Consider the following 140,000-nt stretch of genomic DNA (forward strand, 5'->3'; position numbering starts at 1 on the left):
TGTATGTGTTTCCTCCACCAAAGGCATCCCAGTGAGCAGGAGACACCCATGTCCCTCCCTCCAATGACATTTCACGTGATGGTGAGCACCATAAATGTGTCCAAGAGCCTTGCCAATGTCCCCCACCCACACTACACTGCCCACCACCCAAGGGAAGGCTTTCATTTGAGGGTAATTCCATCCTAGATTGTGTGTGTTTCCTCCACCACAGACATCCCAGTGAGCAGGAGACACTCATGTCCCTCCCTCTACTGACATTGCAGGTTATGGTGGACGTCGTAAACATGTCCAAGAGCCTTGCCCATGTCCTCCACCCACACCACACTGCCCACCACCCAAGGGAAGGCTTTCATTTGAGGATAATTCCATCCTAGATTGTGTGTGTTTCCTCCACCACAGACATCCCAGTGAGCAGGAGACACCCATGTCCCTCCCTCCAATGACATAGTGAGCGAAATAAACATGTCCAGGAGCACAGTCAATGTCCCCCACCCTCACCATGCTGCCCACTACCCAAAGGAAGGCTTTCAAATGGGGACAATTCAATCTTAGATTGTATGTGTTTCCTCCACCACAGACATCCCAGTGAGCAGGAGACACCCATGTCCCTCTCTCCAATGACATTGCAGGTTATGGTGAGAGCCGTAAAGGTATCCAAGAGCCCTGCCAATGTCCTCCACCCACACCACACTGCCCACCACCCAAGGGATGGACCTGGAGGGGTTTGAGGGGACTGACTCACCCTACTGGGAGTTGTAGTTTACCCACAACCAGGGAAACTGTGGCCTCCACTGACGATGGACCTGGAGGGTTTTGAGGGGACTGACTCACCCTACTGGGAGTTGTAGTTCACCCACAACCAGGGAAACTGTGGCCTCCACTGACGATGGACCTGGAGGGGTTTGAGGGGACTGACTCACCCTACTGGGAGTTGTAGTTCACCCACAACCAGGGAAACTGTGGCCTCCACTGACGATGGACCTGGAGGGGTTTGAGGGGACTGACTCACCCTAGTGGGAGTTGTAGTTCACCCACAACCAGGGAAACTGTGGCCTCCACTGACGATGGACCTGGAGGGGTTTGAGGGGACTGACTCACCCTACTGGGAGTTGTAGTTCACCCACAACCAGGGAAACTGTGGCCTCCACTGACGATGGACCTGGAGGGGTTTGAGGGGACTGACTCACCCTACTGGGAGTTGTAGTTCACCCACAACCAGGGAAACTGTGGCCTCCACTGACGATGGACCTGGAGGGGTTTGAGGGGACTGACTCACCCTACTGGGAGTTGTAGTTTACCCACAACCAGGGAAACTGTGGCCTCCACTGACGATGGACCTGGAGGGGTTTGAGGGGACTGACTCACCCTACTGGGAGTTGTAGTTCACCCACAACCAGGGAAACTGTGGCCTCCACTGACGATGGACCTGGAGGGTTTGAGGGGACAGACTCACCCTAGTGAGAGTTGTAGTTTACCCACAACCAGGGAAACTGTGGCCTCCACCGATGATGGACCTGGAGGGGTTTGAGGGGACTGACTCACCCTAGTGGGAGTTGTAGTTCACCCACAACCAGGGAAACTGTGGCCTCACCGATGATGGACCTGGAGGGGTTTGAGGGGACTGACTCACCCTACTGGGAGTTGTAGTTCACCCACAAGCAGGGAAACTATGCCCTCCACCGATGATGGACCTGGAGGGGTTTCAGGGGACAGACTCACCCTACTGGGAGTTGTAGTTCACCCACAACCAGGGAAACTGTGGCCTCACCGATGATGGACCTGGAGGGGTTTGAGGGGACTGACTCACCCTAGTGGGAGTTGTAGTTCACCCACAACCAGGGAAACTGTGGCCTCACCGATGATGGACCTGGAGGGGTTTGAGGGAACTGACTCACCCTAGTGGGAGTTGTAGTTCACCCACAACCAGGGAAACTGTGGCCTCCACTGATGATGGACCTGGAGGGGTTTGAGGGGACTGACTCACCCTACTGGGAGTTGTAGTTCACCCACAACCAGGGAAACTGTGGCCTCACCGATGATGGACCTGGAGGGGTTTGAGGGGACTGACTCACCCTAGTGGGAGTTGTAGTTCACCCACAACCAGGGAAACTGTGGCCTCCACTGATGATGGACCTGGAGGGGTTTGAGGGGACTGACTCACCCTACTGGGAGTTGTAGTTCACCCACAACCAGGGAAACTGTGGCCTCCACCGATGGTGGACCTGGAGGGGTTTGAGGGGACTGACTCACCCTACTGGGAGTTGTAGTTCACCCACAACCAGGGAAACTGTGGCCTCTACTGACGATGGACCTGGAGGGTTTGAGGGGACTGACTCACCCTACTGGGAGTTGTAGTTCACCCACAACCAGGGAAACTGCGACCTCCACCGATGATGGACCTGGAGGGGTTTGAGGGGACTGACTCACCCTACTGGGAGTTGTAGTTCACCCACAACCAGGGAAACTGTGGCCTCCACCGATGGTGGACCTGGAGGGGTTTGAGGGGACTGACTCACCCTACTGGGAGTTGTAGTTCACCCACAACCAGGGAAACTGTGGCCTCCACCGATGATGGACCTGGAGGGGTTTGAGGGGACTGACTCACCGTAGTGGGAGTTGTAGTTCACCCACAACCAGGGAAACTTTGGCCTCACCGATGATGGACCTGGAGGGGTTTGAGGGGACTGACTCACCCTAGTGGGAGTTGTAGTTCACCCACAACCAGGGAAACTTTGGCCTCACCGATGATGGACCTGGAGGGGTTTGAGGGGACTGACTCACCCTAGTGGGAGTTGTAGTTCACCCACAACCAGGGAAACTGTGGCCTCAGCGATGATGGACCTGGAGGGGTTTGAGGGGACTGACTCACCCTAGTGGGAATTGTAGTTCACGCACAACCAGGGAAACTGTGGCCTCCACCAATGATGGACCTGGAGGGGTTTGAGGGGACTGACTCACCCTAGTGGGAGTTGTAGTTCACCCACAACCAGGGAAACTGAGGCCTCCACCGATGATGGACCTGGAGGGGTTTGAGGGGACTGATTCACCTACTGGGAGTTGTAGTTCACCCACAACCAGGGAAACTGTGGCCTCCACCGACGATGGACCTGGAGGGTTTGAGGGGACTGACTCACCCTAGTGGGAGTTGTAGTTCACCCACAACCAGGGAAACTGTGGCCTCCACCAATGATGGACCTGGAGAGGTTTGAGGGGACTGACTCACCCTACTGGGAGTTGTAGTTCACCCACAACCAGGGAAACTGTGGCCTCTACTGACGATGGACCTGGAGGGGTTTGAGGGGACTGGGAGTTGTAGTTTACCCACAACCAGAGAGCACACTCAACCCTACCGATGAGGCATCTAGAGCAAACTTGCCCAACATCACAAACTTTAAGGAGCTTTGCAGGGTTAACCTGGCATGATGGGAGTTGTAGTTCAACCATGACCCAATAAACAGAAGAATGGGAGGAAAAACTATAATTTTTTTTAATATTCGAAAACTTTTATTTTTTTTCTTCCAAATGAGCACCAACACAGATCGTCAAGAGGACAAAAACAATGCTTTCCTTTTCCTTCTAATACTGTACAATTATACAAACACACAACACGGAGAAGACACAAATAATAACAATAATAATAATAATAATAATTCAGAAAACAATTAAAACTCCAAACCGTTGGGACATTGATTGGACTGACGGCGAAGCCCCAAATGACCTGAAGAAGATGCCAAAATCATCGTCGTCGTCATAAAATACAAATCAAAACAAAACCCAAGAAAGAAGTATACACAAGTTTGTTTGTTTGTTTGTAAACAACGAGGGTGTCAACACGACAGGCTGGTATTAGAAATATATATATATTTATATTTATATATAGTCTTTTTTTTGTTTGGACGAGGAAATGAAATGATGCTAGGAACTGGATATATCAGGCCTGGGCAAATTTGGGCCCTCCAGGGGTTGTGGACTACAACTCCCATCATTCCTCACAGCCTCAGGCCCTTTCCTTTTCCCCCTCAGCCGCTTAAGCGGCTGAGGGGGAAAAGGAAGGGGCCTGAGGCTGTGAGGAATGATGGGAGTTGTAGTCCACAATGCCGTAAAGCTCTGTACCGCTCGGTATTGTTGTTGTTGTTCGTATCGGGGTGCCTTCAAGTTGTTTCTGGTTCACAGCACCCCCAAAAAGTCGGACTACATGACGCTCCTATTGGATTCGAACTCACGTCTCCGGAATCGTAGTGCCACTTTCGAACCACAATAAGCGGTCAGTATTATTGTGTTGTTGTCTGTGGGTTTTCCAGGCTGCCTGGCTATGTTCCGGAAGCATTCTCTCCTGATGTTTCACCCACATTGGTGGCAGGCATTCTCAGAGGTGGGGAGGTCTGTTGGGCAAGTGGGGTTTATATATCTGTGGAATGATGCCCATAACTCCCAATAAAGGATTCCCCCAGGCAGGCAGATAACACCTCCCAGCGAAGGATTCCCCCAGGCAGGCAGCTAACACCTCCCAATAAAGGATTCCCCCAGGCAGGTGGATAAAACCTCCCAACAAAGGATTCCTCCAGGCAGGCGGACAACACCTCCCAACAAAGGATTTCCCCAGGCAAGCAGATAACACCCGCCAACAAAGGATTCCCCCAGGTAGGCAGCTAACACCTCCCAAGAAAGTATTCCCCCAGGCAGGTGGATAACAGCCCCCAACAAAGGATTCCCCCAGGCAGGTGGATAACACCTCCCAGCGAAGGATTCCCCCAGGAGAGCAGCTAACACCTCCCAATAAAGGATTCCCCCAGGCATGTGGAAAACACCTCCCAGCGAAGGATTCCCTCAGGCAGGCAGATAACACATCCCAATAAAGGATTCCCCCAGGCAGGCAGATAACACATCCCAATAAAGGATTCCCCCAGGCAGGTGGATAACACCTCCCAACAAAGGATTCCTCCAGGCAGGCAGCTAAGACCTCCCAACAAAGGACTGTACCAGGCAGACAGATAACACATCCCAATAAAGGATTCCCCCAGGCAGGCAGCTAACACCTCCCAACAAAGGATTTCCCCAGGCAGGCAGCTAAGATCTCCCAACAAAGGATTCCCCCAGGCAGGAAGCAGCCAGGCTCTAAAGCTGCAAGGTCACTCAGTGCTAATCAAGGTGGCCAATCACAACATTCACACTTGCCTCAAGAAGATGAGAGTTTTTTCTCCCACTCTGGACATCATTCCACAGATATATAAACACTATTTTCGTAGTTTTCGACTCTGAGGATGCCTGCCACAGATGTGGGGGAAACATCAGGAGAGAATGCTTCTGGAACATGACCGGAAAGCCCAGAAAACCCACAGAAAGACCACGAAAGCCTTCGAAAACGCCGTTATCGTTTCTTCCGCGACCGAATACGAGCCAGGATCAGTTCCTCCCCGATCTAGGCCTCAAACGGTGCCGTTTTCGATACGAGAAATGTTTTTCGTCCGCGCAAAAAGCCCAGAGAGCCCGATTTCCAGGGAGGTCTGATCCGAACGGAGCTGGGAACGTCAGGGGAAGAGAAAAGAAGAAGAGCTTGAGAAAGAGACAAAAGGCACAAGGTTTTGCAGAAAATAGTATTCTTCTCATGCAAGTTAGCAGCAGCACGGCCTAAGCTGGGACGAGAGACTGAGAGCGGACGAGGGGAAGAAGTGTCGGAAAGCAATGCGTTTCCGGATCGGCTTCTACATTCAAGAACGCGCAACGACCCCCAAAAACATCCCTGAAATTATTAATATTATGAATTATGAGTCTCGCCTAACCGCGGCTTTTGCATCTCCTCCCGTCTGCAAATATGCGACTGTTTACGTTCTGCTCGGCTAGCAAAATAATAATAATCTAGATCGGGCATGGGGAAAGTTTGGTCTTTGAGTTGTTTTGGACTACAACTCCCACAATTCTTGGCCTCAGGCCCTTTCCTTTTCCCCCTCAGCCGCTTAAGATAACACATCCCAATAAAGGATTCCCCCAGGCAGGCAGCTAACCCCTCCCAACAAAGGATTCCCCCAGACAGGCAGATAACACCTCCCAACAAAGGATTCCCCCAGACAGGCAGATAACACCTCCCAATATAGGATTCCCCCAGGCAGACAGATAACATGTCCCAATAAAGGATTCCTCCAGGCAGCTAACACATCCCAACAAAGGATTCCCCCAGGCAGGCCGATAACACCTCCCAACAAAAGATTCCCCCAGGCAGGCAACTAATACCTCCCAACAAAGGATTCCCCCAGGCAGGCAGATAACACCTCCTAATAAAGGACTCCCCCAGGCAGACAGATAACATGTTCCAATAAAGGATTCCCCCAGGCAGGCAGATAACACCTCCCAACAAAGGATTCCCCCAGGCAAGCAGATAACACCTCCCAACAAAGGATTCTGCCAGGCAGGCAACTAAGACCTCCCAACAAAGGATTCCCCCAGGCAGGCAACTAACACCTCCCAACAAAGGATTCCCCCAGGCAGGCAGATAACACCTCCCAACAAAGGATTCCCCCAGGCAGGCAACTAAGACTTCCCAACAAAGGATTCTGCCAGGCAGGCAACTAAGACCTCCCAACAAAGGATTCCCCCAGGCAGGCAACTAACACCTCCCAACAAAGGGTTTCCCCAGGCAGGCAGATAACACCTCCCAACAAAGGATTCCCTCAGGCAGGCCAATAACACCTCCCAATAAAGGATTCCCCCAGGCAGGCCGAAAACACCTCCAAACAAAGGATCCCCCCAGCCAGGAATTGTGGGAGTTGTAGTCCAAAATAACTGGAAGACCACACTTTCCCCATGTGTGATCTAAATGAAAAGCACAAGGTTGCAAAACGACAACAATCCAAACATCCGGTTTCTCCAGGAAACTATACGATCCTTTCCCTTTAAATAATATTTGAAACAGGAAAATAGAATAACATTCGGGATTTTGCACATCCCCAAAACGGGTTCTCAGGAGCGGGAGGAGGAGGAGAAAGCACCAAATATATTATCCTTCAATTAAATAGTATTTACATTACCAAAAAGAATATAAATATACAGCTTTGCATGGGAAATAAGGATATGCTGTTGCCGGGAAAACAAAATAAAAATAAAAATTATATATATATATATGGTTCGGGGATATTTCGGAAGAGGGGGGAAAAAGCAAGGAAGAAGGGAAGGAAAAATCACTTCTTTTCGGGTTGTTCGTGCTTCAGAAGCATTATCTCCTGACGTTTCGCCCACATCTAGGGCAGGCACCCTTAGAGGTTGTGAGGTCTGTTGCAAACTAGGCAAGTGGGATCGAGATACCTGTGGAATGATGTCCAAGGTGGGAGAAAAAACTCTTTGTTGGATGCAATTAGCCGTCTTGATTAGCACCGAATGGCCTTGCAGCTTCAAAGCCTGGCTGGTTGCTGCCTGGGGGGAGGGATCCTTTCTTGGGAAGTGATTGCGGCAATCAGCCAGGCTTTGACACTGCAACCCAATAACAATAATTAGCATTGAATGGCCTTGCAGCTTCAAAGCCTGGCTGGTTGCTGTCTGGGGGAGGAATCTTTTCTTGGGAAGTGATTGCAGCAATCAGCCAGGCTTTGACACTGCAACCCAATAACAATAATTAGCATTGAGTGGCCTTGCAGCTTCAAAGCCTGGCTGACTGCTGCAATAACAACAATTATCATTGAATAGCCTTGCAGCTCCAAAGCCTGGCTGGTTGCTGCCTGGGGGAGGGATCCTTTCTTGGGAAGTGATTGCAGCAATCAGCCAGGTTTGACACTGCAACCCAATAACAATAATTAGATTGAATGGCCTTGCAGCTTCAAAGCCTGGCTGACCATTGCAATAGCAATAATCATCATTGAATGGCCTTGCAACTTCAAGGCCTGGCTGGTTGCTGCCTGAGAGAGGAATCTTTTATTGGGAAGTGATTGCAGCCATCAGCCAGGCTTTGAAGTTGCAATCCAATAACAATAATTAGCATTGAATGGCCTTGCAGCTTCAAAGCCTGGCTGATTGCTACAGTAACAAAATTATCATTGAATGGCCTTGCAGCTCCAAAGCCTGGCTGGTTGCTGCCTGGGAGGAGGGATCCTTTCTTGGGAAGTGATTGAAGCCATCAACCAGGCATTGAAGTTGCAACCCAATAACAATAATTATCATTGAATGGACTTGCAGCTTCAAAGCCTGGCTGATTGCTGCAATAAAAACAGTTATCATTGAATGGCCTTGCAGCTCCAAAGCCTGGCTGGTTGCTGCCTGGGGGAGGGATCCTTTCTTGGGAAGTGATTGCAGCAATCAGCCAGGCTTTGAAGCTGCAACCCAATAACAATAATTAGCATTGAATGGCCTTGCAGCTTCAAAGCCTGGCTGACCATTGCAATAGCAATAATCATCATTGAATGGCCTTGCAACTTCAAAGCCTGGCTGGTTGCTGCCTGAGAGAGGAATCTTTTATTGGGAAGTGATTGCAGCCATCAGCCAGACTTTGAAGCTGCAACCCATTAACAATAACTTGCAGCTTCAAAGCCTGGCTGATTGCTGCAATAACAATAATTATCATTGAATGGTCTTGCAGCTTCAAAGCCTGGCTGTTTGCTGCCTGGGGGAGGAATCCTTTCTTGGGAAGTGACTGCAGCAATCAGCCAGGCTTTGAAGCTCAACCCATTAACAGTAATTATCACTGAATGGCCTTGCAGCTTCAAAGCCTGGCTGATTTCTGCCATAACAATAATTATCATTGAATGGCCTTGCAGCTTCAAAGCCATTATCTGCATAGAGGTCTGTTGCAAATGAGAAAAGGGGACTGTGTGTGTGTGTGTGTGTATACACACACATACACACACACACACGTGTGGAACGCTGTCCAAGGTGGGAGAAAGCACTCTGGTCTGCTTGAGGCCAGTGTGAATATTGTACTTGGCCACCTTGATTGCCACTGAATGGCCTTGTAGCTTCAAAGCCTGGCTGACCAGAGTTCTTGACATTCCACAGATGTATAAGCCCCACTTGTTCTAGTTTCCAACCGACCCCTCAACCTCTGAGGATGCCCGGCATAGATGTGGGCAAAACGTCAGGAGAGAATGCTTCTGGAACATGGCCAGGCAGCCCGGAAAGCTCACAGCAACCCTGTGATTCCGGCCAGGAAAACCTTTGACAATGCCTTTGTTCCCCAAGAGCAAATCTCAAGGTCTTTGCACCCCCAAATGCTCTGTTTCCGCCCCCCAATTCCAGGCTTGGGGGAGGAGCCTTTGGGCCAACTTGGGGACCAAACAACAAGGCGCCCCATTCTTTGGTCATGCTTTTGAAAGAGAAAGAGAGGATTTCCAAAGCCATCGGTTCCAAATGCGGTTTCTCCTTGCGCATTGCACATGCGGTGGGTGGCCCCCAAAACCAGCTGAGTGGCCCACCTTTTGCAAGACACCCCAACACTCAGGGATCCTAAGAAGGAAGAGTCGCGGGCAGAGAGAGAGAGAGAGAGCAGCGAGAACTAACATGGTTTTAAGAAGCACTTGAGGTTTTGACATGAAGACAGAAGAGAGAAAAACTGGGAAACAGAAGCTACGTCTAAAGCACTTGCTCGGAGGAGGAAGCGTTCAAGATCAGGACAGTAAATCAAGGACAACACTCAGAAAACTGGGGAATTCCAGACATGAAACAATCAGGGCCAGCTAACACCTCCCAACAAAGGATTCCCCCAGGCAGGCAGGTAACACCTCCCAACAAAGGATTCCTCCAGGCAGGCTGATAACAGCTCCCAACAAAAGATTCCACCAGGCAGATAACACTTCCAAACAAAGGATTCCACCAGGCAGGCAGCTAAGACCTCCCAACAAAGGATTCTCCCAGGCAGGCAGCTAAGACCTCCCAACAAAGGATTTCCCCAGACAGGCAGATAACACCTCCCAACAAAGGATTTCCCCAGGTAGGCAGCTAAGACCTCCCAAGAAAAGATTTCCCCAGGCAGGCAGCTAAGACCTCCCAACAAAGGATTTCCACAGGTAGGCAGCTAACCTGTCCAACAAAGGATTCCCCCAGGCAGGCAAATAACACCTCCCAACAAAGGATTTCACCAGACAGGCAGCTAACACCTCCTGACACGACGGGAGAGATGACCCCATCCACCAGGCAGATAGGTAACAGGTCCCAACAAAGGTTTCCTCCAGGCAGGCAGCTAACAACTCCCAACAAAGGATTCCACCAGGCAGGCAGCTAACACCTTCCAACAAAGTATTCCACCAGGCAGGCAGCTAACAACTCCCAACAAAGGATTCCACCAGGCAGGCAGCTAACACCTTCCAACAAAATATTCCACCAGGCAGGCAGCTAACCCGTCTAACAAAGGATTCTCCCAGGGAGGCAGCTAACACTTCCCAACAAAGGATTCCACCAGACCTCACAACCTCTGAGGATGCCTGCCATAGATGTGGGCGAAATGTCAGGAGAGAATGCTTCCAGAAAATGGCCATAGAGTCCAGAAAACTCACAACTGCAGCGACTGCTCTGGAATTGTCAGACTGCAATGCCAATCAACCCCATCAATGTCAAGGGAAGGGGATGATGGGGTTTGTAGGCCACAATAACGAGCCGGGGCTTTACAGCAAGTGTGGGCAAACTTTGGCCCTCCAGCTGTTTTGGACTACAACTCCCACAATTCCTGGCCTCAGGCCCTTTCAGGAGAAATGTCAGGAGAGAATGCTGCTGGGACATGGCCACAGAGCCCAGAAAACACACAAGAACCCTGTGATCCCGGCCCTGAAAGCCTTCGACAACACACGGAAAGCCGTGGGATCTCTCTCTTTCTTCCCACCAGATTGTGGCGGATTTGCCAAGCGGATTAACCCACATGCAAGATCCCCACAAAGAAGCAGGCGAGCACATGAAAAGCAATGAAAGGAGAGGCAAGGCGGAGAAGAAATCCATTTGGATAGACGTCTCCTTATTTATGGTTGCTGTGAATATTCTGGGATGCCTGGTCATATTCCAGAAGCATTCTCTCCTGACATTTCGCCCACATCCTATGGCAGAGGTTGTGAGGCCTGTCGGAAACTATGTATCCATGGAATGATGTCCAGGGTGGGAGAAAGAACACTTGTCTTTCTCCCTTGTCATTCATCACTTCGATTAGCATTGCAAAGCCTTGCAGCTTCAAGATCTGCCTGATTCCAACCTGGGGAATCCTTTGTTGGGAGGTGTTAGCTGGCCCTGATGGTTTCATGTCTGGAATTCCCCTGTTTTCAGAGTTTTTGTCTTTATTTACCAGTATTTAAAAAACCCTCTAAAATCAGGACAGTAAATAAAGAGGAACACTTTAAAAACAGGGGAATTCCAGACATGAAATAATCAGGGCCAGCTAACACCTCCCAACAAAAGATTATCCCCGGCAGGAATCCTTTGTTGGGAGGTGTTTGCTGGCCCTGATGGTTTCATGTCTGGAATTCTCCTATTTTCAAAGTGTTGGTCTTTATTTACCAGTATTTAAAAAACCCTCTAAAATCAGGACAGTAAATAAATAAACAGGGGAATTCCAGACATGAAATAATCAGGGCCAGCTAACACCTCCCAACAATGGATTCTCCCCGGCAGGAATCAGCCAGGCCTTGAAGCTGCAAGGCTTTGCAATGCTAATCAAAGTGATTAGTTGTGTTATGCATTCATGTTTTCTGTAATTACGATGTTGTTTATTTTTTGCATTTTTGGTTTTATTCTACTGTAATTTGTTGTTTGGGCTTGGCCTCACGTAAGCTGCCCCAAGTCCCCATTGAGGAAATGGTGGCGGGGTATAAATAAAGTTTATTATTATTATTATTATTATTATTATTATTACTACAGTTTTATTCTGCTGTAATTTGTTGTTTGGGCTTGGCCGCCCCAAGTCCCCATTGGGGAGATGGTGGTTGGGTATAAATAATAATAATAATAATAATAATTATTATTATTATTATTTGCAACATTCTCACTTGCCAGCAACAGACAAGAGTTCTTTCTCTCACCCTGGACCTTCCACAGATAGATAAACATCACTTTCCTGGTTTCTAACAGACCTCACAACCTCTGCGATGTGGGCAAAACGTCAGGAGAGAATGCTTCTGGGGAAAAGGCCAGACAGCCCGGAAAACTCACAGCAACCCAGTGATTCTGGCCATGAAAGCCTTCGACAACACATTGAAGTTTTTGTAATATTGCCTTTCTAAAACACCACCAATTTCAGAAACTCTCTTGCACTTCTGTAGCTGTGAGATGCTAACAAAATTAGTAATTATCAATAGCTTATTGATAACCTTAAAAGCTAAACCAAGAATCTAGGCTTTCTTTGGGCATTCACAATGCATCATAGACTTTGCAGCAGTCACAAGAAGGGTGTTTTGCAACCTCCACCCTTTCGCGGTCGTAAACATTCCCCCAAAGCTTTCCCTCGCTTGCCCCACAGTTCCTTTCAAGCGGGTCTGTTTATCTGTGCAGTCTCTTTAGTATGGGTAGACCCTTGCAAGAAGGAAAAAAACAGGGTATTAATCACCAGGACCACTACTGTGGCATTTTGAGGGAAGCTATTCTCTGAGAAGCAGGGGACTGAGGGGAGGGGAGGAAAGCGTAGAGCCCCAAGTACCTCTCAAGCAGTGGCTCCCAACCTTTGGTGGACAGGGGACCGCTCCCTCTCCAAGATTAGTACCAAAAGGGTTATGAATCAGTTTGTGGTCAACTTTAGGTTCAGTTTGGTTATTTGGGTGCTGATCCAGAAAATTGCACTGGATAGACCACATCAGCTCATTTGGAAATTTGCACTGGATAGACCACATCAGCTAATTCAGAAAGCTGCATTGGATAGACCACATCAACTGATTTGGAAAATTTCACTGGATAGACCACATCAGCTGATTCAGAAAATTGCACTGGATAGAACACATCAGCTGATTAAGAAATTTGCACTGGATAGACCACATCAGCTGATTTAGAAATTTGCACTGGATAGACCACATCAGCTGATTCAGAAATTTGCACTGGATAGGCCACATCAGCTGATTCGGAAAATTGCACTGGATAAGCCACATCAGCTGACTCAGAAAATTGCATTGGATAGACCACATCAGCTGATTCAGAAATTTGCACTGGATAGACCACATCAGCTGATTTGGAAAATTGCACTGGATAAGCCACATCAGCTAATTCAGGAATTGCATTGGATAGACCACATCAGCCAATTCAGAAATTTGCACTGGATAGGCCACATCAGCTGATTCAGAAAATTGCACTGGATAGACCACATCAGCTGATTCAGAAATTTGCACTGTATAGACCACATCAGCTGATTTTGAAAATTGCACTGGATAGACCACATCAGCTGATTTGGAAATTTACGCTGGATAGACCACATCAGCTAATTCAGAAAATTGCACTGGATAGACCACATCAGCCGATTCTGAAAACTGCACTGGCTCAACCACATCAGCCGATTCAGAAAAATGCACTGGATAGACCACATCAGCTGATTTGGAAATTTACGCTGGATAGACCACATCAGCTAATTCAGAAAATGGCATTAGATAGACCACATCAGCTCTAGTTTCTGATACAGAACATATGCCTAGCAGTAGTCACCATCTGCTCGTCCACAGAAAACCATATTTGATCATCTAGAGCTGATGTAGTTGTAGTCATCTTTCATGAGTAATCAGCCTCTCCCGACTTCCCTGTTGCCTCGGCCCTAGAAAAAGGTTTCGTGAGATCAGTTGTGCACGTTACCGCATGGTTTCGAGGCAATGATGTTGTAATGGTGAGGCCGCGGAATTACATTTTCATTCTTCCACGGACCACAGGTTGGGAACCACTGATTGATCCATCAACGTTTAACATTGACACCAATTCCACTTGTGAGAATGGACAGGGAAATCTATATATGCTGACGATCGTGCCATCACCGCCCAAGCAGAGAGCTTTGAAATGGTTGAACGAAAGCTCCCCACAGGTCGGGAACCACTGCTTGAAAGCTTCAAAAAGTTTTCCTCTTGCTAAGCTTAGCACAAATTCCAGAGAGACCACTTAAACACAACCACGTGGTAGACGCCAGCGAGCAAGGATTTGGGGGTGACAGCCTCACGATGCAGAGCGGAAAAACATAGCCATGAGGTATATATATATAGAGAGAGAGAGAGGGGTTTTTTTACGGTCCACAAGTTTCAAGCCATGGTTAACCAGGATGTTTGGGGGGCAGGCCCCACCCTGTGGCCCCCAAAACAAGCATCCCCTCCCTCCCCGCGGAACCAGAACCCCCCAATCAACCCCCCCCCCCCGACTCCATGAAAACAACCTTTCGAATGAGACATCAGTTGCGAAATGGTGTTCAAGCCATTGCTTTTGCTCCTTCATTTGTTGCGGTGGGGGGGGGGATTCCAATCAATGCCAGAAGACAGAGGAAAAGGGGGGGGGGGGGACACGTGGGGCAGGACTCACAAACAGAGACAAAAGCCAAGAGGCAGGAGCTCATCGAGGTCGGTCACCGGGAAGGATGGCGAAAAGGGCGCGCGAGGAAGCGTCGGAAGACGACCACGACGACAACAAAGCCCCCCCAATGCATGGAACGAAGCGCTTTCCAGTCCCTCGCTCCTGGTCGGAGGAAAATGTTCAAGTTGGATGGCATTCTCTCTCTCTCTCTCTTGCGCACGGATGGTGGGCATGCTTTCCCTGCCGCCACTCAATCCCAGCCGTTATCCTTGATCATGTGCGCTAACTCAATGATGTATTTGCCTTCTTTATACTTTTGACTGCTTTCGAACGCATGTTCCTTTAAAAGAAAACAGAAAGGGGTCACAAAATAAAAAGGAAGAAGGAACATCACCATTATTATTATTATTATTATTATTATTATTATTATTAGTATTTAAAACACAACAAGATTAGTACACAGCAGACAAGATCATTCTATCTATCCATCCATCCAGCCAGCCAGCCACCTATCCATCCGTCCGTCCATCCATCCATCCATTAATTGATCAATCTATCCATCCATCCATCTATTAATCCATCCATCCATTATTCCATCTATCTATCTATCCATCCATCCATCTATCTATCAATCATCTATCTATCCATTCCTCCACCTATCCATCCATCCATCCATCCATCCATCTATCTATTAATCCATCCATCCATCCATCCATCCATCCATCCATCTATTAATCCATCCATCCATCCATCCATCCATCTATCCATCCACCTATCCATTCATCCACCTATCCATCCATCCATCTATTAATCCATCTATCCATCCATCCATCTGTTAATCCATCCATCTATCTATCCATTCATCTATCTATCTATCTATCTATCTATCTATCTATCTATTAAACTATCTATCCATCCATCCATCCATCTATTAATCCATCTATTTACCAATCTATCTTTCTATTCATCCATCCATCCATCCATCTATCCATCCATCCATCCATCTACCTATCTATTAATCTATCTATCTATCTGTCTATCTATCTATCCATCCATCCATCCATCAATTAACCCATCCATCCATCCATCCATCCATCCATTAATCCATCTATTTATCAATCTATCTATCTATCTATCTATCTATCTATCTATCTATCTATCTTTCTATTCATCCATCCATCCATCCATCTATCCATCCATCCATCTGCCACAGATGCAGGCGAAACATCAGGAGAGAATGCTACTGGAACAAGGCCATGCAACCTGAAAAACCTACAACAACGCTGTTGTTGTTGTTGCTGTTGTTATTATTATTATTATTATTATTATTATTATTTAAGCTTTTACATTTTGTTGTACGTGTATTGTGTGGGAAAACAATGAGGCTGAATCTCAAAGCCATTTTCTCCCCCCCCCCCCAAAATACCAAATGTGGGTACTCACGTATTTCCACCCCAGCGTGGTTTTGCAGTTTTCACAGTAAATGTCAGCGACCGCATGCAGCCCCGTTAACAAAACCCGTTCTTCTGCCGGGCCACAGCCCACGTTAACTCTGCAAACGAGAGAAAGAGAGTTTCATGGTAAGATGGCCCTCCTTGGTCAATCTGGTAGTTCGAATCTGCAGGACAGGGTGAGCTCCCACTGTTAGCCCTACCTCCTGCCAACCTAGCAGTTTGAAAACATGCCAATGTGAGGGACTGCCTTGGTGGGGAGGTAAGGGCACTCCATGCAGTCATGCTGGCCACACGACCAGGAGGTGTCTATGGACAACGCAGGCTCCTCAGCTTGGAAATGGAGAAGAGCACCTCCGCCAGAGCCAGAGATGAGCACTGCCTCCAGAGCCGCAAATGAAAGGAGAAGCCTTTGCCTTTGCCTGCGTATTCGTGTCTCATTGGATGTCATTGTAATCAAGGCATTGAATGGTAGAGTGGATCACAGCATATAAACAGACACGGGCAAACATTCAATGAGACATTAATACAAAGACAAAGGCAAAGGCTTCTCCTTTCATTTCCGGCTCTGGAGATGGTGCTCTTCTCCATTTCCAAGAAAGAATGCTTCTGGAACATGGCCAGGAAGCCCAGGAGAAGGACAGAATATAAATAAAGTGTTATTATATTGTTGTTGTTGTTATACAGCACTATTTTCTAATGTTCTGTTGTGTTTTTGTGTTTATATTGTGTTTACTGTATTGATAGGCGTGGCCTTATGTAAGCTGCCCCAAGTCCCTTTGGGGGAGATGGAGGCGAGGTATAAATAAAGTATTATTGTTATTATTATTTTAAAAATCTTGGAAATGTGGTCTCTGTTATAATTCCCAGAGTTGGGTTGTGTATTTTCTGGGCTGCCTGGCCATGTTCCAGAAGCATTCTCCTTTGGAAATGGAGAAGAGCATCACCTCCAGAGCCGGAAATGAAAGGAGAAGCCTTTGCCTTTGTCTGTGTATTCAGGTCTCATTGGATGTCATTGTAATCAAGGCATTGAGTGGGGAGAAGGGCAGAATATAAATAAAGTGCTATTATATTGTTGTTGTTGTTGTTGTTGTTGTTGTACAGCACTATTTTCTGATGTTCTGCTGTGTTTTTGTGTTTATACTGCATTTACTGTATTGATAGGCCTTATGTAAGCCGCCCCGAATCCCCTTGGGGGAGATGCAGGGTATAATAATAATAATAATAATAATAATAATTATTATTATTATTATTAAAATCTTGAAAATGTGGTCTCTGTTATAATTCCCAGAGTTGGGTTGTGTGTTTTCTGGGCTGCCTGGACATGTTCCAGAAGCATTCTCTCTTGGAAATGGAGAAGAGCATCACCTCCAGAGCCGGAAATGAAAGGAGAAGCCTTTGCCTTTGCCTGTGTATTCAGGTCTCATTGGATGTCATTGTAATCAAGGCATTGAGTAGGCAGAATATAAATAAAGTGCTATTATATTGTTGTTGTTGTTATACAACACTATTTTCTGATGTTCTGTTGTGTTTTTGTGTTTATATTGTGTTTACTGTATTGATAGGCGTGGCCTTATGTAAGCCACCTGAGTCCCCTTGGGAAAGATGGAGGCGGGGTATAAATAAAGTATTATTATTATTATTAATAATAATAATAATAATAATATTTTTAAAATCTTGAAAATGTGGTCTCTGTTATAATTCCCAGAGTTGGTTTGTGTGTTTTCTGGGCTGCTTGGCCATGTTCCAGAAGCATTCTCTCCTGACGTTTTGCCCCCATCTATGGCAGGCATCCTCAGAGGTTGTGTGGTCTCTTGGAAACTTCAACGAGTCCAATTGTGCTTGGAAGCTGATCGGTAGCCAGTGGTGTAACAAAGGAGTTGTATGTTCCCTGTACGTTGCTCCGGTGAGCAACCTGGCTGCCGACCATTGGACTAGTTGAAGCTTCCGGACAGTCTTCAAGGGCAGCCCCATGTAGAGTGCATTGCAGTAGTCTATTCGGGATGTAACAAGAGCATGGGCCACTGTGGCCAAGTCTGACTTTTCAAGGAACGGGTGAAGTTGGCGCACAAGTTTTCATTGTGCAAAAGCTCTCATGGCGACCAAAGATGGCTTTCCTAATGTTCCATCTGAACATTAGGAAGAACTTCCTGACTGTGAGAGCCGTTCAGCAGTGGAACTCTCTGCCCCGGAGTGTGGTGGAGGCTCCTTCTTTGGAAGCTTTTAAGCAGAGGCTGGATGGCCATCTGTCAGGGGTGATTTGAATGCAATATTCCTGCTTCTTGGCAGAATGGGGTTGGACTGGATGGCCCATGAGGTCTCTTCCAACTCTTTGATTCTATGATTCTTTGGGAGGGGAAAGGTGGGGGAGACTACTGCAATGCACTCTACGTGGGGCTGCCTTTGAAGACTGCCCAGAAGCTTCAACTAGTCCAACGGTCGGTGGGGTGGCCATGCCTGAGGAGGGCGAGATAGAGATATTGGGGAAAAATAATAAATAAGGAAACACCCCCAACCTGTGATGTTTGAAGGCATGGCTGACCCATGACAACAATGAAAGAAAACCCCAAGGCACTCACACGGAATTGAAGAGATAGGCCCGGCCTTGGCTTCCTTGGAAAGACTGCAAGGCAAGCAAATAAATCAAATCAAAATCAAAACCAGAACAATCCATTACGGTACGGTACGGTCAAAGCCAGACTGGCATCAGCGACAGCAATGACTTGGCAGGAGAGCTCTAGATCGCAGCTTCAGAGCTGTTGTGTTTCAGGGGGTGCAATGGGAGGGCAACCAAAAGGAAGGGAAAAAGAGAGAGAGAGATCCTCCCCACACATTAACTCCCCCAAAAGTGGACATTAGCTCTCTTAGCTCCCGACTTTTTCAGGTTATATTGCTATATTCTTTTTGCATGGTCTGCAAAGGCTTTCATGGTACTTCTTTTCTGACTTGGGAGTTCTGGGTGCCAAGTTTGGTTCAATTCCACTCTTGGTAGGTCCACAATCCCAGCAACTACAACTCCCAAATGTCAGGGAGAGGAGATTCCATCTGAACATTAGGAAGAACTTCCTAACTGTGAGAGCCGTTCAGCAGTGGAACTCTCTGACCCGGAGTGTGGTGGAGGCTCCTTCTTTGGAAGCTTTGAAACAGAGGCTGGATGGCCATCTGTCAGGGGTGCTTTGAATGCAATATTCCTGCTTCTTGGCAGAAGGGGGTTGGACTGGATGATGGCCCAGGAGGTCTCTTCCAACTCTTTGATTCTATGATTCTATGATTCAAGGGCTATATTTTCCCCAAACTCCACCAGTATTCACATTTTTGCATATGGAGTATTCGTGCCAAGTTTGGTCCAGATACATCCTTGTTTGAGTCCACAGTGCTCTCTGGATGTAGGTGAACTACAACTCGCAAACTCAAGGTCAATGCCCAACAAACCCTTCCAGTAATTTCTGGTGGTTATGGGACTTCTGTGTGCCAAGTTTGGTTCAATTCCATTGTTGGTGGAGTTCAGAATGCTCTTTGATTATAGGTGAACTATAAATCCCAGCAATGACGACTCCCACATGTCAAAAGGCTATATTTTCCCCCAAACTCCACCAGTACTCACATTTGGGCATATGCAATATTCGTGCCAAGTTTGGTCCAGATACATCCTTGTTTGAGTCCACAATGCTCTCTGGATGTAGGTGAACTACAACTCGCAAACTCAAGGTCAATGCCCAACAAACCCTTCCAGCACTTTCTGATGATCTGGGGAGTTCTATGTACCAAGTTTGGTTCAATTCCATCGTTGGTGGAGTTCAGAATGCTCTTTGATTATAGGTGAACTATAAATCCCAGCAATGATGACTCCCACATGTCAAAAGGCTATATTTCCCCCCAAACTCCACCAGTACTCACATTTGGACATATTGAGTATTTATGCCAAGTTTGGTCCAGATCCATCATTGTTTCAGTCCACAGTGCTCTCTGGATGTAGGTGAACTACAACTCCCAAACTCAAGGTCAATGCCCAACAAACCCTTCCAGTAATTTCTGGTGGTTATGGGACTTCTGTGTGCCAAGTTTGGTTCAGTTCCCTTGTTGGTAGGTCCACAATGCTCTTTGATTGTAGGGGAACTATAAATCCCGGCAACTACAACTCCCAAATGTCAAGGGCTATTTTCCCCAAACTCCACCAGTATTCTACAACTCCACCAGCAACTACAACTCCCAAATGTTAAGGACTATTTCCCCCAAACTCCACCAGTACTCACATTTGGGCATATTGAGTATTGGTGCCAAGTTTGGTCCAGATCCATCATTGCATGAGTCCATAGTCCTCTCTGGATGGAGGTGAACTACAACTCCCAAACTCAAGGTCAATGCCCTCCAAACCCCTGCCAGCATTTTCTGTTGGTCTGGGGAGTTCTGTGTGCCAAGTTTGGTTCAATTCCATTGTTGGTGGAGTTCAGAATGCTCTTTGATTGTAGGTGAACTATAAATCCCAGCAACTACAACTGCCAAATGTCAAGGGCTATTTTCCCCAAACTCCACCAGTATTCACATTTGGGCATATAGAGTATTCATGCCAAGTTTGGACCAGATCCACCATTGCTTGATTCCACAGTGATCTCTGGATGTAGGTGAACTACAACTCCCAAACTCAAGGTCAATACCCAACAAACCCTTCCCGTATTTTCTGTTGGTCATGGGACTTCTGTGTCCCGAGTTTGGTTCAATTCCATTGTTGGTGGAGTTCAGAATGCTCTCTGATTGTAGGTGAACTGCAAATCCCAGCAACTACAACTCCCAAATGACAAAATCAATCCCCTCCCCAACCCTACTGGGATTCAAATTTGGGCGTGTTGGGTATGTGTGCCCAATTTGGTCCACTGAATGAATATCCATCCTGCATATCAGATACTTACACTACGATTCGTAACAGGAGCAAAAGTACATTGAAAATAACGTGATGGTTGGGGGTCACCACAACATGAAGAAGTGTACTAAGGGGTCGCAGCATTAGGAAGGTTGAGAAACACTAATTTAAGGGAAGAGCATCTTTCCTACCTGGTGGTTGCAGGGTGCAAGGGAGACCTACCCTCCCAGCTGGGATGTTCTCAGAGAGGCATTTGGGTTGCGTGGATGCCGTGGCAAGGACACTCTCCGTGTCATGAGCAACGGTTTCAAAAGACCACACCCTGGCTTGCATGGAAAAACAAGAGTGGCCGTCCTGAGCGATCCCCTGGCCCCAACTTGAAGCAACTCAAAGCCAGAGGAAGGACCGGTCCTTCAGTTTTCCATCCCGAGAGCCAAGAATATTTCCTCCGCTCTTGGCTGTGAGGAAGCCACCACTCCCTTGCTTCCAGCAGAAGGAGGTCTAGACTAAGCTAGGCCGGTCTCATTAGCCCAGCCGGACCGAATCCAACTCTGGTGGCCCATACACCTCGTAAACGGAGCCCAACTCTCCCGAATCTCCAAAATCTCTACTATGCATTGTTTAGCACCAAGGGTCCCAGAGAGTCTTTCCAATCATGATCACTAAGGGGAACCTAGGCCAGGATTGGCATTTTTGCAGGATCCTGTGCTCTCCTCCCAGGCTGAGAGGAAACAATGGAGACCTTCCTAATGCTGCGACCCCTTAGTACACTTCCTCATGTTGTGGTGACCCCCAACCATCATGTTATTTTCAATGTACTTTTGCTCCTGTTATGAATCGTAGTGTAAGTATCTGATATGCAGGATGGATATTCATTCAGTGGACCAAATAGGGCACACATACCCAACACGCCCAAATTTGAATCCCAGGACGGTTGGGGAGGGGATTGATTTTGTCATTTGGGAGTTGTAGTTGCTGGGATTTACAGTTCACCTACAATCAAAGAGCATTCTGAACTCCACCAATGATGGAATTGAACTAGTCTCAGCACACAGAACTCCCAAGGCCAACAGAAAATACGGGGAGGGTTTGATGGGCATTGACCTTGAGTTTAGGAGTTGTAGTTCACCTCCATCCAGAGACTCTCTGCGTGTCCCTAACCACCAATCTATCTATATAAATACACATGTAATGTTCGTTTGTGGGATTAACAGAACTCAAAAACCACAGGGGGAATTGATACGAAATTTGGACACTACACCCCTAACAGACCAACGAGTGACCATCACTTATGAAAATTCCCCCAAAAACAGCAGAAAGGACTTCAAAACCCCAAAAGGGAAGGAAGAGGGAGGGAAGGAAGGGGAGAAAGAAAGAAAGAAAGAGATCACCTTGATTCACAGTCACCTACGTATTCATCATCAAGACACTACACCTGGAAGGCCATCCTAGTAGGACAATGAGGGATCTCCTTGATTCACAGTTATTATGTGTCCACTGCCAAGACACTACACTTGGAAGGCCATCCTACTTGGGCAACGAGGGATGGCCTTGATCCACAGTCATCTACGTATCCATCGTCAAGATACTACACTTGGAAGATCATCATACTTGGGCAACGAGGGATCTCCTTGATTCACAGTCAACTGCGTATTCATTGTCAAGACACTGCACTTGGAAGGCCATCATACTTGGACAATGAGGGATCTCCTTGATTCACAGTCACCTACGTATCCACCACCAGGACACTACACATAGAAGACCATCATAATTGGGCAACAAGGGATCACCTTGATTTGCAGTCACCTACGTATCTACCACCAAGACTTGGAAGGCCATCATGCTCAGACAGCGAGGGATCTCCTTGATTCACAGTCACCTATGTATCCACCACCAGGACACTACACATAGAAGACCATCATACTAGGACAACAAGGGATGGCCTTGATTCAAAGTCACTTGCATATCCACCTCCAAGACGCTACACTTGGAAGACCATACTTGGGCAACGAGGGATCTCCTTGATTCACAGTCAACTGCGTATTCATTGTCAAGTCACTGCACTTGGAAGGCCATCATACTTGGACAATGAGGGATCCCTTGATTCACAGTCACCTACGTATCCACCACCAGGACACTACACATATAAGACCATCATAATTGGGCAACAAGGGATCACCTTGATTCGCAGTCACCTACGTATCCACCACCAAGATTTGGAAGGCCATCATGCTCAGACAGCGAGGGATCCCCTTGATTCACAGTCACCTACGTATCCATCGTCAAGACACTACACTTGGAAGGCCATCATACTAGGACAACGAAGGATCTCCTTGATTCAAAGTCAGCTATGTATCCACCTCCAAAACACTACACTTGGAAGGCCATCATACTTGGGCAACGAGGGATCTCCTTGATTCACATTCACCTACGTATTCAACGTCAAGACACTACATGTGGAAGGCCATCCTACTCGGACAACAAGGGATCTCCTTGTTTCACAGTCATCTACATATTCATTGTCAAGACACTACACCTGGAAGACCATCATACTGGGACAACAAGGGATGGCCTTGATTCAAAGTCACCTACGTGTCCACCTCCAAGACACTACACTTGGAAGGCCATCATACTTGGACAATGAGGGATCTCCTTTATTTACAGTCATTAGGTGTCCACTGCCAAGACACTACATGTGGAAGGCCATCCTACTCGGACAACGAGGGATCTCCTTGATTCACAGTCACCTACGTATTCATCGTCAAGACATTACACCTGGAAGGCCATCATACTAGGACAATAAGAGATGGCCTTGATTCAAAGTCACCTGTGTATCCACCTCCAAGACTCTACACTTGGAAGGCCATCATACTAGGACAACAAGGGATGGCCTTGATTCACAGTCACCTATGTATCCACTGCCAATACTCTACACCTGAAAGGCCATCATGCTCAGACAACGAGAGATCACCTTGATTCAACGACACCTCCATATCCATTGTCAAGACACTACACTTAGAAGGCCATCATACTTGGGCAATGAGGGCTTGCCTAATCAAGTAAGTACAGGGAAGAGCAAGATTCCCTCCTTCGTCCTTCTTTCCCCGTGGCCAAATTAATAGAACACAAACGACCTTTGCACTTTGAACTCAGTTCAGCTGAGGCGAAAGGGAGAAAGTGGGAGAAGGAGAAAGAAATCCGAAAGTAGGCCAGGTGAGGATTAACTGGGGCTCACTGGGATAATGGCAGGGTAGGGAATATTACAATTCTCCTGTGCCCAGTCACCTGGAGGGAATACCTGCCTCGCCCCAGGAGGCCACATCCGATTGGTTAGACTGCCAATGGCACCTGGAAAACAATCCTACGCCTGAGCTTGTCTACGACCAAACCGAGCCTGTACGTTGGGGACTCGACAGACTGTTCTCTGCAAGAGATTGCTATAACTAAACAAAAAAATCACTGGAAATCCTTGCGCAGCACACAGCTACACATGCATGTTCAAGCTGCTGGCCTTAAGACACCTAACCCCATGGCTCCTCAATGCAGGGCCTTGTAGTCAAAAGTTGGGAGATGGCTCAAAGACAAGAGTCCAGTCCCTGGTTGGTCTGCCCACCTCTTTCTCAAAACACAGCTGGGTTTCCAGCCAGCTTGTGCAAAAATATATATACCAGGGTTGAATGAAAAGTAATTCCTCCACCTTTGTTACTTGGGTTGGGATAGGAATATTTTAATAAATGAAACGCAGAAATAATCCTTAGATTGTGCACTATTCACTTTCCCACATAATCACCAGACAATTAGATACATTTCTGCCAACAATGAACAAACACTATTCACTTTTCCACATAATCACCAGACAATTGGGTACGTTTCTGCCAAAAATGGACAAGTTTTCTGAAGCCATCACGGAAGAAGTTGACACTCTGTTTCCGCAACCAGCATCTCACAGTTCTCTCAACCACTATTCACTTTCCCACATAATCACCAAACAATTGGATACATTTCTGCCAACAATGAACAAACACTATTCAATTTTCCACAGAATCACCAGACATTTGGATACGTTTCTTCCAACAATGGACAAGTTTTCTGAAGCCCTCACGGAAGAAGTCAACACTCTGTTTCCTCAACCAGAGTCTCACGGTTCTCTCAACCACTATTCACCTTTCCACATAATCACCAGGCAATTGGATACATTTCTGCCAACCATGAACAACCACTATTCACTTTTCCACATAATGACCAGACATTTGGATACATTTCTGCCAATGATGAACAAGTTTTCTGAAGCCGTCATGGAAGAAGTCGACACTCTGTTTCCGCAACCAGCATCTCACGGTTCTCTCAACCACTATTCACTTTCCCACATAATCACCAAACAATTGGATACATTTCTGCCAACCATGAACAAACACTATTCACTTTTCCACATAATCACCAGACATTTGGATACGTTTCCTCCAACAATGGACAAGTTTTCTGAAGCCGTCACGGAAGAAGTCAACACTCTGTTTCCGCAACCAGCATCTCACGGTTCTCTCAACCAATATTCACTTTTCCACATAATCACCAGACAATTGGATAAATTTCTGTAAATGATGAACAAGTATTCTGAAGCCGTCACAGAAGAAGTCGACACTTTGTTTCTGCAACCAGCGTCTCACAGTTCTCCCAAAGTCTTCATCAGAAGCGTAATGATGTCCCTGCAGATCTTCTTTCATTATCGAGAACAGATGGAAGTCAGATGGTGCTAAATCTGGACTGTATGGAGGATGTCATATGCTGGTGAGATCCAGTCGCTCAAGTTTTAAGTCTGTGCACTTTCATTTCAGGCATCAACATCCTGGGTACCCATCGTGCGCAGATCTTCCGATAGCCAAGCAAAGCAATAATGTGACCCACATGTTCTTGTGAAATGCCGATTATGCTGGAAATTTCTCTCCAAGTGATACGATGATCATCCTGACTCAATCTGTCAATCTTTTGATTGTGAAACTCGGTGGTTGCTGTCACAGGACGTCCAACTCTTTGTTGGTCATGCAAGTCAGATGTTCCCACTTCAACATCTTTAAACTTATTTGACCAACGACGCAATGACTGTACGTTGTTTAAGTTGCATTGACCAACCATCTGTGCAGGGTTCTATATTTTGCACTTTAACAACACAATCGTTTAATGCTAAGGCTTCCCGCCAAAATGGAACTGTAGAGGAGAGTCTATTGAACAAGCCAGTACGTGCTGCATACCAGTTCTGCCATCTGTTGAGGAGTTACGAAAGTGGAGGCATTACTTTTCACTTTAACAACACAACCATTCAATGCTAAGGCTTCCTGCCAAAATGGAACTGTGGAGGAGAGGCAACTGAACAAGCAAGTACCTGCCACATACCAGTTCTGCCGTCTGTTGAGGCATTACTTTTCAATTTAACAACACAACCGTTCAATGCTAAGGCTTCCTGCCAAAATGGAACTGTAGAGGAGAGTCTACTGAACAAGCCAGTACCTGCTGCATACCTGTTGAGGAGTTACAAAGGTGGAGGCATTATTTTTCACTTTAACAACACAACCGTTCAATGCTAAGGCTTCCTGCCAAAATAGAACTGTAGAGGAGAGTCTACTGAACAAGCCAGTACCTGCTGCATACCTGTTGAGGAGTTACAAAAGTGGAGGCATTATTTTTCACTTTAACAACACAACCGTTCAATGCTAAGGCTTCCTGCCAAAATAGAACTGTAGAAGAGAGTCTACTGAACAAGCCAGTACCTGCTGCATACCAGTAGTGCCATCTGTTGAGGAGTTACGAAGGTGGAGGCATTATTTTTCACTTTAACAACACAACGGTTCAATGCTAAGGCTTCCCTCCAAAATAGAACTGTAGAGGAGAGTCTACTGAACAAGCCAGTACCTGCCGCATACCAGTTCTGCCATCTTTTGAGGAGTTACGAAAGTGGAGGCATTATTTTTCACTTTAACAACACAACGGTTCAATGCTAAGGCTTCCCACCAAAATGGAACTGTAGAGGAGAGTCTACTGAACAAGCCAGTACCTGCTGCATACCTGTTGAGGAGTTACAAAAGTGGAGGCATTATTTTTCACTTTAACAATACAACCGTTCAATGCTAAGGCTTCCTGCCAAAATAGAACTGTAGAGGAGAGTCTACTGAACAAGCCAGTACCTGCCGCATACCAGTTCTGCCATCTTTTGAGGAGTTACGAAAGTGGAGGCATTATTTTTCACTTTAACAACACAACGGTTCAATGCTAAGGCTTCCCACCAAAATGGAACTGTAGAGGAGAGTCTACTGAACAAGCCAGTACCTGCTGCATACCTGTTGAGGAGTTACAAAAGTGGAGGCATTATTTTTCACTTTAACAATACAACCGTTCAATGCTAAGGCTTCCTGCCAAAATAGAACTGTAGAGGAGAGTCTACTGAACAAACCAGTACCTGCCACATACCAGCACTGCCATCGGTTGAGGAGTTACGAAGGTGGAGGCATTATTTTTCACTTTAACAACACAACCGTTCAATGCTAAGGCTTCCTGCCAAAATGGAACTGTAGAGGAGAGTCTACTGAACAAGCCAGTACGTGCCACATACCAGTTCTGCCATCTGTTGAGGAGTTACGAAGGTGGAGGCATTACTTTTCACTTTAACAATGCTACCGTTCAATGCTAAGGCTTCCCGCCAAAATGGAACTGTAGAGGAGAGTCTACTGAACAAGCCAGTACGTGCCACATACCAGTACTGCCATCTGTTGAGGAGTTACGAAGGTGGAGGCATTATTTTTCACTTTAACAATACAACCGTTCAATGCTAAGGCTTCCCACCAAAACAGAACTGTAGAGGAGAGTCTACTGAACAAGCCAGTACGTGCCACATACCAGTACTGCCATCGGTTGAGGAGTTACGAAGGTGGAGGCATTATTTTTCACTTTAACAATACAACCGTTCAATGCTAAGGCTTCCCACCAAAACAGAACTGTAGAGGAGAGTCTACTGAACAAGCCAGTACGTGCCACATACCAGTTCTGCCATCTGTTGAGGAGTTACGAAGGTGGAGGCATTACTTTTCATTCAACCCTTGCATATCTGTGATGAGCCCCAGAGACCAACCCGATTGCCATAGGAACACTCTGCCGAGTCCAGCTCCGAAAGGTCAAAGCCAAAGTGACTGATCCCCCTCGGGTCAGATGGAATGATTCCGATCTATTTTTAATCGGCGGTTGTCGCATTTCCGACTCGGCCACTCCTGCCACGGCAGCCCACCCGTTTGTGGCGTTTCTCCCAGGCGGATGCTTGGCTCCCCTTTTTGGCTCAGCTTCACACCCACTCTCCACTTCAGAAACAGACCAAGGACAAAGTAGAAAACCCTGGATGTGGTTGGGAAGGAGAAGTCAAGGCAAAGGGTTTATAAGTACGGCACATGCAAACACAATACAATAACTCCAACCTCCTGCTTGCAGTCATTGAGACTTTTGGAGCATTGCTCCACAGGGCAGAAAGGTCTAGGCTGGTCTCCAAATGGACATAATCATGCACTCCTCCAATGGCCTCCTTGGTGCTCATGCCCCATTGCACCGACTCTTCTGAGTAGCTTCCCATCAGAGTGGAAATCATCTATCTGCTATAGAACTCCAGTATGCTGATGACAATGTCATCTATGCACATTCAGAAAAAGACCCACAAGCCACTCTAAACACCTTTGTAGCAGCATATGAGAAGCTCGGCCTGTCATTGAACATCGAGAAAACCAAGCAGTCACCAGCCAACTCCTCTCCAATGCCAGAGATACAGCTTAATGGTGTAAACATTAGAAAATGTGGACCATTTCCACTCCCTTGGCAGCCACCACTCCACCAAAGTCAACATCGACACTAAAATACAACATCGCCTGAGCTCTGCGAGTGCAGCATTCTTCTGAATGAAGCAGAGAGTGTTTGAGGACCGGGACATCCGTAGGGAGACCAAGGGGCTTGTCTATAAAGCGATTGTCCTCCCAACCCTGCTCTATGCCTGCGAGACATGGACTGTCTACAGATGTCAACATTGACACTGAAATACAACACCGCCTGAGCTCTGCGAGTGCAGCGTTTTTCCGAATGAAGCAGTGTTTGAGGACCAGGACATCTGTAGGGAAACCATGGTGCTTGTCTATAAAGCTATTGTCCTCCCAACCCTGCTATACACCTGTGAAATGTGGACTGTCTACAGACGTCAACACTGTCACTGAAATACAACACCATCTGAGCTCTGCAGGTGCAGCATTTTTCCGAATGAAGCAGAGAATGTTTGAGGACCAGGACATCCATGGGGAGACCAAGGGGCTTGTCTATAAAGCTATTCCCCTCCCAACCCTGCTCTATGCCTGTGAAACGTGGACTGTCTACAGACGTCACATGCAACTCCTGGAACAATTCCATCAGCGCTGCTTCCAGAAAATCCTGCAAATCTCTTGGGAAGACAGGCGGACAAATGTCAGCATGCTGGAAGAAGCAAAGACCGCCAGCATTGGAGCGATGCTCCTCCGCCATCATATCTGCTGGATCGGCCACATTGTTCAGATGCCTGACCACTGTCTCCCAAAGCAGTTGCCCTACTCTGAACTCAAGAACGGAAAACGGAATGTTGGTGGGCAGGAAAAGAGATGGAAAGATGGGCTGAAAACTCTAGCATAGACACTGGGAATTGGGAAGCCCTGGCCTGTGAGCGCTCCAGCTGGAGGTCCGCTGTGACCAGCAGTGCTGCAGAATTTGAAGAGGCACGAATGGAGGGTGAAAGAGAGAAATGTGCCAGGAGGAAGGCGTGTCAAGCCAACCCCAACCGGGACCGCCTTCCATCTGGAAACCGATGCCCTCACTGCGGAAGAAGATGCACCACCAGGACACCAAACTTGGAGGACCATCATCCTCGGACTACAAGGGATTGCCTAAGTAAGTAAACCCCGACTCTCCTTGCAAAGAGGTGCTACTTGAACCCGCAAAAGGAAACTCTTTGGCTTGGCCTCCCACTCGCAGAGCTCTTTGGCCAGACAACAAAACCACAATGTGGATCTCTTTTGAGGTCTGATGCCAGGCGGCCCAAACAGGGAAATGTTCTCTCTGCCTCTACCAGCCGGAGAGGAAAACCAAGCCATGAACAAGCAAAAAGAACAACAACAACAACAACAACAAAAAGAGTCAAATGCAAGTTTCCAGGCATTTGCTTCCCAGAACGGACTCAGGCACAGGGCTGGAAGCATCTCAGAGATCAATGGCACTGGCTGGAAATAGTAAGTGCTGAGTAAGGATCCCCATCGTTTCCTTTTAGAATTGAAACTGACGAGCCCAGAGAAAGTTTGCAAAGTCAGGTTTGGGAAGGGCAGGAGGGGGAACTCCGCTCTCCAGACGTAAAGACAAAGAGGTTGGCAAAGAAAGGACTGCACCCCCAATTCGTTCACCACGTTGGGTGTATGCATTCTTACACACTGGCGATACTATGCTAATAATATAATATATTGTGTGTGGGTCTATATATATATATACACACACACACACACACACATATATATACACACACTATTTATTTATTTTATTTTATTTATTTATTTATTTGCTTCATTTGTATACCACTCTTCTCAGCCCTCAGGCGACTCAGAGCGGTTAACAACCAGTTTCAATAACACAATACAAAATCATTAATCAATTAAAACAGTAGTATCAACCAAAATATCAATACAACACCAAAATATCAATACAACAGTACAGCACTATAACAATCCATCACGTCTCATCAATAGAATCAGCATCCGAACTCATTGTCCATTATTCCAGTCCAATAATCAATCAATTGCACTGCTTAGTTGAACGCCTGTTCAAAAAGCCAGGTCTTCACACTCTTCCGGAATGCCAATAAGGAGGGGGCCGATCTGATGTCTGTAGGAAGGGCGTTCCACAGCCGAGGGGCCACCACTGAGAAGGCCCTGTCTCTCGTCCCCACCAGGCGTGCTTGTGAAGCCGGCGGGACCGAGAGCAGGGCCTCCCCAGACGATCTTAACTAGCTGTCCCCTGCCACATGTTGCTGTGGCCCAGTCTGTGTATATGTATTTTGTGTGTGTATATATTTGTGTATATATGTGTGGTGTGTGTGTGTGTATGGTTTTGCACATGTGCTGTAATGTTTTTTTGTTTTGTTTTGGTTCATTTTGGCTTGTTAAGTCTTTTCCGCTGTGTTTTTCAGTGTTTTTATGAGTGGTGGTTACTTGTTGGCCTGAGAGGGGTCTTGTGTCCAAATTTGGTATCAATTTGTCAATTGGGTTTTGAGTTATGTTAATCCCACAAACTAACATTACATTTATATATATATACTAGCTTTCCCCTGCCACGTGTTGCTGTGGCCCAGTCTGTGTATATGTGTTTTGTGTGTGTATATATATGTGTGTGTGCGCGTGTGTGTGTGTGTAGTGAAGGACATACATTGGGTTGTTAGGTGTCTTGTGTCCCAATTTGGTGTGAATTTGTCCAGTGGTTTTTGAGTTCTGTTAATCCCACAAACGAACATTACATTTTTATTTATATAGATATATGTTGTTGTTCATTCGTTCAGTTGTTTCTGACTCTACATGACCTCATGGCTCAGATAGATAGATAGATAGATAGATAGATAGATAGATAGATAGATCTTGTAAGCTGCTCTGAGTCCCCCTTTGGGAGTGAGAAGGGCAGCATAGAAATGTTGTAAATAAATAAACACATAAATAAATGTGTCCTCATGCCTTTGTTTTATAGTTGCCAGCTCCAAGAAACCCATGCGCAGCTAAAGCAGTGAGATCCCCTCACCTGGGGTCCTCAAACTAAGGTCCGGGGGCCCGATACGGCCCTCCAAGGTCATTTACCTGGCCCTCGCTCAGGGTCAACCTAAGTCTGAAATGACTTGAAAGCACACAACAACAACAACCACCACCCTATCACATCAGCCAAAAGCAGGCCCACACTTCCCATTGAAATACGAATAAGTTGATAAAATGGTTCTTCATTGAGGGATTGTGACCTGGCCCTCTGTTTAAAAAGTTTCCTACACGTTTATTTTCCCCAACCCAAGAATACAAGTTGTCGAAGGCTTTCATGGCCGGAATGACTGGGTTGTTGTAGGTTTTGCCGGGCTATATGGCCATGGTCTGGAGGCATTCTCTCCTGACGTTTCGCCTGCATCTATGGCAAGCATCCTCAGAGGTTGTGAGGTCTGTTGGAATCTAGGAAAAAGGGGGTTTATATATCTGTGGAATAATGACCAGGGTGGGACAAAGGACTCTTGTCTGCTGGAGCTAGGTGGGAATGTTTCAACTGACCACCTTGATTCGCATATAATGGCCTGACCAGGCCTGTAGCCAGGATTTCGTTTGGGGGGGAGTGAATTTTTTTCAGGGGCGGTCGGGGGGCTGGCTGAGTTTTGCGGGGGGGCTGAGTCTGAGTGAAAGAGGGTCTACCCTAGCAAATCTTTTGTATCATTACCCCAATACCCCCATGCATAGGGGATATATTGAGTATGGTGATCAGATCATGATATGAATAAATAATGCACCAGTAAGGCCTTTTCGCGAACAACCATGAGAATTTTGGGGGGGGGGGGGGGGGCTGAAGCCCCTCAAGCCCCCCCCCCTCCCCTGGCTACATGCCTGGGCCTGACAACACAACAACAGAGAGGAAACAAACAAGGACATCTAATCACCTCTCAACAAAAGTTTGCTCCAGGCACTGCCAGGCCATCAAATGCTAATCAAGGTGGTCAGTTGAAACATTCACACCTAGCTCCAGCAGGCAAGAGTCCTTTGTCCCACCCTGGTCATCATTCCACAGATATATAAACCCTTTTTCCTAGTTCCAACAGACCTCACTCCCTCTGAGGATGCTTGCCATAGATGCAGGCGAAACGTCAGGAGAGAAACAAACAAGGACATCTAATCACCTCTCAACAAAATATTCCCCCAGGCACTGCCAGGCCATCAAATGCTAATCAAGGTGGTCAGTTGAAACATTCACACCTAGCTCCAGCAGACAAGAGTCCTTTGTCCCACCCTGGTCATCATTCCACAGATATATAAACCCTTTTTCCCAGTTCCAACAGACCTCACTACCTCTGAGGATGCTTGCCATAGATGCAGGCGAAACGTCAGGAGAGAATGCCTCTAGACCATGGCCATATAGCCCGAAAAAACCTGCAACAACCCAAGAATGGAGGTCTTTCCGCAAGGGTCAAAGCATGGTGGAGCCAACCCCGGTGGCCCTCGCAGCCTACCTTGGAGATGAGTTCGTCGTGGTTGGCCAGGTGTGCCCTGCAGTGGATGCAGCTGTAGGTGCGGTGGCAGGAAGGCAGGTAGGCCTGGAAGGTCTTGGAGCGGGTCATCTTCACCATGGGGGCCACCGAGCTGGGGGGGAACTCGTGGGCGGCCCAGGAGGCGCTCCCACAGGAGGGGTCGCAGGGGAAACACTGGAAGACGCAGGTAAAGGCCGTGGCTTGGCCGGGGGCAGGTGTGGGGCGGGCTCCACACGCTGCCGGCAACGGGCTTCAGGGGAAGAGCACGGGCCACGCGGGCCGGACAACCTCCGCGGACCTGGATTGCCCATCGGGGGAAAAAGAGAAGAAAAACATAAAAAAGATCAGTCTCCAGAAAGGAAACAGCAGGCCAGTTGGAGAGGCTTTCATCCCAGGACAATTCCATCCTAGATTGTGTGTGCTTCCTCCACCACAGGCATCCCAGTGAGCAGGAGACACTCATGTTCCTCCTTCCATGGATATTGCAGGTTATAGTGAACACCATGAACATGTCCAATGTCCTCCACCAACAACACACACCCCACCACCCAAGGGAAGGCTTTCATCCGGGGACAATACCATCCTAGATTGTGTGTGTTTCCTCCACCACAGGCATCCCAGTGAGCAGGAGACACTCGTGTCCCTCCTTCCACGGACATTGCAGGTTATAGTGAGCACCATGAACATGTCCAAGAGACCTGCCAATGTCCTCCAACAACAACACACACCCTACCACCTAAGGGAAGGCTTTCATTCAGGGACAATTCCATGTGGTGGTGTGTTTCCTCCACCACAGGCATCCCAGTGAGCCGGAGACACTCATGTCCCTCCTTCCACCAACATTGCAGGTTATAGTGAGCGCCATAAACATGTCCAAGAGACCTGCCAATGTCCTCCAACAACAACACACACCCCACCACCCAAGGGAAGGCTTTCATCCAGGGACAATTCCATCCTAGATTGTGTGTGTTTCCTCCACCACGGGCATCCCAGTGAGCAGGAGACACTCATGTCCCTCTTTCCAATGACATTGCAGGTTAGAGTGAGCACCACAAACATGTCCAAGAGACCTGCCAATGTCCTCCAACCACAACACACACCCCACCACCCAAGGGAAGGCTTTCATCCGGGGACAATACCATCCTAGATTGTGTGTGTTTCCTCCACCACAGGCATCCCAGGAGACACCCATGTCCCTCCCTCCAATTACATTGCAGGTTATAGTGCACACCACGAACATGTCCAAGAACTCTGCCAATGTCGTCCACAAACACAACACTGCCCACCACCCAAGGGAAGGCTTTTCTACAGGGACAACTTCATCTTAGATTGTATGTGTTTCCTCCACCACAGGCATCCCAGTGTTTCTGACTCTCTCTCCCATGGTGTGGAATTTGCATGCCCCCGCCCCATTGCCTCTCCCTTCACCCTTTCCTATTCTTTTCTATGGCGCACAGGCTAGATTATATGTGTTTCTATGGCGCACAGGCTTTAATACAGGGGAAAATCCATCCTAGGTTGTATGTGTGTCCTCCACCACAGACATCCCAGTGTTTCTTACTCTCTCTCCCTTGCTGTGGAATTCGCATGACCCCGCCCACTGCCTCTCCCTTAACCCTTTCCTATTCTTCTCTATGGTGCACAGGCTTTAATACGGGGACAATTCCATCCTAGATTGTATGTGTTTCCTCCACCACAGACATCCCAGTTTTTCTTATTCTCTCCCCCATGGTGTGGAATTAGCACGACCCCACCCACTGCCTCTCCCTTAACCCTTTCCTATTCTTGTCTATGGCGCACAGGCTTTAATACAGGGATAATTCCATCCTAGATTGTATGTGGTTCCTCCACCACAGACATCCCAGTGTTTCTGACTCTCTCTCCCATGGTGTGGAATTTGCATGACTGCCTCTCCTTTAACCCTTTTCTATTCTTGTCTATGGCACACAGGCTTTAATACGGGGATAATTCCATCCTAGATTGTATGTGTTTCCTCCACCACAGACATCCCAGTGTTTCTGACTCTCTGGATTGGCGTGGAATTTGCATGACCCCACCCCCTGCCTCTCCCTTAACCCGTTCCTATTCTTTTCTATGGCGCACAGCAAGCAGAAGAATTGATCAGCAACTGAACATACTTGAGAGGTTTGAGGAGAATTCGCAATGACTTGTAGGACTTATAGGTACTGGGATGTATAGTTCACCTGCAATTTAAGAGAACCCTGAACTCCACCAATAATGGACCTGGAACTAATTTGGCACACCCAACCCCCATGACCAAGAATAAATACTGGAAGTCTTTGGAGGGATTTATAGGAATTGTAGTTCACTTACATCCTACATGAACCCAAACAATTATGGATCTGGACCAAACTTGGCCTGCATACCCGATATGCCCACATTTGAATACAGGTAGGTTTTGAGGGGAATTGACCGGGACATTTTGGAGTTGTAGGTTCTGGGATTTATAGTTCACCTGCAATCCACCAAAGATGGAATGGGACACAGTCCCCATGACAAGCAAAAAATACTGGAGGTCCCTGGGAAACAATCACCTTGTTTCGGGGGAGTTGTAGTTCACCTACGTCTAGAGAGCACTGTGAACACAAACACCAATGGATCTGGACCAAACATGGCAAAAAGACCCGATAAACTAAAATTTGATTACTGGAGGGGTTTGGGGGGTGGGGGGAGGAATGGACCTTCCTTTCTGGGAGTTGTAGTTCACCCACAACCAGAGAAATGGTGACTTCCAGCTATGATGGGCTTGGACCATACTTGGCACACAGAACCCCCACAAACAACTCAACATACTGGAGGCATTTGAGGGGACTGACTCACCATAGTGGGAGATATAGTTCACCCTACTGCTCACATCGTAACCATTCATACCAATGAAATGTAAGTTCAAATTCGTAGTCTACAACTGACTGGGCAGTTGCAAGTTGGGCTCAGTTCCACCAAAGTCAACCCAAGCATGTCTAGGGATCGAGATTACAATCTTAGGTTTCAAGATGCCTTCAGGCTTTGAAGAAAAGGAGAGAACAAAGGCAAGGTTTTGAGAGAGCACCACCACGATGCTTTCGCAATCCAACGTGGAACGTAAAAAACAGGTTCAGCCTGCTTCCGTTCTGACCAATAATCAAGTTTCTGAGCCTCTCTGCTTTTGCTGACCAAAGAGAAGCCTCAGGGAGACATTAGGATGCAGAAGAAGACATCTCACCCACACCTTTGGGCAGTGTGAGGAGCAAAAGAAGACCTATGCAACAGGGGAAGCTCAGTCTCAACCAGAGGAAAGCAGGAATCCAGGAGCTCACGTTCTCGGTCTCTCAGTAATCCATTTCACAGGGTCAGGGTAAGGGTAGGGGGACAAAAAGAAGCCCACCCCTTCCTTCTTGACCCACTTGGAGAAGAAAGGTGACCTACAAAGGTGAAAGACAGACCGAGAACACTCCCACACCTCCAGAACACTCAAGGATGTCTGTCTATCTATCCTATCCTATCCTATCCTATCCTATCCTATCCTATCCATCAGATAGCTAGGGCCTTCCAACACTAGGGTTCCATCCATCTATCTATCTATCAATTCATCTATCTATCTATCTATCTATCTATCTATTCATTCTATCTGTTGGATAGGAAGCCCAGGGGGAAGCCAGGGCATCCCAACATTCCATCCATCCATCCAATCATCTATCTATCCAATCATCTATCCATTCATCTATCTATCCATTTGTCTATCCATCCATCCATCCATCCATCTATTGGATAGGAACCCCAGGGGGAAGCCAGGGCATTCCAATGCTGGGGTTCCATCCATCCATCCATTCATCTATCTATCCAATCATCTATCTATCCATTCGTCTATCTACCCATTTGTCTGTCTGTCTGTCTGTCTGTCTGTCTGTCTGTCTGTCTATCTATCTATCTATCTATCTATCTATCTACCCATCCATCCATCCATCCATCTATCCATTCATCCACCTATCCAACTATCCACCCACCCATCCATCTATCTGACTATCTATTCATTCATCCATTCATCCATCTATCCATTCATTCATCTTCTATCTATCTATCTATCTATCTATCTATCTATCTATCTATCTATCCTATCTGTTGGATAGGAACCCCAGGAGGAAGCCAGGGCATCCCAACACTGGAGTTCCATCCATCCATTCATCTATCTATCCAATCATCTATCTATCCATTTGTCTATCTATCAATCAATCAATCAATCAATCAATTCATCTATCAATTCATCTATCAATTCATCTACATATCAATTCATCTATCTATCTATCTATCTATCTATCTATCTATCTATCTATCTAGTCTATCTGTCGGATTGTGACTCCAGGGGGAAACCAAGGCCTTCCAATGCTAGGGTTCCATCCATCCATTCGACTATCCATCTATCCATCTTTAAGGGAATATGACTGGAATGACGATATGGCCGATGAGACTGTCTTACTGTTTTAATGATGGCTTATGTATTGTTAATTATGCTTTTATGTCTAATTGTGGTTTTCATGTTGTAATTTGTTATGTAATGGCTTCGGAATGGGGCCCATTGTCAGCTGTCCTGAGTCCCCCTTCTTTGGGGGTTGAGAAGGACGGGATAGAAATGTGAGAAATAAATAAATAAATATTGTCGAAGGCTTTCATGGCTGGAATCACTAGGTTCTTGTAGGTTTTTTTTGGGCTATAGAGCCATGTTCTAGAGGCATTTCTCCTGACGTTTCGCCTGCATCTATGGCAAGCATCCTCAGAGGTAGTGAGGTCTGTTGGAAATAGGAAAATGGGTTTATATATCTGTGGAATGACTGGGGTGGGGCAAAGAGCTAGGTGTGAATGTTTCAGCTGACCACCTTCATTAGCATTTGAAGGCCTGGCTGAGCCTGGGAAAATCTGGCTACCAGTATTAAAACACTCTAAAATTACTACAGCAAAACAGCAGAGAGGAAACAACCAGGCACATCTTAACACCTCTCAACAGAACATTTTCCCAGGCTCAGCCAGGCCTTCAAATGCTAATGAAGGTGGTCAGCTGAAACATTCACACCTAGCTCCAGCAGAGAAGAGCTCTTTGCCCCACCCCAGCCATTCCACAGATATATAAACCCAATTTTCCTAATTCCAACAGACCTCACTACCTCTGAGGATGCTTGCCATAGATGCAGGCGAAACGTCAGGAGAAAATGCCTCTAGAACATGGCCATATAGCCCGAAAAAACCTACAAGAACCTAAATAAATAAATAAATAAATAAATATCCATCCATCCTCCTACCTACCTATCTATTCTATCTGTTGGATAGGAACCCCAGGGGGAAACCAGGGCATTCCAACACTGGAGTTCCAACCCTAACCCTAACCCTATCCATTCGTCTATCTATCCATTCGTCTATCCATCCATCCATCCATCCATCTATCCAGAGCTTCCCTCCTGGTTGGGATGTTTGAGGAGCTAACATCCAGCAGATGTAGATGACAACGTTCCAAATCCCATGGTTATGTTGACTGGGAGATTCTGGGAACTGTCACCCACAAGAGTAATTTTTCTGTGCCAATCGACTGGAGGCTGAGGAGGGGAATTTTGAAGCCAACAAGCTGAAGGAAAGAGGAAGGAACTTCTCTGAGGCAGCTCAGTCCTGTCCAAAAGGTGAACCCAAAGCCAGGAATGGTGTGTAGAAATGGCTCATCTAGGCACGCAACAGTATGGGGTGGCTAAGACAATTTGGTTTCCAATGCATGAGCAAACTATCCGCAGGGAGCAGGAAGTCCAGAAGGGCAGAAAGACCCCTTCTTTCCCACCTTATCTATCCAGGAGAGAGAAGAGCAACAGCCAACCAGCTCGGACCAGTAATTCCTGATGCACAAAGCTTGGAAAGGACACTTTTGGGGACTGTCGCTTCAGAAAACCCCGAATTTTCCAGACTGCATAGCCATGCGATCCCCTGGAAACCGACACTGATGTTGTCCTGCCCTCACAGCATAGGAATAAAACTATTCTATTCTTTAAGGTGAATGTGTTTGGCACATGACATGATACATAAACATTAATGCAATGCTGATTATTTTCCCCTGTGCCTCCTTGTTTGGGCCTTACCAGTGTTGAGAGTGAAAGTGCCCGAGATTCAAGAGGAGAGAAGGAACTCTTACCGCTCAAGAACCATCGCAGGTGAACCCATTCTGGAATGTTTCCTTGCATTAACATGGAGGGGAGCGGAGGGCAGGAAAAAGAGGGAGGACTGAAAGGAAAAGGAACCTAGCCATGGAAGAGGCAAGGGGACGTATTCATTGCTCCCTGTGGAGTTAGCTTTCTACTTGCAGGGCGGTTGTTTGAGGATTCTTAATCCAAGGAGCATGTTGAGTCCCTTCCTCCTCCCACCGCATCCTCCCAGTGGTAGAGTCTATTGTACTGCTCTGGAAAAGTTCCACTTCTGATCTGTCCCTTCCAGAATTTCCCGGCCCGCAGGTAATCATTCCGGATAGGGGATTCTGGGACCTATTGTTCTACAAATGGAATGTTCCCAAGCTGAAGCGACTTCTAACACTAGGCAGCTTGTGTTTGAATGGTTTGAGCATTGGATTCAGGAGACAAGGGTTCGAGGATCGGGACATCCATAGGGAGACCAAGGGGCTTGTTTAGAAAGTTATTCCCCTCCCAACCCTGCTCTATGCCTGCAAAACGTGGACTGTCTACAGATGTCACACTCAACTCCTGGAACAATTCCATCAGCATTGCCTCTGAAAAATCCTGGAAATCTTTTGAGAAGACAGGTGGGGAATTGTCAGCGTGCTGGAAAAAGAAGCAAAGACCAGCAGCATTGAAGCGATGCACCTCCGAAACGTCCTGTGAAACGTGGACTGTCTACAGATGTCACACTCAACTCCTGGAACAATTCCATCAGCATTGCCTCTGAAAAATCCAGCAAATCTCTTGAGAAGACAGGCGGGGAAATGTCAGGATGCTGGAAGAAGAAGCAAAGACCAGCAGCATTGAAGTGATGCTCCTCCGAAATGTCCTGTGGAATGTCCTCCGAAACATCCTGTGAAACGTGGACTGCCTACAGACATCACACTCAACTCCTGGGATAATCCCATCAGCGTTGCCTTCAAAAAATCCTACAAATCTTTTGAGAAGATAGGCAGACAAATGTCACTGTGCTGGAAGAAGAAGCAAAGACCTCCAACATGGAAGTGATGCTCCTCCGAAATGTCCTGTGGAATGTCCTCCGAAACATCCTGTGAAACGTGGACTGCCTACAGACGTCACAGTCAACTCCTGGAACAATTTCATCAGCGTTGCCTCTGAAAAATCCTGCAAATCTCTTGGGAAGACAGGTGGGGAAATGTCAGCGTGCTGGAAGAAGCAGCAAAGACCAGCAGCATTAAAGCGAGGCTCCTCCGAAATGTCCTGTGAAATGTGGACTGTCTACAGACGTCACACTCAACTCATGGGATAATCCCACCAGCGTTGCCTCCAAAAAATCCTATAAATCTTTTGAGAAGGTAGGCGGGCAAGTGTCAGCGTGCTGGAAGAAGAAGCAAAGACCTCCAGCATTGAAGCAATGCTCCTCCGAAATGTCCTCCAAAACATCCTGTGAAACGTGGACTGTCTACAGACGTCACACTCAACTCCTAGGATAATCCCATCCGCGTTGCCTCCAAAAAATCCTACAAATCTTTTGAGAAGGTAGGCGGGCAAGTGTCAGCGTGCTGGAAGAAAAAGCAAAGACCTCCAGCTTTGAAGCGATGCTCCTACACCATCAACTCCACTGGACTGAAGGCCACATTGACCGAATGCCCAAAGAGCACTCTCTCCCAAAGCAGTTACTATAATCACAACTCAAGGATGGAAAATTGAATGTTGGTGGACGGGAAAAGAGATTGAAAGATGGGCTTAAAGGCAATCTTAAAAACTGTGGCATAGACACTGAGAACTGGGAAGCCCTGGCTCTTAAGCACTCTAGCTGGAGGTCGGCTGTGACCAGCAGTGCTGTGGAATTCAAAGAGGAATGAATGGAGGGCAAAAGAGAAACATGCCAAGAGGAAAAAGGTGCATCAAGCCAACCCTGGCTGGGACTGCCTTCCACCTGGAAACTGATGTGGGTCAAATAGGGCTCCACAGCCAAGACACGACACTTGGAAGGCCATCATCCTTGGACAACGAGGGATTGCCTAAGTCCATCATCCATGGAAATGTATCAGGCTGCTATGGGTTGCACTCAACAGGACATCGTATATTGCATGTGTCCATGCATACATGATCCCAGGTAAATGCATACATGATCCCATCCCTAGGAAGACTTGGATTCAGATCCACACTCAACTGGATAACCCTAAATGGATGCTCATTCTCCTCCTTCGCCAACCCTACTAACCTTGAGATACTGGGTTCAATTGCTAGCCTGGAAGTGTTTGTATGGCTGTTGTCGCTCCCGCCGTCAAGCCCAATGATGCTGACCACGGGTCAAGGCGACAGGCCGTGGAGTCCCCCAACCACCACCTCCCCGATGCCTCTCTTCTGGGGGCTTTATCACGCTTTGGGGGACCCCCTGCAGAAAGGAAAATGCTGGTGCTGCCTGGCCGTGCAAAGCATTGTGTTTCCCCTCCTCAGCACTCCACGAGCCATTCGCTTGTTTCCCAGAGTGCTGAGTAAGGTCACCCCTGTCACCACCCTTGTGGAGTTCAGCACTTTTCGCCTCCGAAAAAAACACAACAACAATGAGAGCCCAGCGCGGCAGAAATGCCAGCTGAGCACACTGGCTTAGGGGCAAACACGCCCTCCAATAGTGGTGGGGCACACGTGGTCAAGCGACATCAGCCTCTGGTAAAGACGGCAAAAGTCAGTCATCAAGAATGCACAAAACTAAAAGAGGGCGCAGCAGGTTGCTTTTGACCAAGCCAACTGGGAAGGGCAAAACCCACCCACCTCTCCATTTCTCTGAAGACACAAGTCCGCAGTTTGGGGGTCCTCCTAGACTCAGCGCTGACACCTGATGCTCAGGTATCGGCCATAGCCGGGAGGGCCTTGGCACACTTAAGACTTGTGCCCAGCTGTGACCGTACCTCGAGAAGTCTGACTTGACCATGGTGGTCCACGTCTTGGTTACCTCAAGACTGGACTACTGTAATGCTCTCTATGTAGGGCTGCCCTTGAAGACGGTTCGGAAACTACAGCTGGTGCAAAGGTCGGCGGCCAGGTCTTCTTCCTCTTCCTCTTCTTCTTTCTCTTCCTCTTCTTCTTCCTCTTCTTCTTCCTCTTCCTTTTTCTTCTTCTTCCTTTTCTTTTTCCTCTTCCACTTCTTCTTCCTCGTACCTTTTTTGTCTTCTTCCTCTTTTTCGTCTCCCTCTTTTTCGTCTTCCTCTTCCTCCTCTTCTTCTTCTCCTCTGCTTGCTGAATGTTTTGAGTATACAGTCTTCAATGTATTGTCGAAAGCTTTCATGGCTGGAATCACTGAGTTCTTGTGGGTTTTTTTTCGGGCTATATGGCCATGTTCTAGAGGCATTTCTCCTGACGTTTCGCCTGCATCTATGGCAAGCATCCTCAGAGGTGAGGTCTGCTGGAACTGGGTAAAAAGGAGTTTATATATCTGTGGAATGACCAGGGTGAGACAAAGGGCTTTTGTCAGTTGGGCTAGGTGTGAATGTTTCAACTGACCACCTTGATTAGCATACAATGGGCTGACTGTGCCTGGAGCAGCCCATTGTATGCTAATCAAGGTGGTCAGTTGAAAGATTCACACCTAGCCCAACTGACAAAAGCCCTTTGTCTCACCCTGGTCATTCCACAGATATATAAACCCCCCTTTTCCCAGTTCCAGCAGACCTCACAACCTCTGAGGATGCTTTCCACAGATGCAGGTGAAACGTCAGGAGAAATGCCTCTAGAACATGGCCATATAGCCCGAAAAAACCCAGAAGAACTGAGTATACAGTCTTCCTTCGCTATTTCGCGGACTTGCTTTTTCGTGGGTTTTTGCCTCCTGGCAATGATGGAGCGTGGAAAGGGGTTTCACCCCCCCCCCCCGGGAGAGTGTCAGCCAATCACTTAAGGGATGGTCACTCCTTGGGTGACCATCAAAAAGGGCTGGCTTTTCGAGCAGGCCTTCCCAATTGCGGCATAGTTATTATGATACTATGGAACCACTGAGGACGCAACTGGACCATGTTTGGGTATGGAGACGCTTTGATTGATCATGTTTTTAAGGCTTTGTATGGTTTTTATATTTTTATCTTGCTGTTAGTGATTTAACCACTGGACGAATTGACACCAGATTTGGACACAAGACACCTCTCAGGCCAACGAGTGACCATCATTCAAAAAAACACTGAGAATCACAACGTAAGGGACTTAAAAGGACAAAAAAGCAAAAAGACACTACAGCGCAATGACTCTCCCGGCAAACAAAACACACAATAGCATATCTACACTCTTTCAGACTACAGCTCCCAGCATCCCTTAGGCCAGGCCTTTTAGGAGAGGAAGATGATCCAAATGCACTGCTTCCAAGCTGCAAGCTTTCTTCTTGGATTTTTTTGAGAGCATCTACGTCCCTGCATATTTCCAATTTCCTATTCATGGACTGCAACTTGCAGCAATCCTCCAGATAGATAGATTAGATAGAGATAGGAAGGTAGGTAGGTAGATAGATGGATGGATCAGGAGGATTGCTGGGAGTTGCAGTCCAAGAATAGGTAGAGAAGGAAGAAAGGGGAGAACAAGGAAGGGAAAGAAAATGGGGGGATGGAAGGGAAGAAGGAGAGAAAGAAAGAAGAGAAAGAGGGAGGGAAGGCTGGCCACAGCAACGCATGGCAGATACAGCTAGTCTATATAAATAAAAATGTCATGTTCGTTTGTGGGATGAACAGAACTCAAAAACCACTGGACGAATCGACACTAAATTTGGACACAAGAGACCTAACAGTCCAATTTATGTCCTTCACTCCAAAAAAATTGATTTCGTCATTTGGGAGTTGTAGTTGCTGGGATTTATAATTCACCTACAATCAAAGAGCATTCTGAACTCCACCAATGATGGAATTGAATCAAACTTGGCACACAGAACGCCCACGACCAACAGAAAATTCTGAAAGGGTTTGGTGGGCATTGACCTTGAGTTTGGGAGTTGTAGTTCACCTACATCCAGAGAGCACCGTGGACTCAAACAATGATGGATCTGGACCAAATTGGCATGAATACTCAATATGAACCCATTGTGAACACTGGTGGAATTTGGGGGAAATAGACCTTGACATTTGGGAGTTGTAGTTGCCGAGATTTATAGTTCACCTACAATCAAAGAGCATTCTGAATCCCACCAGCAATAGAATTGGGCTAAACTTCCCACACAAAACCCCCATGAGCAACAGAAAATACTTAATGCCATCCAGTCCAACTCCCTTCTTCACCAGGGCAAGAAAACGTAAACAAAGCCCTCCTGACAAAGAGCCATCCAGCCAGAGATATAGAGAGATATGATCCACACACAGAGAGAGATATAGTGTCATAGATTTGAAAGGGACCCCTGAAGAAGGACAATGATATGTTGCCTGTTCCAGAGTAGGCAAACCAGACAATCTTCACATCAACACTGACAAAGAAACAACAAGAAGTACTGTTTATCCACAAGCATCAAGACATTGCATATATTAGAAACTTTTCTCATTACTTTATTTTCGAGATCACCAGACAGGGCCACAGCAATGCCTGGCAGGGGATGGCTAGTATATCTATATATCTATATCTATAGATCATCCCTACTTTGCAGATTTTCACTTTTTGCAGTTGGTCCTGGAACGAAACACCCGCAATAAGTGCGGGAATACTGTAAGCTAATTTTGAATATTTGCAACCATCAAGATAAGCTGAGGACAAATGGGGGAAATGGGAGGAAAGAGGGTTATTGATTTTGTCATTTGGGAATGTTGTAGGTGCTGGGATTTATAGTTCACCTAAAATCAAAGAGCCTTCTGAACTCCACCAATGATGGAATTGAATCAAACTTCGCACCCAGAATTCCCATGACAAAGAGAAAATACTGGGAGGGACTGGTGGACATTGAGTTTTTGGAGTTGTAGTTCACCTACACCCAGAGAACACTTGGACTCAAACAACGGTCCAGATCCACCAAATGTGCCCAAATGTGAACACTGCTGGAGTTTGGGGAAAATAGACCTTGACATTTGGGAGTTGTAGTTGCTGGGATTTATAGTTCACCTATAATCAAAGAGCACTCTGAACTCCACCAATGATGGAATTGAATCAAACTTGGCACACAGAACTCCCACGACCAACAGAAAATTCTGAAAGGGTTTGATGGGCATTGACCTTGAGTTTGGGAGTTGTAGTTCACCTACATCCAGAGAGCACTGTGGACTCACACAATGATGGATCTGGACCAAACTTGGCACGAATACTCCATATGCCCAAATCTGAACACTGGTGGAGTTTGGGGAAAATAGACCTTGACATTTGGGAGTTGTAGTTGCTGGGATTTATAGTTCACCTATAATCAAAGAGCATTCTGAACTCCACCAATGATGGAATTGAATCAAACTTGGCACACAGAACGCCCACGACCAACAGAAAATTCTGAAAGGGTTTGGTGGGCAATGACCTTGAGTTTAGGAGTTGTAGTTCACCTACATCCAGAGAGCACCGTGGACTCAAACAATGATGGATCTGGACCAAACTTGGCACGAATACCCCATATGCCCAAATCTGAACACTGGTGGAGTTTGGGGAAAACAGATCTTGACACATGGCAGCTGTAGTTGCTGGGATTTACAGTTCACCTACGATCAAAGAGCATTTTGACCCCCAAACAATAGAATTGGGCCAAACTTCCCATTCAGAACCCTCATGACCAACAGAAAATACTGTGTCCCTCTAAATAATAAATTAAATTATTATTATTATTATTATTATTATTATTATTATTATTATTATGAAATAGCTGGCATGGCTGTGTCCCACTCTGCCTCCTGAAGCTGCGAGAAAGCGGAGAGAACAAGAGGCCGTGGAAGGCTGTGACCGGGCCACATTTTCTGTGTGTGCAGTTTCAAAACAATGGCCATTTCAACACACACACAGAGGGAGACTGCGCTGTATTCACACTGACCTTTTCTACAATTCTCTCTGATGGTGGATTAGGAACTGCTGGGTGAGGGCTTCGGAAAGTTACTCCAACTTATCGTTATCCTTCCAAACGAGGGAACAATGGCTTTTCCAGATCGCAGAGTAACCTTGCGGAGCCGAGGAAGGAGACTTTGATAATATGGTCCTTTTGGTTTTTTTCGGGCTATAGGGCCATGTTCTAGAGGCATTTTCTCCTGACGTTTTGCCTGCATCCATGGCAAGCATCCTCAGAGGTAGTGAGGTCTGTTGGAATAAGGATAATGGGTTTATATATCTGTGGAATGGCTGGGGTGGGGCAAAGGACTCTTGTCTGCTGGAGCTGGGTGTGAATGTTTCAACTGACCACCTTCATTAAAGGAAGAGACCATGAAAATGAACAAAAATCTGGCTACCAATATTAAAAAAAACTCTAAAATTACAACAGCAAAACAGCAGAGAGGAAACAACCAGGCACATCTTAACACCTCTCAACAAAAGATTTTCCCAGGCTCAGCCAGGCCTTCAAATGCTAATGAAGGTGGTCAGTTGAAACATTCACACCTAGCTCCAGCAGAGAAGAGCTCTTTGCCCCACCCCAGCCATTCCACAGATATATAAACCCTTTCCCTCAGTTCCAACAGACCTCACTACCTCTGAGGATGCTTGCCATAGATGCAGGCGAAATGTCAGGAGAGAATGCCTCTAGACCATGGCCATACAGCCCGAAAAAACCCACAAGAACCTAGTGATTCCAGCCATGAAAGCCTTCGACAAGACTTTGATAATGTTACACCATTTGCCCAGCTATCCGCTACAGCACTACGACCCCTTATTATAGCTTTGCATGTTGTGTTGACCCCCAAACATAACATTATTTTCCTTGCGACTTCACAGCTGTCATTTTGCTACTGCTATGAATCGTCATGTTATTTATTTTGTATCAAAAGCACGGCATAAATTAGTATAAAACTGATACTAAATATCTTTTGACCAAAAACGGGCGACAGCAACAGCATTGTCTGCAGCCTCCAACAATTCCTCCTCTGTGTATGAGGCAGGGCACAATGGACAAGCACACAGATGCGGAGTTGTCTGTTCTGGTCCACAGTCACACAAGGTGTGGGATTCTTTTCTGTCAGTGGTTCTCCACCTTCCTAATGCCGTGACCCCTTAATACAGTCCCTCATGTTGTGGTGACCCCCAACCATAATATTGTTTTCATTGCTCCTTCATAACAGTCATTTTACTACTGTTCTAGATCATAATGTAAATATCCGATATGCAAGATCTATTTTCATTCACTGGACCAAACTGGGCACAAATACCCAATACACCCAAATGTGAATGCTAGTGGGGTTGGGGGGAGGATTGGTTTTGTAATTTGGGAGTTGTAGTTGCTGGGATTTATAGTTCACTTATAATCAAAGAGCATTCTGAACTCCACCAGCGATGGATTTGAACCAAACTTGGCTCCCATGACCAATGGAAAACACTGGAAGGGTTTGATGGGCATTGACCTTGAGTTTGGGAGTTGTAGTTCACCTATATCCAGAGAGTACTGTGGACTTATGCAAGGGTGGATCTGCACCAAACTTGGCACGAATACTCAATATGCCCAAATGTGAACACTGGTGGAGTCTGGGGAAAATAGATCTTGACATTTGGGAGTTGTAGTTGCTGGGATTTACAGTCATTTTACTACATTCTGAGCTCCACTCAATTTTGGTGGGGATTGTTTTGGGGTGGGACTGACCTGACATAATAGTAATTGGGTTGTTGTAGGTTTTTCTGGCTGTATGTTCCAGAAGCATTCTCTCCTGACGTTTCACCTACATCTATGGCAGGCATCCTCAAAGACTGGAAGGATGCCTGCCATAGATACAAGGGAGGCAAAGAAGCGGCGCACATACCCAATATGCTGAAATTTGAGGTTGGGAGTTATAGTTCACCCACGTCGACAGAGCAATGTGCATCCAACGGATGGATCTGGACTTGGCACAAATACCACATATGACCAATTTTGGTGGGGGTTGTTTTTTTTTGGGGGGGGGGGAGTGGGACTGACCCAACATGATTGTAATTGGGCTGTTGTAGGTTTTTCAGGCTGTATGTTCCAGAAGCATTCTCTCCTGACGTTTCGCCTACATCTATGGCAGGCATCCTCAGAGGTTGGGAGGCAAAGAAGTGGGAGGAGATATATATATATATATATATATATATATATATATATATATATATATACACACACACACACACACATGTCCATATGTCCTTGCTTTATTTTCGGGACCGTGCCCCATAATCGCCGCGCCTCCTGGCTCTCCTCCATGTGAGGCGACAGATGTTTTGCTGAGCAGGCCTGGACCGCGAGCCAAGAGCCACGCATGCCAACAAGCGCTCATCCCTCTCCCCGCGTCTCTCTTTCCAAAACGATCCGGTTCATTTGAAATCGGAGCCGGCGGCAGCCGTGACGGCGGCGGGTGAACACTGCGCAGAGCACAAGCACACAGCAAAAAAGGTTGACGTCTAGGAAAGGAAGGAGCATAAATGGCCACAAAAACATCATTCAGAGGAGAGGGATTTGGGTAGGAACATCTCAAGAACCTCCATCTCTCTCCCTTGCCATTTTAGAGCAGGGCCACTCTCTTCTGCTTTGAAGAAACCAACAGATAAGTGGGTTGTGGTGAGCTTTCCAGGCTGTCTGTCCATGCTCCAGAAGCATTCTCTCCTGACGTTTCGCCTGCATCTGTGGCAAGCATCCTCAGAGGTTGTGAGGCTGACAGATCGCCTGGGATAGTCTTGCGTCCAGTTCGGGGAGAGTCCCAAGTCGCAATTTGAGGATGCTGGAGGGCGATTCAAGGATCCTGGAAACCAACAGCTATGAGGAGCAATTTGGGGTGCATCTGCACTACAGAATGAATGTGGTTTGACACCACGTTTGCTACGGAATCAAGAGAGGTGGCACCATTTTGTTCTTTGTCTCAGGTCAATTGGCGGCCATTCTGCATATTAAATGGGAGGAGCCATTGGTTTGGTCTTTGCCTCAGGTGGTGGGGCAGCCATCTTGTATATTAAATAAGCAGTACTGCCATTTTGTTCTTTGCCTCAGGGGAATTGGCCGCCGTTTTGTTCATTCAGTTGGGAGCAGCCGCCATTTTGTTCTTTACCTCAGGTGGAGGACTCACCATTTTGTTTTTTACCTCAGGTGGAGCCGCCACCGTTTTGTTCTTTACCTCAGGTTGAGGAGCCACCATTTTGTTCTTCACCTTACATGGAGGAGCCATTGGCTTGGTCTTTGCCTCAGGTGGTGGGACAGCCATCTTGTATATTAAATAAGCAGTACTGCCATTTTGTTCTTTGCCTCAGAGGAATTGACCACCGTTTTGTTCTTTACCTCAGGTGGAGGAGTTGCCATTTTGTTCTTTACCTCAGGTGGAGGAGTCGCCATTTTGTTCTTTACCTCAGGTGGAGGACTCGCCATTTTGTTCGTTACCTCAGGTGGAGCAGTTGCCATTTTGTTCTTTACCTCAGGTGGAGGACTCGCCATTTTGTTCTTTACCTCAGGTGGAGGAGTTGCCATTTTGTTCTTTACCTCAGGTGGAGGAGTTGCCATTTGGTTCTTTACCTCAGGTGGAGGAGTTGCCATTTTGTTCTTTACCTCACGTGGAGGACTCGCCATTTTGTTCTTTACCTCAGGTGGAGGACTCGCCATTTTGTTCTTTACCTCAGGTGGATTAGTCACCATTTTGTTCTTTACCTCAGGTGGAGGAGCCACCATTTTGTTCTTTACCTCAGGTGGAGGAGCCGCCATTTGGTTCTTTACCTCAAATGGAGGAGTTGCGATTTTGTTCTTTACCTCAGGTGGAGGAGCCACCATTTTGTTCTTTACCTCAGGTGGAGGAGTTGCCATTTTGTTCTTTACCTCAGATGGAGGAGTTGCCATTTTGTTCTTAACCTCAGATGGAGGAGCCACCATTTTGTTCTTTACCTCAGGTGGAGGAGCCACCATTTTGTTCTTTACCTCAGGTGGAGGAGTCGCCATTTTGTTCTTTACCTCAGGTGGAGGAGTTGCCATTTTGTTCTTTACCTCAGGTGGAGGAGCCAACATTTTGTTCTTTACCTCAGGTGGAGGAGTTGCCATTTTGTTCTTTACCTCAGGGTGGAGGAGCCACCATTTTGTTCTTTACCTCAGGTGGAGGAGTTGCCATTTTGTTCTTTACCTCAGGGTGGAGGAGTCACCATTTTGCTCTTTACCTCAGGTGGAGGAGCCACCATTTTGTTCTTTACCTCAGGTGGAGGAGCCACCATTTTGTTCTTTACCTCAGGTGGAGGAGTTGCTATTTTGTTCTTTACCTCAGGTGGAGGAGCGCCATTTTGTTCTTTGCTCTTCACCTCAGGTGATTTGGCGTCCATTTCATATATTAAATGAGAGGAGATTCTTTGCTTCAGGTGGAGGGGCAGCCATGTTGTCCTTCCACCTCATGAGGACTAGAAACCTTGCTTGGAGGTTTGTTTTGAGGTTGCATCCGTAGGACCGGCAAGCAACACCCAGTTGTGGTTCATGAAAACAGAGAAAGGGAGTTGTATATTGAGAGCTGGGTGAAAAGGCCACTAATGAGCACTTGCCAAAATGGCTTTGGGAGCTGTCATGCGGAAGGTGTGGGAGAGGTAAAGGCTGTCATCATCCCCGCCCGGCTTCCTGCCCTCGGGAATGAGGCAGCGCCAGACATTCCTTCGGTCACCTGGCCAAGGCCTGGAGACAGACAGGAGAAGGAACCCAGGCTCACACCCATTCCTGGTGCAGAAGATACAAACACGGGCGCAATATCCTCATGGGGACATCTTCCCTTCGAGGGCTCACAACTTCAGCATTCTGAGAGAAGGATTTATTTGTCCTGCTTTTTGAAAAATCCAAGTTGCTAGCCCTCAAGACAACCTTCGGATTGGTATGGCTGCCTCATTACATCATTGAAGCCCCCAGTGGCACACTGGGTCTGCAGACTGTCTGCAAACGTGGACTGTCTACAGGCGTCACATGCAACTCCTGGAACGATTCCATAATAATAATAATAATAATAATAATAATAATCCTTTATTTCTACCCCGCTAACATCTCCCGAAGGACTCGGTGCGGCTTACAAGAGGCCGAGGTCCAACACATCAATAAAACAACAGCATAACAAATACAACAATAAATAAAGTCATAAAACAAGCAAGAAACATTGAAACAATAGCAATAAACATTGGACAATAACACCACGATGCATTTAAAACTAGGGCCGGGCCAAATGTCATGTATAGAGGCTTGTCTATAAAGCTATTGCTATACGCCTGCGAGACGTGGACTGTCTTCAGACGTCACATGCAACTCCTGGAACGATTCCATCTGCACTGCCTCTGGAAAATCCTGCAAATCTCTTGGGAAGACAGGCGGGGAAATGCCAGCGTGATGGAAGAAGCAAAGACCACCAGCACTGAAGCGATGCTCCTCCGCCATCAACTCCACGTTGTCCGGATGCCCGACCACCGTCTCCCAAAGCACTTGCTCTACTCCGAACTCAACAACGGAAATCAAAATGTTGGTGGACAGGAAAAGAGATTGAAAGATGGCCTCAAAGCCAACCTTAAAATCTCTGGCATAGACACCAACAAGCCCTGGCCCTTGAGTGCTCCAGCTGGAGGTCAGCTGTGACCAGCAGTGCTGCAGAATTTGAAGAGGCACGAATGGAGGGTGAAAGAGAGAAACGTGCCAAGAGGAAGGTGCATCAAGCCAACCCCGACCGGGACCGCTTTCCACCTGGAAACCAATGCCCTCCTCACTGCGGGAGAAGATGCAGGTCAAGGATAGGGCTCCACAGTCACCTACGGACCCACCAGGACACTGATCCTGGAAGACTATCCTACTTGGTCAATGAGGGATTGCCCAAGTAAGTAAATAAGTAAGTAAGGCACATTGTGCCAGCAGGACTCAAGACCAACAGGTCGCAGGTTTGAATCCGGGGAGAGCGTGGATGAGCTCCCTCTGTCAGCTCCAGCTCTCTATGCAAAGGGGACATGAGAGAAGCCTCCCACAAGGATGGTGAAACATCAAAACATTTGGGCAACATCCCCTGGGCAATGTCCTTGCAGATGGCCAGTGGATGAGCTCCTTCTGTCAGTTCCAGCTCCCCATGCAAAGGGAACATGAGAGAAGCCTCCCACAAGGATGGTCAAACATCAAAACATCTGGGCAATGTCCTTGCAGACGGCCAATTCTCTCACACCAGAAGTTGCTCCTGACACGAAAAAAATTACATCCTCCCAATTTTGTTGCACTCCCATCATCCCTCCACACAGGTTGATGGGAAATATATCTTTGTATATAGAGAACATCTAGAGGCAAAAGCAAACCCACTCTGAACAAATCTTGCCAAGCAAAACACATTATACATAGCGTTTTGGTTGAACACTCTTCTGCCTATAATGCAGGCATGGGCAAACTTGGGCCCTCTGGGTGTTTTGGACTCCAACTCCCACAATTCCTAACAGCCGGAGTTGGACTCCAACTCCCACAATTCCTAACAGCCGGAGTTGGAGTCCAAAACACCCAGAGGGCCCAAGTTTGCCCATGCCTGCATTATAGGCAGAAGAGTGTTCAACCAAAATAGGTATCTCAATCCATTTCTGGATGTATTGACTCCTGCAAGGCTGATGAAACAGATCCTGGATCCACAGGGTCAACAAATCCAAGGTGTTTTCAATTAGGATGTGGGTAGGTGTGGTGGCACAAATCAGGTGAGTCACCCTCAGTCGGAAGTGACTTGAAGGCACATCTATGTTGTTGTCGCCGCTGCCACTGTTTGCCTTCAAGACATTCCTGACTTCTAATGACCTCAGGTGAACCTATCAGAGGTTCCTGAGGCTGAGAGAGTGTGGTTCCCCCAAGATTTCCATGCCTGAGTGTGGATTCGCACCCTCCTCTCCAGGATTCTAGTCCAATGCTTAGGGAGGTAAAGGTAAAGGTTTCCCCCTGATTTTAAGTCAAGTTATGTCTGACTCTGGTGCTCATCTTCATTTCTAAACTGAAGAGCTGGCGTTGTCCACAGAGGTGCTTCTCTCAGTCTGAGGGCTACTAAGCTACATGCAGACAAACAACAACAATACCGAGCGGTACAGAGCTTTACAGCATTTTGGACTCCAACTCCCACCATTCCTAACAGCCTTGGGCCCTTTCCTTTTCACACTGAGGCATTTCTCCGACTGAGGCCTCTCTCCCACTGAAGCCTATCTCACAATGAGGGCTCTCTCTCAGACTGATGCCTCACTCACTGAGGCGTTTCTCTCAGTCTGAGGGCTACTAAGCTACATGCAGACAAACAACAACAATACCGAGCGGTACAGAGCTTTACAGCATTTTGGACTCCAACTCCCACCATTCCTAACAGCCTTGGGCCCTTTCCTTTTCACACTGAGGCATTTCTCCGACTGAGGCCTCTCTCCCACTGAAGCCTATCTCACAATGAGGGCTCTCTCTCAGACTGATGCCTCACTCACTGAGGCGTTTCTCTCAGTCTGAGGGCTACTAAGCTACATGCAGACAAACAACAACAATACCGAGCGGTACAGAGCTTTACAGCATTTTGGACTCCAACTCCCACCATTCCTAACAGCCTTGGGCCCTTTCCTTTTCACACTGAGGCATTTCTCCCACTGAGGCCTCTCTCCCACTGAGGCCTATCTCACAATAAGGGCTCTCAGACTGCTGCCTCACTCACTGAGGTGTTTCTCTCAGTCTGAGGGTTACTAAGCTATATGCAGACAAACAACAACAATACCGAGCGGTACAGAGCTTTATGGCATTTTGGACTCCAACTCCCACCATTCCTAACAGCCTTGGGCCTTTCCTTTTCACACTGAGGCATTTCACCCACTGAGGCCTCTCTCCCACTGAGGCCTATCTCACAATGAGGGCTCTCTCAGACTGATGCCTCACTCAGTCTTAAGCGGCTGAGGGGGAAAAGGAAGGGGCCTGAGGCTGTTAGGAATGGTGGGAGTTGGAGTCCAAAACACTTGGAAGGCCCAAGTTTGCCCAGGCCTGGTCTATACTGTTGTTCTGAATGCAGAAGGAAGACGTTACAAGTAACATCCAAGTTCCTTCAACAACTGATTCTGAAACATTTCCAAAACAATGCTGCAAGAAAGTTGCTTTGCCCGTCAAGGGAAGAATGTATCCCAGATATACTGTTTACTTCTTTTTATTTTTGCTACTCTGCTACTAAGTATGCACGCCCAGCGTGGAAGACCTCTCACCACGCCAAAACAGTGGATGTGGCTCTTAATGAGACATGTCACATTGTCACAGGATGTCTACTCAAGAAATTACACTGTTTCTCTCAGTGGTTCTCAACTTGGGGGTCGGGACCCCTGGGGGGGGGGGTCACAAGGAGGTTTCAGAGGGGTCGCCAAAGGCCATCCATGTTGGTTATAGGGGTTCCATGTGGGAAGTTTGTCCCAATTCTATCATTGGTGGGGATCAGAATGATCTTTTATTGTAGGTGAACTATTAATCCCAGGAACTAAAACTCTCAAATGCCAAGGTCTATTTTCCCCAAACTCCAACAATGTTCATTCACATTGGGCATGTTGAGTATTCATGGCAAGTTTGGTCCAGATCGATCATTGTGTGAGTCCGTAGTGCTCTCTGGATGTAGGTGAACTACAACTCCAAACCTCAAGGTCAATGCCCACCAAACCCTTCCAGTATTTTCTGCTGGACAAGGGAGTTCTGTGTGGCAAGTTTGGTTCAATTCCATGCTCTTTGATCATAGGTAAACTATAAATCCCACCAACTACAACTCCCAAATGACAACATCAATGCTCTTTGATCGTAGGTAAACTATAAATCCCACCAACTACAACTCCCAAATGACACCAGTCCCCTGCCAACCCCACCAGTATTCACGTATTTGTGCCAAATTTGGTCCAGTGAATGAAAATGCATCCTGCATATCAGATATTTATATTATGATTCATAACAGTAGCAAAATTATAGTTGTGAAGTAGCAACAAAAAATAATATTATGGTTGGGGGTCACCACAATATGAGGAACTGTATTAAGGGGTCACAGCATTAGAAAGGTTGAGAACCACTGGTTTAGCTGGTATTGCACCACCAAGGAGTACCCACCAATAATAAAAGGGCCAAGGTAGTGACATCTTCGGCCCATCCTATATTCGGATTATCAGCCAGCATGCCAATGCCTTAAATCAAGAAATAGTTATGTAATGTCTACAGAGATGCTCACAGGAACATCTCAGCAAGCAAGAGTCCAAAAGGATTCCCCCAGGCAGTAAGAAGCCAGACCTTGGAAACTGCTAGGTCATTCCGAGCCAATCAAGGTGGCCAATGGAAACATTCACACCTGCCTCCAACAGACAAAGAGTTCTATCTCCCAACCTGGACATCACCCCATAGATATATAAACCCACTTGCCTAGTTTCCAACAGATCTCACAACCTCTGAGGATACCTGCCATAGATGGAGGTGAAGCATCAGGAGAGAATGCTGCTGGGACATGGCCAGGCAGCCCAGACAACTTACAATACAGAGAGGAACCTTTCCAAACGTAAAACCGAGTGGAGAATGAACTCTTCGATCTAGTACTCCTTGGGAGTCTCCCATCCAAGTACTAACCAGGCTTGACCCGGCTTAATTTCCAAAATCAGACAGGATTTGGAAATTAACCAAAGCGTTCTGGAGGGATCAGATTCTTGGGGTTATTCCACAGGGGTAACTTTTCCAAGCTGTAGGCGTAATTCAGAGGAGAATGCTTCCAAATGAGAAGGCAACCCGAAAGGCGGCTGGAAGGGATGCCATGACATTTCGGCACACTGCCGGTGGGACAGACCGCATTACACGTAAACCACACGGTAACCTCATTAGCCTACATAGCTGGCTAAGCCTCCGCAGTGCACCGCCTGATTAAGCCCCAGGGATCAGAGGCTGGGTTTTCCCCCTCCTTGTCTTATCCTGGTGCCAAGAAGGAAGGACCGGCTGGGGAGAACGCACCAGGTACCGCGCTTTGTGCCCACGGAAAATCATAATTCGTCCCTCTGCCGCATTGCAAGCAGAACTGTGGAACTCCCTTCCGTGGGAGACGCCAAGGAGGATCCCTTTGGTGACGCAGATGAAGGGGAAACCTCTGACAAAGCAAAAGGCCGGCAAGGCCAGACTGCGTTTCCATCACCACAAAAAGTGACACAACCTCTGCACAAAAACATCCAATGTTGCCTGGTCTGTTCCTTCCTTTGGAGCAACGACTGGAGGATGCTGGGAGATGACAACCACGTCCCGGTGACCTTGGGCACGCAGCACGCTTTGGGCTTCAGAGGAAGGAGGGCCAAGACCAGCCTAGACACGGGGGTCAGGCACCAGATCCTGGCTAATCTTGGAAGCTCAAGAGAGTAAGCCCGGGTTAAGGCTGGAAGGGGAGGCCGCCAACCTTCATACTCTTCCTCATGTTGTGGTGACCCTCAACCATCACATTGCTTTCAGATGGAAGGAAAGGGGTCTCTCTCTATTCCAGGGCTTCTCAACCTTCATTCTCTTCCTCATGTTGTGGTGACCCCCAACCATCACATTGCTTTCAGATGGAAGGAAAAGGGTCTCTCTCTATTCCAGGGCTTCCCAACCTTCATTCTCTTCCTCATGTTGTGGTGACCCTCAACCATCACATTGCTTTCAGATGGAAGGAAAGGGGTCTCTCTCTATTCCAGGGCTTCTCAACCTTCATTCTCTTCCTCATGTTGTGGTGACCCCCAACCATCACATTGCTTTCAGATGGAAGGAAAAGGGTCTCTCTCTATTCCAGGGCTTCCCAACCTTCATACTCTTCCTCATGTTGTGGTGACCCTCAACCATCACATTGCTTTCAGATGGAAGGAAAAGGGTCTCTCTCTATTCCAGGGCTTCCCAACCTTCATTCTCTTCCTCATGTTGTGGTGACCCCCAACCATCACATTGCTTTCAGATGGAAGGAAAAGGGTCTCTCTCTATTCCAGGGCTTCCCAACCTTCATACTCTTCCTCATGTTGTGGTGACCCCCAACCATCACATTGCTTTCAGATGGAAGGAAATGGGTCTCTCTCTATTCCAGGGCTTCCCAACCTTCATTCTCTTCCTCATGTTGTGGTGACCCCCAACCATCACATTGCTTTCAGATGGAAGGAAAAGGGTCTCTCTCTATTCCAGGGCTTCTCAACCTTCATACTCTTCCTCATGTTGTGGTGACCCTCAACCATCACATTGCTTTCAGATGGAAGGAAAGGGGTCTCGCTCTATTCCAGTGTTCCTCAACCTTCATACCCTTCCTCATGTAGTGGTGACCCTCAACCATCACATTGCTTTCAGATGGAAGGAAAAGGGTCTCTCTCTATTCCAGGGCTTCCCAACCTTCATTCTCTTCCTCATGTTGTGGTGACCCTCAACCATCACATTGCTTTCAGATGGAAGGAAAGGGGTCTCGCTCTATTCCAGTGTTCCTCAACCTTCATACCCTTCCTCATGTTGTGGTGACCCTCAACCATCACATTGCTTTCAGATGGAAGGAAAGGGGTCTCTCTCTATTCCAGTGTTCCTCAACCTTCATACTCTTCCTCATGTTGTGGTGACCCCCAACCATCACATTGTGTTCATTGCTACTGCACAGCTGACCGTTTGCTCCTGTTCTGAATCGTAATTTTCATTCACAGGACCACATTTGTTTGCCACAAATACCCAATAAGCCCACATTTGAATATTGGGGGAGATTGAACCCATCAGATTAATTAAAGGAGTCGTCAGGTAGAGTAACTGATAGCCAGATGGGAAGTCATGGGAGCCCTGATGTGGACGGACAGGTAAGGAGGTTGCTGCCTCCGTGCCGGAGAGGAGAAACCCAGCCACGTGGGGCCCAGAAGCCAGCCTGGCTCCAGTGTGGCCTCCAGGACGTTGGGCAAGTGTGCATTTCCTCCCCTGCCCTTAGGACTGAGCTCCAAGCCCCCGAGATGTCAACAGATGTAACCGTCTGGCAGGGAAATCTAGAAGAGCAACCCTTCCGGCAAGAGTGGCATTCCTTTCCAGAACAAGCTTTGCATTCATCTCATCTATTTATGAGAAGTCAAGACTTTTGGGGCCCTCAGAGATATGATAGCCATGTACAAATATGTGCATTTTTCACCCAATACTTGCTACTTGCAGAGAAAAAAAGGTATTCGGAATGATCATGGGAGTCGGTAAGATCCCCCAAAGGAAAAGATAACATACAAACTGGGAGGAGAAGGTTCAATGGGGTGGGAGAGCAGGGGTCAGATCCTTGCACAATCCCAGAAGCCCAATGGCCAACTCGGAGCAAGTCACACTCCCCCAGTCTTGGAGGAAGGAAGGAAGGCTACGGCAAATCCCACCCAAAGGAAAGAACCCCTGGACAAAGTCCACTAGAAGGCACAGAAGCTGTTTGGGCCTCCAACTCCCAGAAGCCCTCGCCAGCTTATTCAATGGGCAGGAATTCTGGGAGTTGGAGGCCCAAGCAGCTGGAGGGTCGCAATTTGAGGGTGCCTGCTCTAATATCCTGACCTCCCTTGCACGGCTGTAAATGTTAGGTAGCATTGTAAATGTTATATAGGCAAATGCAGCCTCTATACACACACAACACAGAATCCTAGAGTTGGAAGAGACCTCATAGGCCACCCAGTCCAAATGTGTTGCAGCCTCACCAAACTACAATTCCCAAGTTCCATAGCATTGAATCATAGAATCCTAGAGTTGGAAGAGACCTCGTGGGCCACCCAGTCCAAACGGTGTTGCAGCCTCAACAAACTACAACTCCCAGGTTCCATAGCATTGAATCATAGAATCCAAGAGTTGGAAGAGACCTCATGGGCCATCCAGTCCAACCCCATTCTGCCAGGAAGCAGGAAAATCACATTCAAAGCACTCCTGACAGATGGCCATCCAGCCTCTGTTTAAAAGCATCCAAAGAAGGAACCTCCACCACACTCCAGAGCATGGAGTTCCACTGTTGAATAGCTCTCACGGTCAGGAAGTTCTTCCTAATGTTCAGGTGGAATCTCCTGTATATATATGTGTGTGTGTGTGCATATATGTAAGTGTGTATATACGCACACATATAAACACATACACACACACATATATATACAGACACATAATAATAATAATAATAAATAATAATAAACTTTATTTATACCCCGCCACCATCTCCCATTCAGGTGGAATCTCCTGTATATTTGTGGGTGGGTGTGCATATATGTATGTGTGTATTACACACACACACACACACATATATATACACACACATACACACACATTCTCACATATATATATATACACACACATATAATAATAATAATAATAAATAATAAACTTTATTTATACCCCGCCACCATCTCCCTTTCAGGTGGAATCTCCTGAACACACACACACACAATAATAATAATAAATTATAAACTTTATTTATACCCCGCCACTATCTCCCCAATGGGGACTCGGGGCGGCTAACATGAGGCCATGCCTGAAAACACAACATAACACAATAAAATACAGAAAACAAAAATTACATCAGAAAATAATTACCATAGCAAAATGAAATAATAAAGCAAATTCACACAATATAAAAACAAACAGGATGGGCAGGCCAAATGGAGGAGATAAATGATAAAATAATCAAACCCCTGGGTGAGGTAGGAATATAAAAATATGTACGTAAAGGGAGCCCAGGAATGATATATACAAACACATATATACAAACACAAGGTTGTGCAGTTTGAAAGCATGAGACTCCTGCTTTTTAAATACTTTGTGCAAAAAACAAAGGGGATTATTATCACGCGTTGCTGTTAAAAAAGGCTGCTATTCCACACTTTAAATCCTATGGGCCAAGGGTGAATTTGTAGAAATATCTATGCCTATACATCACTGAACATCGAGAAAACCAAAGTGCTGTTCCAGCAGTCACCAGCCATCCCCTCTCCAATGCCAGAGATACAGCTTAATGGTGTAGCATTAGAAAATGTCGACCATTTCCGCTCCCTTGGAAGCCACCTCTCCACCAAAGTCAACATTGACACCGAAATACAACACTGCCTGAGCTCTGCAAGTGCAGCATTTTCCCGAATGAAGCAGAGAGTGTTTGAGGACATCCGTAGGGATACCAAGGTGCTTGTCTATAAAGCTATTGTCCTCCCAACCCTGCTCTATGCCTGTGAGACGTGGACTGTCTACAGACGTCACATGCAGCTCCTGGAACGATTCCATCAGCGCTGCCTCCGGAAAATCCTGCAAATCTCTTGGGAAGACAAGCGGACAAACGTCAGCGTGCTGGAGGAAGCAAAGACCACCAGCATAGAAGCGATGCTCCTCCAACATCAACTCCGCTGGACAGGCCATGTTGTCCGGATGCCTGACCACCGTCTCCCAAAGCAGTTGCTCTACTCCGAACGCAAGAACGGAAAACGGAATGTTGGTGGACAGGAAAAGAGATTGAAAGATGGCCTCAAAGCCAACCTTAAAAACTCTGGCATAGACACTGAGAACTGGGAGGCCCTGGCCCTTGAGCGCTCCAGCTGGAGGTCAGCTGTGACCAGCAGTGCTGCAGAATTCGAGGAGGCACAAGTGGAGGGTGAAAGAGAGAAACGTGCCAGGAGGAAGGCGCGTCAAGCCAACCCCGACCGGGACTGCCTTCCACCTGGAAACCAATGCCCTCCTCACTGCAGAAGAAGATGCAGAGCAAGAATAGGGCTCCACAGCCACCTACGGACCCACAAGGAAACCCATGATGGAAGACCATCTTACTCGTCCAACGAGGGATCGCCTAAGTAAGTAAGTAAGTCATCAAGAAAGGCTCAAGCAGAGAGAGGAAGAGCCCATGCCAGGAATTGGGCAAAGTGCGGAGAGCACCTTGCTGAGCATGGCCCGAATGCTTCCGCAGCATCTCTTTGCATTCGTAAGGGCCAGAAACTTGCTTAGACAACCAAAACCAAAGGAGCCAGACTCAGGAAACCGTGCCCCAGATCTCCAGGCTTCAATGCCCTCTTTCTAATAGAGGGGTAGGTAGGTTTCCCCAGCAAGTCTATTGCTGGAAGCGGGATTGGAATATGCAATCATGATCAATTAGCTTCACAAAAGCCCTGCCCTGGGGAAAATGGGTTGGAAAGATCCTGCTGGGAACTGGTTTGCTGATATGGATCAGCTGAGTGGCTCGGATTTTGTGGTTTGTCAAGGAAAACCCTGGGAGAGGGTCACCTCAAGGTAGAAAGGTCTCCAAAGCAGGCAAGGACAACACATGGGTTTGCTCAAGGGCCTTGCACAAGAAATGTACATCTCACTGGGGAAGAGTGGAGCTCCCAGTCCTTCTTGCAATGCTAATTAACTCCCTCCACATCCTCCCCTCATTGAATCTCACCAGTTCTCGAGGCCAGTGTTTCTCAACCTTCCCCTTAATACAGTCCGTCATGTTGTGGTGACCCCCAACCATAACATTATCTTCATTGCTAATTCATAAATGTAATTTTGCTAGTTGTGAATAATAATGTAATAATAATAATAATAATAATAATAATAATCTTTATTTATACCCTGCCACAATCTCCCCAGTGGGGACATGGGGCGGCTTACAAGAGGCCAAGCCCAACAACACAGCAACAAAAGAAAATCAGAACATAAACAACAACATAATCAATAACATAAAACATACACTATAAGAATATTGTAAATATCTGATATGCAGGATATATTTTTATTCACTGGAACAAATTTGGCACAAATACCCCATATGCCCAAATTTGAATACTGATGTGGTTGGAGGGAGGACTGATTTTCTCATTTGGGAGTTGTAGTTGCTGGAATTTATAGTTCTCCCAGACTGCTTAGGATACTGTAAACCTGTCAGCGGCTTATGATACTGTAAACCACCACCTCCTCCATGAGAAAAATGTATAGTATCACCAAGGACGACCACCTCACCCGCCTCATAGGAAACCTGCTACAAAACAGGAGCTTCTTTGTTGAGTTTCATGGCCAGAGAAGCAGAGGGCGGAAACAGAAGAACGGCCTGCCTCAGGGGAGCGTGCTTGCTCCATCCATGTTCAACATCTACACAAATGACCAGCCACTGCCAGAAGGGACAGAGAGTTTCATCTATGCTGATGATTGTGCCATCACCGCTCAAGGAAATCAGCTACAGAACAGGAGCTTCTTTGTTGAGTTTCATGGCCAGAGAAGCAGAGGGCGGAAACAGAAGAACGGCCTGCCTCAGGGGAGCGTGCTTGCTCCATCCATGTTCAACATCTACACAAATGACCAGCCACTGCCAGAAGGGACAGAGAGTTTCATCTATGCTGATGATTGTGCCATCACCGCTCAAGGAAATCAGCTACAGAACAGGAGCTTTTTTGTGGAGTTCCAGGGCCAGAGAAGCAGGTGGCGGAAACAGAAGAACGGCCTGCCTCAGGGGAGCGTGCTTGCTCCATCCATGTTCAACATCTACACAAATGACCAGCCACTGCCAGAAGGGACAGAGAGTTTCATCTATGCTGATGATTGTGCCATCACCGCTCAAGGAAATCAGCTACAGAACAGGAGCTTTTTTGTTGAGTTCCAGGGCCAGAGAAGCAGAGGGCGGAAACAGAAGAACGGCCTGCCTCAGGGGAGCGTGCTTGCTCCATCCATGTTCAACATCTACACAAATGACCAGCCACTGCCAGAAGGGACAGAGAGTTTCATCTATGCTGATGATTGTGCCATCACCGCTCAAGGAAATCAGCTACAGAACAGGAGCTTTTTTGTGGAGTTCCAGGGCCAGAGAAGCAGGTGGCGGAAACAGAAGAACGGCCTGCCTCAGGGGAGCGTGCTTGCTCCATCCATGTTCAACATCTACACAAATGACCAGCCACTGCCAGAAGGGACAGAGAGCTTCATCTATGCTGATGATAGTGCCATCACCATTCAAGCAGGGAGCTTTGAGATGGTTGAACAGAAACTCTCCGAAGCTCTAGGTACTCTTACTGCCAATTACAGGGAAAACCAGCTGATCCCTAACCCATCTAAAACAATTCCATCCACCAACTATGGAATTGAACCAAACTTGGCACACAGAACTCTCACGACCAACAGAAAATACTGGAAGTGTTGGGTGGGCATTGCGTTTGGGAACTGTAGTTCACCTACATCCAGAGAGCACTGTGGAGTCAAACAATGATGGATATGGACCAAACTTGGCCTTTCACTTTAAGAACAGACAATCATCCCAAGCTCTGAGGATTATTACCTGGGAAGGAATCCCACTGGAGCATTGCAGCGCACCCAAGTACCTGGGAGTCACCCTGGACTGTGCTCTTACCTACAAGAAGCACTGCCTGAACATCAAGCAAAAAGTGGGTGCTAGAAACAATATCATACGAAAGCTGACTGGCACAACCTGGGGATCACAACCAGACACAGTGAAGACATCTGCCCTTGCGCTATGCTACTCTGCTGCTGAGTATGCATGCCCAGTGTGGAACACATCTCACCACGCTAAAACAGTGGATGTGGCTCTTAATGAGACATGCCGCATTATCACGGGGTGCCTGCGCCCTACACCACTGGAGAAATTACACTGCTTAGCCGGTATCGCACCACCTGACATCCGCCGGGAAGGAGCAGCCAATAGTGAAAGGACCAAGGCAGAGACATCTCCAGCTCATCCCCTGTTTGGGTATCAGCCAGCACTTCAACAACTTAAATCAAGAAATAGTTTTCTAAGATCTACAGAGACACTCGCTGGAACACCCCAGCAAGTGAGAGTCCAAAAGTGGCAGGCTCAAACCCAGAGCCTCAACCAATGGCTGATACCAAATGAGAGACTACCCCCTGGGCACGGATACTCAATATGCCCAAATGTGAACACTGGTGGTGTTTGGGGAAAATAGACCTTGGCATTTGGGAGTTATAGTTGCTGGGACTTATAGTTCACCTACAACAAAAGAGCACTCTGAACTCCACCAACGATGGACTTGAACCAAACTTGGCACACAGAACTCTCACAACCAACAAAAAATACTGGAAGGGTTTGATGGGCATTGCGTTTGGGAGTTGCAGTTCACTTACATCCAGAGAGCACTGTGGACTTAAACAATGATGGATCTGGACCAAACTTAGCACGGATACTCAATATGCCCAAATGTGGGCACTAGTGGAAATTGGGGGAAATAGACCTTGACATTTGGGAGTTGTAGTTGCTGGGATTTACAGTTCACAGACAATCAAAGAGCATTCAGAGCCCCTCCAACGATAGAATTGTGTGGGCCAAACTTCCCACACAGAACCCCCATGACCAAGAGAAAATAGTAGTTCCAACAGACCTCACTCCCTCTGAGGATGCTTGCCACAGATGTAGGCAAAACGTCAGGAGAGAATGCCTCTAGAACATGGCCAGATAGCCCGAAAAAACCAACAACAACCCAGTATTACTCACATTTTACAACACAGAGACATCACAGCTAATTGTGGAAGAAAGAAAAAGTCCTGTCATGATGAGGCCTATCTGAGGTCATTTTTGGATTTGGAATGCCACGGATATTTCCCATCTTCTTTTAATCCCAAGGATCTTAATCTATTCTGAGAAAATAAAACAGCAAGAGGTTCCAAAGGCTGTGCCTACTTCTTCAGATGCAAACCAAGCAGATATTGGCATGCGAATATTCCGTGATTATGACTCCAAATGAATTCCTGCTGCCTCCCTCAACAGGAAAGGGAAGCTTGTAGGCTGGGATTCTGCATTGAAACAGATGACTCCGTCTGAGGCAAAGAGAGACACATTTCCCTGAGCCTGGCCCCTTTGGTTTTGGTTGTCTAAGCAAGTTTCTAGCCCTCATGAATGCAAAGAGATGCTGTGGGAACATCCAGGCAAGGCTCAAGGGGAGACCTGAAGGGAATGAGAGAGTTAGTTCTAACACTATGCATTAACCACTTATCCAAATTGGGAGGAAAACAAATCTGGAGCTTGGGGAAATTGACTAAAATTCACAGAATCCTCTCATGATTGTGCCTTCTCAGGTTTGCAGTCCGTCCCCGTCCCCGTCCCCCCCCCCCCCCTCAATAGGGATAGAATAAAATACCTGTCCCATTTGGGTCGGGACGCTCCCAATTATTCCTCTGTGAAAAGGCAAAAACAAATGGCTGCCACTTCCCCTGTCTTAGTGGGGGGGGGGGGGTCACAAGGGGAGGCTAGGGGGGGTCGCCAAAAACCATCCAAAAACACACTATTTTATTTTGGTTATGGGGGTTCTGTATGGGAAATTGGTTCAATTCTATCATTGGTGAGGCTCAGAATGCTCTCTGATTGTAGGTGAACTATAAATCCCAGCAATTACAACTCCCAAATGGCACGGTCTGTTTCCCCCCAAACTCCGCCAGTATTCACATTTGGGCATATTGAGAATTCGTGCCAAGTTTGGTCCAGATCCATCATTGTTTGAGTCCACACTGCTCTCTGGATGTAGGTGAACTACAACTCCTAAACTCAAAGTCAATGCCCACCAAACCCAGTATTTTCGTTGGTCCTGGGGGTCCTGTGTGGGAAGTTTGGCTCCATTCTATTGTTGGTGGAGTTCAGAATGCTCCTTGACTGTAGGTGAACTATACATCTCAGCAACTACAACTCCCAATGTCAAGGTCTATTTCCCTCAAACTCCACCAGTGTTCACGTTTGGGCATATGGAGTATCCGTGCCAAGTTTGGTCCAGATCCATCATTGTTTGAGTCCACAGTGCTCTACCTGGATGTAGGGGAACTACAATTCCCAAACTCAAGGTCAATGCTCACCAAACCCATTGGGTATACGTGCCAAGTTTGGTCCAGATCCATCATTGTCTGAGTCCATACTGCTCTACTGCTCTCTGAATGTAGGTGAACTAAAGCTCCCAAATTCAAGGTCAATGCCCACCAAACCCTTCCAGTATTTTCTGTTGTTCATTGAAGTTTTGTGTGGGAAGTTTGGATCAATTCTATCATTGGTGGGGCTTAGAATGCTCTCTGATTGTAGGTGAACTATAAATCCCAGCAATTACAACTCCCAAATGCCAAGGTCTATTATCCCCAAACTCCACCAGTGTTCACATTTGGGCATATTGAGGATTCATGCCAAGTTTGGTCCAGATCCATCATTGCTTGAGTCCACACTGCTCTCTGGATGTAGGTGAACTACAACTCCAAAACTCAAGGTCAATGCCCAATAAACCCTTCCAGCATTTTCCGTTTATGCAAGTTCTGTGTGGGAAGTTTTGCTCAATTTTATTGTTGGTGGGACTCAGAATGCTCTTTGATTGTAGGTGAACTATAAATCCCAGCAACTATTTATTTATTTATTTATTTATTTATGGCATTGATATGCCGCCCTTCTCACTCCGAAGGGGACTCAGAGTGGTTTACAAGTAGAATACAATACAATAAATAAATACAATATCTTCCTGGACCCCTCTCTTTACTCTGGTCCCAGAGTAGCAGTTGGTGTTGGGTGGGAAGGGCTCCCAACTGATGACACTGAAGACAAGATGGCACTACAACTCCCAAATGACGAAACCAATACCTCTCCAGCCTCACCAGCATTCAGATTTGGGCATTATTGGTTATTTGGTCCAGTGAGTGACAACACATCCTGCAGGTCAGATATTTACATTACAATTCGTAACAGGAGCAACATTACTCTTATGAAGTATGGTTGGGGGGGGGGGGGTCATCACAACCTGAGGAACTGTGTGAAGGGGTCATGGCAATAGGAAGGGTGAGAAGCACCGCTGCGGAGCTTCATGGAAAGGCCGTTTGGGGCGGACAATGGCTCCCAGAATCCGCTGTCTGCTTGTGTTATGGACATGCCAGTCCCTCCAAACATGGGCCACTCTGGATGTGAGCATCTGGGACGGAGAAGTAGGAGAAGGCCACACTTTTCCAGGGGTTTGCTGGCTTCCTTTTCCTTGTGTTGCAGCAGAAGCAAAGGGTTTAAGCTGTGAGCGACAGCCTTGCCCCGCACACAGCCCGACACCAACCCATGTGACTGTGTTTCTATTTATTAATTGAAGACGGACGCGGCTGGTGGAGTCCCCAGAGACCCAGGAGGAGGAGGAGGAGGAGGAGGAGGAGGAGGCCTCTTCCAACTCTGTTTACAAGGCTTGGCTTTCTCGCCCAGCGCGGCCAAAGGCCTTCAGGGAACCAGAAAGAGAGACACAGAGCTTCTATTTTTCGCCCAGCCAAGCTTCCTACTCCACGAAAGCACAGACTAAAATAAATTGGTTTATTTTAAAGTGCCACAAGACTTCCTTTTCGGTTGTTCTTGGCCTATATATATGTCTCTCTCTCTCTCTCTATATATATATATATATATATGTTTGTGCGTAATGAGTACCTTAAGAACAAAAGAACCAATGAACAAAATGAACCAACCTGGACACAGCATATCATTTGAGAACACAGAAATGCTGGACCACTCTCACAACCACCATGTCAAGCTACACAGAGAAGCCATTGAAATCCACAAACATGTGGACAATTTCAACAGAAAGGAAGAAACCATGAAAATGAACAAAATCTGGCTACCAGTATTAAAAAAACTCTAAAATTACAACAGCAAAAACAGCAGAGGGGAAACAAACAGGCACATCAAATCACTCTCAACAAAAGATTCCCCCCAGGCACTTCCAAGCCATTGAATGCAAATCAAGGTGATCAGCTGAAATATTCACCCCTAGCCCCAGCAGACAAAAGTCCTTTGTCTCACCCTGGTCATTCCACAGATATATAAACCCATTTTTCCTACTTCCAACAGACCTCACTACCTCTGAGGATGCTTGCCATAGATGCAGGTGAAACATCAGGAGAAAAATTGCCTCCAGAACATGGCCATATAGCCCCGAAAAACCTACAACAACCCAGTGATTCCGGCCATGAAAGCCTTCGACAATACAAAATCACACCAAATTTGGCACCAAAACATCTCACAACACAAGGAGTGACCATCACTCAAAAAATTATGATTTTGTCATTTGGGAGTTGTAGCTGCTGGGATTTATAGTTCACCTACAATCAAAGAGCATTCTAAACCCCACCAACAATGGAATTGAACCAAACTTGGCACACAGTTCTCCCATGACCAACAGAAAATACTGGAAGGGTTTTGGTGGGCATTGACCTTGAGTTTGGGAGTTGTAGTTCACCTATATCCAGAGAGCACTGTGGACTCAAACAATGATGGATCTGGACCAAACTTGGCACGAATATTCCATATGCCCAAATATGAACACAAATGGAGTTTGGGGGAAATAGACCTTGACATTTTGGAGTTGTAGTTGCTGGGATTTACAGTTCACGTACAATCAAAGAGGATTCTGAACCCCACCAATGACAGAACCGGGGCAAACTTCCCACACAGAAACCCATGACAAACAGAAAATACTTAAGGCCATCCAATCCAACTCCCTTCATCTGGGCAAGAAAACATAATCAAAGTCCTCATGATAAAGAGCCATCCAACCATAGATATAGATGGATAGATAGATAGATATGATTCACACAGAGAGAGATATATAGTATCATAAATTTGAAAGGGACCCTTAAAGAAGGACAATGATATGTCCAGAGTGGGCAAACCAGACACTTTCCACATCAACACTGGCAAAGAAACAGCAAGAAATCCTGTTTACCCACAAGCAGAAAGGAATTACATATATTAGAAACCAGCACTTTCTCATTACTTTATTTTCCAGATCAACAGACTGGGCCACAGCAACGCCTGGCAGGGGATGGCTAGTATATATATATATTCCCCAACCTGCTGCGTTGCCAGAATGTTCACTCTGCTTCTCCCACATTTTGTCTATTTTGGGTAGGAATGGATCCCAATTTGGTCAAGATTCCCTCTGTTTCTCACTCCTGTCGTTTCCTCCGTCCATGCCGAACGAGGATAAGAAGCCCAAAAAGGTTTTGCGTGGCTTAGACGAGCCATCTGCGCTGGTACTTTTAATATGGGCCCTCTTCTCCGAAAAGTTAAGACCTTCCCATATGTCATAGACACATTACAATATCATGGTATAGTACAATATAGTAAGATATAATACTGATATTGTGCCATGCTAATAATATAATACATTGTATATACATCTATTACAATATAATATATTCCAATATAATGGTATAGTACAATATAGTAATATATATTACTGGTATTGTACTGTGCTAATAATATAATACATTGTACATACATATATTTATATTATAGTGTAATACAATACTACTACTAAAAATATAAAATAATACTATCCCAATATAATGGTATAGTACAATATAGTAAGATATAATACTGATATTGTGCTACGGTAATAATACAATACATTGTATATACAAATATTTATATTATAATGTAATACAATACTACTAATAATATAATTATATATTTTATATTACATGTAATATTACTAACAATATTACAGTATAATGGAATAGTACAATATAGTAAAATATACTAATATAATACATTGTATATGCATATATTTATATTATAATGCAATACAATACTACTAATAATAATATATTATAATTATATGTTTATATTACATGCAATATTACTAATAATATTACAGTTTCATGGTATAGTACAATATAGTAATATATGATACTGATATTGTGCTATGCGCTAGGAATATAATATATTGTGTATATGTGTGTGTGTATGTATGTGTGTATATATATATATATATATATATATATATGCAATACAATACTATTACTAATAATAATATATTATTATATAGTTTATATTATATGTATTATTACAGTATAATGGAACAGTACAATATAGTAAGATATACTAATGTAATACATTGTACATGCATATATTTGTATTATAATGCAATACAATACTACTAATAATAATATATTATGATTATACATTTTATATTACATGTAATATTACTAATAATATTACAGTTTAATGGTATAATACAATATAGTAATATATAATACTGATATTGTGCTAAGCTAGGAATATAATACATTGTGTATATGTGTGTGTGTGTGTGTGTGTATATAAATGTAATACAATACTATTACTACTAATAATATATTATTATATATTTTATATTACATGTAATATTACTAATAATATTACAGTATAATGAAATAGTACAATATAGTAAGATATACTAATACATTGTATATACATATATTTATATTACAATACAATACTAATAACAATAATACTATATTATAATAATATATTTTATATTACATGTAATACTACTAATAATATTACAGTATAATGAAATAGTACAATATAGTAAGATATAATACTGATATTGTGCTATGCTAATAATATAATACATTGTATATACATATATTTATATTATAATGTAATACAATACTACTACTACTACTACTACTACTACTACTTCAGAACTGTCATTTTGCTCCTGTTAAGAAACATAATGTAAATATATGATATGCAGGGTGGATTTGGCATGAATACTCAATATTCCCAAATGTGAACACTGGTGGAATTTGGGGAAAATAGACCTTGACATTTGGGAGTTGTAGTTGCTGGGATGTATAGTTCACCTACAATCACAGAGCATTCTGAACTCCACCAACGAGGGAATTGAACCAAACTTGACTCACATAACTCCCATGACCAACAGAAAATACTGAGAGGGTTTGGTGGCATTGACCTTGAGTGTGAGAGTTGTAGTTCCCCTACATCCAGGTAGAGCACTGTGGACTCAAATAATGATGGAGCTGGACCAAACTTGGCACACATACTCAATATGCCCAAACGGGAACACTGGTGGAGTTTGGGGGAAAAAGACCTTGACACTTGGGAGTTGTAGTTGCTGGGATGTATAGTTCACCAACAATCAAAGAGCATTCTGAACTCCACCAATGATGGAATTGGACCAAACTTGGCTCACAGAATTCCCATGACCAACAGAAAATACTGAGAGGGTTTGGTGGGCATTGACCTTTGGCACAAATACCTGATACACCCAAATGTGAATATTGGCAGTTTGGATCCTGGGAGAGTGGGCTGAGCTCCCTCTGTCAGCTCCAGCTCCCCATGCAGGGACATGAGAGAAGCCTTCCACTAGGGTGGCAAAACATCAAACATCCGGGCAACATCCTTGCAGATGGCCAATTCTCTCACACCAGAAGCAGCTTGAAGTTTCTCAACTTGCTCCTGACACACACACACACACAAAATCCTCACATATAGGACATCACCTCCACCAAGACTTCTTCTATTTTAGCTATGGAAGTTGACAAAATAATAATAATAATAATAATAATAATAATAATAACAATACATCACACAGTCCTAGACACTTGGGAAGTGTTCGACTTGTGATTTTGTGATATGGAATCCAGCATATAGATCTCATTTGCTGTGACATGCTGTGTTTTTGTGTCAGTAAAATAATAATATTTATTTATGACATATATATATATATATATATATATATATATATATATATAATATACAATATATTATATTATTAGCATAGTACAATGTCAGCATTAAACATTGCTATATTGCACCATACCACTATATTGTAATATTATTAGTAATATTACATGTAATATAAATACATAATTATAATATATTATTATTAGTATTATATTGCATTACATTATAAATATTTTATGCATATTAAATGTGTTATATTACATTATATTATATTATAATAATATAATACATAGTAAGCATTGGACTAGGAGCTCGTAATATTATATGTAATAATAATAATAATAATAATAATAATAATAACAATACATCACATAGTCCTAGACGCTTGGGAAGTGTTCGACTTGTGATTTTGTGATACGAAATCCAGCAGAGAGATCTCGTTTGCTGTGATAATAGTAATAATAATGATCTATATAAATAAAAATGTTATGTTCGTTTGTGGGATTAACAGAACTCAAAAACCACTTGACAAATTGACACCAAATGTGGACACAATATGCCTAACTACCCAATGAGTGACCATCACTCAAAAAAATTGATTTTGTCATTTGGGAGTTGTAGTTGCTGGGATGTATAGTTCACCTACAATCAAAGAGCATTCTGAACCCCACCAATGATGGAACTGAACCAAACTTGGCACACAGGACTCCCATGACTAACAACAGAAAACACTAGAAGGGTTTCATGGGCATTGACCTTGAGTATGGGAGTTGTAGTTCACCTAGATACAGAGAGCACCGTGGACTCAAACAATGATGGATCTGGACCAAACTTGGCACAAATATTCCATATGCCCAAATATGAACACAGATGGAGTTTGGAGAAAATAGACCTTGACATTTGGGAGTTGTAATTGCTGGGATTTATAGTTCACCTACAATCACAGAGCATTCTGAACCCCACCAACGATAGAATTGGGGCAAACTTCGTCAAAAATCACTGGATGAATTGACACCAAATTTGGACACAAGACACCTAACAACCCAGTGTATGCCCTTCACTCAAAAAATGATTTTGTTATTTGGGAGTTGTAGTTGCTGGGATTTATAGTTCACCTACAATCAAAGAGCATTCTGAACCCCACCAACGAGGGAATTGAACCAAACTTGGCACATAGTTCTCCCATGACCAACAGAAAATAGTGGAAGGGTTTGCTGGATAGTGGGTTTGGTAGTCCTTTGGTTTTGGAGTTGTAGTTCACCTACATCCAGAGATCACTGTGAACTCAAACAATGATGGATTTGGACCAAACTTGGCACAAATATTCCATATGCCCAAATATGAACACAGATGGAGTTTGGGGGAAATCGACCTTGACATTTGGGAGTTGTAGTTGCTGGGATTTATAGTTCACCTACAATCACAGAGCATTCTGAATCCCACCAACGATGGAATTGGGCCAAACTTCTTGCACAGAACCCCCATGTGTGCCACAGCAATGTGTGGCAGGGGACGGCTAGTAATAATAATAATAATGATAATGATGATGATAATAATAATAATAATAATAATAATAATAAATCACATTGTCCTAGACATTTGGGAAGTGTTCAATTTGTGATTTTGTGATATGAAATCCAGCATATAGATCTCATTTGCTGTGACATACTGTGTTTTTGTGTCAGTAAAATAATAATAATAACAACAACAATAATAATAAATCACATAATCCTAGTTGCTTGGGAAGTGTTCAACTTGTGATTTTGTGATATGAAATCCAGCATAGAGATCTCGTTTGCTGTGACATACTGTGCTTTTGTGTCAGTAGAATGATAATAATAATAATAATAATACATCACACAGTCCTAGACGCTTGGGAAGTGTCAGTAAAATAATAATAATAATAATAATAATAATAATAATAATAATAATAAATCACACAGTCCTAGACGCTTGAGAAGTGTTCGACTTGTGATTTTGTGATACGGAATCCAGCATATAGATCTCATTTGCTGTAATAATAATAATAATAACAACAACAACAACAATAAGCAGCTTTTGCTAGAATATAAGACGACATTTGGTGCTTTTCAATCCACAAGGGATACTTGGCCAAAAGAAAGCCAAAGTCAGCATCCTTTGGCCCATATAAACAAGAAAACAAGCATGTAAACAAACCAAGAAGTACACAAAAAGGGCATTTCATTCTCAACACAGTCATCTGTTGCTCAGAGTAACATCCCGAAGGTCTTGGGTTCAAATCCAAGGAATTGGAACCAAGCCAGAAGGAAGAGGATCTAGGAAGCCAGGCCGGAAAACAAACTTGCACCTGGATCGGAAGCCAAACCAAAACAAACCCCCCAAAGAGATCTGGGTCTGTTTGGGGTGAGAGAATTCCCCCTTCCTGGCTCCCGGAGCGAAGCAGCGTCTTGGACTGCAATGGTAAACATCTCGTCCCAGAGGATGACAGGCAGGTGAGTCCAACTCGTCAATCAAGGGCTAACCTATGTCTCTCCCAAATGCCCAGGTAAACCTTCACACAAAGGAACGCTATCGTGGAAGGAAGAGATTAGAAAATGACATGCAAGCCTTATATTTACATGACAAACTTCGTCCCTCCGGGTGTTTTGGACTTCAACTCCCACAATCCCTAACAGCCTACCGGCTGTTAGGGATTGTGGGAGTTGAAGTCCAAAACACCCGGAGGGACGAAGTTTGCCCATGCCAGGGTAACAACATCAGAAGCAAAAGCAGAAGGGGGTTTGTTATGATTATTGTCACAAGCAGAATGGGGGTTTGTTATGATTATTATCACAAGCAGAAAGGGGGTTTGTTATGATTCTTGTTACCTACCTATCGCTTGGATGCTAAGCAGGGTCGCCTCTGGTTAGGACTTGGATGGGAGGCCGCCGCCGAGGGATCCCATCTGCCGCAGGCTGCGTGTCGGGGGAAGGAACTGGCCCATGCACCTTGTCTCAGAACATCCCACGAAATCCATGAGATCGCCGCAAGTCATTCGCCACCAACTTGGGGAGAGAAGGAAGGAAGGAAGGAAGGAAAGGAGGAAAAGGAGGAAGGAAGAGGGGAGAAGATGATGGGGTCCAAGCCGTGTCTGGCTGGCTGGTGGAGACCGTCCTCTTTGCGCCTCCCCCTTCAAAGGAGGGAGGGATGGAAGGAGGGATGAAAGGAGGGGAGGAGGGACCAGAATTAAATCAATACTAATACAAAAAAATATTGCGAGGTATTAGCGGTGTCCATCGCCAATGGCTGGGAACACAGGGCCGTCACGTCTCCTGCAGTTTCCTCGCAGCAGCGCCACCCGCCTCCTGCTTTCCCCTCCCTCTCTCTCTCTTCCTCCTCCAAACTCCAGCTCCAATTCCCTCTGGAGGAAAGCTGGAAAGGACATTTCCTTCCCCCCCACTCAGGACATCATTCCACAGACATATAGACCCCACTCGTTCTAGTTTCCAACAAAACTCACAACCTCTGCCGTAGATGTAGTCAAAATGTCAGGAGAGAATGCTTCTAGAGCATGGACATATAGCCTGGAAAACTTACAGCAACCTACTGGAAAGATGTGGTCAAAATGTCAGGAGAGAATGCTTCTAGAGCATGGACGTATAGCCTGGAAAACGTACGGCAACTTACTGGAAAGATGTGGTCAAAATGTCAGGAGAGAATGCTTCTAGAGCATGGCCATATGGCCTAGAAAACTTACAGCAACCTACTGGAAAGATGTGGTCAAAATGTCAGCAGAGAATGCTTCTAGAGCATGGCCATATAACCTGGAAAACTTACAGCAACCTACTGGAAAGATGTAGTCAAAATGTCAGGAGAGAATGCTTCTAGAGCATGGACATATAGCCTGGAAAACTTACAGCAACCTACTGGAAAGATTTGGTCAAAATGTCAGGAGAGAATGCTTCTAGAGCATGGCCATATAGCCCGGAAAACTTACAGCAACCTACTGGAAAGATGTGGTCAAAATGTCAGAAGAGAATGCTTCTAGAGTATGGCCATATAGCCTGGAAAAATACAGCAACCTACTGGAAAGATGTGGTCAAAATGTCAGGAGAGAATGCCTCTAGAGCATGGTCATATAGCCTGGAAAACTTACAGCAACCTACTGGAAAGATTTGATCAAAATGTCAGGAGAGAATGCTTCTAGAGCATGGACATATAGCTTGGAAAACGTACAGCAACCTACTGGAAAGATGTGGTCAAAATGTCAGGAGAGAATGCTTCTAGAGCATGGACATATAGCCTGGAAAACGTACAGCAGCTTACTGGAACGATGTGGTCAAAATGTCAGGAGAGAATGCTTCTAGAGCATGGCCATATAGCCTGGAAAACTTACAGCAACCTACTGGAAAGATGTGGTCAAAATGTCAGGAGAGAATGCTTCTAGAGCATGGACATATAGCCTGGAAAACTTACAGCAACCTACTGGAAAGATTTGGTCAAAATGTCAGGAGAGAATGCTTCTAGAGCATGGCCATATAGCCTGGAAAACTTACAGCAACCTACTGGAAAGATGTGGTCAAAATGTCAGGAGAGAATGCTTCTAGAGCATAGACATATAGCCTGGAAAACTTACAGCAACCTACTGGAAAGACGTGGTCAAAATGTCAGGAGAGAATGCTTCTGGAACATGGCCAGACAGCCTGGAAAAATACAGCAACCTACTGGAAAGGACAGCTAATAATCTCTCAACAAAGGATTCCCCCAGGCAGTAAGAAGCCAGCCCTGGAACTGCTAGGCCATTAAATGCTAATCAAGGTGGCCAATGGAAACAGTATATAAAGTAAATAAAGAACCACATTCAAAAACAGGGGAACTCCGGACAAGAAACAACCAGGGACAGCTAATCACCACTCAACAAAGGATTCCCCCAGGCAGTAAGAAGCCAGACCTTGAAAACTGCTAGGCCTGAGCATTAAAGTCATAGCAGTAAATAAAGTACAATATTAAAAAAAAACAGGGGAACTCCGGACAAGAAGCAACCAGGGACAAATAATCACCTCTCAACAAAGGATTCCCCCAGGCAGTAAGAAGTCACCCCTGGAACTGTTAGGCCATTCAATGCTAATCAAGGTGGCCAATTGAAACATTCACACTTGCCTGCAACAGACAATCAGAGGCATCTAATCACCTCTTAACAAAGGATTCCCCCAGGCAGTAAGAAGTCACCCCTGAAATTGCTAGGCTACCAGTATTTTAAAAGAAACCCTCTAAAATCTTAACAGTAAATAAAGAACAACATACACAAACAGGGCAACTCCAGACAAGAAACAACCAGGGACAGCTAATCACCTCTCAACAAAGGATTCCCCCATGCAGTAAAAAGCCAGATCTTGAAAACTGCTAGGCCATTCAACGCTAATCAAGGTGGCCAATGGCAACATTATCAGTTGCCTCCAACAGACAAGAGTTCTTTCTCCCACCCTGGGCATTAGCATTTAATGACCCAGCAGTTTTCAAAGTCTGGCTTCTTGCTGCTGGGGGGGGGAATCCTTTGTTGGGAAGGGATTAGTTAGCCCTGATTGTTTCTTGTCTGCAATTCTCCTGTTTTTGAGTGTTTACATTCCCACGCTGGACATCATTCCACAGATATATACATAATATATATATAAACCCCACTTGCCTAGTTTCCCACAGACTCCACAACCTCTGAGGATGCCTGCCACAGATGCAGGCGAAACATCAGGAGAGAATGCTACTGGAGCATGTCCAGACAGCCCTGAAGCCTTCAACACTGGAAAGGATGCTAACCCAGGCATGGGCAAACTTAGGCCCTCCGGGTGGGGGGGGGGGGGTTGGACTACAACTCCCACAATTCCTCACAGCCTACCGGCTGTGAGGAATTGTGGGAGTTGTAGTCCAACCCCCCCCCTCCCTGGAGGGCCTAAGTTTGCCCATGCCTGTCTATCTCCTTTCGAAAGTGACTTCTAGATAGACTTTGATGGAAGTTTAAGTCATAAGGAAAGACTCACCTCCACCTGCCCAGCTCCTGAGACCCTTTGCCCCCTCCCCACCTGAGCCCCCTCCCTTATAGAGCCCAGCCTCTGAGGGGCAGCTTGGCCAGCCAATCAGCGCGCCCCAGGCCCTAGCAACACCCGCCTGATTGGCCGCATGAGGATGGCACCCCTTCCACCCGCTGGTCCAATGAGAAGAGGAGGAGAGAGCTGGGGGCGGGCGCTGGGAGGTTGGCCAGCCAATGGGGAGCGCGGAGGCCCCGCCAGCATGGGAGGTGGGAGGGAGGATAACAAACAGGACGCAGGGAGCCTTAAAGGCGCAGGAGGCCATTTCCCCAAACAAGGGGACTTCAACTCCCATCATTCCTATTGGAGTCGGATCTAAAAGGATCCCAAGCTCTGGCAACTGGGTTGATAGGGAGGAGGGGAGATCCAGTTGGAGCAATTATGGGCTAACTGGGGCCCTCCCTCCAGGTGTCTTGGACTCCAACTCCCATCATTCCTAAAAGTCGGGAACAATTGGAATCAGATCTAAAAGGATCCCAAGCTCTGGCAATTGGGTTGATATGGAGGAGGAGGAGAGATCCACTTGGAGCAATTATGGGCTAACTGGGGCCCTGCCTCCAGGTGTTTTGGACTCCAACTCCCATCATTCCCCACAGGAGCAATTATGGGCTAACTGGGGCCCTGCCTCCAGGTGTCTTAGACTCCAACCATCATTCCCCCACAGGAGCAATTATGGGCTAACTGGGGCCCTCCCTCCAAGTGTCTTGGACTCCAACTCCCATCATTCCCCACAGGAGCAATTATGGGCTAACTGGGGCTCTCCCTCCAGGTGTCTTGGACTCCAACTCCCATCATTCCCCACAGGAGCAATTATGCGCTAACGGAGGCCCTCCCTCCAGGTGTCTTGGACTCCAACTCCCATCATTCCCCACAGGAGCAATTATGGGCTAACTGGGGCCCTCCCTCCAGGTGTTTTGGACTCCAACTCCCATCATTCCTATCAGCCTCAGGTCTTTTCCTTTCCCCCCATCATTCCTAACAGCCTCAGGCCCTTTCCTTTTCCCCCTCAGACTCTTAAGCTGGGTTGTACGTTTACATGTCCATGTTCCAGAAGCATTCTCTTCTGACATTTCGCCCACATCTTCGCCCACCTTTGTAAAGAACTAGAAACTGTTTCGATTCCTGTATTGGGCTAAATGGGTAGCTTTTTTCACCTTACTAGTTACAAACAAAATGCTTTGTAACAAACACACCTCACAGCGGGTTGTTGTAGGTTTATTCAGGCTATATGGCCATGTTCTAGAGGCATTCTCTCCTGACGTTTCGCCCACATCTATGGCAGGCATCCTCAGAGGTTGGGAAGTTTGTTGGAAACTAGGAAAATGGGGTTTGTATATATGTAAATAAATAACACTTAAAAACAGGGGAATTCCGAGGCTAACTAATCACCTCCCAACAAAGGATTCCCCTTGGCAGTAAGAAGCCAGACCTTGAAAACTGCTGGGCCATTAAATGCTAATGTCCAGGGTGGGAGAAAGAACTCTTGTCTGTTGGAAGTAGGTGTGACTGTTTCAATTGGCCACCTTGATTAGCACTTAATGTTCTAGCAGTTTTCAAGTCATGACTTCTTACTGCCTGGGGGAATCCTTTGTTGAGCGGTGATTAGTTTTCCCTGATTGTCTGTTGGAGGTAGGTGTGAATGTTTCCATTGGCCACCTTGATTAGCATTGAATGGCCTAGCAGTTTTCTTACTGCATAGGGGAATCCTTTGTTGGGAGGTGATTAGCTGTCCCCGATTGTCTATTGGAGGTAGGTGTGAATGTTTCCATTGGCCACCTTGATTAGCATTGAATATCCTAGCAGTTTTCAAGGTATGCCTTCTTACCGCCAGGAAGAATCCTTTGTTGAGAGGTGATTGGCTGTCCTTGATAGTTTCATGTCTGGAGTTCCCCTGTTTTTAAATATTGTTCTTTATTTACTGTTATGATTTTAGACGGTTTTTTAAAAAATACTGGTAGCCTAGCAGTTTCAGGGGTGACTTCTTAATGCCGGAGGGAATCCTTTGTTGAGAGATGATTACCTGTCCCTGATCGTTTCTTGTCTGGAGTTATCCTGTTTTTTTAATGTTGTTCTTTACTTACCGTTATGATTTTAGAGGTTTTTTTTAATACTGGTGACCTAACAGTGTCAAGCGTAACTTCTTACTGCCTGGGGGAATCCTTTGTTGATAGGGTGATTAGCTGTCCCTGATCGTTTCTTGTCTGGTGTTCCCCTGTTTTTGAATGTTGTTCTTTATTTACTGATATGACTTTAATACTCATAGCCTATCAGTTTCAGGGGTGACTTCTTACTGCCTGGGGGAATCCTTTATTGAGAGGTGATTCTCTGTCCTTGATCGTTTCTTTTCCGGAGTTTCCCTGTTTTTTATTGTTGTTCTTTATTTACTGTTATGACTTTAATACTGGTGGCCTATCAGTTTCAGTGTGACTTCTTACTGCCTGGGGGAATCCTTTGTTGAGAGGTGATTGGCTGCCATTGATCGTTTCTTGTCTGGAGTCCCCCTGTTTTTGATTGTTCTTCTTTATTTACTGTTATGACTTTAATACTCATAGCCTATCAGTTTCAGATGTGACTTCTTACTACCTGGGGGAATCCTTTGTTATCAGACTGCATCTCCCAGCATCCTCCATGATCCCATAGCATTCAGACCTCGTTCTTAAAGTGGCCCAAACTGGATGAAGTCTAGATGCGCCCAGAGTTGGTACCGGATCCGTGCTTCAAAGAGATTTTCTTTTTTTTGTCGTGTCAGGAGTGACTTGAGAATCTGCAAGTCGCTTCTGGTGTGAAAGAATTGTCCATCTGCAAGGACGTTGCCCAAAGGGTGACTTCTGGGGATACATTTGCACAGAACTTAAAAAGCAAGATAGGTCAAGTGATGATCTTACTTGTTTGGGTTGCTGTGAGTTTTCCAGGCTGTCTGGCCACATTCCAGAAGCATTCTCTCCTGACGTTTCACCTGCATCTATACCAGGCATCTTCAGAGATTGTGAGGTGTGCAATGTATTGTTGAAGGCTTTCATGGCCGAAATCACTGCGTTGTTGTAGGTTTTTTCGGGCTATATGGACATGGTCTAGAGGCATTTTCTCCTGACGTTTCGCCTGCATCTATGGCAAGCATCCTCAGAGGTAGTGAGGTCTGTCGGAACTAGGAAAAAGGGTTTCTATATCTGTAGAATGACCAGGGTGGGACAAAGGACTCTTGTCTGCTGGAGCTAGGTGTGAATGTTTCAGCGGACCACCTTGATTAGCATTTGATTGCCTGGTAGTGCCTGGAGCAATCTTTTGTGGAGAGGTGATTAGATATTGTTTGTTTCCTCTCTGTTGTTGTGCTGATCTAATTTTAGAGTTTTTTAAAAATACTGGTAGCCAGATTTTGTTCATTTTCATAGTTTCCTCCTTTCTGTTGAAATTGTCCACATGCACAGCACAACAGAGAGGAAACAAACAAGGACAGCTAATCACCTCTCCACAAAAGATTGCTCCAGGCACTGCCAGGCCATCAAATGCTAATCAAGGTGATCAGTTGAAACATTCACACCTAGCTCCTGCAGACAAGAGTCCTTTGTCCCACCCTGGTCATTCCACAGATATATAAACCCATTTTCCTAGTTCCAAAAGACCTCACTCCCTCTGAGGATGCTTGCCATAGATGCAGGCGAAACGTCAGGAGAGAATGCCTCTAGAACATGGCCATATAACCCGGAAAAACCTACAACAACCCGTTGTGAGGTGTGTTTGTTACAAACCATTTTGTTTGTAACTAGTATGGTGAAAAAGTTACCCATTAAGCCCAACATAGGAATTGACACAGTTTCTAGTTCTTGACAAAGGTTACTTTGAAAGGGGATACTATGTTTCTCAAGAAAAGTCCTTTCTTCTTTCCCAAGCAAGGGAATGATCACAAGCTTCCTGGCTCTCTTTCCTTTCCTTCTTTGGGCTTTTGATACATTTGGTGGATTTTATCCACAAGGTTAAAAGCAATTTAGAACATGGTTGAGTGCCTTGCAGTTGTTTCTCATTGTTCTCCACAAACAAACCTGGCCAGATTGGTTTGTGGAGGTCTGCCATGGCCTTCCTCTGAGGCTGAGAGAGTGTGATCTGTAATTGGTTAAATGAACGAACCCAGAGGGTGATTCTCCCCAAGGCTTCTTCCTCTTCATCCTGGAAAGAAGGGATGAGTGGAGTGCCACCTGGGCCCGGTCCTGTTCAGGATCTTCATGACTTAGACGAAGCGTTAGAAGGCAGGATCATCACGTTTGCAGATGGGACCAAATTGGGAGGGAGAGCCAAGACTCCAGAGGACAGGAGCAGGACTCAAAATGATCTTGACAGATTAGAGAGATGATGGGCCAAAATGAACAAAATGAAGTTCAACAGGGACAAATGCAAGAGACTCCACTTTGGCAGGAAAAACGAAATGCAAAGAGACAGAATGGGGGGTTCCTGGCTTGAGAGCAGTACGTGTGAAAAAGATCTTGGAGTCCTCGTGGGGAACAAGTTAAACATGAGCCAGGAATGTGATGTGGCGGCAAAACAAGCCAATGGGATTTTGGCCTGCATCAACAGGAGCATAGTGTCTAGGTCCAGGGAAGTCATGCTCCCCATGCTCTATTCCGCCTTGGTTAGACCACTTTACCTGGAACATTGTGTCCAATTCTGGGCACCACAATTCAAGAGAGAGATTGACAAGATGGAATGTGTCCAGAGGAGGGCGACTAAAATGATCAAGGGTCTGGAGAACAAGCCCTATGAGGAGCGGCTTAAGGAGCTGGGCATGTTTAGCCTGAAGAAGAGAAGGCTGAGAGGAGATATGATAATAGCCATGTATAAACATGTGAGGGGAAGCCACAGGGAGGAGGAGGGAGCAAGCTTGTTTCCTGCTTCCTTGGAGACTAGGACGCAATGGAGCCATGGCTTCAAACTCCAAGAAAGGAGATTCCACCTTAACATGAGGAAGAACTTCCTGACTGTGAGAGCCGTTCAGCAGTGGAACTCCCTGCCCCGGAGTGTGGTGGAGGCTCCTTCTTTGGAAGCTTTGAAGCAGAGGCTGGGTGGCCATCTGTCAGGGGTGATTCGAATGCAATTTTCCTGCTTCTTGGCAGAATGGGATTGGACTGGATGATGGCCCAGGAGGTCTCTTCCAACTCTTTGATTCTAGGATTCTATGAGGGATTGCCTAAGTAACGAAAGTAAAAAGTACACAGAGAAGCCATTGAACTCCACACGCATATCAGGAGGAAATGCTTCTGAAACATGGCCAAACAGCCCGGAAAACTCACAGCAATGCCATCACCCAACGGGTTTCAATGTCCAAGTGGAGAGTCCTAATCCAGGGCTCAAACCAACATACCACACTAGCTTTAAGACAAGTCATAGAAGTCAGAGACAGAAATATTTTAGTACACTGTACCATTAAAATTGGTATAAACTGCACCATTTTTAATGCTAGACAAAAATTTTGGAAGTGATTTGATACGGTTAATAGGTCACCTCTGTCTCGATGTGGGCCTTTATTTATTTATTTATTCATTTATTTATTTATTTTTCAAATGTATATTCCGCCACTCCCCTGGGGCTCGGAGCGGCTTACAAGAACAGGCTAAAATCTAATACAATTAAAACAATTTAAAAACAGCAATATCAAAGATCAAAGGCCTGTTGAAACAGATATGTCTGACATGCCCTGCAGAAAGCTGATGGGTCCCTCAAGGCACGGACTTCAGGTGGCAGAGTGTTCCAGAGGGATGGTGCCACTGCTGTCAAGGCTCTGCGTCTGGTTGCTGTTAGATGCAAGGTCTTGACACTGGGAATTTCCAACAAATCTTGGTCCTCAGAGCAGAGGGATCTCGGGGTTGGGAGTGGGTGAGGCGGTCCCTCAGGTCCATCAGCCCCAGACCATGCAAGGCCTTCAAGGTGAGTCCCATCCCTTTGAAAGTGATCCAGTGCTCAATGGGTAAGATGGGGGTGATGTGGCATCTCATCGGAATTCCCGCAAGAAGCCGAGCAGCTGCATTTTGTACCAACTTGAGCTTCTGGATCACCGACAGAGGAAGACCAATGTAGAGGGCATTACAGTAGTCCAGTCTTGAGATGACCGTGGCCTGGATCACCGTAGCTAGGTCATCCCTGGACAGGGAGGGGCCAGCCGTCTAGCCTGCCGCAGGTGAAAGAAAGAAAGCGGTTCTGCTCACGGTGGAGAGAGACCTGGGCCTCCATCGTCAGCCGAGGGTCCAAAAGGACTCCCAGACTCTTGACCAATGGTGACGGGAGTAGCGCCTCGCCATCCAGGGTAGGCAGCTGGACGTCCCCACTGCCCGGTTGACCCAGCCATAGGATCTCCGTCTTTGCTGGATTCACCCTCAACCTGCTGGCACGCAACCATCCAGTCACGGCCTCGAGGCACTGATGGAAGGAATCGGGGACAGAGTCTGGTCGGCCTTCCATCTTCAGCACCAGCTGAGTCTCATCCGTGTACTGGTCACACTCCAGCCCAAAACCTCAGACCAGCTGAGCAAGTGGTTGCATATAGATGTTAAACAAGAGAGGGGAGAGAATGGCCCCCTGAGGAGGAACCCCACAAGAGAGAGAGAGAGAGGGGGGGGACCTCTCAGAGACCAGGCCTCTCCTCTCCACTCGCTGTCCAGGGTTATGTGCTTTTAATGAGCCATAATGTAAAAATGTTCCATTTGTGAGCCACTTTGAGCCCCAACCTTGGGATAAAAATAAAGATGATGATGATGACAAAGCAAGACTAAAACCCCGAGAGGGAGGTTGTGCGCAGGAAGAGGCCTTGGGTGCCTTTCTCCCAAACCTGACTTTCGAGAACTCGAGGCTGGAGGTAAACACAAGAGGTTTTGCGAGGATTTAAAGCAGGTTGAGGACGGATCCGCTCGAGTGACCTCGCAGGCAAAGAGGTGGCGACTCTGATGTTATTTCTAGTCAAGCAGGTTTCTGAAGCAATCCCCCCCCCCCCCCAAAAAAGCAGTGGTTGCTTATTGAAGGTGAACGGGTTGAGCCTACAAACCAGGGAGGAAAGAAAACCATTTTAACTACCGTATATACTTGAGTATAAGCCGACCCAAATATAAGCCAAGGCACCTAATTTTATCATAAAAACCTGGGAAAACGGATTGACTCAAGTATAAGCCGAGGGTGGGAAATGCAGCCGCTACTGGTAAATTCCAATATAAAAATAGACACCAATAACATTGCATTAATTGAGGCATCAGTAGGTTAAATGCTTTTGAATAAAACTGTAAGTTAAGATAAGACGGCCCTCTGATTGAAGCATGATTCAAACCTTCTTCAGTGTAAAGGTGTTTACATATCGTTCCAATAAAAATAGAGTAAAATAAGAAATATAATAATAATAATAGAGTAAAATAATAAATGCAATAATAACAATAATAAATAGAGTAAAATAATAAAGGTAATAACAACCATAATAAAGTAAAACAATAAATGTTATAATAACAATAGAGTAAAATAATAAATGCAATAATAACAATAAAGAATAAAATAAAGGTAATAATAATAGAGTAAAATGATTAATGTAATAATAATAATAATAATAATAATAGAGTAAAATAATAAAAAACCTTGACAAGGGAGACTTTTTCACCTAAGAAAGAAAAGGACTGAAAAACTAGGCTTATACTCGACTATATACAGTAATCCCCATTTCTTTGGAAGTTAATTCCTGTCCCTTTCACTAGGCAGGAAATAATGGGGGTGACACTCCTGTTTAAGGAAGCCTTGTGAGTTTGGTTCCTTGTGAGTTTGGTTCCTTTAAGGAAGCCTTGTGAATTTGGTTGTGTACTTTCCCAGTCTCCAAACATATTGGGAAAGAAGACCCATTGCCCACAGCATGCTGGCTGGAGCTTTGGAAATGTAGAACTTAACTTGAAGGCATCAGATTGGAGTAGAAAGCACAAAGTAGTCAATTTGATATCCAAATGGCCCACTCCCTGTTCAGATATCAGCCAGAAAGCCAATCAAGAAATAGTTTTCTAAGATCTACAGAGATAGTCGTAGAAACACCTCAGCAAGCAAGAGTCCAAAAGTGGCAGGCTGATACCCAGAACCTCAATAAGTGGTTGATACAGAATGAGAGACTCTTTCCTGGGCACACAGAAGACTGGGCGACTTGGAAGGCGCTGAACAGACTGTGACCTGGCACCATGAGATGCAGAGCCAACCTTCAGAAATGGGGCCACAAAGTGGAGTCCATGGCATGTGAGTGCAGAGAAAACTACAGACCACCTGCCACAATGCAGACTGAGCCCTGCCACATGCACAAGGGAGGACCTTCTTGCGGTAACACCAGAGGCACTCCAAGTGGCCAGCTTCTGCTCAAAGGACATTTACTATAATGGCAACTTTTTAAAAGTTTGTATTTTAAAATATATCACAACGGTACCCTTGGTTCGCTCCTGATATGATAAATAAATTTCATTATAAACCTGCTTCGTTTTTATTAATTCCACAGATGGCCTGGCTTTGTGTCAACCAGTTCAGGGCAGACGATATGGTGGTTGTTCATTCGTTCAGTCATTTCCGACTCTTTGTGACCTCATGGACCAGCCTATGCCAGAGCTCCCTGTCAGTCGTGGCCACCCCCAGCTCCCTCAAGGTCAGTCCAATCACTTCAAGGATGCCATCTACCCATCTTGCCCTTGGTCGGCCCCTCTTCCTTTTGCCTTCCACTTTCCCCAGCATCATTCCCTTCTCCAGGCTTTGCTGTCTCCTCATGAGGTGGCATTCAAAGGACTTCAACTTTCCCTCTCGTCTCCTTCCCTCCAGTGAGCAGCCGGGCTTTCTTTCCTGGAGGATGGACTGGTTGGATCTTCTCGCAGTCCAAGGCACTCTCAGCACTTTCCTCCAACACCACAGCTCAAAAGCATCTCTCTTCCTTCGCTCAGCCTTCCCGAAGGTCCAGCTCTCACATCCGGAGGTGACTACAGGGAAGACCATGGCTTGGACTAGGCAATGGATCTTGGTTGCCAGTCTGATGTCACCAACTACAATGCAGACTGAGCCCTTCACTCTTTGATTGAGATTGGTCCTTGCTCTCCTCCCAAGAAGGAAGCGTCTCCTGATGTCCTGGCCACAGTCTGCATCTGCACTCATCTTTGCACCTAGAAATACAAAGTCTGTCACGGCCTCCACGTTTTCTCCCTCTATTTCCCAGTTGTCAATCATTCTTGTTGCCATAATCTTAGTTTTTTTTTATGTTTAACTGCAACCCAGCTTTTGCGCTTTCTTCTTTCACCTTGATTAGAAGGCTCCTCAGCTCCTCCTCGCTTTCAGCCATCAAAGTGGTGTCATCTCCATATCTGAGGTTGTTAATGTTTCTTCCAGCAATTTTCACCCCAGCCTTGCATTCATTCAGCCCCGCACATCCTTGCACACATCTGCATACAAGTTGAATAGGTTGGGTGAGAGAAGACAACCCTGCCATATGCCTTTCCCAATCTTGAACCAGTCTGTTGTTCTATAGGAGCCTAGTGCCTAGATCTAGGGAAGTCCTGCTCCCCATGCTCTATTCCGCTTTGGTTAGACCACACCTGGAATATTGTGTCCAATTCTGGGCACCACAATTCAAGAGAGATATTGACAAGCTGGAATGTGTCCAGAGGAGGGTGACTAAAATGATCAAGGGTCTGGAGAACAAGCCCTATGAGGAGCGGCTTAAGGAGCTGGGCATGTTTAGCCTGAAGAAGAGAAGGCTGAGAGGAGATATGATAGCCATGTATAAATATGTGAGAGGAAGCCACAGGGATGAGGAGGGAGCAAGCTTGTTTTCTGCTTCCCTGGAGACTAGGACGCAGTGGAGCCATGGCTTCAAACTACAAGAGAGGAGATTCCATCTGAACATGAGGAAGAACTTCCTGACTGTGAGAGCCGTTCAGCAGTGGAACTCTCTGCCCCGGAGTGTGGTGGAGGCTCCTTCTTTGGAAGCTTTTAAACAGAGGCTGGATGTCCATCTGTCAGGGGTGATTTGAATGCAACATTCCTGTTTCTTGGCAGAATGGGGTAGGACTGGATGGCTCATGAGGTCTCTTCCAACTCTTTGATTCTATGATTCTGAGGTCATTTCTGACTGTTGCTCCTTGGTCCTTGTACAGATTCCTCAGGAGAGAGGGAAGGGGGCTTGGTATGCCCTATATGGATTCCCTTGCAACTCCACTTTCCCTTCACAACAATGTCCCTTCAAGGTAGGTCAAGCTGAGTTGGTATAAGACTCTTTCTCTCTCTCTCTCTCTCTCTCTCTCTCCCTTCCTTCCTTCCTTCCTTCCTTCCTTCCTTCCTTCCTATTGAAATTCTCTTCAACCTAAAATCCACTGGCTCATTTCCCAAACCTATAACATTGAACCAAAGCAAGAAAATAAAAAGGTTAAACCAAATAACCCCTTTTCCTTGAGGTCTAGCAACCTGCGTAACCCTTTCATATGTTAATTGTTTGTTTTGTCAACACACAGGATTTCTCCATGATGCATATCTGGACAATGCAACCACAGCAGATGTTCCTATCAAAACAGCTCTGCTAGCCAAAACATTAGTGCATTCTTGTGTTATTACCAAAATATTGAAGCATTGCTGCGATGATGATTCATGTTTGTCTTAAAAACAGAAGTAATGATTGTGAAATCCCAGGTCAAAAGACTCTTCTCAGGTCAAATCTTTCATACCAAGGGATGGCTCTTAAGACAGACTCCAGCATTTCTTAACTTTCTGCGAATCTTTTTCTCCTTTATTTAGACTTTTTCACTTTGGGGTATTTTTTCTTTTCTTCCTCTGTTCTTTTTCTGGTCTTTTTACTGTTTCCAGTTTGAAAAACAATATTGCTAACATATAGGTATTTATTTATCGTGTCAGGAGCAAACCAAACAGTTGTATTGCATTTTTTAACAAACAAACAAGCAAACGAACATACAAAAGACACAGAGTTCGCAAGCTTGGTATTTGGTTAAATGTCCTTTGACCAGTACCTGGCCCCTTGGAGTGCCTCTGGTGTTGCCGTAAGAAGGTCCTCCCTTGTGCATGTGGCAGGGCTCAGGTTGCATTGCAGCAGGTGGTCAGTGGTTTGCTCTTCTCCGCACTCGCATGTCGTGGACTCCACTTTGTGGTCCTATTTCTGAAGGTTGGTTCTGCATCTCGTGGTGCCCGAGCACAGTCTGTTCAGCGCCTTCCAAGTCGCCCAGTCCTCTGTGTGCCCAGGAGGGAGTCTCTCATTTGATTGAGGCTCTGGGTTTGAGCCTGCCACTTTTGGACTCTCGTTTGCTGAGGTGTTCCAGTGAGTGTCTCTGTACATCTTAGAAAACTATTTCTTGATTTAAGTTGTTGACGTACTGGCTGATACCCAAACAAGGGATGAGCTGGAGATGTCTCTGCCTTGGTCCTTTCACTATTGGCTGCTCCTTCCCGGCGGATGTCAGGTGGTGCAACACCGGCTAAGCAGTTTAATTTCGACAGTGGTGTAGGGCACAGGCACCCTGTGATAATGCGGCATGTCTAATTAAGAGCCACATCCACTGTTTTAGTGTGGTGAGATGTGTTCCACACTGGGCATGCGAACTCAGCATCAAAGTAGCATAGCGCAAGGGCAGATGTCTTCACTGTGTCTGGTTGTGATCCCCAGGTTGTGCCAGTCAGCTTTCATATGATATTGTTTCTAGCGCCCATTTTTTGCTTGATATTCGGGCAGTGCTTCTTGTAGGTCAGGGTAACTCCCAGGTGTGCTGCAATGCTCCAGTGGGATTCCTTCCTTCCCAGGTAATAATCCTCAGAGCTCGGGATGCTTGTCTGAACATATAGGTGAAGAATAGGTAATGACAGTATGAATTCAAGATTTATTCTGCCGTATTTATTGACTACAGTGGTGACAGAAACTACCAGAAAAAACAAAACAAAATTACAGTGATGAAATTATTAACAACCCTTCATGAAATATCTACTCTCTTTTTAAGGCAAGTTATGGTCCAAATTACATAACAGCTTGTCTATAGAAACAAAATCGTGACGAGGAAACAAAATAGACCTCCAATTTGTTTTGGACTGCAACTCCCATCAGTCCTAATCAGTATAATCAACAGCCAGGTATTATGGGAGCTCCAGTTCAACATGGTCTGTGTGATGCCAAGTTGGGTGTGTTAATCATAAAGGTGTAACACTCAGAATGGCAGCAGTTAGCTTTTGCCCAGGCCTCCTGGAAAGAGTGAGATTCAAGGCCTTGCCACACAGCCATATAACCCAGAGTATCATGGCAGAAAATCCCACAGTAACTGCTTTGGACTGGGTTATCTGAGTCCACACTGCCCTATATCCCAGTTCAAAGCAGATATTGTGGGATTTGGGGCTTTTATATTCTGGGATATCGGGCTGTGTGGAAGAGCTGTCAATCGCCATCTCTCCTCTCTATTGGGTGGAATTCTTTGGACTTTGAATTGTGTTTGTAGCAGCTTGAGGTCAAAGGGGGGAAATGCAAGAAACTGGGACATTGTGAAAACAGCTGGAAAAGTGGGAAGGCATGAATTGAGACTGGGTTGTTGTAGGTTTTTTCGGGCTGTATGGCCATGGTCTGGAGGCATTCTCTCCTGACGTTTCGCCTGCATCTATTGCAAGCATCCTCAGAGGTAGTGAGGTCTGTTGGAAGTAGGAAAAGGGGGTTTATATATCTGTGGAATGACCAGGGTGGGACAAAGGACTCTTGTCTGCTGGAGCTAGGGGGTGAATGTTTCAACTGACCACCTTGATTAGCATTATTATTATTATTATTATTATTATTATTATTATTGGATTGTTGTAGGTTTTTTCGGGCTGTATGGCCATGTTCTAGAGGCATTCTCTCCTGACGTTTCGCCTGCATCTATGGCAAGCATCCTCAGAGGTAGTTGGACCTCACTACCTCTGAGGATGCTTGCCATAGATGCAGGCGAAACGTCAGAAGAGAATGCCTCTAGACCTAGTTCCAAGAGACCTCATTACCTCTGAGGATGCTTGCCATAGATGCAGGCGAAAGGAGAGAATGCCTCTAGACATAGTTCCAACAGACCTCACTACCTCTGAGGATGCTTGCCATAGATGCAGGCGAAACGTCAGGAGAGAATGCCTCTAGACCTAGTTCCAACAGACCTCACTACCTCTGAGGATGCTTGCCATAGATGCAGGCGAAACGTCAGGAGAGAATGCCTCTAGACCTAGTTCCAACAGACCTCACTACCTCTGAGGATGCTTGCCATAGATGCAGGCGAAAGGAGAGAATGCCTCTAGACATAGTTCCAACAGACCTCACTACCTCTGAGGATGCTTGCCATAGATGCAGGCGAAACGTCAGGAGAGAATGCCTCTAGACCTAGTTCCAAGAGACCTCATTACCTCTGAGGATGCTTGCCATAGATGCAGGCGAAAGGAGAGAATGCCTCTAGACATAGTTCCAACAGACCTCACTACCTCTGAGGATGCTTGCCATAGATGCAGGCGAAACGTCAGGAGAGAATGCCTCTAGACCTAGTTCCAACAGACCTCACTACCTCTGAGGATGCTTACCATAGATGCAGGCAAAATGTCAGGAGAGAATGCCTCTAGACCATGGCCATACAGCCCGAAAAAACCTACAACAACCCAGTGATTCCAGCCATGAAAGCCTTCGACAATACAATGAATTGGGACTGTCACCAAATTGGAGGATTACTGACTTTCTGAATGTTTAGTATTCTGGTCTAGAGATTTGAGTGTTGGACTAGATATCGGGAGATGTCGGGTACATACGCTATCTGTGAACAGACTCAAGAGAAGGCTTATGGAGCGTGTTATCTGTCCAGCTTCTCGGACTCTCTTCTCAGGCAACCTTTGGCCTCTGCTTTGCAATCTGAAAATCTGAAAGGGAGGGAGGAGGAAAACAAACAGGCTCAAACAGGAGCTCTTAAGCAGTGGTTGCCCCACAAGCAACACAAACAAAAGCAGTTTGGGTCGCCTGGTAGGGCCAGAAAAAGTTTTCTAAGAAGGGAAACCATGCACAGTTCCAAAAGCCCACTCTCTACTCATGTGCCCATGCAGAAGGATTTCTGCGATGCTTTGCAAACATTATTCCTGGGAGTTCTCCCAATACTTTTGCATTCCAGCCTTGCTGTCCAGATAAAATATATCAAGGAAGTGTGCACACTGGGATTTGAATGTATATTGGCACCGTGCTGCAGGATGTCTTGGAGGCTGGAGGAGACTCTGTGGCTTCTGAAAAACATCAGCCTCGCTGCATTGCAGATCCTGCACCGCTCACAGCCCAAAGGCCTAGAGAGAGAGAGAGAGCAATCTCCTCTTCAGAAGGAATTCTAATGCACAGACCTGGAGGCCAGAACGCAAGGGAACATTGGGTTAGACTGCTCTCTCGTGGCAAAGGGGAGCATTGCAACCCAAACAAACCAAACAAAGCAGCAGCAAAGGGCTGCAAAAAGTGACCAGGACTCCTTAGCAGATTTACTGACCCCTCATCAACAAAACTGGGAATTTTGCCACCACCAGAACCAGGTGTTTTGTAAAGGGAAGGCATCTTAATTGTCTGCCCAACATCAAGAGAAGGGAAAGGTTTTCCCTGACAATAAGTATAGTCATCTCCGACTCTGGGACTCGTCTTCATTTCTAAGCTGAAGAGCCAGCATTGTCCATAGACACCTCCAAGCATGACTGCATGGAACGACATGACCTTCCCGCTGGAGTGGTACCTACTGATCTGCTCACATTTGCATGTTTTTGAACTGCTAGGTTGGCAGAAGCTGGGGCTAACAGCGGGAGCTCACCCTGTTCCCCGGATCTGAACCTGCGATTTAGCCCCAGCTTCTGCCAACTTAGCAGTTTGAAAACATGCAAATGTGAGTAGATCAATAAGGAAGGAAAGTGTGAAAACCTGGCTCTTCGGGCAAGCTTTGGGAACCTCATTGTAACCAAACAACTCGGTTTTGTGAACGAATATGGAACGGCTTAACGATGCAAATGGATATGGATTTACACCTGGTAGTCATTGATTTTTATGGTTTTAAATTATTTTATTATGAATTTTTATTATGTGATTTAACCTGTTTTAAATGTATTTAAAACAGCCCCCGGAGGTACAGTGGGTTAAAGCATTGAGCTGCTGAGCTTGTTGACTGGAAGGTCACAGGTTCGATTCCGGGGAGCAGCGTGAGCTTCTGCTGTCAGCCCTAGCTTCTGCCAACCTAGCAGTTCGAAAACATGCAAATGTGAGTAGATGAATAGGTACTGCTCCGGCGGGAAGGTAATGGCGTTCCATGCAGTCATGCCAGCCACATAACCTTGGAGGTGTATATGGACAACGCCGGCTCTTCGGCTTAGAAATGGAGATGAGCACCAACCCCCAGAGTCAGACACAACTGGACTTAATGTCAGGGGACAACCTTGACCTTTTAAATGTATTTATGTGTGTTTGGCATCTAATGTTGCCAATCTGTACACCGCTCTGAGTCGCCTTCGGGCTGAAAAGGGCGGGATAAAAGCGTAGTAAATAAATAAATAATAAATGGCGCTCTATGGAGTCATGCTGACCACATGACCTTGGAGGTGTCTATCAACAACGCCGGCTCTTCAGCTTCGAAATGGAGATGAGCACCAGATCTGGACTTAGAATCATAGAATCCAAGAGTTGGAAGAGACCTCCTGGGCCATCCAGTCCAACCCCATTCTGCCAAGAAGCAGGAATATTGCATTCAAATCACCCCTGACAGATGGCCATCCAGCCTCTGTTTAAAAGCTTCCAAAGAAGGAGCCTTCACCACTCTCCGGGGCAGAGAGACTTAATGTCAGGGGAAACCTTTACCTTTCCTTACAATCTATAACGATTCACTACGCAAGGAACACAATGCCAAAAAAAATAAATAAAAATGGGAGGAATTTTTTTTACAAAATTTCTTTAGCCAGGCCTATTTTTAAAAGGCAATGGTTCCTTTGACACTTTGGAGCATGTCTTAATATATATTTTAAATATCAAGTATCACATCTCTAGTTTTCTTTCAAAAGACAGTTGGCGCGAGAGGAAATGAAGTAAACGAATAAATGGACGAACGCGAGAGGAATGTTTGACGGGTATGACAGGTACCATAAAATCCTTCATTACATTTACAACACTCTTCCTTTTTCTCAAACATCCAGAACAGAGTATCAAAGTTATTTCCACATCATCGTCTTACAACAATCAGAAGAGACTCTTGCGTTCTTGTCTACGGCATTCGTTAACTTCATCAGCTCCTTTGTCCAAAGGAAGGAAGAGGATGCTTTTGGAGTCATACAAGTCCAGGTGAAAAGAATGTCTACAGGCATTTCCATCCTGTAATAGTCACGATGCAAAAATACCTTCACGAACTGACTATAAGTTAGCATTTCCCCCCCAGTGAGAAGCAACCCCATTGGGTTGCAAAGTGGGCATAGGATGCAAACATGAATACAGTTTTTGGGTGATGCAACTGATTCAACAGCTCTGCATTAACGATCAAAATGTGCATCAATATACATCTACGTGTTTATTCTATTTTACAACAGCGTACCCACAAAACAATACATCCATTGGTCCACAGAAGCCCAAGCATTTAATTCAGGGAGGGATCCTGAGGACAAAAGGGGAAAGGAGAGGAAGGGGTAGGACTCGAGGGCCAGATCTATCACAGTGATCGTGAAGGACGTTCACTTTAATGGGATGGGAGCACGTTTCGCCAAAACAGTGGTTCTCAACCTGGGGGTCGCGCCCCCCAGAGGGGTCGTGTGACAATTTCTGAGGGGTCGTGGCAAGACCTCATTAGGCCCCGCCCCCTCCTGCAGGGAGCATGCTTCGCCAGAACAGTGGTTCTCAACCTGGGGGTCGCGCCCCCCAGAGGGGTCGTGTGACAATTTCTGAGGGGTCGCGGCAACACCTCATTAGGCCTCGCCCCCTCCTGCAGGGAGCATGTTTTGCCAGAACAGTGGTTCTCAACCTGTGGGTCGCGCCCCCCAGAGGGGTCGTTTTACAATTTCTGAGGGGTCGCGGCAACACCTCATTAGGCCCCACGCGCCATCCACAGCATGCCAGAAAGGCCCCGAGAAGCTTAGGCCTTCTCCTGGCATTGGCAAGAGCGCGGGGGGATGAGGGTTAGTGCAGGAAGTGCATGCCCATCCTGAATATCAGATATTTACATTACAATCCATAATAGTAGCCATTATAAAGTAGTAACGAAAATACGGTTGGGGGTCACCACAACATGAGGAACTATATTTAGGAGTCAAAGGTTGAGAACCACTGCGCCAGAAGTATTTTGAACCAAAGCTTTGCAAAAACCCGCTACCTATTTCACAGTACTATTTAAATCAAGACTGAATGCTACATTCTACAGCTCCCAAAGGGAACGATCTCCCCATAGTGAAGAGCCCCAAGTCACATTTATATCCGGTTCCTCTAATAACAGAGATCTTCCAAATTGACACAGAAAGATTAGACTAGAGAGTTGAAAAATAGACGATTGTGAACCCAGGTCCATTATCGAACAGCATGCCACCCCAGTCTGGGCTCCTTCCACCCCGTGGCTTGCTCCCATTACACTTCAGCACTGCAATTACAATCAGAAACACAAAAGAAACTACCTTTTCCAGCTATATCGGGAATATATCCTTGCACATGGAAGGCGAGATAGACTCAGGGGACCAAAGTACGCCTGCAAATACATGACAACCCTATTATTTGATTCACAGACTTGTTAGAGCTGTCCTACGTTGAAGCGACACTCTTCCAAGAGCACAGAGGGGGATTTCTAGCAGCGTCAATAAAAAGCGATATTCTGGGAGACGTAAACCTGGAGTTACAGATTCGAATGATGCTAAGAAAAGGTTGCAGCCCTATCACAGCCTCTGATCATGTCTCATCATGATGAACCATTGGTTCCTTCGGCAAGCAGTGGCTGCAAATTCTTCTGAAAATACTTTAATTTCAAAATAAAAAGCTGGAATAGCGGTGTTGTACAACATACTGGCCTGAAGATTCCCGACTACACCGATCCCAACTAACAAGCAGCATTATTACTCAGTTGTAAGCATCCCTTTTGGTCAGAGAAGAAGGCCAACATCATGAGCTACGCTACAAACTGGCTTTAAGAACTCCTTGGACAAACCCACAGGAGTCTCAACCAGTGTTTTCAATATTTAATTCCATTACAACTGGCCCGGCCCATAGTGTTTGACTCCTGTGCTTTAAACGTTGTGATTTTATATTGTTGATGTGTGATTAATAATTGGTTTTGTATTGTATTTCTATTTTTATGATTTACTGCTGTGTTGTTATATTGATGTACTAGCTGTCCCCTGCCACACATTGCTGTGGCCCACTCTGGTGGTCATGGGGGTTCTGTGTGGGAGGTTTGGCCCAATTCTAACATTGGTGGGGTTCAGAATGCTCTGTGATTGTACAAATCTCAGCAACTACAACTCCCAAATGTCAAGATTCTATTTTCTCCAAACTCCATTAGTGTTCACATTTGGGTATATTGAGTATTTGTGTAGAGTTTGGCCCAGATCCATCATTGTTTTGAGTCCACAGTGCTCTCTGGATGTAGGTGAACTACAACTCCAAAACCAAAGGACATCGCCCACCAAATCCTTCCAGTATTTTCTGTTGGTCAGGGGAGAACTGTGTGCCAAGTTTGGTTCAATTCCATCATTGGTGGGGTTCAGAGTGCTCTTTGATTGTAGGTGAACTATAAATCTCAGCAACTACAACTCCCAAATGACAAAATCATTTTTTTTTAGTGAAGGACATACATTGGGCTGTTAGGTGTCTTGTGTCCAAATTTGGTGTCAATTTATATAGATTGTATTGCTGGACTTGGCCTTATGTAAGCCACCCCAAGTCTCCTTGGGGAGATGGTGGTGGGGTATAAATAAAGTGTTGTTGTTGTTGTTGTTGTTGTTGTTGTTGTTGTATGGAGCAAAGGTATACATGAGGCTGAATTGAAACCCACAGCTTCTTCCCAGGAATAAGAAGGAGGAGCAAAGCAAAGGCAGAATTTGGGAGTTCAGCTCCCTTCCAAAAGGCCCTTGTTGTCAATACAGTACCAAATGTTGGAACCGGGAGAATCACCCAAATCTCCTTCTCAGTGCCATCCTCATCTCACCTGCCCCCGGTGACGTAGTGGGTTAAACCCCTGTGCCGGCAGGACTGAAGACCTACAGGTCGCAGGTTTGGATCCAGGGAGAGGTGGGTGAGCTCCCTCTGTCAGCTCCAGCTCCCCAAACGGGGACATGAGAGAAGCCTCCCACAAGGATGGGAAAATATCAAAACATCCAGGCAACGTCCCCTGGGCAACGTCCTTGCAGACGGCCAATTCTCTCACACCAGAAGCGACTTGCAGTTTCTCAAGTCGCTCCTGACACGACCAAAAAAAAAATCCCACCTGCGACAATCAGGGTGTTTTTTTCCCACACTAGTCTCAAAACATCCAGGCAATGTCCCCTGGGCAACGTCCTTGCAGACGGCCAATTTTCTCACTCCAGAAGCGACTTGCAGTTGCTCAAGTCGCTCATGACACACACAAAAAAATTCCCACCTGCGACAATCAGGGTGTTTTTTCCCCACACTAGTCTCAAAACATCCAGGCAATGTTCCCTGGGCAACGTCCTTGCAGACGGCCAATTTTCTCACACCAGAAGCGACTTGCAGTTTCGCAAGTTGCTCATGACACACACAAAAAAATCTCACCTGCGACAATCAGGGTGTTTTTTCCCCACACTAGTCTCAAAACATCCAGGCAATGTCCCCTGGGCAACGTCCTTGCAGACGGCCAATTTTCTCACACCAGAAGTGACTTGCAGTTTCTCAAGTCGCTCATGACACAAAAAAAAAAAATCCAACCTGCGACAATCAGGGTGTTTTTTCCCCACACTAGTCAGTTTACTAAAATATTTACATACTCATTGCAAGATTTAAAAAAAAATACGTTGTGCTGGAATGTTTTCCATGTGCAAACGTGGTGAAGCCTAAGTGAGAAGCGACAGACAGTTACGTTAGGACTCTCACCTCTACAAATTGACCCTGTCGGCATCTCTCTTTTGAGGCGCCTCTCTCCGGCTAAGGGAAGAAGCCGCTACTCATGCTATTTACAAAAAAGGAAATGTAAACTACGTCTCGTTAAAAACGGTAAATAAATAGAGCTGTGTACAATCTCTAGAAGTGTCGTGACTTAAAGAATGAGGTAATATGATGATCCAGCTGCTTGTGTCGGCCCTCACTGGGAGACGGCAACGCTGAAGAAGGGGGAAAACAGAGAGAAGAGAGAAAGAGAGAGAGAAGGAGAGCGGTCCCTCTCTGGCCTTTTCTTGTGCCGTTCCGGTCACTCCCCCGCTTTCCCACGCACCCCACACTTCTCTACAAGAGCCCCCGCCCCTGCGTTTGCGTTATGCGGGGTAGGCGTGCAAGAAGTTCTTCAGCTTTGTGGGGTAATCTGTCATCACACCGGTGGCTCCCAGGTCAAAAGCTCGCTGGTATTCCTGCTCTTCGTTGAGCACCCAGATATAGACCTGGAGGAGAGAACAACAGGGAAGAGAGGCTCAGGTGGCGCAAAGAATCCACACAGGTCTACCTCAGCATGATCAGAAGCAAGGCCACTGACACCTGCCTTCTTGGCATGCCTGCAAATAGTTTCTGACCCACGATAACCCTAAAGAGAACTTAACACAGGGTTTATTGGCAAGCTTTGTTCAAAGGGGGGTTTATTTACTTTTTATTTATTTATTTATTTAGAGCTTTTATAGCTTCTCAACCTCCAAGGAGGGACTCAGGCCGGCTAACAGAGAATCAATATGCAAATAAACTGAAGCATAATAACATCATAGTACATTAATACATTAAAACACATTAAAATACAGATCAAGAATGACATAAAGCCAATTCGTCAAGGTAAATCACAAATTCACCACCATCCACCTTGTGGTCAACAGTTATCGGTTTGATCATCAATCTAAGAATGCTAAGTTCCAGAGCCAAGATTTTACCATATTTCTGAAAGTCAGGAGGGAGGGGGCAGATCTGATCTCTATCAAGAGAGAGTTCCACAGCCGAGGGGCCACCATCGAGAAGGCCCTGTCTCTCGTCCCCACCAGACACGATTGCGAAGGTGGTGGGACCGAGAGCAGGGCCCCTCCAGAAGATCCTAACAACTTTGATGGTTCGTAGGGGAGAATCCATTCGGACAACTGGGCCGACGACTCCAACTGGGCCGGAGTCGTTTAGGGCTTTATAGGTCAACACCAACACTTTGAATTGTGCTCGGAAGCCAATTGGCAGCCAGTGGAGCTGGCGCAACAGAGGAGTAGTATGCTCCCTGTACCCTACTCCTGTTAGTAATCTGGCTGCCGCACGTTGGACTAGTTGTAGCTTCTGGGCAGTCTTCAGAGGCAACCCCACGTAGAGAGTGTTGCAGTAGTCTATACGGGATGCAACCAGAGTGTGGACCACCATGGCCAAGACAGGTTACCATTGACTTCCAATGGGATTTTGGCCTGCATCCATAGGAGCCTAGTGCCTAGATCTAGGGAAGTCATGCTCCCCATACTCTATTCCGCTTTGGTTAGACCCACACCTGGAATATTGTGTCCCATTCTGGGTACCACAATTCAAGAGAGATATTGACAAGCTGGAATGTGTCTAGAGGAGGGCAACTCAAATGATCAAGGGTCTGGAGAACAAGCCCTATGAGGAGCGGCTTAAGGAGCTGGGCATGTTTATCCTGAAGAAGAGAAGGATGAGAGGAGATATGATGAGGGCCATGTATAAATATGTGAGAGGAAGCCACAGGGAGGAGGAGGGAGCAAGCTTGTTTTCTGCTTCCCTGGAGACTAGGACACAAGGGAACAATGGCTTCAAACTACAAGAAATGAGATTCCATCTGAACACGAGGAAGAACTTCCTGACTGTGAGAGCCGTTCAGCAGTGGAACTCTCTGCCCTGGAGAGTGGTGGAGGCTCCTTCTTTGGAAGCTTTGAAACAGAGGCTGGATGGCCATCTGTCAGGGGTGATTTGAATGCAATATTCCTGCTTCTTGGCAGGATGGGGTGGGACTGGATGGCTCATGAGGTCTCTTCCAACTCTAGGATTATATGATTCTATGATGTGGGTCAAGAATAGGGCTCCACAGCCACCTTTGGACCCACTTCCATTGATAATATTATAATATAATGCAATATAATACTACTACTAATAATAGCATATTATAATTATATATTTTATATTAAATGTAATATTACTAATATGATAGCCATGTATAAATATGATATGATAGCCATGGATAAATATGTGAGAGGAAGCCACAGGGAGGAGGGAGCAAGCTTGTTTTCTGCTTCCCTGGAGACTAGGACGCAATGGAACAATGGCTTCAAACTCCAAGAAAGGAGATTCCATCTGAACCTGAGGAAGAACTTCCTGACTGTGAGAGCCGTTCAGCAGTGGAACTCTCTGCCCCGGAGCGTGGTGGAGGCTCCTCCTTTGGAAGCTTTTAAGCAGAGGCTGGATGGCCATCTGTCAGGGGTGATTTGAATGCAATATTCCTGCTTCTTGGCAGAATGGGGTTGGACTGGATGGCCCAGGAGGTCTCTTCCAACTCTTCGATTCTAGGATTCTATGATCCTGAGGCTGAGATAGTGTGGCTTGCCTAAAGTCACCCTCAAGGTGCATTCGTGGCCAAGCAATCTGTGGTCTTTGAAATCACAGTCCAACACCTAGACCACTACGTACCAGCACTGATTTATACCTCATCTTTCTTCCAAAACCAAAGTTGCTTATCATATCAGGTACAACTAAAGGGCTAAAGCAGTACCTGAGGAACAATTCAAAGTGCTGGCTTTAGCCTATCAAGCCCTAAACAGTTCTGGCCCAACTTACCTGTCCGATCGCATCTCCTCCTATGAACCCACTAGGACATTAATATCGTCTCAGGAGGCCCTGCTCTCGGTCCCACCTGCATCACAAGTACGTCTGGCGGGGACAAGAGACAGGGCCTTCTTAGTGGTGGCACCTCGGCTGTGGAACACCCTTCCTACAGATATTAGATCGGGGCTCCTCCTTGTTATCATTCCGGAGGAAAGTGAAGACCTGGTTGTTTGAGCAGGCATTTGAATAAGCAGTGTAAAGAATATAGGAATATGGAACAATTGGATGATGAAACTGGATCCTGATTCTAATTATGAGACGCTAACGAGATGTTTATTGATGTATAGTAGTTGTATTTTGCTTCGTAATGTGGTTGTTATTGCTTGTATTGTGGGCTCGGCCTCATGTAAGCTGCACCGAGTCCCTTGGGAGATGGTAGCAGGGTATAAATAAAGTTTATTATTATTATTTATTATAATTGATTGTTTAATATGCTACTGTTTTAATTGTTTTAAACTGTTTTATGTTGTCCTGAGCATTGAATTTTGCTATTGTTAACCGCTTTGAGTCGCCCGAGGGCTGAGAAAAGTGGTATACAAATATAGTAAATAAAATAAAATATAGTAAATAAATGTTTACAGAGCAGTAAACCGGGCTATGGTGCAATTGGCTAGGAGTCCGCTGCATTAAATCACTACTGATCGAAAGGTCATGAGTTCGAAGGCAGCTAGGTCAGGTCAGAGTAAGCTCCCGACCATTTGACTAGCTTACTGTTGACCTTTGCAGCCTGAAAGACAGTTTCATCTGTCAAGTAGGAAATTTAGGTACCGCTTTATGCGGGGAGGCTAATTTAACTAATTTACAATGCCATAAAAATCTCCAGCAGTGCATGAAAGAATGAGGAAGTACTCCTTGTATACTACCAAACTTTTCCTTAGGAGAATATGGCCCTTTGAGTAGCTCCCCATAATAAACAGATTCCACATAGTAGCCTACCTGAATCCCTCGGGCAGTGAGATGGTCAAATAATGCTTTCCTCATTAACAATCTGCAATAACAACGAAAGAGAAATCATCTGTATGTCTCCAAACGAACACAAACATCAAAATGGCTATCAGGGAAGATCTGGCAGTTGTAAAGTAAAATTAAACCAACTGTTCTACTCAAATGTCGTACAAATGGCTTGCATATTCGGATTACCTGGAGAAAAGATACATACACACACACAATACACACCAGAGATAAACAGAATTTGCGAGGGGGATGGACGGACTATCAAAATAGTTTTTGGTCCCAAGATCCTGATGGGGAGATGGGATGGGATACATATAAAGTTGTTGTTATTATTTTACTGACACAAAAAAACCAGTATGTACCAGCAAATGAGAGTTATATGCTGGATTTCTATTACAAAATCACAAGTTGAACGCTTCCCAAGCGTCTAGGACTGTGTGATGTATTTTCGAATGATGCGTGCAGATCCATGTCAGGAGGCCTTATTATTAATGACACAAAAGCACAGTATGTCACAGCAAACAAGATCTCTATGCTGGATTTCGTATCACAAAATCACAAGTCGAACCCTTCCCAAGCGTCTAGGACTGTGTGATGTATTTTCGAATGATGCGTGCAGATCCAAGTCAGGTGGCCGTTTGCAGTTGACAGATCGTGATTTTGTCAATGTTTGTTGTTTCCAAATAACGGCTGAGATATTTTGGCATGGCGCCCAGTGCGCCCATGACCACTGGGACCACCTGGACTGGTTGATGCCATCAGAGCTTTTTCCGTTCGATTTTGAGGTCTTGACAGCAGCTGAGTTTCTCCTGTTGTTTTCCCTCAATGCGACTGTCACCCGGTTTGGCGACATCCATAATCCAGAATTTTTTCTTTTCCACAATCGTGATGTCTGGCGTGTTGTGTTCCAAAACTTTGTCAGCCTGGATTTGAAAGTCCCACAGTATTTTTGCATGTTCATTTCCCACAACCTTTGCAGGGTTATGATCCCACCAATTATTTACTCCTGGCAGCTGGTCCTTGTGACATAAGTTCCAGTGAATCACAGAGTTGTGCCTCTGTTTGTAGTTCGTCTGTGCAATTTTCTTGCAAAAGCTGAGGAGATGGTCCATGGTTTCCTCCGCTTCCTTGCACACTCTGCATTTTGGGTCATCCGCTGATTTTTCAATCCTGGCCTTAATGGCCTTTGTCCTGATGGCTTGCTCCTGGGCTGCAAGAACCAGGCCTTCTTCTGTCTCCTTCTTCAGGGTTCCATTCATGAGCCATCACCAGGCCTTCTCCTTGTCAACCTTTCCTTCAATCTTCTCAAGGAACTGCCCATGTAAGGCTTTGTTGTGCCAGCTGTCAGCTCTGGTTTGGAGTGCAGTTTTCTTGTACTGACTCTTTGTCTGCTGTGCTTTGATAAGTTTCCGATTATTTACTTCCATTAAAGCAGGTTCTTGGCTTTCCTTGACATATTCTGCCAGGGCATTGTGTTTTTCTTCTTCAACTGCTTGCTTGACTTGTAAGAATCCTCTGCCCCCAGACTTTCTAGACAGATAGAGCCAGTCAACATCACTGTGAGGATGTAATGAATTATGAATGGTCATGAGTTTTCATGTTTTCCTGTCCAAATTGTTAATAATAATAATAATAATAATAATAATAATAATAATAATTTATTACTATTATTATTATTATTATATTTTATATTATTATATATTATATTATAACTAGCTGTCCCCTGCCACACGTTGCTGTGGCCCAGTCTATGTATATGTGTTTTGTGTGTGTATATATGTATATATGTGTGTTTGCGTATATATGTGTGGTTTTGCGCATGCGTTGTAATGTATTATTTTTCTTTTTTTGGCTTTTAAAGTCTTTTCTGTGGTGTTCTTCAGTGTTTTGTGAGTGATAATAATAATAATAATAACAACAACAACAACAACACTTTATTTGAACCCCGCTACCATCTCCCCAAGGGACTCGATGCGGCTTACATGAGGCCAAGCCCGCAATACATCAATGAACAAAACATCAATAAAATAAAACAATCAATAAACAATCAATACAATATAAATCATAAATCACATAAACAAAGTGATGGTCACTCATTGGCCTGAGAGATGTCTTGTGTCCAAATTTGGTGTCAATTCCCCCAGTGGGTTTTGAGTTCTGCTAATCCCACAAACGAACATGACATTTTTATTTATATAGATTATTATATTATTATTTCTCAAATGCCAAGAAACCTTCAGGGAAGACTTGAGCGAGTTTGACAATGATTAGTGGGCAGTGACATGGCTCACACCAACTGTGATAGAGTCAGGCATTGACTTTGGGACACCAGCCAGAAAACAGGGCCTACAATTTATTTATTTTATTTACATTATTTCTATCCTGCCCATTTCAGCCCGAAGGTGACTCAGAGAAGAGAGAGCTGGAGGGTTTGGGGATAGGATTTGTTCTTAGACAACCAACTAGAAGAAAGGAAAAAAGGAAGAGGAAGTAAGGAAGGCAGCCTTACGTGTCTGTAAGCCAAATGGTAAACCGCTGACTCCTGGTGATCTTCTCTGGTTCTTTCAATCTAAGATCAGAATGAAAAAACTTGCATTTACTCTCCCTTTTTTATAGTATGTGCATTTTCAAGCCACACTAAAGTACCCAGAACCAGAAAGTGAATTATTTTACCGGTAGATGGTAGGACTAGCTCAGTGCTTCCCAAGCTGTGGTTCGTGGACCAATAGTGGTCTACAACAGTGTTTCTCAACCTGGGGGTCAGGACCCCTGTGGGGGTCGCAAGGGGGTGTCAGAGGGGTTGCCAAAGACCATCCAAAAACATAGTATTTTCTCAGTTCTTGTGGGTTTTTTCGGGCTATATGGCCATGTTCTAGAGGCATTTCTCCTGACGTTTCGCCTGCATCTATGGCAAGCATCCCCAGAGGTGAGGTCTGCTGGAGCTGGGAAAAAAGGGGTTTATATATCTGTGGAATGACCAGGGTGAGACAAAGGGCTAGGTGTGAAAGATCCACACCTAGCCCAACTTACAAAAGCCCTTTGTATCACCCTGGTCATCCCACAGATATATAAACCCCTTTTTTCCCAGCTCCAGCAGACCTCACCTCTGAGGATGCTTGCCATAGATGCAGGCGAAACGTCAGGAGAAATGCCTCTAGAACATGGCCCTATAGCCCGAAAAAACCCACAAGAACTGAGTGATTCCAGCCATGAAAGCCTTCGACAATACATAGTATTTTCTGTTGATCATGGGGGTTCTGTGTGGAAAGTTAAACATGAGCCAACAATGTGATGTGGCGGCAAAAAAAGCCAATGGGATTTTGGCCTGCATCAACAGGAGCCTAGTGTCTAGATCTAGGGAAGTAATGCTACCCCTCTATTCTGCTTTGGTTAGACCACACCTGGAATCACATTGTGTCCAGTTCTGGGCACCACAATTCAAGAGAGAGATTGACAAGCTGGAATGTGTCCAGAAGAGGGCGACTACAATGATCAAGGGTCTGGAGAACAAGCCCTATGAGGAGCAGCTTAAGGAGCTGGGCATGTTTAGCCTGAAGAAGAGAAGGCTAAGAGGAGATATGATGAGGGCCATGTATAAATATGTGAGAGGAAGCCACAGGGAGGAGGAGGGAGCAAGCTTGTTTTCTGCTTCCCTGGAGACTAGGACGCGGAACAATGGCTTCAAAACTACAAGAGAGGAGATTCCATCTGAACATCTGGATGGCCATTTGTCAGGGATGATTTGAATGCAATATTCCTGCTTCTTGGCAGGGGGTTGGACTGGATGGCCCATGAGGTCTCTTCCAACTCTTTGATTCTATGATTCTATGAACAGGAGGAAGAACTTCCTGACTGTGAGAGCCGTTCAGCAGTGGAACTCTCTGCCCCGGAGTGTGGTGGAGGCTCCTTCTTTGGAAGCTTTTAAGCAGAGGCTGGATGGCCATCTGTCAGGGGTGATTTGAATGCGATATTCCTGCTTCTTGGCAGAAGGGGGTGGGACTGGATAAAGGCCCAGGAGGTCTCTTCCAACTCTTTGATTCTATGATTCTATGAAAGTTTGGTCCAATTCTATCGGTGGGGTTCAGAATGCTATTTCACTGTGGGTGAACTATAAAAATTTCAAAACTCTAACAAAACTCTCAAAATTTCATTATAAATGGCAGTTCCTAATTGGTTCTGTCATAAAAATCACCAATAATGAAATAATAATGAAATTTTGAAAGTTTTGTTAGAGTTCTGAAATTTTCACCACCAGAACTTTAGTTTTGTAAGTACTTTAGAACCATTTAGAACCATGCATTGCCCAGGCCTAGCAGACAGTGCAAAATAAGGCCCTTGCAAGCCACAGTCGCAAAGCTCTCACTACCAAGACAACTGCCGTCCTTGCGCTTTCCTTCACATGTTTCCTATGCAAAACAGGCCACTCACTTGAGGATGATGGAAGGCATGGGGATCTCCAAGAAGCCCTCCAGGATGGGAAAGAAAGGCAGGAGACCAGTGTAGAAGAGGCCCAGGAGGAGGAGGACGCGCCGTAAGCAGAAGAGGATTGGGATGCGAGCGTTCTGGGGAGAGAAACCAAATGAGAAACACGGAAGGCCAGTTACAAAGTGGACCAAGACAGGATTGGTGCCTCACCAAACTACAGATCCCATGACCACGCCACACTGAGCGATGGCAGTTCAAAGGGTGCCAAAGTGCAGCGACAGGAAGCAGGATGAAAATCTCAGCCACTCACCTCTTTATGACACTTCTCCACAACCTCATGGCTGACGCTGCCCCAGACTGTCAGATGCTCACGCTTGTAATAGGTCACTAATTCTGACACCTGGGATCAATACACACACACAAAAGGAGAGATGACGTTATTATTCAGGAATTAGTCCCCCACAGTTGAAGGTAATCCTGACCACAAAAGGGCACTGGAGGCCCTAGACACTCCTAAAGGGGTGTTACCTGTATGACTCTCTAGGTCCTCCAGTGTGAATCGAGAAAGCTGACTATGGAGAATAATCAAATCTGCAAATGTGAACCCAAAGCAAGCCGCCTTATGACAACAGATGTATTTGCCTACTCGAAGTAGACTGCTTCTCAAACTCTCAGCAGCTTCCCATCCTCTTCCTCTCCCAATTTTCTATGAGAGCAGGATCAGACCAATAAGGCTCACCTTTTTAATGAGGGTGTTGTTGTTCACCTTGATGTCGATGTTGACGGGGGTGTGGGGGAAGGCTTCAAACACTTCCTTCAGGAGCGGGATGCGCTGGTCTTCTCCCTCGCAGTGGCATTCTGAGGGATGGAAAACAAAATGGGTTTCTCCTAGGAGACTGGCAAGTTACTCTCATTTCTAATTAGAACCAGAACTGTGGTGCAGCTGCCTGGGAGTCAGCTACATTAAGACCACTACTGACCAAAAGGTCATGAGTTCGAAGCCAGTCTGGGTCGGAGTGAGCTCCCGACCAAAATTGTGTAGCTTGTTGTTGACTTTTGCTTGTTGTTGACTTTTGCAAAGACAGGAGGAGGAAATTTCGGTACCACTTATGTGGGGAGATTAATTTTAACTGATTTACGAGGCCATAAAAATCTCCAGGAAGTATGCAAAGAATGAGGAAGTACTTCATCAGTGTCACAAATGGACGGTGAAGTGACAGTTCCCCTGGTGGCCAGAAGCTGGAATGTTAAATAGCCTCTGAGTGTCTGTCTATATATGTTGAGTGTCTATGACATTGAATGTTTGCCATGTATACATATATTGTAATCCGCCACGAGTCCCCTGCGGGGTGAAAAGAGCGGCATATAAATACCGTAAATAAATAAATAAATAAATGATAAAATAGCAGAACCAAGGGGCTGCTTCAGACATTGCAGGGCAACTAAAGCCTTGATTTGTAAGAATTCTGGCAACCTGTGAATGGGGCGATAGAGTAATTTGTCGCTGGACCAAGCCAGAACAGCTAAATGAATAATACACCATAAGGTTTATCATTTGTGGCATCCCAAGCTAGCAATGTGGATAATTCCACCTCTGACAAACTGCGATGCTAGTTTGGGATGCTACAACAAAGCCCAATTTTTTTGATCTGCTCCAATATGCCTTGTTTCAGCTAAGTAAGAATTCTCTTAACTTCAGGTTCACAAGGACATTCAAATCCCAATGGCCAATTCCTGAATGGAGACAGCTCCTAAACCTACATTTCCCTGGTCAGTAAGGAAAACACCATGTTGCAAACCTCGTTATCCATTGACCTGCTATTATCCTATACCATCCCTTAAGGTTAACTGATAGAGGGCCTCCATCAACACCCATGCCCTTTGGAACTGTATGTCAACAAACCATCCGACCTCATTTGTCAACTACATTCTGGTCCCTAAAAGGGGTCAAAAGAGCAAACCAATTGGGGAAACAAGATGGCTGAGCAATGCACACATTGGGAGAAGAAGCTAAAAGCTGACACTTGTGAAGAAAACAGATTCAGCTGGAGAAAACCTGACAAAACTGGGAAATATACATCAATCTGAAAATATATTAAATAAATTAACACAGACATGATGGCACAATTGTTTTAAGTTATGAAAGCTCGCACACAACAACAAAGTAATGCTCATAACAAAAATATTTTGAAAGCAGCCAAATTCCTCCCAGTATTACCTTTCTGAAAGCTGACATCCAACCGGCAGAGGTATGGTGGGAGCTCCTTTGAAAAAGAAAAATCACAATGCCATATTAACTCACACACCGTATGTTTCATAAGGGTCACCACCCACAGGTAGGAGACTGAAAGACGATAGTGATTCCAACTTACTGCGTATTTGACGTCCGAAATGTTGACGTCCACCCCTGTGGAGCGCTTGAGGTTCTCGTCATGCGAGACCACAACTTCTTCATCCTTGGTCAAGTGGCAGTCAAGCTCCAGCATGTCTGTCCCCACGTTGACGGCACTGAAGGGAGACAACAAAACCTGAGCTCTGGGAACAAGGCAGAGGAGGAAAAACAGAGCTTGGAAAGCTACTTTGACAAAAGGAATTTGCTTCCATTCCTTGTCCCATTTGAAAAAACAAACAAACAACTAGCCCTTTGCCATTGTTATTGATTTGTTACTAACAGCTTTAGGAGTGTTAGGAGAATAGCAAAAAAGAAATACACCGTATATACTCGAGTATAAGCCGACCCCAATATAAGCCAAGGCACTTAATTTTACCGCAAAAAACTGGGAAAACGTATTGACTCGAGTATAAGCCAAGGGTGGGAAATGCAGCTGTTATGGATCCATTTCAAGATAAAAATCGATACCAATAAAATTACATAAATTGAGGCATCAGGAGGTTCAATGTTTTTGGATATTTAGCTATTTCAAAGAAAAATAGTATGGTATCAAAAATAACATAATAATAATAATAATAATAATAATAATAGAACTTCACTTGTCTCCTGCCCTATCTCCCCATGGGGACTCAGGATGACTTCCAACATAGTAATAGGCAAACATGTCTATACAAACAATGCAAAGCTAGATACAGATCTATAATTATATATACTAATTTTGCATATACATTTCCCCCTGAAACATTTGCAAATCCTCTTTCTCTATATGTGCATTTCTCTCCTGCAATATTTGCAAGCCCTATATATCTATATTCATATCTTTCTATATAGATATAATTATATCTATATCAAATTTGCAGGGACTTACAAACATGTGAGGGGAAAATTCATATAAAAATAATGTATACATATAGATACAGGGTCATGGAAAGACCTGCAAACATATGAGGAGAAAACTTCCAAGGGAACAATGATGCACATATAAAGTTAATACATTTAGACACACACACATACACAAAACCAGGAAATTGGATGGGCCTGAAAGATAGCCATACAAACAAAGACATGAAATGTGTCTCCCTCCTTCCCTCCCTTTTGACTGGAAAAGAAAACACACTGTCAAGGGAGGAGAAGAGGAGAGAGAAATAGATCATATATTGCAAACAATTGCCTCCAGGCTCTGCTGCCTGGCCTTGGCCCCATTATAAACCAAGGGAGGCTTTTTCAGCTCAAAAAAAGGGCTGAAAACTCGGCTTATCTTCGAGTATATATGGTAATCACTATGCGAAAGTAACAGAGACCGCCACCAAAGTTGTAGGACCCACTTCCTTGTACTTCAGCTGGTCCACCGCTTCCTTCCAAAGTGACTTGAATTTGTTATTTGAGAGAGCAATGGACTGGAAAAAAAGTAAATGTGAACAATGGCAGTCCTATGTACCTGCTGCCCATCCTAAAGGTTATCAATGCCCCTGGGGAAAGAGGACAACCTTTGGCAGTTTGCAGAGATGTTGCAGTTGGCAAGCCCAAATGTTATTGTGAGACAACTAGGTTCTTGGGCTGGGTGGTTTAATGATATGCTTTCAGGTACAAATGCAGCTCAGCAACTTGGCATCACCCTCAAAGCAAGGAGGGAAAGCTGATGTAGTGGAAACCAAAATCCTATCCACGTTCCGCACGCTATAAACACACGCTATGTTTTCAGAGCAAGGAACTGCTAAAGCCACCTCTTGTATAACAGCAGGTTGGAGGAGGGCCAATGTGGTCCCAGTCTTCAAGAAGGGAAAAAAGGATGACCCAAACAATGACCCATGTCCGGTCAGCCTCACGTCGATACCAGGCAAGATTCTGGAAAAGACTGTGAAGGAAGTGGTCTGCAAACACTTAGAAGGAAATGCGGTCATCGCTAATAGTCAACATAGATTTATCAAAAACAAGTCATGCCAGGCTCATCTGATCTCTTTTTTCGATAGAGTTACAAGCTGGGTAGATGCATACGGGGAATGATGCCGTGGATGGAGCGTACCTGGATTTCAGGAAGACCTTCTTTGACAAGGTCCCCCACGACCTTCTGGCAAACAGACTAGTCCAATGTGGGCAAGGCAAAACTACGGTGAGGTGGATCTGGAATTGGTTAAGTGGACAAACTCAGAGGGTGATTCTCCCCAAGGCTTCCTCCTCTTCATCCTGGAAAGGAGTGACGAGTGGAGGGCCATCTGCAGGGTTCCGTCCTGGGCCAGGTCCTGATCAGGATCTTCATCAATGACTTAGATCAGTGGTTCTCAACCTGGGGTCCCCAGATGTTTTTGGCCTACAACTCCCAGAAATCCTAGCCAGTTTACCAGCTGTTAGGATTTCTGGGAGTTGAAGGCCATAAACATCTGGGGACCCCAGGTTGAGAACCACTGACTTAGATGAAGGCTTAGAAGGCAGGATCATCAAGTTTGCAGACGACACCAAATTGGGAGGGAGAGCCAAGACTCCAGAGGACAGGAGCAGGATTCAAAACGATCTTGACAGATGAGAGAGATGATGGGCCAAAACTAACAAAATGAAGTTCAACAGGGACAAATGCAAGAGACTCCACTTAGGCAGAAAAAACGAAATGCAAAGAGACAGAATGGGGGACAATGAGGGCTAGCTCAAGAGTAGGACGTGTGAAAAAGATCTTGGATTCCTCATGGGGAGGAAGGTGAACATGACCCAACAATGTGATGTGGCGGCAAAAAAAGCCAATGGGATGTTGGCCTGCATCAAGAGGAGCAGAGTGTCTAGATCTAGGGGAGTCATGCTCTCCATGCTCTATTCCGCTTTGGTGTCCAATTCTGGGCACCACAATTGAAGAGAGATATTGACAAGCTGGAATGTGTCCAGAGGAAGAGGGTGACTAAAATGATCAAGGGTCTGGAGAACAAGCCCTATGAGGAGCGGTTTAAGGAGCTGGACATGTTTAGCCTGAAGAAGAGAAGGCTGAGAGGAGATATGATAGCCATGTATAAATATGTGAGAGGAAGCCACAGGGAGGAGGAGGGAGCGAGCTTGTTTTCTGCTGCCCTGGAGAGTAGGACACAATGGAACAATGGCTTCAAACTCCAAGAGAGGAGATTCCACCTGAACATGAGGAAGAATTTCCTGACTGTGGGAGCTGTTCAGCAGTGGAACTCTCTGCCCCGTAGGGAGTGTGGTGGAGGCTCCTTCTTTGGAAGCTTTTAAACAGAGGCTGGATGGCCATCTGTCAGGGGTGCTTTGAATGCAGTATTCCTGCTTCTTGGCAGAATGGGGTTGGACTGGATAAAGGCCCATGAGGTCTCTTCCAACTCTAGGATTCTATGATTCCACCCCGTTTCCCTATGAGCTCTCCCTTGCAAATAATCTGCTCCTTTTATCTCATCCTGAGTTTTTAATCATTTTATTGTACATGCAGCCCACTCACTGTTATTGTAATTGTTCATTGCATTGTTATGTTTTGTTTTCATTGCTTATTGTATTCATAACGTTTTCGTAATTTACTGTGTTGTTGCTTGCATTTCGGTTTTTATTTTTATTTTATTGCATTTTACTGTATTGTAATTTGCTGTTTGGGCTTGGCCTCACGTAAGCCGCCCCAAGTCCCCGTGGAGGGAGATGGTGGCAGGGTATAAATAATGATGATGATGATGATGATTATTCTCTCACACCAGAAGCAACTTGCAGTTTCTCAAGCAAGTTTCTCAAGAAATAGTCAATTAATCACACAATTTCAATAAAAGGACTGAACCACGAGCATCAGTTATTCTACAAAATAGATTGAAAGGACAGGGAAGTTTCTATGTTGTGCTAAACCCACCCCACTTGGCTCCCCTGGAGAGCACAAGCTCCTAAATAAGTTTCAATAATCCTCATTCAGTTTTGGAAGCATTGGAAGGAAATGGGCTTACTGCAACAATACCAAGCCCAGAAAAAGAGTTACAGCAGGGAGGGTGGGATAATTCCACGGAATCGCAGGCCCCCCTCTAAGAACGGTGCTTTTCTCTTGTTGGGAACCTGTCAGTAAGCCGTTGTAACCTGCCATTGTATAAAGGGCGATTTGAAAGGTCTTTGGGGGGAAAAAAGCACTCCAATTCTCAAATAAAGATAGATTGCTTTTGAAATTATTATGTTCACGTTGCTATGAGCCCACACATTTTCTGAACAGCCTGGAAGTACATCTGAGGGCCAGAAATGCAGAGTATTTAGGCTGTCAATAAAGCTGGGATTCTTAGAGAAAGGGGGTTTTTGGACACTACAATCCAAGCCCCTTGCTACACATTTCATTTCACAGCCTCCAAGTAGACCTTTTGCGGTACATGAAACTCATGGGAAAGGAGAAGCAATAATGAACAATTCCACACCAAGTCTTTGGTTGAATGGAAAACAGACTCTTAAACTATGTGCAAAAGCTGGGTTGTTGTAGGTTTTTTTCGGGCTGAATGGCCATGGTCTAGAGGCATTCTCTCCTGATGTTTCGCCTGCATCTATGGCAAGCATCCTCAGAGGTAGTGAGGTCTGTTGGAACTAGGAAAAAGGGTTTATATATCTGTGGAATGACCAGGGTGGGACAAAAGACTCTTGTCTGCTGGAGCTAGGTGTGAATGTTTCAACTGATCACCTTGATTAGCATATAATGGCTTGACAGTGCCTGGAGCAATCTTTTGTTGAGAGGTGATTAGATGTCCTTGTTTGTTTCCTCTCTGTTGTTTTGCTGTTGTAATTTTAGTGTTTTTTAATGCTGGTAGCCAGATTTTATTCATTTTCATGGTTTCCTCCTTTCTGTTGAAATTGTCCACCTGCTTCTTGTGTATTTCAATGGCTTCTCTGTGTAGCCTGACATGGTGGTTGTGAGAGTGGTACAGCATTTCTGTGTTCTCAAATAAAATGCTGTGTCCAGGTTGGTTCAAAAGGCCACACAGCAAACTACCAGATGTAAACAAAATAATTTCTCCTTAAAATATTGACTTTCCTGCTTGTCCTTTGACCTTTGCAGTAGGTTGAATTAGTCATGGGGGTTCAGTGTGCCAGATTGGGTCCAGGTCCATCATTGGTGGAGGCCACAGTTTATCTGGTTGTGGATGACCTACAACCAGAAAGGGTCAGTTCCCCCTCTCCCTGCCCCAACCCCCTCCCAGTAATCAAACTTCGGGATATCAGGTCTGTGTGCCAAGTTTGGTCCAGATCCATCAGTTTTTGGGTTCACAGTGCTCTTGGGATGTAGGTGAACTACAACTCGCCCAAATCAAGGTGAATTTTCCTCAAAGACATCCAGTATTTTTTGCTGGTCACTATGGCGCTCACTGTAACCTGCAATGTCATTGGAAGGAGGGCCTTTGGTGTCTCCTGAGTTGTAGGAGCTATAGCTGTTTGTGGAGGCAGGAGCTTGTCTCTGTAAGTGGACACCATGGGGTTGGACTGGATGGCCCAGGAGGTCTCTTCCAACATGGGGTAGCCACATGCGCGCACACATAGAATCATAGAATCAAAGAGTTGGAAGAGACCTCCTGGGCCATTCAGTCCAACCCCATTTTGCCGAGAAGCAGGAATATTGCATTCAAAGCACCCCTGACAGATGGCCATCCAGCCTCTGTTTAAAAGCTTTCGAAGAAGGAGCCTCCACCACACTCTGGGACATAGAGTTCCACTGCTGAATGGTTCTCACAGTCAGGAAGATCTTTCTTGTGTTCAGATGGAATCTCCTCTCTGAAGCCATTGTTCGCTTGCGTCCTAGTCTCCAGGGAAGCAGAAAACGGATTTTTATGTAGTTTGTATTTGTCGTATAGTTATATGTTGTTGATACTGGCCTTTGTAACTGTCTTTTTATGTGTACTGTACACCGCCATGAGTCGCCCGTAAGGGCTGAGAATGGCGGTTAATAAGTGCATCAAATAAATAAATAAATAAATAAATAAAACAAGCTTGTTCCCTCTTCCCTATGGCTTCCTCTCACATATTTAAACATAGCCCTCATCATATCTCCTCTCAGCCTTCTCTTCTTCAGGCTAAACATGCCCAGTTCCCTAAGCCGCTCCTCATAGGGCTTGTTCTCCAGACCCTTGATCATTTTAGTCGCCCTCCTCTGAACACATTCCAGCTTATCAATATCTCTCTTGAATTGTGGTGCCCAGAATTGGACACAATATTCCAGGTGTGGTCTAGCCAAAGCGGAATAGAGCATGGGGAGCAGGACTTCCCTAGATCTAGACACTAGGCTCCTCTTGATGCAGGACAGCATCCCATTGGCTTTTTTAGCCACCACATCACATTCCTGGCTCATGTTTAACTAGTCCACGAGGACTCAAGATCTTTTTCACACGTACTGCTCTATGCGTATAGATAAGAAGATAAGAACTGTAGCCCAAAAGGAGTACAGTCCTTTCTTGATGTCTAGTGCAACTTCTCTCCAACTCCGAACTAGAACCTGGATAGTTGAAATTCCAGTCTAACTCTCTGGAATTTAATTTGAGCCCAGGAGATGTGATTCAGTTTTTTTCTTAACCCAAATTAAAAATGAATGTTTTTCTCTCTTTCCACTACAAACCTTTAAGGAGAAATTATTTCATGTACATCTGGTATTTTGTTTTTTGTTCAGGTTCCAGTCTTAGAAGTTACCTTGATTTATCATGTTTGGCATTTTAATATTTTGGAACCAACCCAGTCGTAATCCATGGCATAAGCCCTGCAATGTAATACAGAAGCTTAGCATGTTCTTTAAATAACATCTTAATTTTTTCCCTGCAAGTTGTCCAGAGCTATATCTGTGTTGAGAAAACCTTCAGCAGATGGTAAAAGCTGTTAAAGTAATTCCAATCTGATTTTTCAAATGGCAAAACACAGACTGCAAAGGTCAAAGGACAAGCAGGAATGTCAATATTGTTCCATTTTGCTGTGTGGCCTTTTGCGTATAGTTGAAGAGTCTGTTTTCCATTCAACCAAAGACTTTGTATGGAATTGGTCATTACTGCTCCCCCTTTCCCATGAGTTTCATGGGTTTGAGGGGCCTGAATCACCATAGTGGGAGTTGTAGTTTACCCTGTAGCCAGAGAGCACACTGAATTCCACCAATGATGCATCTAGAGCAAACTTGCCCAAAATAACAAACTTTAAGTACTTATGGAGTTTCCCAGGGCTAACCTGGCATAATGTGAGTTGAAGTTCACCCACGACCGTATGCATTTTGTACCCTTAACATTGCCTTTTTCAAAAAACCTGGGCAACGCTGGGTCCCCAATAATAATAATAATAATAATAATAATAATAATAATAATCTTTATTTATACCCTGCTACCATCTCCCCAAGGGACTCGGTGCGGCTTACATGAGACCGAGCCCACAACACATCAATAATAATAGAAAACAAACAATACAAAACAGTTAAAATACATCTCATAAACAAAAATAAAATAAAACATAAGGAGTACAGTAACACAACAAGCATTTAAAACCTATGGCTGGGCCAAATGTAAAATTAAAAATTTAAAAAATAATGCTGGGCATGAGCAAGGTAGGAAAGTGTTTTTGGCAGTACAAATATGATATGTACAGTGTGCGTTCATTCATTTTTTTCACATTATAATCCGGCCCTCTAACAGTTTGAGGGTCTGTGACCTGGCCCTCTGTTTGAAAAGTTTGAGGACCCCTGGTCTAGATCTAGGGAAGTCATGCTCCCCATGCTCTATTCCGCTTTGGTTAGACCACACCTGGAATACTGTGTCCAATTCTGGGCACCACAATTCAAGAGAGATATTGACAAGCTGGAATGTGTCCAGAGGAGGGAGACTAAATGATCAAGGGTCTGGAGAACAAGCCCTATGAGGAGTGGCTTAAGGAGCTGGGCATGTTTAGCCTGAAGAAGAGAAGGCCGAGAGGAGATATGATAGCCATGTATAAGTATGTGAGAGGAAGCCACAGGGAGGAGGAGGGAGCAAGCTTGTTTTCTGCTTCCTTGGAGACTAGGACACAATGGAACAATGGCTTCAAACTACAAGAGAGAAGATTCCACCTGAACATGAGGAAGAACTTCCTGACTGTGAGAGCCGTTCAGCAGTGGAACTCTCTGCCCCGGAGTGTGGCGGAGGCTCCTTCTTTGGAAGCTTTGCAACAGAGGCTGGATGGCCATCTGTCAAGGGTGATTTGAATGCAATATTCCTGCTTCTTGGCAGAATGGGGTTGGACTGGATGATGGCCCATGAGGTCTCTTCCAACTCTTTGATTCTATGATTCTATGATTCTATATAACTGGGATGGAAATTTTCGGAGGGGGTAGGGTGTGCAAATCAATCAATCCTAAATCAATAATAAAGTGCATCTTGAGGGCATATTGCTGAGAAATTCATTATTCTGGAAAGGCACACTGGAACAACCACGTTTTCAGGCTCCTCCTAAAAATTGCCAGAGTTGGGGCATCCCAGATGTCCTTGGTTTACAAGTTGGTTGACAAATAAAGGGAACACACCCTTGCTTTTCACCTTGGATCTCTGTGAGGATGTGGTGAGGATGTGTCCCACATCTTGGGAGCTTGGGGTCCATGACAAGCTTGTCACCTAACCTGAACGTGGTCTTCCTGGGAGAAGCGAGGATTAGAAGCTCTCCTTAATCAGGGCAGATCAGGTGTCACTTCAATCTTTAATTAACCCTTTTAATCCATGACCAAACCCCACGGCAGTTAAGCAAGGGGAAAGAACCGGTCTTGGGATACTTACTGGCGAAAAGCTGCCATAGTGTTCTCCAGATTTTCTCCAGCACCTGGTAAAAAAGGAAGAGGTGTTTTAAAAGAAGTTGCGACTATTTTCCTTGATTTGCCCAAAAGTCACTCATGGCCTCCAAGGAACGCGTGTCCCACCCCAGTTTTGTAACCCTCAGATGTTTACATTTTGGAATCCGACGTTTCAGTAACAGACCTCTGCCCTCTAATCTCCAGACTTGTGAGGCTGTTCACTGCTAAACCCATTCAGATTTACTCAGAACTAGAAAAGAGCCAAACATATGCACTCGAAATTCACCCACTGGATTTCTGGGATTTATCTACCTTTCCATGAGCAGGGCTACACACCTGTTCCTTACAACAATAACAACTATTCAGGGCATGGAGCATAATTAGAAAAATGAAAGCAGCAGAGTGAAACAGGTGCAAGCTGGAACATCTAACCCTTCTCTATACCTTTTCCTTTCTGCTTCTCTTAGCTATTGAAACTGGCTACACATCTAAGAAGAATTTGGTGCAACACCAGACTTAATTCCTACTATAGAACAACTAATCTACTCCCAACAAAAAGTCCTTTTGTCTCAAGGAAATCCTTTGTGCCAAGTCAGAGGCATACACAACACTGATTCCTGCCAATTACTGCCGTCAAATTAATTTTAAAGTGAACGAATAAGGCACATAGCACACATCCCATGCATGCCATATACCAGCAAATATGGAAAACACAAGAATGGCCATCAGACTGGAAAAAAATCCACTTCTATCCCCATACCAAAAAAGGGAAATGCTAAAGACTGCTCCAACTTCCGTGCAATGGCCCTTATTTCTCATGCCAGGAAGGGAATGCTCAAGATCCTGCAAGGAAGAAGACTCCAGCAATACATGGAGAGTGGCCAGGTGGACAAGCTGGGTTTAGAAAAGGCAGAGGAACCAGAGACCAAGTTGCCAATATCCGGATGCTGGAGAATGGAGAAAGGCAGGGAGTTTCAGAAAAACATCTATTTCTGCTTTATTGACTATTCTAAAGCCTTTGGCTGTGTGGATCATCATAAATTGTGGCAAGTTCTTGGTGGTCTGGGCATCCCAAGCCCCCTTCCCTCTCTCCTGAGGAATCTGTACAAGGACCAAGGAGCAACAGTCAGAACTGACCACGGAACAACAGACTGGTTCAAGACTGGGAAAAGCATACGGTACGGTCGTCTACTCTCACCCGACCTATTCAACTTATATGCAGAACACATCATGCGAGGATATGCAGGCCTTGATGAATGCAAGGCTGGGGTGAAAATTGCTGGAAGAAACATTAACAACCTTAAAAATGCAGATGACACAACTTTGATGGCCAAAAGTGAGGAGGAGCTGAGGAGCCTTCTAATCAAGGTGAAAGAAGAAAGTGCAAAAGCTGGGTTGCAGGTAAACATCCAAAAAACCAAGATTATGGCAACAAGAATGATTGACAACTGGGAAATGAGGGAGAAAACGTGGCGGCCGTGACAGGGTTTGTATTTCGAGGTGCAAAGATGAGTGCAGACGCAGAGTGCTGTCAGGAAATCAGGAGACACTTCTTGGGAGGAGAGCAATGTCCAATCTCGACAAAATGGTGAAGAGTAGAGACATCACACTGGCAACAAAGATTCACATAGTTAAAGCAATAGTATTCCCCATAGTCACCTACGGATGTGAGAGCTGGACGAGAAGGAAGGCTGAGTGAAGGAAGAGAGATGCTTTTGAACTGTGGTGCTGGAGGAAAGTCCTGAGAGTATCTTGGACTGTGAGAAGATCCAACCAGTCCATACTTCAGGAAAGAAAGCCCGGCTGCTCATTGGAGGGAAGGATACTAGAGATCAAGTTGAAGTCCTTTGGCCACATCAGGAGGAGACAGCAAAGCCTAGAGAAGGGAATGATGCTGGGGAAAGTGGAAGGCAAAAGAAAGAGGGGCCAACCAAGGCCAAGATGGATGGATGGCATCCTTGAAGTGACTGGATTGACTCTGAAGGAGCTGGGGGAGGCGACGGCCAACAGGGAGCTCTGGCGTGAGCTGGTCCATGAGGTCATGAAGAGTCGAAAATGACTGAACGAATGAACAACAACAGCAACGCACATCCCATGCAATAGTGAAGAAAAGTAACGGTCACACGCATATTTTGCTAATACTGTAGATAACAATGTTTCAACCAGCTGTCGTAGGCAAAATAGATGAGGTATCTCAACAAAATGTTTTGCAAACAGCTTCTATGATGGGGAGAGAGCAAACTGGGCAACAGAAGTGAGCATCTCTAACCTCAAATTCGAGTTTATAGAGAGATCCTAAATTATACTGATTGAAACCTGAATGTTTGTCCTGTCTAGAATGCATGTGCTGAAATCCAAAGCAAGACTTCTGTCATTTCCTTTGACTCAATGGGTCTGTTCCACTTGAAGCCAACACATGAATATAGGCTGGCAACACGAAAATCTTTATAGTCTTCACTGAATTGTAAGTGTAGCTCTCATGTCTGTCTCTCAGGCTCAAAAATAGCTTCTTACTTTGAACCAGGAAACAATCTATCCAGATGAGATGAGTTTGAGTATTCTCTCTCTCTCTCTCTCTCTCTCTCAGCCATTACATGTCATTCTGGCTCAGACTACCTGTCTGAACGTATCTCCTACCACGAACCATCACGAAGTTTAAGATCTTCAGGAGAGGCCCTGCTCTCAATCCCATCACTATCGCAAATGCGGTTGTTGGAGACGAGAGACAGGGCCTTCTCGGTGGTGGCCCCTCGCCTATGGAATGCCCTCTCTAGAGATATCAGATTGGCTACCTCCCTCTTGTCATTTAGAAAGAAAATTGAGACCTGGTTATGGGACCAAGCGTTGGATCAGTGGAAGAAGCTCACACAACTTATGGCAATGAATTGACCCGGACTGATTTTTGGATTTCGATTTTAATGGATGTGTCTTAATTGTTTTAATTGATGTTTTGATTTTTAATATTTTGATTGTACTGTGGTTGTTTTTATGATGCTAGTGTCATACAATGCTTCTGTTAGGCCACCCTGAGTCCCCTTTTCGGGGGGTGGGTGGGGTATAAATATAGGAAATAAATAAAAATAAAATAAATTCTCTATTAATTATCAATTTTTCTCCTCAATGGCCAGCCCTGCATGGACATTCAACATGCTTACCTTCACTGCCTGGTTTTAGGGGTTCACTCCAATTGTTTTTTTTCCTCCTGCAACCTTTGCAAACGGCAACATTGGTCTCTCTCAATTCAGAATTCCTGTAATTGCTTTGACAAGACAACTGAGAGTACTCTCAGAACTGAAATTACAATGTAGGCTACCAACAACTTTCTGTACTTCTTGGATTTCACCGTTATTTAAGTTTATTTTCCCACCATAGCCTTCATTCCTGCAATGGGTTCTCTGGCCAGCATGCTACCCAAGGCTGCTTAGAGTCCTCAAACTCATCCATATAAAGGAATAAATGCTTGAAGTCATTATTCAGCCCAAAATCAAGTAAGGTCTGTGCTGAGTAAGACAAGCATGTCTCCAAAGTGAAAGGCACCTGACTAAATTGGCTCTCCTTCACTAAAGCTCATGCCACAATTAATCTGCTAAATCCGCTGGGTGCCACACGATTCATGGTTCTGCTACAAAAGATTAACATAGCGACACCAATCTGGCCATTATTAATCTAATTACTACAGTTAATAAACTTACAGAGGGTGTTCAGTATTATATATATATATATATATATATATATACATACATACATACATATACACATATATATATATATATCTCCATGCACTTATACTGGTGTCTAGAATTCAGGCCCCTTGGTGACGCAGCAGGTTAAACCGCTGAGCTGCTGAACTTGCTGACCGAAAAGCTGGTGGTTTGAATCCAGGGAGCGGAGTGAGCTCCTGTTGTTAGGCCCAGCTTCTGCCAACCTAGCAGTTCGAAAACATGCAAATGTGAGTAGATCAACAGGTACCGCTTCGGTGTAAAGGTAACAGTGCTCCTTGCAGTCATGCCGGCCACATGACGGTGAAGGTGTCTACGGACAACGCTGGCTCTTCAGCTTAAACATGGAGATTCTAAATCTAGCCATGCTCAATAAAGCTGCCTAGGAATGCCAACAGGGACCCCATAAAGAGGTTTGCCATTGCAAGCTGGGACCCCATAAAGAGGCCTGGAAATACCAGCAGGGACCCCATAAAGAGGTCTGCCATTGCAAGAAGGGACCCCACAAAGAGGGGAGATTCTAAATCTAGCCATACTGGGACACGGCTAGACTTGATGTCAGGGGAAACCTTTACCTTCACTATAATTCTATCACCACTGCCTAAGAAATAGCACAAATACTATAAAATAGCACAAAGAATCAGGTGTCAAACAGGGATGATGTGTTATTGCCCCAACTCTATTCTCCATCTTCATCGCTATGATACTTCACCTTGTTGATGGGAAGCTTCCCACCGGAGTGGAAATCATCTATCGGACAGATGGCAAGCTGTTCAACCTCAGCAGACTGAAAGCCAAAACCAAAGTTACAACAACATCTGTTATAGAACTCCAGTATGCCGATGACAATGTCGTCTGTGCGCATTCAGAAGATGATCTACAAGCCACTCTCAACACCTTCGCAGAAGCATACACGAAGCTTGGCCTGTCACTGAACACTGAGAAAACCGAAGTGCTGTTCCAGCAGTCACCAGCCAACCCTTCTCCAATGCCAGAAATACAGCTTAATGGTGTAGCATTAGAAAATGTGGACCATTTCCGCTACCTTGGCAGCCCCCTCTCCACCAAAGTCAACATCGACACCGAAATACAACACCGCCTGAGCTCTGCAAGTACAGCATTTTCCTGAATGAAGCAGAGAGGGTTTGAGGACCGGGACATCCGTAGGGATACCAAGGTGCTTGTCTATAAAGCTATTGTCCTCCCGACCCTGCTATATGCCTGTGAGACGTGGACTGTCTACAGACGTCACATGCAACTCCTGGAACGATTCCATCAGCGATACCTCAGGAAAATCCTGCAAATATCTTGGGAAGACAAGCATACAAACGTCAGTGTGCTGGAAGAAGCAAAGACCACCAGCATTGAAGCGATGCTCCTCTGCCACCAACTCCGCTGGACCGGCCACGTTGTCCGGATGCCTGACCACCGTCTCCCAAAGTAGTTGCTCTACTCCGAACTTAAGAACGGAAAATGGAACATTGGTGGGCAGGAAAAGAGATTTAGAGATGGCCTCAAAGCCAACCTTAAAAACTCTGGCATTGACACTGAGAAATGGGAAGCCCTGGCCCTTGGGCGCTCCAGCTGGAGGTCAGCTGTGACCAGCAGTGCTGCAGATTTCGAGGAGGCACGAGTGGAGGGTGAAAGAGAGAAACGTGCCAAGAAGAAGGCGCGTCAAGCCAACCCCGACCGGGACCGCCTTCCACCTGGAAACCAATGCCCCCACTGTGGGAGAAGATGCGGGTCAAGAAGAGGGCTCCACAGCCACATACGGACCCACAAGGAAACCCATAATGGAAGACCATCTTACTCGTCCAACGAGGGATCGCCTAAGTAAGTAATCACCACTGCCTATAAAATAGCACAAAGACAACTGAATAAATTCCCCGAGGACTCTGAACGTATGATCCTCCAGCTCAACCTTTTTAACACTACCTTGGAGCTTCTGGGTCAGCCAGCCCTAGGGAAATATTATTGGTCGGATTCCCATTCAAAACTTGGCAGGCCGACTTGAGAAACACTTCTGTCCATTTAAAGATACACGGCTGTAATCTCTTTTATATTGCCTCTTATCGGGAACCGTTTCCATTGCTCTTTCTAACACCTCCTTCCCTCAGTCATCAGACAAAGCAGGCTTGTCAGAAGAGAGGCAGTCGCCCATCTAGGTCACATTTCTTCCGAGTTGAATTACAGAGGTTGAGGCAAGAAGATCAGATGTTAGTTCACCTGAAATTTCAGACCCCTGGCCTGGTCTTTCCTTTCCAGCCCTGAATACTCGATCACTTTCAGTTCAAGTCAGCATGCAAAGCAAATGATCAGGAATAGAGCAAGAAGGGTCGCAAGAATCCACCTATTGAAGTACCCAAACAATTGTGATGGTGCTGAAGTAGTCCTGACTTTCTTAGATTGGGTTAATACGAGGGTTTAATGAGAAGTAATGCCTCCACCTTCGCAACTCAACAGATGGCAGTACTGATATGTGGCAGGTACTGGCTTCTTCAGTAGACTCTCCTCTACAGTTCCATTTTGGTGGGAAGCCTTAGCATTGAACAGTTGTGTTGTTAAAGTGCGAAGTATGGAACCCTGCGCAGACGGTCGGTCAATGCAACTTAAGCCATGTGCAGTCACTGAATTCTTGACAACAGAAGGTGTCACCCCAAAGGAACATCAGCTTAAGATTTATTTATTTATCGTGTCATCCGCAACCAGAACATTGTATTACATTTCTAACAGAACAAAACAAACAAACAGATAAAAAAAAAAAACACAAATTTTGCAAGCTTGGTAGTTGATTAAATGTCCTTTGACCAGTATCTGGCCCCTTGGAGTGCCTCTGGTGTTGCCGCAAGAAGGTCCTCCATCGTGCATGTGGCAGGGCTCAGGTTGCATTACAGCAGGTGGTCAGTGGTTTGCTCTTCTCCACACTCGTATGTCAAGGATTCCACTTTGTAGCCCCATTTCTTGAGGTTGGCTCTGCATCTCGTGGTGCCAGAGCGCAGTCTGTTCAGCCTCTTCCAAGTCGCCCAGTCTTCTCTGTGCCCAGGGGGAGTCTCTCATCTGGTATCACCCATGGATTGAGGTGCTGGGTTTGAGCCTGCCACTTTTGGACTCTCACTTGCTGAGGCATTCCAGCAAGTGTCTCTGTAGATCTTAGAAAACTATTTCTTGATTTAAGTCGTTGACGTGCTGGCTGATATCTAAACAGGGGATGAGCTGGAGATGCCTCTGCCTTGGTCCTTTCACTATTGGCTACAACTTTCCGGACGGATGTCAGGTGGTGCAATACCGGCTAAGCAGTGTAATTTCTCCAGTGGCATAGGGCGCAGACACCCTGTGATAATGCGGCATGTCTCATTAAGAGCCACATCCACTGTTTTAGTGTGGTGAGATGAGTTCCACACTGGGCATGTGTAGCTTAAGATGTACTTTGAGGAAAGTTCAGCACTATATTCCGTTACCACCAAAGTTGTTCAGAACACAAGGTTGGCGGCTCACAACTGAACTGGAGTAGAGATGCCGAGATGGCTTACATGGCCCCATCTATTCATTTAAAAGCTTCTTGGTTGTTTACATGCCTAATGGATTAGAAATGGGACTCAAGTGAAATCCATCATCTCTTAAATGTCATTGATTGCTTACAATTATCCTGCGGAGCAATTAATAAGAGGCACAGAAGGAATGTACAACATATACCGTTGAGAGGAACACTTAAAACTCACTTGGAAAGGAGGTATGATGAGCAATTCTGCCTAAGGCGGAAACTTCATGCCCACACACTTCACCCCTTTGAGCCTAGCGTAAAAAAGAAATTCCGCTCCCTCTATTCCTTTCTGAGTTTTAAGGTTTATATTTTGCAGAATGCATTTAAATCTAAGGCAATTAGTAAGCAATAGCTGGTGATTAGAGAGAACAGGTGAGATGGTTTGAGCATTGGAATATGACTCTGGAAACCTGAGCTGGCCATAGAAATCCCACTGGGTGAACTCGGGCACGTCACAAACTCTCAGCCTCGGAAATGGATAGTGTTGTCTCAGGGAAGTCATAAGTCGGAAATGACGTGAAGGCACGCAGGAAAAAGAGGGGACATAATTGCAAGTGCCCTGGAGACTAGGATGTGGAACAATGGCTTCAAATGACAGGAAAGGAGATTCTAGCTCAGCGTTTCTCAACCTGGGGGTCGGGACCCCTGGGGGGGTCGCGAGGCGGTGTCAGAGGGGCTGCCAAAGACCATCAGAAAATACAGTATTTGCTGTTGGTCATGGGGGTTCTGTTTGGACCAATTCTATCATTGGTGGGGTTCAGAATGCTCTGATTTTAGGTGAACTGTAAATCCCAGCAACTACAACTCCCAAATCTCAAGGACTATTTTCCCCAAACTCCACCAGTTTTTACATTTGGTTATATTTGAGTATTCGTGCCAAGTTTGGTCCAGATCCATCATTGTTTAGGTTCACAGTGCTCTCTGGATGTAGGTGAACTACAACTCCAAAACTCAATGTCACTGCTCACCAAACCCTTCCTGTATTTTCTGTTGGTTGTGGGAATTCTGTGTGCCAAGTTCGGTTTGATTCCATCACTGGTGGAGTTCAGAATGCTCTTTAATTGTAGGTGAACTATAAATCCCAGCAGCAACAACAACTCCCAAATGACACCAATGTACCCATATTCAAATGTGGGTATATTGGGTATTTGTGCCAAATTTGGTCAAGTGAATGAAAATACATCCTGTAAATCAGATATTTACATTACGATTCCTAACAGTTATGAAGTAGCAACAAAAATAATTTTATGGTTGGGGGTCTCCACAACATGAGAAACAGTATAAAGGGGTCGCGGCATTAGGAAGGTTGAGAACTACTGTTCTAGCTGAACATGAGGAAGAACTTCCTAATAGTGGGAAAGAGCTGTTCAGCAGTGGAACTCTCTGCCCCGGAGTGTGATGGAGGTTCCTTCTTTGGGGGTTTTTAAACAGAGGCTGGATGGCCATCTGTGAGGAGTGTTTTGAATGCAATTTTCCTGCTTCTGGGCAGAATGGGGTTGGACTGGATGGCCCACCAGGTCTCTTCCAACTCTATGATTCTAGGATTCTAACTACAGCTATTGGCTTGTTAAGCACTTTTTCAAAAAGCCCGAGTGGGATACACCCCCAATTACAATGCTTGACTTAACAAGCAAGCACCTCACACCCACAAATTGCCTACCACCAACCTAAGCCTAACCCTGACCTCAGTTCTAGCTTAAAGAGATCTGGCCACATTGCATATTGATGCTGTGCTCAATCTAAACAGATGGTTGAGGGGGAAGGAAATGAAAGGGACACCACAAGGATCGGAGGACGTGAAAAAACAGGCAAGGAGAAACATGGAGATTTTGCAAACCTGCTTCTGAAAGATCAGGCTGAGCAGATGGTTGGCGAGACACAGGAAAGCAAGTAAGGGATACGGGATGCCCCTCCCAAAATGGGAGCAAAATTTAGGAAACAAAGAGGGGCCAATTTGGCAGCGCTGGGTGTGCGCACACAGGGAGCGATGCCTGCAATTTTGGGGAGGTACAAAAAGAGAAGTCTCTTTCAGACAGTAGTGTACAAACCCACACAATCTCTTTGATCATCACGCTCCCACCTGCATCACAAGTACAATTGGTGGGGACGAGAGAGAGGGCCTTCTCGGTGGTGGCCCCTCGACTCTGGAACTCACTCCCTAAGGACATCAGGCATGCCCCATCTCTGGCAGTCTTTAGGACAGTGGTTCTCAACCTTCCTAATGCTGTGACCCCTTAATACAGTTAGTCATGTTATGGTGACCCCCAACCATAATATTGTTTTCATTGCTACTTGATATCTGTTATGTAACTACTGCTATAAGTTGTAAATATCCAATATGCAGGATGTATTTTCATCCACTGGACCAAATTGACCCAACATTCCCAAATGTGGATGCTAGTGGGGTTGGGGAGGATTGAGTTTGTAATTTGGGAGTTGTAGTTGCTGGGATTTATAGTTCACTTATGATCAAAGAGCGTTCTGAACTCCACCAGCAATGAATTTGAACCGAACTTGGCGCACAGAGCTCCCACAACTAACAGAAAACACTGGAAGTGTTTGGTGGGCATTGACCTTGAGATTGGGAGTTGTAGTTCACCTATATCCAGAGGAGCACTGTGGATTCATGCAATGATGGATCTGGACCAAACTTGGCACGAATACTCAATATGCCCAAATGTGAACACTGGTGGAGTCTGGGGAAAATACACCTTGACATTTGGGAGTTGTAGTTACTGGGATTTATAGTTCACCTACAATCAAAGAGCATTCTGAACCCCACCAACAATAGAATTGGACCTATCTTTCCACGTGTAACCCAGATGACCAAGAGAAAATGATGTGTTTTCTGATGGTCTTCGCCAACCCCTCGGACACCTTCTTGCGACCCTCCCAGGGGTCCCGACCCCCAGGTTGAGAAACACTGCTTTAGGAGGAGCTTGAAAATGTGGTTGTTCCAGTGTGCCTTCCCAGAATAATGAACCTTTAGCATTATGTCCTCCAAAAGCACTTTACATCGATTTAGGACTGCTTGTATGTTTCCATCAATGCCCCACCTCCTCTATCTTGTTCATGCCTAGCATTATTTTTTAAACTTCAATTACATTTGGCCCTGTCATAGATTTTAAATGTGCACTGTTCCTTGTTTAATGTTTATTTGTGTATGAGTTTAATTTTAATTTTAATTGCTTTGTATTGTGTCTGTTATTGCTTGTATTGGTGTACTGTTAACTGGTGCTCCTTACAGGGAGAGGTCAACCCTCCTGTTCAAGGAGCTCCATTGGCTGCCGTTCATTGTCCAGTCCCAATTCAAGGTGCAGGTGCTTACCTACAAAGCCCTAAACGGTTTGGGACCTGCCTACCTGCATGACCGCATCTCCGTATACGAACCCACATGATCTCTCTGATCATCTGGAGAGGCCCTGCTCACGATCCCACCTGCATTGCAAGCGCGATTGATGGGGACGGGGGACAGGGCCTTCTCTGTGGTGGCCCCCAGACTCTGGAACTCTCTCTCCAAGGACATCAGACAAGCTCCAACATTGGCAGTCTTTAGGAAGAGCTTGAAGATGTGGTTGTTCCAGTGTGCCTTCCCAGAATAGGAAACTCCAAGCATCATGTCCCAAATGCACTTTGCTAGAGATTTAAGATTGTCTGGACACCACACCTATCTCCAAAAACCTATCCATCTCACCTGTCATGCTCAGCATTTTTTAAATTTTATCCATTACATTTGGCCCGGCCTTGGTTTTAAATGCATTGTGGTGTTACTGTCTAATGTTTATTGCTATTGTTTTAATGTTTATTGCTTGTTTTATGAGTTTATTTATTGTTGTATTTGTTATGCTGTTGTTTTATTGATGTGTTGGGCCTCGGTCTCTTGTAAGCCACAGTGAGTCCTTTGGGAGATGTTAGCGGGGTATAAATAAAGGATTATTCTTATTCTTATTATTAAAGATCCGCATAGTCCAAGCCATGGTCTTCCCTGTAGTCACCTACGGACGTGAGAGCTGGACCTTAGGGAAGGCTGAGCGAAGGAAGAGAGATGCTTTTGAGCTGTGGTGTTGGAGGAAAGTGCTGAGAGTGCCTTGGACTGCGAGAAGATCCAACCAGTCCATCCCCCAGGAAAGAAAGCCCGGCTGCTCATTGGAGGGAAGGATACGAGAGACGAAGTGGAAGTACATCATGAGGAGACATTCTATGATTCCTCTGGAGGCTTTGAAGCACATGCTAGATGGGCCTTTGCCAGGAGAGCTTTGACTGTGCATCCCTACCTGGCAGAAATGGAATTGGGTTGGGTGATCATAATCATTTAGGTCACATCATGAGAGGAAAGGAAAACTTAGAGAAGACAATTATGCTGGGGAAAGTAGAAGGTAAAAGGAAGAGGGGCCGACCAAGGGCAAGATGGATGGATGGCATCCTTGAAGTGACTGGACTGACCTTGAAGGAGCTGGGGGTGGGGACGGCCGACAAGGAGCTCTGGTGTGGGCTGGTCCATGAGGTCACGAAGAGTCAGAGATGACTGAACGAATGAACAACAACATTATTATTATTATTATTATTATTATTATTATTATTATGTATTGTGGGCTTGGCCTCATGTAAGCTGCACCGAGTCCCTTGGGGAGATAGTAGCGGGGTATAAATAGAGTATTATTATTATAATATTATTATTATTATTATTATTATTATTAAATGGCAGATTCATTCCAAGGGGCTACACAGATATTGCCATCCCAAACCACAAATGCTTCCTTTGCTTCATTCAGGAGACCCAATTAAAGAGGAAGGCAGCCATCCCTTCCCCGTTCCTTGGAGGCGGGAGGGTTTTTTCTTACAGATTTCAAGGTCATGATTTGGACGGAATGAGACCGAGAATGAATGCTCATCCATCCCCACCCTCATAGTCTTCAGATATGCCCACTGGATGGGACTAAAAGCTTTCCCCCTTTTGCAGGTAGAGAGGTCATCTTTTGCAAGCCCATTGCAGTAAACACAACAAAAGAGCCGGAGGCGACGACAAAGGCTGGCAGATACATTTGCGTTCAATGCACGGACTGGAATCTGCTTTGTGCCTCTCATGGAGCTTTATTCCTGGCTTGGAGGGAAGAGACGGCTTTCACTAACCAACCTTCCTGCAAGTAAAAGGGTAGGAAGGCGACTTTCCTCTCTCTGGCATCGGCTTCATAAAACACGCCTCTCTCTCTCTTTAGAAATCACACCTCCCTTCTGCAAAATGTGGATTAAAGACCACCATGAATCAGCAGGATGGTGTGTACTTAGGATCCCACAAACCTACCCACAAATATCGACTGGCAAGCCACAGATATAAAAGCCACAAATCCATCACTTCCTTCCTCTGTTGCTTTTCTGTCAGCAAGCCACACATTTCACCCTGATTCAAGCCTCCTCTCAATGTGTCACAGTCCAAAATATGGACACTCCCTTCCATATTAAAATAAATAAGAAAAAACCCCAAACAGCTATATAAATAAAAAATGTAATGTTCGTTTGTGGGATTAACATAACTCAAAAACCACTGGATGAATCGACACAAAATTTGGACACTATACCCCTAACAGACCAACAAGTGAGCATCCTCTCAATGTGTCACAGTCCAAAATATGGACACTCCCCCCAATATTTAAATAAATAAGAAAACACCCAAACATCTATATAAATAAAAATGTAATGTTCGTTTGTGGGATTAACATAACTCAAAAACCACTGGATGAATTAGGGGTATAGGGGACACTACACCCCTAACAGACCAACAAGTAACCATCACTCAGTGGTAAGGACTTTAAAAAACCCAAAAAGCTAAATGATGATACAGGGGGAAAATGGAAGGAAGAGGGAGGGAAGGAAGAAGAGAAAGAAAGAAAGAAGAGAAAGAGGGAGGGAACGAGATAGAGAAGGAAGAAAGGAGAGAAAGTGGAATGAAAAGAAAAGGGGGGAGGAAAGAAAGAGATAGAGAAGGAAGAAAGGAGAGAAAGAAAGAAAGAAAGGAAGGAAGGAAAGAAGGGAAGGAAGTAAAGAGGGAGCGAAGGAAGGAGGGAAAGAAGGAGAGAAAGCGGGAGAGAAGGAAAGAAAGAAAGAGAGAAGGAAGGATGGAAGCAAAGAGCAAAGGAAGGAAGGAAAGAGACAGAGAAGAAAGGAGAAAAAGTGGAAGGAAAATAAAAGGGGGAAGAAAAGAAAGAGGTAGAGAAGGAAGGAGGGAGAGAAAGAAAGAAAAAAGGAAAGGAAGGGAAGAAGGAGCAAAGGGAGGGAGGAAAGAAGGAGAGAAAGCATGAGAGAAGGGAGAGAAGGAAAGAAAGAGGGAAGGAAGTATTGAAGCAAAAAGCGAAGGAAAGAAGGAAAGAGGTAGAGAAGGAAAGAAGGAGAGAAGGAAAGGAAAGGAAAGAAAGGAAGGAGAGAAAGAGGGAGGGAAGATTGGCCCCAGGTACAGCTAGTATGTGTGTGTACACACAGACATACACACAATCATGTCAGAAGCAACTTGAGAAACTGCAAGTTGTTTCTGGTGTGAGAGAATTAGCCATCTGCAGAGACGTTGCTCAAGGGACACCCAGATCTTTTACCATCCTGTGGAGGCTTCTCTCATGTCCCTGCATGGGGAGCTGGAGCTGACAGACGGGAGCTCATCCCGCTCCCGCATTTGAACCGCCGAGCTTTAGGTCAGCAGTTCAATCAGCACAAGGGTTTAACCATTGTGCTACCATGGCTCCTTCCAATATATGACCCTCACCCTTTGATCTCAAACCCTGCAAACATTCCAATCCCACCTCCTCCTTAAAATATTGATTCCCTTTGCCCATCTGAGAACACCGCCTCTCTCAGCTGTCACTCCCCCAAAATGCAACCTTTTCCCCAATAATATTTCTCTCTAGAACAAAATGGTCTTCGCCACCCCTTTAATAGATGCATTAGAAATATTATATATTATTAATTATATATATTATTACATATTATTAGCTGTTCCAAGTCTCTTTGGGGAGATGGGGCGGGATATAAATGAGGATTATACAGTCTACATAGGAACCCCCAAATGCAGCAGCCTTGCCCAGGTACAAATCAAGGAACACAAAAGGCACTGCAGACTAAATCAACCAGAGAAGTCAGCCATAGCAGAGCACCTGAGGAACCAACCTGGACACAGCATATGATCGAAGAACACAGAAATGAGAGACCACTCTCACAACCACTATGTCAGGCGACACAGAGAAGCCACTGAAATCCACAAGCATGTGGACAATTTCAACAGAAAAGAAGAAACAATGACTGACTACTGGAATAAAAAAAACCCTCTAGAATCAGGACAGCAAATATAGAGAAACACTCAAGCAACAGGGGAATTCCAGACAATATTCAATCAGGGCCAGCTCACACCTATGAACAAAGGATCCCCCAGGCAGCAACCAACCAGGCTTTGAAGCTGCAAGGCCATTCAATGATAACCAAGGTGGCCAATGGCAACATTCACACTTGCCTCAAGCTGACAAGAGTTATTTCTCCCATCCTGGACATCATTGCACAGATATATAAACCTCATTTGCGTAGTTTCCAAAAGACCCCTCATTCTCTGAGGATGCCTGCCACAGATGTGGGCAAAATGTCAGGAGAGAATCCTTCTGGAACATGGCCAGGCAGACCGGAAAAATCACAGTAACCCAGTGATTCTGGCCACGAAAGCCTTCGACAACACAAAGATTATCTATATACACACACACATATTATATAAAATATTAATTATTGTAGTTATATATAACTATTTTAAATTTTACAACTATTTTATATAAATTATGATATATATTATGTTATAATATATTACATTATTATATTATTGTATTATATATATAATTTAAGTGATTACAATATAATAGTGTATTATATTGTATTACTACTAATTATTACTAATAAATAATATACAATAATATAATACAATAATGTAATATATTATATACTGTATGATATATATTATAACAACATAATATATATAATACAATAATATAACAATATAATATAATATAACAATATATAAAATATATTACATTACATTATTATATTATTGTATTATACATATATAATCACTTAAGTGATTACAATATAATAATAATAATGTATTAGTAATTAATTCATTACACATTATTAGTACATAATATAATAATGTAATATGATAATGTTATAATATGTTATATATTACATTATTATATTATTGTATTATATTATGTACTAATAATGTGTAATGAATTAATTTATTACAAATACATTATTATAATAATATTGTAATCACTTAAATGATATATATATAATACAATAATATAATAATGTAATATATAACATATTATAACATAATATATATATATTACAACAATATAACTTAATATATAATATTATATTATATTATTATATTATTATATTACATATATTATTAATTTATTATAATAATAATGTATTCATAATAAATTAATTCATTACACATTATTAATACATAATATAATACAATAACAATGTAATATATAACATATTATAGCATAATCTATATAGTACAATAATATAACATAATATATAATATTATATTACATTATTACATTATTATATTATATATATTCTTAATTTATAATAATAATAATGTATTAGTAATAAATTAATTCATTACACATTATTAATACATAATATAATACAATATAACATTGTAATATATATCATATTACAACTTTATATATATAACACAATAATATAACATAATATATAATATCATATTACATTACTATATCATTAATTTATTACTAATATATTATTATATTGTAATCACAAATATATTATATTATCGTACTATATTATTTTGAATTAATAATGTGTAATGAATTAGTTTATTACTAATACATTATTATTATTATTATTATTATTATTATTATTATATTGTAATCACTTAAATGAGAAGATAAGGGGGGGAGGAAGCATCCCTAGAAGGTAACTGTAATGACAAGTCATAAATCAGATAGGTAATTAAGGGCTAGGAGGGAATCATAATATATTATTATTATCATATTGTAATCACAAATATATTATATTATTGTACTATATTATTTTGAATTAATAATGTGTAATGAATTAATTTATTACTAATACATTATTATTATTATTATTATTATTGTTATTATATTGTAATTACTTAAATGAGAACATAAGGGTGGGGGGGGGGAAGCATCCCTAGAAGGTAACTGTAATTAATTAAGTCATAAATTAGGTAATTAAAGGGCTAGGAGGGAATCCTAAGCATGCCTCCCTACTTGACACATTATAACATAATATATATAATACAATAATATAACATAATATATATAATATTATATTACATTATTGTATTATTATATTATATATTATGTTATGTATAATATTATTAATTATTTATACATAATATAATACAATAATATAATGTTACATATAACACATTATAACAATATATATAATACAATAACATTATATAATATAATATTACATTATTATATATATTATATTATACATATTATATTATATTATTGTACTATATTATTTTGAATTAATAATGTGTAATTTTGTATTACTTTGAATTAATGTGTCATGAATTAATTTATTACTAATACATTATTATTATTATTATTATTATATTGTAATCACTTAAATGAGAAGATAAGGGAGGGAAAGCATCCCTAGGAGGTAATGACTTAATTATATATATTATATTATACATTATTATATATATTATATTATACATATTATATTATTGTACTATATTATTTTGAATTAATAATGTGTAATGAATTAATGTATTACTAACACATTATTATTACAATATTGTAATCACTTAAATGAGAAGATAAGGGGGGGGGGAAGCATCCCTAGAAGGTAACTGTAATGAATTAAGTCATAAATCAGATAGGTAATTAACAGCTAGGAGGGAATCATAATAATGCCATCCTACTTGACTTAGCAAACATAAACATTCCTAACTATACATGAATAAATTGCAAGGAAGAGGTGACTCTGAAGCCCATTATTAATACATAATAATATAATACAATAATATAATATATATAATATTATATTACATTATTGTATTATTATATTATACATATTATATTATATTATTGTATAATATTTTGAATAATATGTAATGAATTATTTATCTAATGTGTAATGAATTAATTTATCACTAACACATGATTATTATTATTATTATTAATTTATTACTAATACATTATTATTATTATTATTATTATATTGCAATCACTTAAATGAGAAGATAAGGGGGGGGGAGCATCCCTAGAAGGGAACTGTAATGACTTAAGTCCTAAATCAGACAGGTAATTAAGGGCTAGGAGGGAATCCTAAGCATGCCTCCCTACTTGACTTGGCAAACATAGACATTCCTAGCTGAATATGGATGGATGGGCGAAGGTGGGCTGCCTGGGAGGGCCCTGTGTGGGGGTGTGGGGCGGAGAGGGGCGAGGCGGGGGCGCTCACCGCCGCGGTGGGAGATGTGCCGGCACCGGAAGCGGGTCCGCTTGGGCCGGTGGAGCAGCGCCGGGTACTTGAGCAGCACCGCCGAGGTGAGCAGGTAGCCTCCCAGCGTGGAGAGGAGGTACCAGGCGGCAGACATGGCCGGGAAAGTCCTTCCTCCTCCTCCTCCGAAGCGGCCTCTCCGGGCTCCTCGGAGCGACTGAGGAGAAAGCCGAACCGCTTTCCCGCAAGGACAGCCAGGCCCCGCCCACTCACGCACTGCGCAGGCGCCGCGACCCCTCATTGGCTGCGAGAAGCGAAAGGGCGGGGCCCAAAGAGAGGGGCGGGGCTGCGGCGATGCTGCTGTGACGTCACTGTGCGTCAGCAAACTAGAAGCAACTCAAGCAGAGAGGAAACAACCAGGCACAGCTTAACACCTCTCGACAAAAGATTTTCCCAGGCTCAGCCAGGCCTTCAAATGCTAACCAAGGTGGTCAGTAGAAACATTCACACCTAGCTCCAGCAGAGAAGAGCTCTTTGCCCCACCCCAGCCATTCCACAGATATAAATACAGTAAATAAATAAATAAATAAATATTAGTAGTAGTAGTAGTCACCGATTGGCTGAAAAAGGTGGAAATAAATACAGTAAATAAATAAATAAATATTAGTAGTAGTAGTCGTCGATTGGCTGAGAAAGGCGGTATATAAATACAGTATATAAATAAATAAATATTAGTAGTAGTAGTAGTAGTAGTAGTAGCCGATTGCCTGAAAAAGGTGGTATATAAATACAGTAAATAAATAAATAAATATTAGTAGTAGTAGTAGCCGATTCCCTGAAAAAGGTGGTTTATAAATACAGTAAATAAATAAATAAATATTAGTAGTAGTAGTAGTTGTCGATTAGCTGAGAAAGGCGGTATATAAATACAGTAAATAAATAAATAGTAGTAGTAGTTGTCGATTGGCTGAGAAAGGCGGTATATAAATACAGTAAATTAATAAATAAATATTAGTAGTAGTAGTAGTAGTAGTAGTAGCCGATTGCCTGAAAAAGGTGGTATATAAATACAGTAAATAAATAAATAAATAGTAGTAGTAGTAGTCGTCGTCGTCGATTGGCTGAGAAAGGCGGTATATAAATACAGTAAACAAACAAATAAATATTAGTAGTAGTAGTGGTAGTAGTAGTAGTCGCCGATTGGCTGAGAAAGGCAGTATACAAATTCAGTAAATAAATAAATAAATAAATAAATAAAATTACTATTATTATTTAAAATTGCCATGGCTCAATGATGTCAATAATGTGGCAGGTGAAGTCCTAATGGCCCTTCCCTTTGCCACCCTCTTATTATTATATTATTATATTATATTAAACTTTATTTGTACCCCGCTAGCATCTCCCGAAGGACTCAATGCGGCTTACAAAGGCCAAGGCCTCAACACAACAACAACAGACAATTGTGGACACAGGAATATTTGCACTTGCCTTGAGATTGTGATCTCTAATCCTTTGCTCCCATCATGTGGACATTGTGGAAAACATCAACACTATATTATATTTCCCAGCAGGAAGGGAAGCCAGAAAAAATTAAAGGGAATGGGGGAAAATGACAGGAAAAAGGCAGAAAGAACTTTAAAAGGCACCAAAGCAGGCCCCAGCCACACTGAACAGGCCATAAACAACCTCTAAAAGGCACCAAAGGGGCAAAACGGCCCTTGACAACGCTGTACAAGCCCCAAACAACCTTTAAAAGGCACCAAAACCAATAAAACAGTCCCTGAACAACTCTAAACAGGTGCTCAACAACTGTTAGAAGGCACTAAATGGGCAAAACAGGTCCTGAATTTCGCTAACTTTGCATAATTTAGGTATGAATGGCACCTAAACTGCAACAACAGAGGATTAATCAGGTCTGTCCCTGATTACATAAATGCAGAAAGAACCAACATGATTGTTATTCCCACTGCCATCGACAATGGTCATTCACATCAACAAGAGCAAATGCATACGCTATCCCATAATACACATAGCTGTTTTGAAAGTTTGCAGGATCACCCCCCCCCCCCACACACACACAATGCAACAACAGTAACCACAATGCAGAAAAGGAATAAAGGACCTGTCCAAGCATGAGTTGGAACAGGTGGGTGCCTACCTTGGACGTCTTCTTCACCTGGCTGAGAGAGAGGGGTCCTATCGCTGGGTCACGCAGGAAGGTTGCATGACTCTCGTGCCCAGAGGATGCAGAAGGGCCACACCCCTCCAGGCAAGAGGGGGGGCCCTGCATTTAGGGAAACGCTCCCTCCGCCTTCCTCCCAACAATCAGGAAGAAGGAGGCTAGATTGCATGGACCCCATAAAGAGGTCCAGAATGGCAAGGATGGACTCAATAAATCTGCCTAGGAATGCTATCAGGGACCCCATGAAGGAGCCCAGAAATGCCAGCAGGGACTCCATAAAGAGGCCTAGAAATGCCAGCAGAGACACCTTAAAGAGGTCTGCCATTGCAAGCAGGGACCCCATAAAGAGGCCTGGAAATACCAGCAGGGACCCCATAAAGAGGCCCAGAAATGCCAGCAGGAATCCCATAAAGAGGCCTGGGAATGCCAGCAGGAACCCCATAATGACACCTAGAAATGCCAGCAAGAGCCCCATAAAGAGGCCTGGGAATGCCAGCAGGAACCCCATAAAGGGGCCCAGAAATGCCAGCAGGAACCCTATAAAGAGGCCCAGAAATGCCAGCAGGGACCCCATAATGAGACCTAGAAATGCCAGCAGGGACCAGATAAAAAGACCTAAAAATGCCAGCAGGGACCCCTTAAAGAGGCCTAGAAATGCCAGCAGGGACCCCATAAAGAGGCCTGGGAATGCCAGCAGGAACCAGATAAAGAGACCTAAAAATGCTAGCAGAGACCCCATTAAGAGATCTGCAATTGCAAGCAGGAACCCCATGAAGAGGCATAGGATTGCAAGCCGGGACCCCATAAAGAGGCCCAGACATGCCAGCAGACCCCTCATAAAGAGGTCTGCCATTGCTAGAAGAGACCCCATAAAGAGACCTGGACATGCTAGCAGGGACCCCATGAAGAGGCCTGGAAATGCCAGCAGGGACCCCATAAAGAGGCCCAGAAATGCCAGCAGGGACCCCATAAAGAGGTCTGCCATTGCAAGCAGGGATCCCATAAAGAGGCCTGGCCATGCCAGGAGGGATTCCAAAAAAGGCCCAGGATTGCAAGCAGGGACCCCATGAAGTGGCATAGTATTGCAAGCCGGGACCCCATAAAGAGGCCTGGAAATGCCAGCAGGGACCTGGGATTGCAAACAAGGACCTGGAAATACCAGCAGGGACCTCATAAGGAAATCTATGAATGCCAAGAGGGATCCCATAAAGAGGCCTAAAAATGCTAGAAGACCCCATAAAGAGGTCTGCAGTTGCAAGCAGCGACCCCATAAAGAGGCATGGAAATGCCAGCAGGGACCCCATAAAGAGGTCTGCAATTGCAAGCAGGGACCCCATGAAGAGGCATAGGATTGCAAGCCGGGACCCCATAAAGAGGCATGGAAATGCCAGCAGGGACCCCATAAAGAGGTCTGCAGTTGCAAGCAGCGACCCCATAAAGAGGCCTGGAAATGCCAACAGGGACCCCAAACAAGGATGGAAATGCCAACAGGGACCCCATAAAGAGGCCTGGACATACCAGCAGGGACCCTATAAGGAAGCCTAGGAATGCTAGCAGGGACCCCTTAAAGGATGCCTGGGATTGCATGCAGGGTCCTCATAAAGGCTGCACCAATGGGGTTGGAGAAATAAATTTAGGAGAAAGGTGATGTTAAAGCAACATTTAAGCAACCAAAGTGCTACATTGAGGAAGCAATATGTATCTCATGTGATTTTGTTTTGTAATGTTTCACAATGTTTCCAAATGTATACCTTACTTTTGCTACGAAATGAGATCCATCCAAAATTTAGATACATCACAAAAGGGACAGAAAGTTACCGTTACCAATGGAGAAAGTAGAAATGCTCCCATAGAACAAAACATTGTAAACTATTTTGTATTTAGTCTCTCCCATATTCCCAATTAGTATTAGTGGGGACGGAGACACAGTTCGAATTTGACTTATTGAAGGCTCCGAGGAAGGAAAAGCCCAGCGCACCAACACTGTAGTATTGATCTCATACACAGTAACACAAAACTCAGCTCAAAATCCAAAGCATGACAATTCTTTCCAAACTGTGTATCACAACAACAGTGAACATGTATACTATCCCACGCCTAGGACCAATCTTCTGCATGGACAACTTCTGAACGACAGACATGCAATACATTGGAAATAACCTTCCCCACAAGTGATAGGCAAGGAAAGCAAAACGCCAACCCCAAAATGCACAAGAACAAAAGACCTGGCCAAGCATGAGTTGGAACAGGTGAGTGCCTACCTTTGATGGCTTCTTCGATTCACCTGGAATGGTCCTGGCCGTGGGTCACGAAGGATGGTCGCATGGCTTTTCTGGTGAGAAAAGATGCCAAAAACACTGTTTCAAGAATTGAAACAAAACAAAACATTGTGACACACAAATCCAGAATGAGGAAGCATGCATGAAAAGTTCTTTAGGAAGAATTCCCTGACTGTGGGAGCTGTTCAGCAGTGGAACTCTCTGCCCTGGAGTGTGGTAGAGGCTCCTTCTTTGGAAGCTTTTAAACCAGTGGTTCTCAACCTTCTTAATGCCGCGACCCCATAATACAGTTCCTCATGTTGTGGTGACCCCCAACAATAAAATTATTTTTGTTGCTACATCATAACTGCAATTTTGCTCCTGTTATGACTCGTAATGTTAATATCCGATATGCAGAATGTATTTTCATTCCCAGGTCCAAATTTGATACAATAACTAATATGCCCACATTTGAATATTGGGGGGGGGGGGGGTAGGTGGGGGGGTTATTTTGTCATTTGGCAGTTGTAGTTGCTGGGATGTATAGTTCACCTAAAATCAAAAAGCATTCTGAACTCCGCAAACGATAGAGTTGAACCAAACTTGGCACACAGAGCTCCCAAGACCAAGAGAAAATACTGGAAGGGTTTGGTTGCCATTGACCTTGAGTTTTGGAGTTGTAGTTCACCTATATCAAGAGAGCCCTGTGGACTCAAAC

At 45.0% G+C, this 140,000-nt stretch overlaps 2 protein-coding genes across 3 annotated transcripts; both read right to left on the reverse strand.

The window, feature by feature from the left end:
- Window positions 1–14,406: 14,406 nt before the first annotated feature.
- On the reverse strand, window positions 14,407–77,640 carry LOC132763283 (protein yippee-like 2). 2 transcript variants are annotated; one of them, XM_060756656.2, is made up of 6 exons: window positions 77,603–77,640; window positions 74,463–74,760; window positions 33,005–33,320; window positions 18,452–18,495; window positions 15,865–15,973; window positions 14,407–14,761 (listed from the first exon to the last, which is right to left on the reverse strand). In XM_060756656.2, exons 3-6 carry the CDS (start codon window positions 33,119–33,121, stop codon window positions 14,672–14,674), a joined length of 360 nt encoding a protein of 119 aa, XP_060612639.1. In that variant the 5' UTR covers window positions 33,122–33,320; window positions 74,463–74,760; window positions 77,603–77,640; the 3' UTR covers window positions 14,407–14,671. The 2 variants fall into 2 exon arrangements, with proteins under 2 accessions (XP_060612639.1, XP_067328307.1); XM_067472206.1 differs by lacking the exon at window positions 77,603–77,640 and having other exon boundaries at window positions 74,463–74,977.
- Window positions 77,641–93,733: 16,093 nt separating this feature from the next.
- GDPD1 (glycerophosphodiester phosphodiesterase domain containing 1) lies at window positions 93,734–135,100 on the reverse strand. Its single transcript, XM_067472207.1, has 10 exons — window positions 134,864–135,100; window positions 117,081–117,123; window positions 108,353–108,488; window positions 108,199–108,244; window positions 106,720–106,838; window positions 106,291–106,380; window positions 105,984–106,117; window positions 104,065–104,124; window positions 101,538–101,589; window positions 93,734–98,194 (listed from the first exon to the last, which is right to left on the reverse strand). The coding sequence occupies exons 1-10, from the start codon at window positions 134,997–134,999 to the stop codon at window positions 98,072–98,074; spliced, it is 939 nt and encodes a 312-aa protein (XP_067328308.1). The 5' UTR covers window positions 135,000–135,100; the 3' UTR covers window positions 93,734–98,071.
- Window positions 135,101–140,000: the final 4,900 nt, after the last annotated feature.

The sequence above is a fragment of the Anolis sagrei genome, chromosome 11 (assembly GCF_037176765.1).
Source record: "Anolis sagrei isolate rAnoSag1 chromosome 11, rAnoSag1.mat, whole genome shotgun sequence".
Lineage (NCBI taxonomy): Eukaryota > Metazoa > Chordata > Lepidosauria > Squamata > Dactyloidae > Anolis > Anolis sagrei.

Coding starts and splice junctions, on each gene's coding strand:
- GDPD1 (XM_067472207.1), bottom strand. CDS start 134,999: ATGTCTGCCGCCTGGTACCTCCTCTCCACGCTGGGAGGCTACCTGCTC. Junction 108,489..117,080: donor ACTATGGCAGCTTTTCGCCA/GTAAGTATCCCA, acceptor GTCTCCCTTCAG/TGCCGTCAACGTGGGGACAG. Junction 106,118..106,290: donor TGGAGAAGTGTCATAAAGAG/GTGAGTGGCTGA, acceptor TTCTCTCCCCAG/AACGCTCGCATCCCAATCCT.
- LOC132763283 (XM_060756656.2), bottom strand. CDS start 33,121: ATGGTGAAGATGACCCGCTCCAAGACCTTCCAGGCCTACCTGCCTTCC. Junction 18,496..33,004: donor ACGACGAACTCATCTCCAAG/GTAGGCTGCGAG, acceptor CTTGCCTTGCAG/TCTTTCCAAGGAAGCCAAGG. Junction 14,762..15,864: donor CCACGCTGGGGTGGAAATAC/GTGAGTACCCAC, acceptor TTTCTTTTAAAG/GAACATGCGTTCGAAAGCAG.